Source organism: Bos javanicus, chromosome X (assembly GCF_032452875.1).
Source record: "Bos javanicus breed banteng chromosome X, ARS-OSU_banteng_1.0, whole genome shotgun sequence".
Taxonomy (NCBI): Eukaryota; Metazoa; Chordata; class Mammalia; order Artiodactyla; family Bovidae; genus Bos; species Bos javanicus.
In genome coordinates this window covers 13,646,973-13,789,565 of record NC_083897.1, presented here as the reverse complement: position 1 = coordinate 13,789,565, position 142,593 = coordinate 13,646,973, and the positions used below count along the sequence as shown (strand labels likewise).

At 45.3% G+C, this 142,593-nt stretch overlaps 5 protein-coding genes across 7 annotated transcripts; 2 read left to right on the top strand and 3 right to left on the bottom strand.

Annotated features, from left to right (window-relative positions):
* Positions 1-17,015: 17,015 nt before the first annotated feature.
* LOC133242893 (coiled-coil domain-containing protein 169-like) lies at positions 17,016-17,945 on the bottom strand. The gene has a single exon (XM_061409115.1). It carries the CDS (start codon positions 17,738-17,740, stop codon positions 17,099-17,101), a length of 642 nt encoding a protein of 213 aa, XP_061265099.1. The 5' UTR covers positions 17,741-17,945; the 3' UTR covers positions 17,016-17,098.
* Positions 17,946-44,344: 26,399 nt separating this feature from the next.
* Positions 44,345-74,228, top strand: ZDHHC9 (zinc finger DHHC-type palmitoyltransferase 9). Of its 2 annotated transcripts, XM_061407901.1 has the most exons (11): positions 44,345-44,552; positions 44,898-44,963; positions 46,142-46,442; positions 56,902-57,062; positions 60,998-61,156; positions 65,949-66,086; positions 66,989-67,027; positions 67,783-67,895; positions 69,079-69,182; positions 69,583-69,679; positions 72,663-74,228. In XM_061407901.1, the coding sequence occupies exons 3-11, from the start codon at positions 46,276-46,278 to the stop codon at positions 72,774-72,776; spliced, it is 1,092 nt and encodes a 363-aa protein (XP_061263885.1). In that variant the 5' UTR covers positions 44,345-44,552; positions 44,898-44,963; positions 46,142-46,275; the 3' UTR covers positions 72,777-74,228. The 2 variants fall into 2 exon arrangements, with proteins under 2 accessions (XP_061263885.1, XP_061263886.1); XM_061407902.1 differs by lacking the exon at positions 44,898-44,963.
* An 8,956-nt stretch (positions 74,229-83,184) lies between these two features.
* Positions 83,185-97,539, bottom strand: SASH3 (SAM and SH3 domain containing 3). Its single transcript, XM_061407900.1, has 8 exons — positions 97,297-97,539; positions 89,908-90,003; positions 89,426-89,572; positions 87,225-87,366; positions 85,905-86,053; positions 85,565-85,774; positions 85,291-85,441; positions 83,185-84,785 (listed from the first exon to the last, which is right to left on the bottom strand). The coding sequence occupies exons 1-8, from the start codon at positions 97,351-97,353 to the stop codon at positions 84,595-84,597; spliced, it is 1,143 nt and encodes a 380-aa protein (XP_061263884.1). The 5' UTR covers positions 97,354-97,539; the 3' UTR covers positions 83,185-84,594.
* A 7,336-nt stretch (positions 97,540-104,875) lies between these two features.
* Positions 104,876-105,550, top strand: LOC133242020 (uncharacterized protein C11orf98-like). Its single transcript, XM_061407899.1, is given in 1 exon segment — positions 104,876-105,550. A coding segment is annotated over 1 exon segment (369 nt). The 5' UTR covers positions 104,876-104,924; the 3' UTR covers positions 105,294-105,550.
* Positions 105,551-133,449, bottom strand: XPNPEP2 (X-prolyl aminopeptidase 2). 2 transcript variants are annotated; one of them, XM_061407897.1, is made up of 21 exons: positions 132,988-133,448; positions 129,626-129,696; positions 128,192-128,302; positions 126,703-126,766; positions 125,857-125,961; positions 125,566-125,652; positions 124,395-124,541; positions 121,641-121,742; positions 120,912-120,993; positions 120,434-120,629; positions 119,572-119,661; positions 117,552-117,661; positions 116,769-116,846; positions 115,626-115,697; positions 113,309-113,369; positions 111,978-112,047; positions 111,430-111,534; positions 110,922-110,981; positions 110,594-110,670; positions 107,944-108,033; positions 105,551-107,669 (listed from the first exon to the last, which is right to left on the bottom strand). In XM_061407897.1, the coding sequence occupies exons 1-21, from the start codon at positions 133,034-133,036 to the stop codon at positions 107,475-107,477; spliced, it is 2,022 nt and encodes a 673-aa protein (XP_061263881.1). In that variant the 5' UTR covers positions 133,037-133,448; the 3' UTR covers positions 105,551-107,474. The 2 variants fall into 2 exon arrangements, with proteins under 2 accessions (XP_061263881.1, XP_061263882.1); XM_061407898.1 differs by lacking the exon at positions 111,430-111,534 and having other exon boundaries at positions 132,988-133,449.
* Between the last annotated feature and the right edge of the window lie 9,144 nt (positions 133,450-142,593).

The window sequence follows — 142,593 nt, the reverse complement described above, 5'->3', positions numbered from 1 at the left end:
ACATATGATATTATTTATCAACTATACCTCAATAAAAAGTTTTATGACTATAGCTTTTATTTTAGCTCACCCATTTTGACTTCATTTTTTAAATGTATGGTGTAGATAAGGGCCTAAAATTATCTTCTTGCTTGTGAATCTCTAGTTGTCCTAGCTCTATTTGTTGAAAAAACTGTCATTTCCACACTGAATTGCTTTGGCACCTTGGTCAGAAATATATTGACCATTATATAAGGGTTCATTTATGGACTTCATTCTGTTCCATTGATCTATATTTCTATCTTTATGTTATTATCATACCGTCAATAGCTGTGACTTTATAGTAAGTTTTTGAAATATGGAAATGAAAATTCTCCCATTGACTCTTTTTCACCATTGTTTTGGCTATACTGGATCCTTTGCATTTTCATATACATTTCAGGGTAAGCTTATTAATTTCCAAAAAAATAAAAAAGGCTGGTGGGCTTTTTTGGGGGGTTTTGTTTTGGCCACGCCTAGTGGACACGACTGGAGTGACTTAGCAGCAGCAGCAGCAGCAGCAGTGGCATACAGGATCTTAGTTCCCCAACCAGGGATTTGAACCCACCCCCATGCCCCCTGCAGTAGAAGCATTGAGTCTTAACCACTAGACCACCAGAGAAGTCCTGGACTTTTTATAGGGATTTCATTTTATTGATTTCAATTTATAGATCAATTTGGTAAGAATTCCCATCTTTCATGACATGGAATGTCTCTTAATTTATGTAGATCTTCAACTTCTCTCAACAATATTTTTTATAGTTTTTTGTGTAAATTTATTTCTAAATATTTTATTCTTTTTGATGCTTTTGTGAATAGAATTATCTTTCTTTTTTATTTTCACATTTTCATTGCTTGTGTATAGAATTGCAATTCATTTTTTTTTTTTTTAGTTTTTATCTTACATCCTTACTGAACTCATTAGTCTCATAGGTTTTTTGTGGCTTTCATTCAACTTTTTATATTAATGATTGTTATCTGCCAAAAAAGCCACTTTTACTTCTTCCTTTCCAATCTGGATGCTTTTTATTTCTTTTTCCTTGATTGATTACCCTGGCATAGAATCTCCAGTACAGTATTTAATGTAAGTGACAGGAGTGGGCATCCTTGACTTGTTTCTAATCATAGAGAGCATTCACTCTTTCATTGTTGATGCTAAGATGATGTTATGATGTGAGCTATAGACTTTTCTCATCTCCTTTATCAGTTTGACAAATTTACTTCCTATTCTTTGTTGATAATTTAAAAGAATTGTGGTAAACTATACATAAGATAGAATTTACCATTTTTAAGTGTATGTATGGATGTGAGAGTAAAGAAAGCTGAGCACTGAAGAATTGATGCTTTTGAACTGTGGTGTTGGAGAACACTCTTGAGAGTCCCTTGGACTGCAAGGAGATCAAACCAGTCAATCCTAAAGGAAATCAGTCCTGAATATTCATTGGAAGGACTGATGCTGAAGCTGAAACTTCAATACTTTGGCCACCTGATAAGAAGAACTGACTGATTGGAAAAGACCCTGATGCTGGGAAAGATTGAAGGCAGGAGGAGAAGGGGACAACAGAGAATGAGATGGTTGGATGGCATCACTGACTCGGTGGACATGAGTTTGAGCAAACTCTGGGAGATGGTGAAGGACAGGGAAGCCTGGCATGCTGCAGTCCATGGGGTCATAAAGAGTTGGACATGACTGACTGACTGAACTGAACTGAGAGGGTGTACTTCACTGGCATTAAGTACATTCACATTGTCATGCAGTCATCATCACCATCTGGCTCCAGAACTTTTTCCTCTTCCCAAACTGAAACTCTGTAAACAGTAACTCCCCACTTCGCCTCCCCGAGCCCCTGACAACCACTATTCTATTGATAGTTTCTATCTCTGGACTTTGATTATTCTAGGTCCCTCATATAAGTGGAATCATTTATGTGTCCTTTTGTGATTGGCTATTTCACTTAGCATAGTATCTTCAAAGTTAATTCATATTGCAGCATGTGTCAGGATTTCCTTCCTTTATAAGACCGAATCATATTCCATTGTGTGTATATAGCACGTTTTATTTATCCATTCATCTGTTGATGTATACTTGGTTTGCTTGCCCCCTGTCAGTCCATTCAGGATGCTGTAACAAAATACCACAGACTAGGTAGCTTATAAACAACAGACATTTCTTTCTCACGTTTCTGGAGGCTAGAGGTCCAACATCAAGGTGCCAGTATGTCCAGGTGAAGGCCCTCTTCCTGGTGACAACTGGAACCTTTTCTCTGGGTCCTCATATGGTGGAAGGAACTAAGGATCACTGTGGGATCTCTTTTATTTTTATTTTTTTTTAGTGTTTCATTTGATATTTATTAGATAAAAAGATCTCAGGACTTGGTCTTTTGAGTGTTGAATACAGAAGTCAATTTCTCTTCTCAAACTTTAAGTCAAACAGTAGAGAGGGAGGTTCAAAATACACAGTAATATTCCGGGAAAGCAGCTCTCTGGAAGTAATCCTGCCTTTTAGCAATTGCAGATTTCTCTGGTATAAATACTCCTGCTGCTGCTGCTAAGTCGCATCAGTCGTGTCCGACTCTGTGTGACCCCATAGACAGCAGCCCACCAGGCTCCCCGTCCCTGGGATTCTCCAGGCAAGAACACTGGAGTGGGTTGCCATTTCCTTCTCCATTGCGTGAAAGTGAAAAGTGAAAGTGAAGTCGCTCAGCCGCGTCCGACTCGTAGCTACCCCATGGACTGCAGCCTACCAGGCTCCTCCATCCATGGGATTTTCCAGGCAAGAGTACTGGAGTGGGATGCCATTGCCTTCTCCATGGGATCTCTTTTATAAAAGCACTGATATCACTCATGAGGGCTCCACCTTCATGAACTAATCATCTCCCAAATACTCATCTACTAATAAATTAATATGAATGGGGGAGGCGATGGACTCAGCCATTCAGCCCACAGCACCGCCCTTAGGCTATTGTGAATAATGCTTGAATATGGGTGTACAAATATCTGTTGGAGTCCTTGCTTTCAATTTTTCTGGATATATACACAGAGGTGGAATTGCTGGATTGTATGGTAAACCTACGTTTGATTTTTTTTGAGGAACTGCCATATCATTTTTCACAGCAGCTGCACCAGTTTACATTCCCACCAACAATGACATAGTAGAAAGTTCTAATTTCTCTAAATCCTTGCCAACACTCTATTTTCTTTTCCTTCCTTCCCTCCTCTTCCTCCTTCCCTCCCTCCCTCTCTTCTTTTCTTCTTCTCCTGCTTCCCCTGACCTTCTTCTTCTCTCTCTTTCTTTCCCTTTTTCTTTTTCTCCTAAGTGCCATCCCAGTCAGTATCACACTGTTCTGTGCCTGGGTCTTCATTTATAAAGGCAACTGAATGGTGGCACAGAGAGAACAATGCCATTGAAGGAAAAGTTTAATATTACTTACAGTTCCTCTAGAAACAAGAAACAATAGTCCTCTGCCTTAATCATCCCAGGGCTGGATACTAAGCAACTAGAAATCACCACTATAGTTTAGGACCCACCAAAATTATTCAAACTAGCCAATTGGAAACTGTTTTCCCTCCCCTGTCTTGCCTTTCCCTCAGAAATCCCAATAAAGGCTGTGGCTGAAGTCTATCCCTCCCTCAACACTCAGTCACCTTTATAAATTAAGACTTTGGCAGAGAACCATTGGTGCAGTCTGCAAGGTGACTCAGCGTTCATTGGAGGGGGATTGCCTCTAGACTGCTCTTGGTTTACTAACCGGATGGGAAGCCTGGTGGGCTGCCGTCTATGGGTCGCACAGAGTCGGACACGACTGAAGCGACTTAGCAGCAGCAGCAGCAGCAGCAGCAGCAGCAGAGTACTTCCCAGGTGGCGCTAGTGGTAAAGAATCTGCCTGCAATGCAGGAGATGCAAGAGACAAGGGTTTGATCCCTGGGTCGGGAAGATCCCCTGGTGAAGGGAATGGCAACTCACTCTGGTATTCTTGACTGGAGAACCCCATGGACAGAGGAGCCTGGCAGGCTACCATCCATGGGGTCGCAAAGAGTCAGACGCGACTGAGCATACACACACTGAGTACTGCCTGGGAAGGCATGGCTGGCTGTTGGCACACTGGCACTCTGGCTGCCACTGCTTCATGCCGTATCTGCTGTATGCTGCCATGACCCACCAACTAAATCTAAGAGGATCTCAAAGGCCTCTACGGTACTCCTCACTTAGTTTCAGGTGCTGAAGTTTCCATTGGTTGTTGCCAAAATTCCATATTTGTCATCTTACCTTGGACAGCTGGGTCCACTGAGTCAAACCTGGTTTCCCTGGTTTGACATACCTAAGTCCTGGGCAGTGACATTGGGGGTGATTAGGATCACTGGCTAATTTAGAAGATCTAGCTCCCTGCCCAAGGGAGTGAAGAAAGGCTTCCTCTGATGAGACCGTGTTGGGTGTCACTCTGATCCATTGACCCAACAGGGCTGAAGTCAGCAGTGGGCTGAAGTCTTCCCTCCCAATAAGTGAGTAGACTCTAGGCGTTGGTCCTAGAGTACACTTTAAAGGTGTACTGGCAGTACAGCTCAGGGTTCCTTTTCACAGCAAACCATGGTATATGTGTATAGTTGCTTCAGTTGTGTCTGACTCTTTGCAACCCTAGGGACCCTACCCCACCAATCTCCTCTGTCCATGGTGATTCTCCAGGTAAGAATACTGCAGTTGGTTGCCATGCCCTCCTCTAGAGGATCTTCCCAACCCAGGGATTGAACCCGCGTCTCTTACACCTCCTGCATTGGCCGGGAGGTTCCTTACCACTAGCATACCTGGGAAGCCCCAAACCTTAAAGTTCATTTCAAAGGCAAATCCTTCTGTTGTTGCTTGCTTTGCTGCTGTCATATTTGTTCTTCAACTAAGTGGGATTTAAGAAATCCATCCTTGGAGACCAGTGGCTCAATGTTTGATTTAAAAAAGGGGATATGAAGGAAAAGGGGCACTTTAATCCCACTCCCTATAAAACACATGAGGAGGAGATGGTAAATGTCCAGGTCCATGTGCTTGGGCTGTTTATGGATATGCTGAATCTCCTCTTTATAACAAAACCACCACAAAACAAAACACTGAAAAGGTAAAGCTGAGGTCACCATTGCTGTCCTAGATGTCACCCCTTTGAGGTGGGGTACCCTAGGAAGAGAGGCCACTACTCACAGCAGAGGCTACTGGGGATCCCCAAAGAGCTTATCAGGTAAATGTCCAGAAGAGAAAAAAGAAGGGGAGAAGTTTAGCTGCCTATAAATTCTACAGACCATTCTAAAAAAAAAAAAAAAAGTCCAGTGGGGATACGGGTGGTCCCAGGGAGTGGTTGCTTAAATACAAGGGGTCCCCTTTTTCTCCCCTCTTTCTCTCTTCTCAGTTGGAAGCAAAAACTAGACTGTAGCTTTGGTTGTGTGGCGACAAGCCTAAAACAGAAGAGAGAAAAAAGATAAAGATAAAAGACTGCTGCTTTAGGTGGCTACAATCCCGAGGGAAAATAAAGGGGAACTTTAAACCTTATGTACTGAGCAAATGCCAGTTCTAACAAGCATAATGCTAGTCCTAGATTACTTATTGATTTTGAAACAAATCCCTAGCTAGACACAGGAGGAGAAAATAGAAGGTAATTAAATTAGGTAAACATAATATTTTAATATCAATAGATAATATATGAATTGTTTAGCTATAAAATATATATATATATATATATATATATAAAATATATAGCTAAATTAAAACCAAATCCCACAATTTGACCCAATTGGAAATTTGCAATGTATACATTAAAGAATTTATGTAGCAAAATCACAGAAACAATGCTGATTGGCTTTTGTGCCTCTATAGCCTTGGTTCTAAATTAAGTTTAACATTTGCTAAAATACATCAATTGACAAGAACTTTTATGAACTTAATCCAGATGGGGCTTAAATTACAGTTGTGCCTGGGGATCCCAGTAAATTTACACATTGTGTCCCCTAAAAATCTAAAGAAGGTAACTAAATATAAAATGAAGAAAAAATGGGTATACCTCACTCTAATCGTAGCCTTGGCTAAATTTCCAGTCACAATATCTATTGCCCTGAAATATTCTATATTGGGCATAGATGCTCGATGGAACATAATAAATTCAAACTAAAGTAAGTCTTTGAGAACTTACAATTTGGCTTAATAAAATGGGACCCATGGACCCCCAGATAAAATAACTTGGTTTCAATATAAGTTGAAACAAGGAACTCAAGGATTAAAACTTATTATTTAAACTTATTAATGAGAAAAGCTAATTAATAAAGGAGTGGTTATCCCCATTTCTTCTCCCTTTGATAGTGCAATTTTGCCCGTTCTTAAATCTTAAAAAATAAGAGGGGATGTACCTCAAGGTGGATTATCACTACCTTTATGCTGTGGGCCCCTCCACCAAGGATCCCATACAAGTTATCCAATATTATCAAAATCACTGATTGTATTCATTTGACAACTGGGAAATATTTTAAAAAAATATTTTGCTTTAGCTCTGGCTACCATTTTCTGTCCAGTGCCCATTCAACAGCCTCTGAGTGGTCATTTGCCTTTACCCTAAAGGGACATTATACATCTTCTCCAGCCTACCCATGGGGCACCTCAGAAGCTTTGCCATGACATGCAGTCCTTACAGACAAGATCTTAACTACATCCACCTTTCTCCAGGAGCACAGGTATGGCATCCCATTGATAACATGCTCCTCCAGAGTAATTCATTAGACATACTCATTAAGGACATACAAATCCAAATATAAATTTAGCCCTTCTTGGGTTCTAATGACAACATATATCTCATTTACAAATTTTACTCCCAAATGAAAATCAACAGGTACTCCTGTTAATGCCCCCCTGCAAGTGCCTTCACTAAAGGGACTTTGGCAACCTCTTCTAATACCTCCCATCAGCTATGCACAACTTGTTTTTTGAGGGGATGTGGTGTCTTAGTTCCCTTACCAGGAATGGAACCCAAGCCTCCCTGCAGTGGAAGTGCGGAGTCTTAACCACTGGACCGCCAAGGAAGTCCTGTCTGTACCATTTCTGATGGTCATAGGTGGCCCAAGGGTTTCTGGTGCAACATACGTGCGTGAAATTGTTTCAGTTGTGTCCGACTCTTTCCAACCCTATGGACGGTAGCATGCCAGGCTCTTCTGGCCATGGGATTCTCCAGGCAAGAATACTGGAGTGGGTTGCCATGCCTACCTCCAGGGGATCTTCCCAACCCAGGGACTGGACTCACATCTCATGTCTCCTACATTGGCAGGCATTACCACTAGCGCCACCTGGGAAGCCCTCTGCTGCAATATACTGCCCCTGAAAAAAAAGTGCCTGGCTACCTACCAGGATTTTCTAAAAACAGGTTCTCACAGATCTTGAGCCTGTAACCCTCCATACTCAGTAGCCCATTATGCTTTGAGTCATGGAAACAGCACCTCACCAACTCAGCACAGCTATGGGGGCCTTCTTAATCAAGACGCCACCACAGCTGGGCCCTGTGACATGTTCTACTTGCAGGAGGGGATGGGTTCCTCTGTGCTTAGTCCCTTGCCAGATTCCAGGGTGCTAGAGGAAGTCACCCCTCCCCCAGGCCCTTGGCTACCTGGGAAACCCCTTGGGATTAACTGTACAAGCAACAATAGACTATGCAAATAGCCTTGCTAACCATCCTACAAGATGGAAGCTCAATGGAATGTTGCTGTTTTCTGTCCCTTAACCAGAATGGCTCTAAAAAAGGACAGGACTCCCCAAACCACACACTTGGCCAAACTTCAGGCAGCCATTTTAGCACTGGATGCCCTGGCTAGCAAATAGTTCCATCTATAAATTTATTACAAACTGGTGGGCATTGTCTAAAAATCATATCTGTCAGGCTAAAGAACTCTGCAAAATCTTGCCTCACAGATAGCCAAAATATAAAATCGCATATTTCTCTATATATTCAGTTCAGTTCAGTTCAGTTGCTCAGTCGTGTCTGACTTTTTGTGACCCCATGGAGAAGGCAATGGCACCCCACTCCAGTACTCTTGCCTGGAAACCCCATGGATGGAGGAGCCTTGTAGGCTGCTGTCTATGGGGTCACAAAGAGTTGGACATGACTGAGCGACTTCACTTTCACTTTTCACTTTCATGCTTTGGAGAAGGAAATGGCAAACCACTCCAGTGTTCTTGCTTGGAGAATCCTAGGGATGGGGAGCCTGGTGGACTGCGGTCTATGGGGTCACACAGAGTCAGACACGACTGAAGCGACTTAGCAGCAGCAGCAGCTACAGGACTACAGCACGCCAGGCCTCCCTGTCCGTCACCAACTTCCGAAGTTTATTCAAACTCATGTCCATTGAGTCGGTGATGCCATCCAACCATCTCATCCTCAGTTGTCCCCTTCTCCTCCCGCCTTCAATCTCTCCCAGCATCAGGGTATTTTCAAATGGGTCAGCTCTTCTCATCAGGTGGCCAAAGTATTGGAGTTTCAGCTTCAACATCAGTCCTTCCAAAGAAATCTCAGGGCTGATCTCCTTCAGAATGGACTGGTTGGATCTCCCTGCAGTCCAAGGGACTCTCAAGAGTCTTCTCCAACACCACAGTTCAAAAGCATCAATTCTTCGGTGCTCAGCTTTCTTTATAGTCCAACTCTCACATCCATACATGACTACTGGAAAAACCACAGCTTTGACTAGATGGACCTTTGTTGACAAAGTAATGTTTCTGCTTTTTAATATGCTGTCTAGGTTGGTCATAACTTTCCTTCCAAGGTCACAATATAAGGCTTTGCCAAGAGCTCAGTACTCATTATCAACACTATTAATAGTAACCAAGGCACAAATTTCACTACTCAAAATGCACAGTGTTGGGCTCTTGGAAAGAACAATAGAAATTTCATGTCCCTCCTGCAGAGTCAGACATGACTGAGTGACTAAGCACACACACACACATATATATATCATGTACCCTATTTAAATTACACTGCTCACTCTTCTCTAAATATGATATGCATTTCCATTCTTCTGTGTTATTGATTGTGTCTCACAAATATGTAAAAATATCAAATATGCACAGCTTTCTTAAGTGAAAGTATCAGTCGCTCATTCATGTCCAACTATTTGTGACCCTATGGACTGCACCCTGCCAGGCTCCTCTGTCCATGGGATTCTCCAGGCAAGAATACTGGAGTGGGTTACCATGCCCTTCTCCAGGGAATCTTCCCAATCTAGGGATTGAACCCAGGTCTACTGCATCTTCCTGCATTAGCAGGAGGATTCTTTACTACTGCACCACCTGGGAAGCCCACCCCTTAAGATATTTGAATGTTAAACCAACTGGACATTCCTGGGAAAAAAATCTCATTTAGTCATGGTGTCATGATGTCATTTAGTCATGATATATCAATACTCCTGATATATTGCTGTGCTTAGTTGCTCAGTCATGTCCAACTCTTTGTGACCCCATGTACTGTAGCCTGCCAGGCTCCTCTGCCCATGGAATTCTCCAGGCAAGAAAACTGGGGTGGGTTTGGCATGCCCTCCTCCAGGGGAATCTTCCCAACCCAGGGATCGAACCCACGTCTCCCATATCGCAGGTGAATTCTTTACCCTGAGCCACCAGGGAATTTGGTTTAATTTTCAAAGGCATTTTCGTCTCTATTCATGAAGGATATTGATGTATAGTTTTCTTTTCCTTTGCTATCTTTGTCTGGCTTTAGTGTGACCTAATATTGGGCTTGTAGAGGGAGTTGGGAAGTGTTCTTTCCTTTTGTACTTTGTAAAATATGGTTATTATTTATCCTTTAAATGTTTGATAGAATTCACTAGTGGACTCATCTGGTTCTTGGGTTTTTCGTGTGGAAAGAATTTAAATTACAAATTTAATTCCTTTACCTATTACAATCTTTCAGATTTTCTATTTTTTCTTGAGTCAGTTTTGGTAAATTATGTCTTTCCAGGAATTTGTCCATTTCATCTAAGGTATGTAATTTGCCAGTATAAAGCAGTTAAATAATATTCTCTTATAAACTTTAAAAAATTTATTTACTTATTTATCTATTTTTGGTTGCACTGGGTCTTTGTTGCTGCGTGTGCGCTTTCTTTAATGGTGGTGAGTAGGAGGCTAGTCTTCATTGAGGGGCACGGGCTTCAGCACTTACAGCATGTGAACTCAATAGTTGTGGTGCAGAGGCCCAGATGCTCTGCGGCGTGTGGAACCTTCCTAGACCAGGGATTGAACCTGTGTCCCCTGCATTGGCAGGCAGACTCCTATCCACTGTACCACCAGGGATGTCTGTCCATCTTATAAACTGTTTATTGCTGTAGAGTCAGTTGTGATATCTGCTTCTTCCTTCTTGATTTTAGGAATTTAAGTCTTTTTATCTTCATTGTCTATTTAGCTAAAGGTATACCAACTTTGTTGGTCTCAAAGAACTAACTTTTGTTTTCATTAATTTCTCTCTACTGTTTTTCCATTTTCTACTTTATTGATTTTTGCTGGAATTTTATTATTCTTATCTTTTAAGAAGCATATTTATATATTCTTATTATTTTTTGGCTGTGCTGGGTCTTTGTTTGGGTGTGCGAATCCTCTCCAGTTGTAGTGCATGGGCTTCTCACTGCAGTGGTCTCTCTTGCTGTGGAGCACAGGCTCCAGGGAGCCTGACTTCAGTTCTTGCCACACATGAGCTCAGCAGTTGCAGTTTGTGGGCTCTAGAGCATGGGCTCAGCCCCATTGCCCTGTGGCATGTGGGATCTCCCCTGATCAGGGATTGAACCAGTATCCCCTGCATTACAAGGCAGACTCAACCACTTGACCACCAGGGAAGCCCCTATTATTCCTATCTATGCTGTGGATCACAACAAACTGGAAAATTCTTCAAGAGATGGGAATACCAGACCACCTGATCTGCCTCTTGAGAAACCTGTATGCAGGTCAGGAAGCAACAGTTAGAAATGGACATGGAACAACAGACTGGTTCCAAATAGGAAAAGGAGTACGTCAAGGCTGTATATTGTCACCCTGCTTATTTAACTTATATGCAGAGTACATCATGAGAAACGCTGGGCTGGAAGAAGCACAAGCTGGAATCAAGATTGCCAGGAGAAATATCAATAACCTCAGATATGCAGATGACACCACCCTTATGGCAGAAAGTGAAGAGGAACTAAAAAGCCTCTTGATGAAAGTGAAAAAGGAGAGTGAAAAAGTTGGCTTAAAGCTCAACATTCAGAAAACGAAGATCATGGCATCTGGTCCCATCACTTCATGGGAAATAGATGGGAAAACAGTGGAAACAGCGGCAGACTTTATTTTGGGGGCTCCAAAATCACTGCAGATGGTGATTGCAGCCATGAAATTAAAAGACACTTACTCCTTGGAAGGAAAGTTATGACCAACCTAGATAGCATATTCAAAAGCAGAGACATTACTTTGCCAACAAAGGTCCGTCTAGTCAAGGCTATGGTTTTTCCAGTGGTCATGTATGGATGTGAGTTGGACTATGAAGAAAGCTGAGTGCTGAAGAATTGATGCTTTTAAACTGTGGTGTTGGAGAAGATTCTTGAGAGTCCCTTGGACTGCAAGGAGATCCAACCAGTCCATCCTAAAGGAGGTCGGTCCTGGGTGTTCATTGGAAGGACTGATGCTAAACCTGAAACTCTAATACTTTGGCCACCTCATACGAAGAGTTGACTCATTGGAAAAGACCCTGATGTTGGGAAAGATTGAGGGCAGGAGGAGAAGGGGACGACAGAGGATGAGATGGCTGGGTGGCATCACCGACTCGATGGACATGAGTCTGAGTAAACTCTGGGAGTTGGTGATGGACAGGGAGGCCTGGTGTGCTGCGACTCATGGGGTCGCAAAGAGACGGACACGACTGAGCGACTGAACTGAACTCAGCTGATGCCTGCCTTATGTTTAGTTTGCTCTACATTTTTCTAGATTCTTAAGGTGAAAACTTAGCCATTTTAGTTTCCATTGTTTATTCTACTTGTTGAATTATTTTTTAGTGGTTGCTCTGGGTTTCCCTTGTGGCTCAGCTGGTAAAGAATCTGCCTGCAATGTGGGAGACCTCGGTTCAATCCCTGGGTTGAGAATATGCCCTGGAGAAGGGAAAGGCTACCCGCTCCAGTATTCTGACCTGGAGAATTCCATGGACTGTATAGTCCATGGGGTCTCAAAGAGTCGGACACGAATGAATGACTTTCACTGAGGATTGTAGTAGATATTTTAAAACAATGCCCTTCACATTGATGCTAATTTATTTCTCGTAGTGTATTGAAACTTTGCTCTAACATTGCTCCCTTTCCTCTGCCCTCCTTTGTGCTATTATTGTTATATACACTACATCTTATATATTCTCAACACTATTTTTTTAGGCCCTAACCTGGCCACCTTCACCCCCTACAGCTAAACTTGGGCCCCTGGCTCTCCCTGCCACTAATTCATGAACAATGTTTTAATAATATTGGTTCATGCAGATATCTTTTAAATCAGTTTTGAGAAGGAAATAAAAACATATTTGTATTTTGTTTTCCTATGTAATTAACATTGAAGTGAAAGTTGATCAGTTGTGTCCGACTCTTTGTGACCCCATGGACTATTCAGTCCATGGAGTTCTCCAAGCAAGAATACTGGAGTGAGTAGCCTTTCCCTTCTCCAGGGGATCTTCCTAACCCAGGGATCGAACCCAGGTCTCTCGCTTTGCAGGTGGATTCTTTACCAGCTGAGCCACAAGGGAAACCCTAATTAACATTGCTTATGCTTAGTCACTTCAGTTGTGTCTGACTCTCTGAGACCCCATGGACCATGGCCCACCAGGCTCCTCTGTCCATGGGATTCTCCAGGCAAGAATCCTAGAGTGGGTTGCCATTTGTCACTCTATTTCTTTGTGGGGACTCCAGTTATAATTCCTCTTCAGCCTGATCAAGCAAGTCTGATAGCAATTTGTTTTCTTAGGCTTTTTTTTCCCTCTGTCTTTGTTTGTGGGGCTTTTTGATTTTTAAAGGTTATTTTTCTGCATATAGAATTATTTTTTAAATAACAGAATTATTGAGACATCAATCATATTCCATATGATTAACCCATTTAAATTGTACAGTTCAATGGTTTTTAGCAGTATATTCACAGAGTTGTGCAGTCATCACCACAATCAATTTTAGAAATTTTCATCATTTGAGAGAGAAACCCTGTACCCTTTGCAGTCACTCTTCATCCTCTCAGTGATTCTACCAGCCCCAGGCAACAGCTCATCTCCTTTCTGTCTTTATGGATTTGCCTCTTCTGGACATTTTATGTAAATGGAATTATGCAATGTGTGGTATTTTTTGTGACTGGCTTCTTTCACTTAAGATATTGCTTTCAAGGTTTGTCCATGTCATAGCATATACCAGTACTTCATTTCTTTATACTGTTGAATGATATTCCATTGTTTGACTATACTACATTTTGTTTATCCAATCATTAATTAGTAGACATTTGAGATGTTTCCACTTTTTGGCTATTATAAATAATACTGCTATAAACATTTGTGGACAAGTTTTTATGTGGTCATATTTTTTTCTCTTGGCTGTATACATAGGAGTGGAATTGCCTGGTCATGTGTTAACTCTATGTTTAACCTTGTGAAGAATTGCCAGACTGTTTTCCAAAGTGGCCGTACCATTTTCCATCTCCACCAGCAATGTATAAGGGCTCCCATTTCTCCATATCCTCACCAAGACAATTATTACCTATCTTTTTTATTATAGCAATATTTGTTTTATAAATGGTATTTCTTCATATTCTGTGATACATATAGATATTTTAGATTTTGAAATATATTAAATATTGTTTTACTGATTTTTTTGCTTAATGAATTCTGAGCTTAAATACTGATATTAATACACATTTCAGTGTTAAGCCAAAAGGGACCCCAAATTTTCATTTTTTCTCTGATTATTGCTATTTTTAATTGAAATATAGTTGACTTACCACATTATATTAGTTTCAGGTGTAGAACACCATGATTCAATATTTTCATAGATTATACTCCCTTTTGTATTTATTACAAAATAATGGCTTTAATTCCCAGTACTGTACAGTATATCCTTGTTGCCTATCTATTTTATGCATAGCAGTTTGTATTTCTTAATCCCATTCCCCTATATTGGCCCCTGCTCTGATTATTGCAGTAAATAACTGCATTTTCTCATAAAACCTCACATGGAAAATTATCTTCAGAAATAGAACTAGATCAAACTTTTCATTTGCTTGTATATTCCTTCTACAGAAAAGAGAGAGAGCTGTTTAACTTGTTCCTTCTTTGTACTGGCTGCTAGAAACCTTAAAACGAGAGTTTTTCTCAATCTTGAATTCTTGCAAAACTTTTATTTTCATCTTTTGTCTTACGAGTGTTGTTTTTATACCTCTAAATTTAGTAAAAACTAACTCACTTTTTTTAAAGTGGTAAAGAAGTTACAAAGAAGTAAATAAATAATTATTTACTAAATATCCTTGACCTGCACAGCAATTACAAGGCAGTAGTTAGAATAAATATTCCCTCCCAATTCTATAAATGATGAAAGTGACTCAATGAAAAGTGATCTACTCAAAGTAAAAGCTTAGAAGTGGCAAAACTTCTAATTTCTGATACCAGAACACAGATCTGAGAGAGTCTCCCATTTCAGTTCTTTATATTATCCCACGAACATCTCATCACTCTGGTTAAGACAGAGACTTAAAAAAAAGATAATTTGTCACATATGAAAGTATTTCAACATAGCTCTTGCAGAGCTAACACTTAAATGTGATAGAGTCCCCATGATAATATGTTCAACTAATACAACCATCACAATGATTGAGATAATTTTAAATGTTCCTCAATCTAATCCCTATAATAGCCTACCTTCCTCTGCATGATATTAATAGAAACAAGCTTGTTAATTCTTCAGTGATGATCTGTAATATTCAGAGTATTAATTTGCTGCTAATGATATGAAAGATAATATAAAACATAAAAATCTAGTATTTGTTTAATAATATAGGTCATAGTGGGCTTCCCAGGTGGCTCAGATGGTAAAGAATCTGTCTGCAATGCAGGAGACCCTGGTTCAATCCCTGGGTTGGGAAGATCCCCTGGAGAAGGAAATGGCAACCCACTCCAGTATTCTTGCCTGGGAAATCCCATGGACAGAGGAGCCTGGCAGGCTATAGTCCATGGGGTCACAAAGAATTGGGCACGACTGAGTGACTAACACATCAGTTCAGTTTCAGTTCAGTTGCTCAGTCATGACCCCATGAAACGCAGCATGCCAGGCCTCTCTGTCCATCACAAACTCCCAGAGTTTACTCAAACTCATGTCCATTGAGTCGGTGATGCCATCCAACCATCTCATCCTCTGTTGTCCCCTTCTCCTCCAGCCTTTAATCTTTCCCAGAATTGGAAATGAGTCAGTTCTTGGCATCGGGTGGCCAAAGTATAGGAGTTTCAGCTTCAGCATCAGTCCTTCCAATGAATATTCAGGACTGATTTCCTCTAGGATGAACTGGTTGGATCTCCTTGCTGTCAATATATAATATTTGTAGTTAGCTTAAGAACGGGGAAATATTTCCAAAAACTCCAATGTGGAATAATTAATAGGAAGTTGCTTTATATTTCACTGCATTGCATTTTAAAGTCATATAAAAGAATTATTTGGCTGTATGAAATTTATGCATTCTTCCTTAAAAAAAAGAAAGTGAACGTCTATAGAGATCGTTATAGAAATGTATTTGGTATTCAATACTGGCAATTCTGAATAGAAAGAATTTAGGTTTTAGGATATCAGGTGAGAACAACATAAGCTAGAAACTATAATTGCCATTGGATGATTTCTGGAAATTTAAAGGCTAACAGTTTCGTTTATTATTAAGTTGGGAGAATAAATTATATTTATGTTGCAGACCTATGTGACAGTTGCAAAAATAGTCTAAACATGAATAAGAGAATTCAATATATTTTCTAAATGCCTTAAAAGAACCTTTTTTCCTATCTTTATTCAATCTCCACTTCTTGAATATTGTGGACAATTGCAAAGTTTGCTCCAAAAAACTAGGCCATCACTATGAATTAATAAACATCCCAAAATGACATATATCACCCACCATATACTAAGTGGCAAGTCCTTGCAGTAGTTGAATAAGCATTCATTTTCTAGAATGGTAAGAAGCCTTTGAAGTTGCATAGTTTGCCTCATTTAATTTACAGGTGTGGAAAATAAAGACTAGGTGAGGAGACTTTCTCAAGTTCTCATAATTTTACAGCAGAAGGGGACTGTGGCTTCCCTGGTGGCTCAGTTGGTAGAGTCTGCCTGCAGTGCAGGAGACCTGGGTTGGATCCCTGGGTCGGGAAGATCCCCTGGAGAAGGAAATGGCAACCCACTCTATTCTTGCCTGGAGAATTCCAGGGACAGAAGAGCCTGGTGGGCTACAGTCCGTAGGGTCACAAAGAAAATAAAGATGAGGTGAAGAGACTTTCCCAAGTTCTCATAAATTTACAGCAGAAGGGGACTATAGCCAAGCTGACTCCTGATTGGAGACTATTTCCACAATACCATGATGCTTCAAGTCAAAGTTGAAAATGCTTTGGGTTTGTAGCTTTACTTAAACCTTGGGTTTTAAAAAATGAGCATGATATAGCCTAAAATAGCACACAGTTTTGATGAACTCACATATTTAAGCTAACAGCCAACTATAAACCAATTATAATAACAATATTAGTATCAGAGTAGATAAAGGATATATTATTAAAATCAAGTGTAAGATAACAGCATTCAGGTTTCCTAGGATATTTTATGAATCACAAACACTGCTACTACATATTTTAGGGTCACTAAAATTACTTTCTAAAATATTTTTTGTAACTAGACTAAATTACTAAGAAAATTTCTTTTAGGCAGACAAAAGAACACACTACTGGAAGAGGAGCTTAAAGAGGTTTAATAGCTCTTTCTCATCTACCTCATTTCTTGAAAAATGTGTTGAACAGTAACTTCACAGTTTGAATATTACAAATGAAAAAAGGGAAGACATAGAGAACTCCATCCAGTTTTGGAATCATGGATTGAGTTTTGGAAGATGATTTGATCTTGTAATCTTTTTTGCTGGGCCTCTCTTGGCATTTACCATCTTCTGATTAGCAGGATTAGATCTCCCTATTTTCACTGGATCCTCTTTCATTCTATGCAGATTCACTGGTTGTCCTTTAGAAGACTGGGGTGAGTCAGAGAGCTGAGACATTTTAGCTAGGTACATACGATGTTCATCCTTCACCTTGCGGTAAGCCTTTGATTCTCGTTCCAGTCTAAGTGCACACTCTCTCACTTGACTTTCAAGCCTCCTTTTTTCTTTTTCTAGCTGTTTAAGTAATGTACTTAATGATTCTACTGACATCCGTTCATAGACACGAATAGAAGATAGTCTATCTGAAGGATTTCCACGGATTTTTTCCACTTTCTCTCTGAGACTAGCAATTTGCTTTTGTAGGTGATCATTCAGTTCAAGTTGTGCCTCATAACGGGCTTTCCATTCACTGCCTTCATAGTTAGAATTGAGTTTGTCTTCCAGTTCCACTATCTTTTGTCTTAATTCAAGTATTGAGATTTGCACTAAGTCTTTCATATGGATTTCTTCCAGTAACTCCAGTTTAAGGCAGTCAGTGCTCATACCTTCGAATCTGTCACCTCCTCTGTCCCCCATAGTGTCAGCTCAAGAGCTCTCCCACACGGTTCCCTTCAGCAGAGCTTACAGCAGAAGACTTGAAGGGACACTTGGAAGTTGGGGAGGACAAAGTGTTGTCATGAGCTGTTGCTATGGTGAAATGATTCTTAGAATCCTAGGTTGAATTTCTTTCCCTCAGCACTTTGAATATGTCATAAGATTGCCTTCTTGTCTCCACTGTTTCTGATTAGAAATCAGCTATTAATTTTATTGTGGTTTCTTTATATAAGGAATATAATTTTCTTCTCGCTGTTTTTGGGCTTCTCTCTTTGGCTTTGGCTTTCAGTAGTTTTTCTATGACCTCTCTAGCTGTAAATATCTTTGAGTTTGTGCTACTTGGAATTCATTGAGCTTCTTGAATGTGTAATCTTTGAAATCTGAGAAGTTTTCATCCAATGTTTCTTCAAATACTTTTTATGTTCCTTTTTTTCTCCACTCCTCTTCTGGAACTTCCATTATGCATGAGTGGTGTGTTCGATGGTATCTCAGTGGCCTTTGAGGTTCTTCAATTTTCTTCATTCTTTTTACTTTCTGTTCGTTAGATTGCTGTTGTTGTTTAGTTACTAAGTTGTGTCCGACTCTTTTGCAAATCTTTTGTGACCCCATGGAGACACAGGTTTGATCCCTGGGTCAGGAAGATCCCCTGGAGGAGGACATAACAACCCACTCCACTCTTCTTGCCTGGGAAATCCCATGGACAGAGGAGCATGGCAGGGTACAGTCCATGGGGTCCCAAAGAGTTGGACATGACTGAACAACTAAACAACAACAGTGACAGCAATTTGAAGTCTTTATGTACTAAATCTATCACCTAGGCCCTCTTAGAGACAATTTATATAAGCTTCCTTTTTTTTTTTTTTTCCGTGTAAGGGCTGCCCCTTGTTTAATTATTTTTTAATTTTAATTTTTTGTTTTTGTTTAGTGATGTGCTTGGACTAATTATGTAGTGTCTATTTCCCCTGTAGTGTGTGAGAACTGCCATCTGTGCTCAGTTGTTTTTTAGAAATTCTTGTTCTTATTTTTAATTTCTTCTTTCCCTTGTTCTCATTTTTAAGCCTAGATACCTAGAGTTAACCCTTAGGTTACCATAGTTTAGTGGTCAGCCAACTATTGGTCCAAGATCTTGTTTAAACACTTTGAGCCAGTAAGATTGTATATTTGTCAGGTCAAGTTGATTGAGCATGTTGTCCAATCTTCTATATGCTTAACTGTTTTTTATTTGCCTTTTATGCCAATTACTGGGGGAGATGTGTATGAATCTCCCAATCTGATTGTGAATTTTTAAAATTTCTTCTTTTAGTTCTGTTACTTTTTATATATTTTCTGACTCTGTTATTTAGGGTACATATAAATTTAAGATTGCTATCATCTCCTATTGAATCAAATCTTCTGTCATTATGGAAAGTCCCTGTTTATAATGCCAGTTCCCTTAAACTCTATTCTGTCTGATATTCACATAGTTATCCTGATTTGTTGTTTGGATGATATTGTTTTGTTATTTGTTTATTTTTGACCATTTTGAATCATGTCATTTAAAATGTGTTTCTTACAAATAAAATGAAATGTGTTTCTTGCAAGCAGCGTGTGGCTGACTCTTTCATAAATTGAACTATATTTTTAATTGGAATATTAATCCAATTACTATAATTATTGACACATTAAAGTTTATATCTGCCATCCTTCTGTTTCTTTCCTGTCTGTCATATCTATTGTTTCCTTTTTTTCCTTTTCTTATCTACTTTTGGATTTATTAAGTTTCTTTTAAATAAGCTTTTAATTTCGGAATAATTTTAGATTCACAGAAAAGTGGCAAAGTAATACAGAAAGTTTCCATACACCCTTCACTCAGTTTCAAATTCCTGTAATGCTATCATTTATTGAAATTTTTAAAATAACATTGTTAACTAAACTTCAGATGTTGTTCTTATTTCACTAGTTTTTCCATTCATGTTCTTTATCTGCTTCAGGATCCTATCATCACTACCACATTGCATTTAGTTATCCTGTCTTCTTAATCTCCTCTAATTGGTGACAGTTTCTCAGTCTTTGTTTTTCATAACCTTAACAATTTTGAGCAGAATTTGTCATATACTAAGTAAAATATCCTTCAGTTTGGGTTTCTTTAATGTTTTTCTCATGATTAGATTGGGATATTGGGCTTTGGGAAAGAATACCTCAGAGATGAAATGCCTTTCTAATCACATCATATCAAAGGGTACATGTTATCAACATGACTTATCATTGGTCACATTAACCTTGACTAAGGTGGCGCCTGTCAGGTTACTCCACAGTAAAGTTACTATTTTTTCCCCTTCCCATGCTCTATTATTTTAAAGTGAGTCACTAAGCATGATGTGTTTTTTATTATTCTAGTTTCCATCGTTTCAAAGAAGACAATGGCACCCCACTCCAGTACTCTTGCCTGGAAAATCCCATGGACGGAGGAGCCTGGTGGGCCGCAGTCCATGGGGTCGCTAGGAGTCGGACACGACTGAGCGACTTCACTTTCACTTTTCACTTTCATGCATTGGAGAAGGAAATGGCAACCCACTCCAGTGTTCTTGCCTGGAGAATCCCAGGGACGGGGGAGCCTGGTGGGCTGCCGTCTATGGGGTTGCACAGAGTCAGACACGACTGACGCGACGCAGCAGCAGCAGCAGTAATACATTCTTTTTCTTTCTTTTTTTTTTCTTTTATTTTTTTCTTTTTCTTTTTTCTTTTATTTTTTAACTTTACAATATTGTATTGGTTTTGCCATATATCAACATGAATCCGCCACAGGATGGGGAACACATGTATGCATTCTTTTTCTTAACCATTAAATATTTTTCTTCCAGTTTTATTGAGATATAATGAATACATAGCACTGTATAAGTTTAAAGTGCACAGCATAATGACTTGACATACGTACATCATGAAATGATTATCACAATAAATTTATTGAACATCAATTATCTCATATAGATACAAAATTACAGAATTAGAAAAACACTTTTTTGTGTGTATGATAAGAACTCTGAGGATTCACTGTTAACTAACTTTTGTACATACAGCAATGCTAATTATATTTACCATGTTGACATTACATCCCTAGTGCTTATTTATCTTACAGCTGACAGCTTGTACTTTTTGACTGCCTTTATCCAATTCCTTCTTTCCCCACCCCTTGCCTCTGGTAACCACAAATTTGACTTCTTTTTTCTATGAGTTTGTTTTTGAAGCATAATCGGCCTACTACACTATGTTACTGCCTGTTACACAACATAGTGATTCGCTATTTTGGTACATTTCAAAATGATCACCAAGATAAGTCTAGTTATTGATATGATATGTCACCATACAAGATATTAGTTATTGACTGTATTCCTCACACTGTACATTTCATACCATGACGTTTATTTTGCAGATGGAAGTTTGTACCTCTTAATTTCCATCACCTATTTCTTTTCTCCTCCCATCCCTCTCCCCTCTGGTAACAACTTGTTTGTTCTCTGCATCTATTACTGTTTCTGTTTTGGTATGTTTGTTTATGTATTTTGTTTTTTTAATATTTGACAGATAAGTGAAATTATACAATATTTGTCTTTGACATTTCCCTTAGCATAATACTCTCTTGTTGTTGTTTAGTTGCTACATCGTGTACAACTCTTTTGCAACCCCATGGATTGCAGCCCACCAGGATCCTCTGTCCATGGGGTTTCCCAGGCCAGAATACTGAAACGGGCTGCCATTTCCACCTCCAGGGGATCTTGCTGACACAGGGATTGAACCTGCGACTCTTGCATTGGCAGGCAGGTTCTTTACCACTGAGCCAGCAAGGAAGCCCATGATACCCTCTAGGTCCATCCATATTGTTGTATATGGCAAGGTTTAATTCTTTTCTTGGCTGAGTTACACTCCATTGTGTGTATATATACACCCCACATCTTCTGTATCCATTCATCTATCAATGCACAATTAGGCTGCTTCTGTGTCTTGGCTATTTTAAATAATGCCACAATAAACATAAGGTGCGTACATCTTTCCTAATTAATGTTTTGTCTTCATCAGATAAATACCCAGAAGTGGAATTACTGGATTGTATAATGGTTCTACTTTTAATTTTTTGAGGAATCTCCATACTATTTTCTATAATGGCTTCACCAATTTACATTTCCATCAACAGTGCAAAAGGGTTCCCTTTTCTCCATGACCTTGTCAACACTTGTTACTTGTTGTCTTTTTTGATAAAAGCCATTCTGACAGGTGTGAGGTGTAATTTCTTTGTGATTTTGATTAGCATTTCCCCAATGATTAGTGACGACTTCCCAGGTGGCTCAGTGGTAAAGACTCTGCCTGCCAATGCAGGAGACACAGGTTCGATCCCTAGGTCAGGAAACTTCCCTGGAGAAGGAAATGGCAACCCATTCCAGTATTCTTGCCTCGGAAATCCCATGGACAGAGGAGCCTGGCGGGCTATAGTCCACGGGGTCACAAAGAGTTGGACATGACTGAAGTGACTGAGTACCCATACACACATGGTGACTGGTGATATTGAGTGTCTTTTCATGTGCTTGCTGGCCATCTGTATGTCTTCTTTGGAAAAATGTTTACTCAGATCCTCTACCTATTTTTCAATCAGGTTGTTTTTTTTTTTTTTTTGATGTTGAGTTAATACATTAATTCTTTGTATGTTTTGGATATTAACCCCTTATCTGATGTATCGTTTGAAAATATCTTCTCCCATTCAGTAGGTGGCCTTTGCTGCTTGATAGTTTCCTTCACTCTGCAAAGATCTTTTAGTTTGATGTAGTCCCATTTGTTTATTTTTGCTTTTGTTTCCCTTGCCTGAGGAAATATATACACACAAAAAAATTACTAAGACTGATGTCAAAGAGCTTACTGCTTTTTTTAAAAGAAGTTTTATGGTTTCAGGTCTTACATTTAAGTCTTAAACTGTTTTGAATTTATTTTTTCATATGATGTGAGAAAGTAGTCCAGTTTGATTCCTTACCACGTAGCTGTCCAGTTTTCCCAATACCAGTTACTGAAGAGGTTGTTTTTTTCCCTATTGTATATTCTTGCCTCCAGTATTGTAGATTAATTGCCCATGTAAGTGTGGGTTCATTTCTGGGCACTGTATTCTATTCCACTGATATTCGTGTCTGATTTGTACTAGTATCATACTGCTTTGATGACTGTAACTGTTGTATAGTTTGAAATCAGGGACCGTCATACCGCCAGTTTTGTTATTCTTTCTTGAAGTTGTTTTGTCTATCCAGGGTAATTTTTGTTTCCATAAACATTTTAGAATTATTTGTTCTGCTTCTGTGAAAAATGTCATTGGTATTTGATAGGGATTACATTGAATCTGTAGGTTGCCTTGGGTAATATGATCATTTTGACAATATTAATTCTTCTAATCTATGAGCACAGTACATCTTTCCATTCATTTGAGTCCTCTTCAGTTTCTTTCATCAGTACCTTATACTTTTCCAAGTACAGTTCTTTTACCTCTTTAGGTAGGTAAAAGATATTGCAGATATCTTATTCTTTTTGATGTAACTGTAAATGGAATTGTTTTCTTAATTTCTCTCTCTGATTATTTGTTGTTAGTGTATAGAAATGTCTCAGATTTCTGTGCATTAATTTTGTATCTTGCAACTTTATTAAGTTCATCATGAATTCTAGTAGTTTATTGGTAGCATCTTTAGGATTTCTATGTATAGTATCATGTCATCTGAAGATAGTGACAGTTTTAGTTCTTCTTTCCCAATTTAGACTCCTTTTATTTCTTTTTCTTGTTTGCTATGGCTAGGCCTTCCAATATTATGTTGAATAAAAGTGATGAGAATGGACATCCTTGTCTTGTTCCTGATCTTAGAGGAAATGCTTTCAGCTTTTCACTGTTGAGTATAATGTTAGCTGTGGGTTGGTCATATATAGCCTTTATTATGCTGAGGTATGTTCTCTCTATACCTTCTTTGTTGAGAGTTTTTTTTTGTTTGTTTGTTTTTAAACTGATTATATTTTATTTTTTTCTGTGCTGGGTCTTTGTTGCTGCACACGCTTTTCTCTAATTCTGGACAGCAGGGCCTACTCTCTAGCTGAAGTGTGCAAATTTCTCAGCGCAGTAGTTTCTCTTATTGTGGAGCAGGGCCTGTAGAGCACTCAGGCTTCAGCAGTTACAGCACATGGGCTCAGTAGTTGTGGCTCCCAAGCTGTAGAGCACAGCTTCAATAGTTGTGGGACACAGCTTTAGTTGCTCACGGCACGTAGGATTGTCCCAGATCAGGGATCAAACCTGTGTCTCCTGCACTGGCAGGTGGATTCTTTACCACTGAGCCACCAGGGAGCCCAAGAGAGCTGTTTATTTTTTATTTTTATTTTTTTTAATCATAAATTGATGTTTAATTTTGTTGAAAGCTTTTTCTATATCAAGATGATCATATGATTTTTTTCTTTTAATTTGTTAATATGGTGTATCACATTAATTGATTTATGGATATTAAACCATCCTTGCAGTCCTGGAATAAATTTCAGAATATTTGCATCTATGTTCATCAGTTATATTGGCTTGCAATTTTGTTTTTGTGACACCTTTGGTTTTGGTGTCACATATATATATGAAAAATTTAAATTACTGATTTCTTAAGTTCAAATGCATTTTAACTCCTGCATTTTTACTCCCTCCTCCTGCACCATTTAACATTTTTAATGTCATATCTTACATGTTTGTTGTTTTATGTATTCCTCAATTATTTGCTGTAGATATAGATGATTTTATTACCTTTGTTTAATACCTTCCTAATACCTTTATACACGGTTGATTTTCTACCTTTAACTATATATTTGCCTTTACCAATGAAATTTTTCCATTCATAATTTTCATGTTTCTAGTGTGGTCTTTTCTTTTTCCTGTAGAAGTCCCTTTAACTTTTCTTATAAAGCTGGTTTGATGATTCTGAACTCTTACATTTGCTTCTCTGACAAATTTTTGATCTCTCCAGCAAGTCTGAATGAAAGCCTTGCCAGGTAGGGTATTCTTGGTTGTAGGCTTTTCCCCTCCATCACTTTAAATATATCATGCCACTCCCTTCTTGCCTGCAGAGTTTCTACTGAAAAGTCAGTCGATAGCCTTGTGAGAGTTCCCTTGTATACAATTTGTGCTTTTTCCTTGCTGTTTTTAATATTCCTTATCTTTAATTTTTTGCCATTTTAATTATACTCTAATTATACTATAGTCCTCTTTGGTTTGATCCTGTTTGGGACTCTCTATGCTTACTGTATTGGGATGTCTCTTTTCTTTCCCAAGTTAAGGAAATTTTTAGTTTATTATGCCTTCGAATATGTTTTCTGCCCCTTTCTTTCTCTCTTCTCTTTTTGGGACCCTTATAATGCAAATAGTAGTATGCTTGATGTTGTCCCAGAAGTCTCTTAAACTGCCCTCATTTCTTTTTATTCTTTATTCTTTTTTCTGTTCAGCATCCATGATTTCCACTACTCTGTCTTCCAGTTTAGTGATCCATACCTCTGTATCATCTAATCTACCATGGATTCCTCCTCCTAGTGTATATTTTATTTCAGTTATTGTATTCTTCATCTCTGTTTGTCTCTTCTTTATATTTTATAACACGTTGTCAAAATTTCTAACTTCTCATTCTGTTCATCCAATCTTTTCTTGAATTTTTTAACATCTTTACAATAATTGCTTGAACTCTTTATTGGGTAGATTGCTTATTCCACCACTTAGTTCTTCTGGGGTTTTATCTTGTTATTTCATTTGGAAAATATTCCCCTGTTGCCTCATTTTGCCTAAGTTGCTGTTTTTATTTCTGTGTATTTGGTAGTTTGTTTATGCTTCCAGACCTTGGATAAGTGACCTTTTGTAGAAGGCGTCCTATGTGTTCTAACAGCACAATCCTCTCTGTTCACCAGAGCTATATGCTCTAGGAATGCCTCTTATATGGGCTGCATGGGTCCTTCTGTTGGGCTGAGCTATACTATTATGCATGGTCTGGTAGATATGTCTGCCCCCACTCTGGTTAGTTACTGCTGTGCCTGGTGCAAAGGCTTGCTAGCCTTGGGTGGGTGGCATCAGGTCATGAGGTGGCTTTCTGCAGGGCCGCAAGTGTCCTGGATCTAGTGTCAGCCCACTTGTGTGTGGGACCAGATTCCAGAGCAACTGTCTGAGAGGCCCAAGTTGTCCCAGAGCTGGTGTTCAGGCCTTCTGTGGTGGGGCTAGTTCCTGACATGGCAGGCTGCATGGTTGTGGTAGTCTTGAGGCTGATGGCTGATCCTTGGTGGGTGAGACCAGGTCTTAGGTCGAGTGTTGGCCTACTGGTGGGCAAAGCTGGTCCTGGGGTCTCTGGCTGCAAGGCCCAGGTGCCCTGGAGCTGGCATCAGTACAATGGTGGGCAAGACTGAAGCCAGTGTCCTAGGACTAGTGTTAGCTCACTGGAGGGTAGAGTTGGTCCCAGGGTTTCTGGCTGCAGGGTCCTAATGGTCCCAGAGTTGTTTGACCTGCTGGTGGGTGGGGCTAGGCCCAGGAGGTCCTGGAGCTGATGCCTGCCCACTAGTGGGTGAGGCTAGTGCCAAGGCTAGTGCTGGCCCAGTGGTATCACAAGTTCTCTGGTTGCAGGGCCCTGGATGTCTCAGGGCTTAGGCTGGTGCACTGGTGTGCAGGGCTGTGTCTGGGTCCTCTGGTGGATGGGACCCTGTCCTGTGGCAGCTGTGGGTTCAGGAGGTCTTAAGCCAGCAGGCCTGCTTGTGGGTGTGGCTATGTCCCTGCCAAGCTAGTTGCTTGGCCTGAGTTGTCCTAGCACTGGGTGCTGACAGGCTGGTAACAAGCTGGAGCGAGGATCCCCAAATGGGTCTTGCCTGCACTAGAGTCCTTATGATAGAATGAGCTCCCCTAAATAGCTTCCATCAATGTCTGTGTCCCCAGGGTGAGCTGCAGCTGCCCCCTGCCTTTTCAGGAGCTGCTCCAAGATCAGCAGGTAGGTCCCACTCAGGCTTCTTTCAAATTACTTCTGCCCTGGGTCCCAGAATCGATGAAATATTGTTTGTGCCCTTTATGAATGAATAGAATCTCTACTTCCCACAGCCCTCTGGCTCTACTGAAATTAAATTCTGCTTTTCTTCAAAGCAAGATGTTCTGGGGATTGCCTTCTCAGTGCAGGACCCTTGGACCGGGGAGCCCGATGTGGGGCTCAGATCCTTCACTCCTTTAGGAGAACCTCTGCAATTCTTATTATCCTCTATGCTGCATCTCTGCCCCTCCTACCCATCTCATTGTGGTTTCTTTATAGCTTTAGTTTTAGAAGATCTTTTCTGTGAGTCTCCAGGTCTTTCTCATCAATAGTTGCTCTGTGAATAGTTGTCATTTTTGTGTGGGAGGAGGTGAACTTGGGGTTTTCCTACTCTGTCATCTTGGCCACTCTCCTAACAACACTTTCTTTTATTACTCTTTTAGTTGTTAACCTAGAAAATTACAACATGCATTCTTGACTAAAGCCTGCCTGCAATTAGTACTTTTACCACTGCTTAGTGTAAGCCCCTTTCAACATTTTAAGTCACTTCATTCCCTTTTAAGTTGAATTATTGTCATGTGCAGTTAATGTCATAAATTTTAATTCACTTAAATTCACTTTAATTTTTTTAAAACCTAGACATTTTTTAAAAAATTTGAAACAATCTCAAACCTACAGAACAGTTTCAACTACACTACAAAAACTTTTTTCCCTGAACCTTTTATGTGTAAGTCACTGATATGATTTCAAAATATTTCCATGTGTATTTCAAAGAAAGCAAAGACCATTCTCTTACAAAACTAAATATAACAATCAAATCAGAAAATTAACATTGATATATCATTAATATCCAGTATTAAAATCCCATTAAAGTTGCTGATTTTGCCAATAATATCCTTTATAGCCAAAGAATACAATTCAGAACAAAACATGGCAGTTTTTGGTCATGTCTATTTAGTGTTCGTCAACCTGAAATGGTTCCTCTCTTTCCTTGACTTTCATGACCTTGACATTTGAGGATTATTATTTTGTAAATGTCCTGGTTATTTCATAAAATGTCCCACAACCTGGGTTTATCTCATATTTCCTCATGATCATATTAATTTATAATTTTTTGGCAGGAATATCACTGAAGTGATGCTTTGATCTTTCATTACATTAAGGTGTATCTTCTGGGCTATACACATCTATTTAGCCCCAGTTCCTAATCAAACTACTTATTCATTCATTCAGATCAATATGGATTCACAATTTCTCACTTTATTCAGTGGGTTTTAATCTAATACTATCATTATTTACTGTAATTTTTAAGTTTAGCCAGTGGGAGCCCTTTTAGGGAACTTCTGTGTCCTACTGATGTTTCCCCATCTTTCTTTGAGCAATTCTTTACTTTTAGGGACAAAAACACATTTAGAGCTGCTTATTCTCAGTCCATAGTTTACACCGGGCTTCACTCTTGATGTTGTAAACAAGGGATTTATTTTTTGCTCTGGCAAGCGCTCAAGGTAGGGATGGATCATCTTAATTAGATTAGAGATTGAGACTGACCTTCAGTCTTTATTAGGGTTGATCGGTTTCCCATTCCCTTTTACCCCTGCTAACTGCTAAGTCACTTCATTCGTGTCCGACTCTGTGCGACCCCATAGACAGCAGCCCACCAGGCTCCCCCGTCCCTGGGATTCTCCAGGCAAGAACACTGGAGTGGGTTGCCATTTCCTTCTCCAATGCATGACAGTGAAAAGTGAAAGTGAAGTCACTCAGTCGTGTCTGACTCCTAGCAACCCCATGGACTGCAGCCCACCAGGCTCCTCCATCCATGGGATTTTCCAGGCAAGAGTACTGGAGTGGGTTGCCATTGCCTTCTCCGCTTTTACCCCTAGGTAATGGCTATTTGGGGGAATCAGCTGAAATTCTGTGGTGTTTATCAGGGCTCCTCCTCCTTCATGGGCACTCAACTCCGGTCTTAGCCCTCCCCTCTCCACTCCCGTCTTTTACCCCTCTCTTGTCCACGATGTCTCTGAAATCTCTGCTCGGCTTCTCAGACTCCCAACCACTATTTTCTGCACTGTTTTCTGCTTGGCTTATTAGCTTCTCAGTTAACAGCTTTCACACTGGCAAATGTCCTAAAAGCAAAAATGCAGCCAGATGTCTGGCTCATTTCTCTCTATCTAGATTCTCCAGAATCTCGCACTCTCAATTCCTTGCTGCCTTGCTGGCCCTTCGAAATGACCAAAAAATGTTTTTTCATGTGTTGATCAGCTTTTGTAGTTGTTCTCAGTTAGATGGTTAGTCTGAAGCAAGTTGTTTCACCACTGACAGAAGCAGAAATTGCATTAAACTTATAAGAGATCACTCTGGCTATTGTTAAGGGGGGCAAGAATGGAAATAAGGACACTAGTTAGGAGGCTTGATAAGATGATGGCTTGGACACGTGTGAAAATAGAGGTGTAAGAGAATGGACGTAGATTGAGAGATAAGAGTGAAAAGAAGTAGAGAGAACTATGGGAGACTAGTGTCTTTATCTTGCAAAGTGCAGGGAGGGAGGGAAATACCTCTGGTTTGGTCAAATAAGAAATACATGTTTAAACATATTATTTAAAGTAAAAAAGATAATCATTAGCAGAAATAATAATAATGTGAAAATTATATTGCAAAGATGGATGGGAAGTGGGAGTGGTGGAAGTGAACTTAATCTTCGTCTTTCATTGCGTTATGTAATAGGTAATGTCAAAAAAGAAATATAGAGAAGGGGCCAAATGTGAAGAATTTTTAGGAGATAAGATTTGCAGGGCTTGGTGCTTGATTTAATTTAGTGAATAAGGGAGGAGGGGAGGCAAAGGTGATCTGTAGATTTCTTGTCTTGAGTGATTGGATGCATGTGGCATTACAACTGAGGTAAGGAAAATGGAGGAGTATCTAGTTTCAGAGAAGATGATAAACTCAGTTTTAGTTGTATGTGGTACATTGTGGTTGAGAATGTATAGTTAGGTACACACACACACACACACACATGGTCGAAGTTCCTTACCACAGTAAAGTTAAAAAGAGAATTAACTGTAAAACTATAGCAAAAAAAAAAAAAAAAAAAATCTGACCACTTGGAAATTTAAAATGACTTGTCTAAGAACACTTGGATTAAAGTGGAAATGAAACAAATTGCAAAATGTTTATAAATACATGATATTTAAAGCAAACAAAGAAAAGAACCCATGCTACTATTAAAGATAAGCATCTTTGCTTTGTAGACTGCTTTGTATCTCTGCTATAGACTGAATGTTTGTGTCCCCCACAAATGCATATGTTGGAACCTAACCCCCAAGGTGATGGTATTAGGAGATGGGGTCTTTGGGAGGTGCTTAAGTCATTCGGTGGTGCCATCATGAATAAGATTAGTGCCCTAGAGAATTCCTTGGTGGTCCGCTGGTTAGGACTGCTTTCACTGCTGTGGCTGGGGTTCAATCCCTGTTCCATCCCTGGTTGGGGAACTAAGATTCTGAAAGCCATGTGGCACAAACAAACAAACACAAGTATTGGTACCCTTATGAAAGACACTCCAGAGAGCTCCCTTGCCCCTTCCACCATGTGAGAATGCAGTGAAAAGATGTTAACTGTCTAGGAGGCAGGTTCCCACCAGACACTGGATATACTGCCTCCCTGTCTTGGATTTCCCAACCTCCAGAACTGTCAGAAATAAGTGTTGGTTGTTTAAAAGTCCCTCAGTTTATGATATTTTGTTATAGCAACACCAATGGACCTAGACAACCTCATTGATAACTACAGCTGGATTTCTGTACACAGAATGGGCCAAGGAGATGAGCCTTACCCCTTCTGTGATGCTAAGTGAGGACCGCGTTTGTCTGATAGTGCCACACATTTCATTCTGTCTTGCATTCATTTATAACCCTCAGCAATAACTCCCTCTCCCAATAACCTTGATGTAAATTGGCTTCATACTCTAACAGAACTTGGGAATGTTGATATGCTCAACTATAGCATCCCAATGTTTCCATAGTAACTAATGCACAACCAGGGAGAAAAGATGGAAAATAAATGAGAATAGCATTTTAACAAAATAAGTGAGGGCGAAGAGCCTTTAGACATGTGATTACCTCTGATTTAGGAATATGAAGATATTCATCTCCTTAATAATGGGGTTATAAAAGTTGTTACAATGAAACATGTCAGTAGCCATTTATATTCCATTTTTCTCTATAATCATCACCGTTGAAAGCATTTAAATGCCTTTTTTCCCAATAATGCTGTAGAAAGTGAGTTAGAAGGACATAGTTGCTGTTCTTCCGTGAGCGTGCAATCAGGATGAGATAGGTTAGGCCAATGTTCATAGTCCAGCCTGCCAGACAGAGCTTTGCCCCTGTGAATATTGGGAGGAGTGTGTACTCAAAGCAGTTTATTCAAGCCTGTGGAATTTGTTTGCTTTGATGCAAGGCTTCGCTAGCAACTCAACACTCTCCTGGTTAAAGATTGCCAGTATAGTTGCTGCCCCTCTTCCTCTCTTCCTTTCTTATTCTACCAGTTGACTTTTCCCATTCTTCTCTAACATCCTTATTCTTCCCTTTCCAAATGCATTCTATGCACCATCTTGACCAATTCCAAAACAATCTGTTCACTTTGCCTCTTGCCCAGTTGTAATGTTCTCAATGTGTGTATATATGTAGGTAGATACGTTGAATATTCAACCCTGAATATTCATTGGAAGAACTGATGCTAAAGCTGAAACTCTAATACTTTGGCCACCTGATGCGAAGAGCCAACTCATTGGAAAAGACCCTGGTGCTGGGAAAGATTGAAGGCAGGAGGAGAAGGGGACTACAGAGGATGAGATGGTTGGATGGTATCACTGACTCAATGGACATGAGTTTGAGCAAGCTCCAGGAGATGGTGAAGGACAGGGAAGCCTGGTGTGCTGCAGTCCATAGGGTCACAAAGAGTCGGACACGACTGAGCGACTAAACAACAAGGTAGATACATGTTCCCTATAATATCTCCAATAAACTGATAATTTCCTAAAATATGAAGCAGTCTGTTTTAGTGTTAAACCAGTTGGTAAGATCTGAATTGTGTCCCTCCAACTCATCTGAATTGTGTCCCTCCAACTCAATTCACATATTTTTTAAATGTATTATTTATTTATTTTTGGCTGTGCTGGGTCTTCATTCCTGCACAGACTTTCTCTAGTTGTAGTGAGTGGGAGCTACTCTCTAGTTGCAGTGTTTGGGCTTCTCATTGCCGTGGCCTCTCTTTTCAGCTCCCGGGCTTTACAGCACAGGCTCAGCAGTTGTAGCATGTGGGTTTAGTAGCCCCATGTGGAATCTTACCAGACCAGGGATTGAACCCATATGCCCTGCACTGGCAGACAAATTTTTAACCACCGAACCACCAGAGAAGTCCCTCAGTTCACATATTGAAGCCCTAACCTTCACTGTGACTATATTTGGAGACACGGCCTCTAAGGAGGTAATAAAGGTTAAGTGAGGTCATAAGGGTGGGACTGTAGTCTAATAGGACTAGCATCCTTATAAAAAGATGAAGAAAGACCAGATCTCTCCCTGCCCCTGCACCCCCTTTCTTTCTCTTTCTGCATGCCAGAGAGGAAAAGACCACGTAAGCACACAGCAAGAACACAGCTGTCTGCAAGTCAGGAAGAGAGGTCTCACCAGGAACCTAATCAAGTTGGCACCTTGATCTGGGACTTCTAGCCTCTAGAATTGTAAGAAAATAAATCTCTGTGTTTAAACAACCCGTCTATATATTTTGTTACGGCAGACCAAGCAGACGAACATACCAGAATGACATATACAACCAATTAAACTGTTATCATGTAGGAACAGACTTTGTAAGATTGAAGAGATATCTTTCTAAATTTTAGAATAGCAGAGATCAAATTTCTAGAGATAAATATAGTAACTAATGGGATATTATTCAACCCAGAACAGAAACACAGAGTGTAGAAGGGCAGAAGTAGACTGAACCTGTCCAGGTCATTAGATAGCCTGGTTTAGCTGATTCAGCTTGGCCTGATTTCTTCCCCATTTAGAAGAGAAGTTAAGAAGCACACTCCAGTATTCATTTTTTTTTTAACACACTCATATCACCTTTTGAAAATTAGTCTTCAGTTTACCTTCTATGCAAAAGATTTCAAGGGTTAAAAGCAAGATGTGATAGGAGCTGCCAGTGGGGAAGAGGTTCCTCAGTGGGAATGAAAGTCAATTTCCTGGAGTTTCCAGGGGAAGATACATCAGAATAGTAAAGACTATTTATCTTGGATGGCCAGAGATCTGGTAGACATTCTTAAGTCCAGAAGAATCTTAGAAGTCAGATTAAAAAAAGGAGTATATCTTCATACTAGAGGCTCAGTTTGGACAAGGGATGTTTCTATTTTGTTTCGTTTTTGACTTGTGACATTTGGTTTTGCAGTCCCTGGATAATGTGGAAATTTTCAGGAAATGAAGTTCTCAATAAAGCATTCTCTCTTCCCAAGGGATTTGGTCTCTATCATTATTATATCCTAATTAAAACAAGGCAGAGACTATTTATTCCTGGATAGAATGGCCTTCTCTTGTCATCTATAACCAACACAGAGTGCTAAAAGCTCCTGGCCAATCAATTACATATCATTAAAATGTAATTAAAATTTTGTCACTGCGTTTTTTCAGACCTCTAAATATCCTTAAAATTAATGCTTTAGTGACGTAGATGAACATTATAGTTTACTATAGACAATTTTCTTCTGCCTATATCAGGGCAATTTAAAGAAAAATCATATCAACAGGGAACATATCTTTGCAGACATTAATTTCTTTTTAGTTTTTTTCTCAGTGTGGGATTCAGTCTAACAGGTTGTCTGAATATATACATAATACTTCAGTTCTGAATATAAGAGATGGGATAATTTTATATCCATTTGTGGCTGGGTAGAGGTTTGGCTTGAAATCCAAGTACTGTAGTTTTGTACAGTATATTGATGTAAAAATTAATTAAAATTTCTGTATAGGTAATATATGCACATGGAGCAAAATTCCAAAGCAGTAAGAGAGTGTATACTGAAAATTCTCTCCCACCTTTATACAAGTTCTCCGGTTTCTACCCCTGGAGGCAAGCACTGTTACCGGTCTCTTGTGTTTCCTGTTATAGATCTTCCACAGTGCATTGATGGTGGAACAGATCTTTCCCCTTCTCTAGCTGGCACTCAGTACCTGGCAACATGAAAATGCTGTGCTTTGAGGTGGAAAGTGATGCTCTAAGTAGTAGCATGGAACAGTGACTGCCCGTGTTCCTTCTCACATCCATCCTGGAAACCATATACCCAAAGCAGATCACATTTGTCCAAACCACTTCTAACTGGACATTAACACTAACACAGATGCACTTATCAGAAATACACAGCAACAGAAACAGCTAACAGATCCATTAAATATTTACTTATGTATGTGAACAAGTAGATGCTTTTGCTAGCTGTCAAGCGGCTTCTGTTTTTATGCAGTGTGGACTCAGTCAGAGATTGTTCACTCTTTTCCAAGGAGATGGAGAAGGTGTCATCAGAGAGGGGCTGTGTAATGACAGAGGGAGACCTTGCCTCGAAGGCGCAGGAAAGGCATTCCAGCACGAGTTGTGGTCTGCGGGAAATCTTGAGATTGGAGTTTGGGATAAAAGAAAGAAGGCAATGTTGAATGGTGATTTGTGAAGAGCTGAGAAGATGGATTGAACTGGCTGGACGAGGCAGTGTAGTGAGAGTGAGGAAATATGGGATGAACGGCCATTTGCCTTTGTTTGTAGTGAAGTTTTATATAAGGATCTATGGGCAGAGGTCAGTCAAGTCCCTCTATACTTACTATGCCCTCCATGTTCCTAGCACTGCCATCGTTCAGCCCAGAATTTTTCTCTCACAGAGGCATCAAAGAATAGATTGTAGAATAGTATGGTAGTTTCTCCCCAGTACGTTCTTGCACTGGTTATTTCTATTAACATTGTAGAGGTTAATTCTATTTCCTCAGCAGCCATAACTTCCCTTAATAATTTGTTATGGATCCATCACCCACACATCTATGTAAAACAGTTTCTCATCGTCAGCACTCTTGGCGCTCTGGGTGGAATAATCCTGCGAGGAGGCACTGTCCCTTGTGTCGTAAGATGTTTGGCAGTGTCCCAGGCCTTGGCCCACTTGATGTCAGTAGCACCCCACCCCCACTTGTGACAACCAAAAATGTCTTGACATTGACAAATGTCCCCTGGGGCAAAATCATCACCAGTGGGGACCCAATAATATAAAGCCTCATGAACTTAATATCATTTCTTGTTGTTCTGTAAAAACCCCCTTTTAAAAATGACCATTTATAAATGTTTATCAAAGTGATACATTTCATGTGGACAAAAACGAAGTAGTGCCAAAGGACTTCCTTATAAGAAAATGCAACTGTCTCCTGCCACACTCCTCCCCACCTGTGGTCCCATCCTCTGAGGGTTACCACTTTAACTGTTTCTGGTTTGAGTTTTTCTAATGCTCCTGTTGTATCCATCGACCTGTTTATTCATTCACTCAAACCACATATTTATTGAACACTGCAATAGTGCTGGTATAACAACATACCGCAGACTGGGAGGCTTAATCAGCAGAAATTTGTTCTCTCACAGTTCTGGAGCCTGGAGGTCCAAGATCAAGGTTCCGGAAAGCTTGGTTTCCTCTGAGGGCCATTTGGGAAAGATACGTTCCAGGCCTCTCTCCTGGGCTTAAAAATGGCCACCCTCTTGCTGCCTCTTCATGTGACTGTTCCTCTTCTTATAACGACACCAGTCATCTTGGATTAGGACTCTTCCAACAGCCTTGTTTTAATGTGATCACATCTTTAAAGACCTTATTTCCAAATACTGTTGTTGTTCAGTCACTAAGTCATGTCTGACTCTTTGTAAAGACTCCATGGAACTGCAGCACGCCAGGCCTCCCTGTCCATCACCAACTTCCGGAGCTTGCTCAAACTCATGTCCATCGAGTTGGTGATGTCATCCAACCATCTCATCCTCTGTCTCCCCCTCCTCCTGCCTTCAATCTTTCCCAGCACCAGGGTCTTTTCCAATGAGTCAGCTCTTCGCATCAGGTGGCCAAAGTATTGGAGCTTCAGAATTTCAGTCCTTAAATATGGTTACATTCTGAAATAGTGAAATTTGGGAGTCCAGCATGTAAATTTGGGGAGCATACAATTGAGTCCATACCAAGCACCTTCTGTGTGCCAGTCACTGTTCTCAGCACCTGGGATAGAGCAGTGAACAAAACACAAAAATCCCTGCTCTTATTGACTTTACATTTTGGTGGCAGAGAGCAACAATAAACAAGATAATTAAGATATACAGTATGTTAAACGACAGTAATTGTGGTGGAGAAAAATAAAGCAGGAAAAGGAGCTAGGTAGCTCTTAGAGGCAGAGTCTGCAATTTCAAATAGTGTAGGCAGGGAAAATCTCTCTGAGAAGGGGACATTTGAGTAAGGACCTGAAGGAAGTAATAGATTAGGCCATGCAAGTATCTGAAGAATACCCCCTCCAGTATTCTTGCCTGGGAAATCCCATGGACAAGAGGAGCCTGGCAGGCTACAGTCCATGGGGTTGCAAAGAGTCGGACACAACTGAGCGACTGAATAAACAACAAATGCAAATATCTAGGGAAAGAGCAGACAGAAGAGCTGGTACAAAAGGGTCCTGCAGGAGGACATGTCCCGTTTGCTCAAGGAATGGCAAAGAGGGCTGACACAGCACCAGCAAGGGAGTGTAGCAGGAGATGCAGGGCTTGGGGAGTGCTGAGACAGATGGCTGGGTGAGGTCTAGCATGCCTGTGTAATGACTGGCTTTTGTTCCAAGTGAGATGGTAAGTTAGAAAAACCTTTTCCCTCCCCATGTTTCTCCTTTATTTGTCACATGACTGCCACACTCACAACATTTCTGACACCAGTTGTGTGCATGTGGGTTTCACTGCAACGAGCCATTGGCTGGGAGTCCTATCCTTGAACTCAAGACCACGCTTTCTACCCGGAGAGAGCATCAGGTCCCACAGGTTAAGGGCTCAGTCCCACAAAACTGCTGCCCTCCCCCGCCAAATTCAGATGGCGAGTCCAGGTTGCCACCTCTCCTTCTGTCTGATGGGCTGTAAATCTGAGGTTTCTATGACCCTCTCCTTGGGTTCAATTAATTTGCTAGAGCGGCTCACAGAACTGTTCTAGCAGTTACAACTCATGTTCCTTATGTTTACCAGTTTATTATACAAGTATGTGATAAAGGATACAGATCACATAGGCGTGATTGATTACTAACTCCATTTTCAGCCCTTCTCCTTTCTCAAGAGAATGGGAGGTGATGCCAAAAATCCCAAGTTTCTAATCATGGTGTGGTCTTTCTGGTGACCAGTCTTCCTCCAGGAGCCCCCCAGAGTTGCCTCATTAGAGCAAAAGACATTCCTATCACCCAGGAAATGACAACGGTTTCAAGGGCTCTGTGTCAGGAACTGGGGTCAAAAGCCAAATATTGAAACAAAAATGTTCCTAGTGCTCTTACCACTCAGGAATTTACACGAGTTTTAGGAAGTCTTTGCCAGAAACTGGGAGACAGAGACCAATAAAAAATTTTCTGTTATTTCACAGATGGGAAGCCATTGGACAAGCTGAGGCTGGCAAGGTCTGAGTTAACTTTTAAAAGAACCTCTTTAGCTGCTGTGTTAATAATAGACTAAAAGGGGACAAGGGTGGAAGCAGAGAGATCAGTAAGGGGGGGGTGTAATCCATTTTCTCTAAATGATATGCCTTTCTTTGATTTACCAGCTCTAGACATCATCTATCTAGTGACTTCCTGGTCTAATAAATGGGAATTTAGCTCACTTATGGGCTTCCCTGGTGGCTCAGATGGTAAAGAATCCGCCTGCAATGCAGGAGACCTGGGTTCGATCCCTGGGTTGGGAAGATCCCCTGGAGGAGGGCATGGCAGCCCACTCCAGTATTCTTTCCTGGAGAATCCCCATGGACAGAGGAGCCTGGCAGGCTACAGTCCATGGGGTTGCAAAGAGTCTGACACAACTGAGTGACTGAGCACACACACAACTCACTTAAATAAACTGCAGCAACCACTTCTCTCTTTTCTCCTAATACATCACTCCTTTTAGTTCCTTTACTTTGTTCCCCTCTCAACTGACAACCATTTTAGTGTGTATCTTTTCTGTTCACAAATCTTTTTTGGTTATCTTTGTGCCTTTATATAAGACACATAAATATTTCTTGTTCCATCATCTATAGATAGTATCTCTTGATTCTATACTTTCTAAAATTAGAATATTAGTGCCTCTGTGCATTCTTCCACCTCCCCTAAATGTGTCTACTTTCCAGTTTCTGTATGCTATGCTTTAAAACTATTTGTTAACATTTATCTTACACTTTGTAATTATAATTGTTTCCTGTGGTTGTCTCTAGATTGGATTCCAAAGGTTGAAAAGCAATAAAGATAGTGTTTGTATTATTATGATTGTATACTTTTCAGTGTAAAGCTAAGAAATGGGCCTTGATTATATTTTCATGTTACAACTTCCATCAATTATTCTACATCACTCCATGTTCTAGTTGGTCATCATTATTGGAAAATGACATTTTTAAACAGTTTTGTATTTGAATTTTTGATTGCCCCCCGTTTTTTTTTTTTTTTTTTGCTGTGAGTTGACTAAACATGTGCTGTCTTTCAGTTCAGTTCAGTTCAGTCACTCAGTCGTGTCCGACTCTTTGCGACCCCATGAATCGCAGCACGCCAGGCCTCCCTGTCCATCACCAACTCCCGGAGTTCACTCAGACTCACATCCATTGAGCTGGTGATGCCATCCAGCCATCTCATCCTCTGTCATCCCCTTCTCCTCCTGCCCCCAATCCCTCCCAGCATCAGAGTCTTTTCCAATGAGTCAACTCTTCACATGAGGTGGCCAAAGTACTGGAGTTTCAGCTTTAGCATCATTCCTTCCAAAGAAATCCCAGGGCTGATCTCCTTTAGAATGGACTGGTTGGATCTCCTTGCAGTCCAAGGGACTCTCAAGAGTCTTCTCCAACACCACAGTTCAAAAGCATCAATTCTTCAGCGCTCAGCCTTCTTCACAGTCCAACTCTCACATCCATACATGACCACTGGAAAAACCATAGCCTTGACTAGACGGACCTTTGTCGGCAAAGTAATGTCTCTGCTTTTCAATATGTTATCTAGTTTGGTGCTGTCTTTACCATATCTCTATTCTCCAGCTTTCTCATTTTGTCTAGTACTCAGAATAAATTCTATTGATCTAGAAGCCCACTTTCTGTGTTAATTCTATCTGATTCTTCACATTTGATCCATGACTTCTTGTACAGATTTTATTTTTCTTGGATTTCTTCATTGCCTCTTTTTGGATTATTTCTTGCCTTCTATGCTTTTATTGTATCCTAAATTTCCCTAGCTCTTAACCATATTATCTCTTTTTCCAACTTCCCTTTTCCCTGGATGCCTCTTTTTCTGTTATCTATGGTGCTTTTCTGGATTCACTGGTTCCAAATCAGCGTGTGTTCAGTCAATATCCTTTCCTCCAATTTCTGTCTTCCAAACATTTGTAAAATACAGTATCATCTGAGTCCTTCTTCTCTTCTTTGTTATGAGCTTATGCCTTTTCAACCCCTTTATTATAATTCTAATAGTGTCTTAGGAGAGAGTGGATATAAATGCATGTGGCCTTTCTGCCATATTGAATGAAAGATATACAGCCTTATAATATAAATATTTCTTTTAAAGTTCTAAAATTAATAACACTTTTTGTAACTAATTCAGACATGAAAGACCTGTATAAAGTAAAACTTAAAAGTTTGTTCACCGCTCTCACTTGCCAGAGATAACTACTCTTCAGTAAATATCCTTCCAGACTTTAAAAACTATACATATGATATATAAAGTCATACACATACAAAATGAGATTTTTATTTTACAAAGTTTGTATTTTAGAAAAGTTTAGATACTTGGTTTTTAAACTTAATATATATTGAGCATACTTGCTTGTCAGCTGATGCTTACTTTTTTAATGTAAAAATCTTTATTGAAATATATACACCTACAGAAAGATGATAGTCTTCTCTTTCCTGTGTATACAGTTAATGAACTTTTGGTTGCTGCTAACTATTTCATTGACAAGCAATGTTATAGTGAATGTCTTTGTACATATATCTTTGAACACTTGTGCTAGTATTTCTTAGTAGAAGTAGGATTGTTGGGTCAATGGTTATGCAATATGAAAATATTAAGAGATACTACTGAACAGCCCTACTGAGAGATTTTTCCAATTTACTCTTCTATCAGCAGTATTTGAGAGGGAACACCCTTCTGAGGCAAGCTGTCCTTAAAAGATTGGAAACTCGGTGGTGCATGGTTGAGAATTGGACTCTGCCCTGTTTCATGTTTATCTTTAATGACTTCACATGAGCTACTCTGTTCTCCCTTAGAATACTTGAAGTTCTTTAGAGCCTGGGATCATGTTGTTTAGTTCTTGGATATTTCCCATAGTGCTTGGTATAGGCTGAGCAAACTGTGGGTGCTTGCCACAGTTTAATGATTGACCATAAACCAGTTTATAGTTTTGGGCTAACACAATCCCTTGAGGTCAGCTCGTGGAATGAGAGGGCTGGGCAGAGCGGGAGGCTAGGGCTGTGCTGGGTTTGTATCATATGCTCTCACTTAGACATCAAGTTTAGACCATAATCTAGGGACCTAAACTGTGAACACCTAGCACAATCCTTGGCTCAGAGGAGGTCCTTAATAAATGGTCTCCATTGATGTGATTATGACTCCCATTTAGTGAAAGGGGGGGTCAGCAGTAAAGAATCAGCCTGCCAATCCAGAAGACGTGGATTTGATCCCTGGGTTGGGAAGATCCCCTAGAGAAGGGAATGGCTACCCACTCCAGTATTCTTGCCTGGGAAATCCCCCAGGCAGAGGAGCCTGGTGGGCTACAGTCCACAGGGTCACAAAGAGTGGGACACGAGTGAGCAACTAAATAACAACAAGAAGTCTTAGGATTAATGTTGAGGGCTCCGGCACAGCATCTAAAATCATTCTGGGTGGAGTCAAAGCTCCACAGTCTAGAGATGAAATAAAATTCACAACTGGCAAGAGCAGACAGGCATCAGAGGCAGGAGCAGAGACTGGGTTTGAGCAGTTTAGTTGCATTATCATAGGATCTTCCTGGCACCCAGGCAGTTTTTACTGGACTTTTTGTATTGTATTTGTTATACAAATATTACCTATTTGTAAAATGTTTCATTTTCACATGGTGGCATCCTAAAGGTGCTTCTCAGTCTCTGACAGGAGCCAACAATCCCAACACAGTGATGTGAACACAGAAGGTATATAATGACAGAGATACCAGTGGTCTCTTACTTATTGAAACACATAATATTCAGGCAATATTGAGGATTCACTGGAGATGATGGTGCTACAGAACAGCCACTCTACTAGACCAAGATTATAGCCCAAGCTTTTCCCAAGCAGAAGCAAGGTTCCCTGGGGACTGGGAAGCCAAGGGGCCAGTTAGATAAGGATTAATTCCAAGTGACAGATTTAGAGGGTCTGTAAACACACAGCACATGGATGACAAGGGTTCCACAAAGTGAAGAATGGGTCTGTTTCTTCTTACAGTTCTACCCCAGTCATCAGTGCAGATAAAGGAGGGAGGTGAGAAACGGCAGTTACCTACAGATATCATTAGAACATACATCATTGATTGTGTTTCTCCTATATGCCAGACATTTAGCACACATCATCTCCCATTCCCTTTATAACTCTACGAAGTAGGCATTAGCTCTGTTTTACAGCCGAGGAAATTGACTCAGAAACGAGAAATTACTTGACATAATTTATACGAGCTCCTGAGTAGCGAAGTCAGGATTTGAACCTAAGTCGTCTGGCTATAAAAGCTTTGGCGCTTTCTACTATGCATACCATCTTGCCTCTTCTGAGTCAGGGAGAGCAGCCCAGCCCCCAGGGAATAGCTATTGCTTAAGAACACTAAGTTGGTCCCTGTGGACAGGATGCCTGTGGTTCTTTCCTTTGTTCATCAATTCATTCTACAAATATATGTTTATTTATAGCCAGAAAGTAAGGAGAAGAGAGCAGGCCAGATGGGTGAGCTGGAAAGGGATACTTGTGTGGGTCGGAGGGCAAGGTGGCCTGAAAGGGTTGAGGCTAAAGTAAACAGACAAAAAAACAAAAATGGGGCCAACAAGAGCTTAAATGCAGGATGGGGACTAAGTTTGGGGATCTGTTTTGGATACAGTACTGAAGGGGTCTCTGGGTGTTTACAGGAGCAACACTAAGAGGCAAGTTGCAACTCCATGGCAGCACTCAGGATCTGAGGCCGTTGACACCTCCACACCACGAACACACGCAGGAACTGTCAATATGGAGACAGGTATTTTTAAAAAAGCACACCAGAATGTGTGTGACCACACAATGGAGGCCTACGCCTTTATTCCATGCCGGTTTGAGTGCTCACCACGTGACTGCAACTCCCCTTCAAAGCAGCCAACACCCCTTTGGATGCATAAAGTCTAGAGGTTTGTGGAAAAGAGAAAAAGAGAAAACAATCTTCATTTATAGTCACAGTGTAGTTAAGGATGTGTATTAAGACCTTGGGGATAATATGAAATGATGTAATGACATAGAAGGAATTGGTTTGTCCATATCCATTTTCCTTATTTTTCTTTCAGAGGTGAGCACAAATGATAACAGATTGTAGTAAAGCAAGCCTGACCTACACAATCACTTAATAATCCCAGAGGGGAATGTGACCCAGAGCAGGGAGGGGCAGAGCTCAGGAATGTGTTGCTGTGACTCATTCCAGGACTCCCAGGGCTTCACCTATACCTGAGACGTTTGGGTGCTGTGGAGGTTTATTTTTGTCCACTCCCCAGTTGGGAGGATGACAGCTGGGGTGACTGTGAGACTCCTAAGGGCCTCTGGTATACACAGGCTTGGGAACCCAGGGGCCTGCTGGGCTGTTCCTCTCCTTTCCATACCAAATGAATGCAATACCAGCAGCCTCCAGGATTTAAAGGGGAGAACTGGAGGTGATGATACTGATCATACAGTTTATAAAAACTACACCGATGATTATAATCAGCATGAGTGCTGGGGAACAATAAAAGATGTATAAAGATGTACTTTCTCCTACAAATGAATTATAAGAAATCTCTCATAAGAGAATTACCTAGTAATTTTTTTATCCTTTAAAATTTTTGATTGAAGGGTACCATGAATGTGTCAAATGTAACTATCATTAGGTAGAATTTTGCTTCATATCTTGTGGGACCCAAATCCCATAGAAGGAGAAATAGTTCTTGACCAGGCACGTGGTCCTTCAACTAACACAAAAAAAACTGCCTTGGGAAGAGCTTCGGCAGTCTCTTTTGTATTCATTGCAAATACCTTCACCCCAGAGAAACTCTGTTCAAGCTTAGGAAAACAGCTGACGGTCTGGGCACTCCCCCCGATGGTGTGACAGATAAGGAAAGACCACCTTCCACCCTCTCTCATATTTCCCCTTATATTTGGAAGCCAAGTGCCACACTAGCGGAAACAGACCCAGTATCTTTTAAAGTCTGTTGTAGAATATTGATGCCGTAATTCTCAATTGTTTTCCCTGCTCCAATCTTATGCTAAAGGATGTGACTCACTCAGATCAGTAGCAGTGGCTCATTGTGGTAATAACTGCCCTGTCAGAGAGGTGGCAGAAAGATAGAATCAATGTAGTTGGTATGTAGAGTTTCTGCTGCTCCCCTCTGAGCCCCATTCAGCACCTCATTATCATAAGCTCTTCAAATCTAATAGTCATTTACAAGCTTTTGAAGCAATCTTTACTTCATCACCTACCTGAAAGAATTTATGTCCTGTCAGTAGAGTTTCAGCGTCAATTTTTTGTTTACGATACTTCAAAATGATTCTACCTTCTTGGGGACAGTTATCCCTTTCAAGTTCCTTTTTATATCTGTTTGTTTTGTTCCTAAAGCCAGAGATGCAGGCCAGGGTGACTAGTACAGAGGTGGGATCCCTACCTCGTGAATAGGACTTGGGAGGCAGAGGACTTATTTTTACGCGGGTGCAGAGTGAAATCCCAAGTCGCGATTGATTTCATGTAAGTACGGCTGGAGAGGCCCAAGGAGGATCCAGTTTGGGGTGAGCACCGGGATCTGTGAGCCAGGGTTCCTTCAGCGTCTCATGGTACGTGTGGGGCGGGGGGGGAGGCAGGTCCCCCGTTCCTCCTAGCCCCATTGACACTAAGCTTCATCCCAGTCCCTGCGGAACTATATTAATAGAAAGCGACACTTCACACATCGGTGCTCAGACCCCAAAGGGAGGCTGGCAAAGGCTTGGCAGGTGGGCACGAAGCCGGGAGATGGGTGGGGGAATGGGGCGGAGGCATCGTCGAGTGGCGTTCTGCGCAGCCAATGGTAGCTCGGGGCAGGGGTGGCAGGGGCGGAGGCGCCGAGGCGGATCAGCCAATAGAGGGCTAGCAACTACTGGAACGACCTGGTGACGTGAGGAGCGTTCCATTTGGCCAGCGGTGGGCGGTTGCCACAGCTGGTTTAGGGCCCCGACCATTGGGGCCCCTTGTCAGGAGGAGGCAGCCTCCAGGCTGGGGAGAAGCCGCTGCCACCTCTGGCAGCCGACGCGGTCCCCTGGGACATTGCACTTCCTGGCTTCGGTTCCCGGCCGAGTTCGGTCTCCGGGGTTCAGGTAACAAGGGGGTGGGTGGGGGTGGGGGTCTCCGGGGCTCTGCCGCGTGGTGGGTTGCAGCCCCCTCGGCTGCACCGGGACGCGCGGAGCCTGCTCTGCCCTTCTCGGTTCGGCGATTGCCGAGCCCCTGGCCGGGGGTGACTACACGTGGCGGGGCGTGTGTGTGTACGAGCGTGCGGAGGTGGCGCGCGTCCCATCCTGCCCGGGGCGGTGGTCGGCGGCGTGGCTGAGGCTGGGCGGGCCTCTCGAGGCCGCGCCCGCCGCCCGTCCGGGACTCGGGCCTCGGGCCCCGAGCCGCTGGGCTGGTCGCTGGTTCTCGACGGATTTTGATCTTTGTTCTCCCAGGCCCGGCTCCCCTTCCTGGTCTCTCCTCCCGCTGGGGCGGTTTATCAGGAGAAGATTGTTGTCCAGGTTAGTTTTACACAAAGGAAGTGTTCTCTGCACCTCCGATGCCCCCTCCCCTTTCCCAAGCCTTCCAGCTTCTTTCCCTGCTCAGCTCCTAGTCTCTCTTTGGACCGTTGCCCTCTCCAGCCCAGTTGGTTATTTCTCATCAGTCAGTCGAGCTGCAGGTTTCCGCCTCTTTCTTGCCAGCGTGAGGCATGCGGTATCGGTAAATAGAGGCCACAGCACCACACCTGAGAGGAGAAGGGTGACAGTGGTGAGAAAGGCTGGGCCTGGGGATTCAGGATGCTAAGTGGAGATGGTACTTCTGAAATGTCCCAGAAAGCACCTTTATGACTTTTCTTAACTGCTGCCACCCGCCCCCACTCCCCCACCCCGTTGGGCCCCTCCTCCTCCCAGCCATATCAGAATCTCTCTGGCTTAAGTCAGCCTTTCACCTACAGGTCTGTGATGTGGTTTCATTAAGATTCCCACAAATGTTAGGCTAGACCGGCAAAGTTGGTTCATTTCCCAGCCTCAGGAAGTTAGGAGGGTTTGATTAGGGGAAATCTGTTTTGAGTAAATACAACCTGGGTTTGTGTACAGTGTCCAAAACCTCCTAGCTCTCCCAAAGGATGACTTGTTCCCAGGTGTGATTCAGATTCCAGTGGCTAATTGAAGAAAGACGGTGAAGAAGTGGAGGAGGGGAGGGAATGGCCCTTAAGGATAGAAATTCCATTATTTTTAGAGTCTTCTTCATGATGATTATGCAATAGTATGGTATAGTGGAGAGCGCCCTGGACTGAAAGTCAACAGACCTGTTTTCTTGGCTTAGCTTCATGGCTTTGTGACCCAGAGAAGTGATTTCCCCACTTCAGTCTTCAGTTTACTTATTTCCAAAACAAAGTAATTGGGGCTGTCACCTATAAAACCTCTTCTAGTTCCTAGTTCTGTGATAATCAAATCATCAGTATTATACTGAAAGTAAAGGGATGTATTTAAGATATACTAGCGTCTTTCTCTTTTTGAGAACCTTTAACCTTTTCTTCTTTTAGGGGACAAAAACAGATTGGAAATAAACTCTTCCATTTCTTCACTCTCAACCCTTGAGGCAGTGCTCATCGTTCTGCCTCTGGGAAAGGAAGATTGAACTGCATTTTCTTGTTCTTGCCTCATTTTTTTTTTTTTTCTTTTTGTGTTTTTCTTAGGACTAGAAATTGGACTTCTGATGATGTTTGACCCAGTGGCAGCAATAGCATACAACGTAATTTCAAAGCTGGGCTCAGCTTCTGTTTCTTCCCTCTTATAATCACAAACCCATTTTGGACCAGGAATTCCAATCATGTCTGTGATGGTGGTGAGAAAGAAGGTGACACGGAAATGGGAGAAACTCCCAGGCAGGAACACCTTCTGCTGTGATGGCCGCGTCATGATGGCCCGGCAAAAGGGCATCTTCTATTTGACCCTCTTCCTCATCCTGGGGACATGTACACTCTTCTTCGCCTTCGAGTGAGTTTCCATTGAGTACTGTTGCCTGATTATGGTTACTTTGGACCCAGGGGAAGAACCTTCTTTCTGGGGAGTTTGTGGCTAGTCCTTGGAAGGTTGTCACTGTCCTCTTGAGCAGTGTCTGTAGATCATGTCAACTGAATTCATTGCTTTGTATGTGCCTCCTTAAAAGACCAAGACGTTTCATAACCAATTTTATGGCACTGATTTGGGGCCACCCCTGGAACACTTAGGAAATAAAAGAATTCATCTTCATTACTCACCTCCCCTTTTCAGTGGTCTCCTTAGGTGGTTAGTGACAGATTGCTTCTTCTCCACCCCTCCTGAGCCTAGGAGCACTCCCTGTGGTCGTAACTCCACCCCATGATACTTACCTATTCTGTTATTCTGGGTCCTATTTCCTTAGGGCTCAGCTCTCAGCTCGCTGTTAAATTGAAAAGCCAACTGAATTGGGAACCTGCAGATTGGTTCCATCCTCAGCTGTGCCACAGTCTAGCTGCCTGTGTGGCACGTATGTGCTTATTAAATGTGAGTTGCTCTTTCTTTCAGTCAAAATCACTCAACATAAACAACTCTCTATTCTGTGTGTGCCTGATACCAGCCTTGGAGTTATTTTTTTCTGTGATGTAACAGCCAGTACTAGAGGCAGTTTAAAATCTGTGTCGGTCACTGCTCTAGGGAGCTGACCAGTTGACTACTGTGGCATGACTCCTGGGTATGCTGAGAATGTGGTACATTCCAGGGATGAGAGCAATGCTAATTGGTTTGGGGATTATTATGAGGAAGGCCTTGAAGGAGCCAAGAGATGTGTTTGTAGACCGTGAGCCATACCTAATATGAACCTGCTACAGTTCATGCACTCCAGTGACCTGGAAATGGAACTCCCCTCAGGGGGTGTGGCCATGGGATGAAGGAGGGGGCTTCTTGGCTTGCCTTTGTGGATAATTAAAATGAACTCTGATCTTTGGGGGCTCATTTTTGTCTTTCTTCTGTAATGGCTTCAGGCTTTCCCAGTGCATCAAGAGTGATTTTTGGGGGGCTGGTTTGCCAGACTTTGGGATAAGTGCAAATGGCTTGAGTAACAGCAGGGGAAGGAGAGGGATGTAGTTTATAACAGGGCCAGGAAAGTAAGGTCAGAGGACTTTTTTGTCAAAGGCACTTTTTTTGCTGCTGCTGCTACCAAGTTGTAAAATATTTGGCAAAATTAGACAGGTTGATCATGGCTTCCTAGCTGCTTTCCAGTCAGAGTTTCATGGCTGAGTGTGTGTGTGTATACTTTGTGTGGTACAAGTGAGCGTGTGCAGGCGGGCAGGCGTAACATAACATTTAAAAAAATATTTCCCCACTTCTTACTCTTGTCTCCAAGTTAGCTTTGTTTCTTCCTTGCTTGTTTATGGAAGTGCAGAGCTGAAATCTGCTTTCTGTCATTCTCACTCCTTCCTCTGCTAAATCACTAGCTTTTTTTGCCTCTCTCCCCTCCCCAACTCAGGGTTAAATTTTTGTGGTTGAAACCATTCAAAACAGAGATGAGATTTGTTTCCAGGTCCTGAGCGGGCTGGTAATTCTGGGCCCAGGAACCCTCTGGTTTGACTGGCCAAGGGAACTTGAAATTTGGAGCTACTGGCATTTGGCCCTTTTTGTATCTGGGAGCCAGACAGAGTATGATTTGGATGTGTTCTGTTCGGCCCTGAAGGCCTCTGAAGAAAACTGCCTGTGGGATGAAGCTTATAATTAACCAAGTTACTGTTTGACAGAGGCACATTGGGTTTTCTGGTGAGACGACTTTTCTCCCTGAGTTATTTCTTGTGCCTTGCCCTCAGATATGAAGGGTGAGGTTGTTTGTAAACTGCCCTGGGTTCCAGCTGTGTGTGTGGTAGAGTAAATAGTTTTGAGGGTAGGGCTGGGTGAGGGAATAGGAAAGGGGGAAGGGAGAAGGAAGTAAAAGTGTTAGCTGAGAAGTGGAATGGGGAAGTTTCCATCTGACCAAAGGGGAGAGGGCCCCGTCAATGAATCCTTCTTACTAAGAATGGTGGAATCTGTGTTTGTGAGCATGTATGTATGTCTGCATATATGTGTGCACATGCATGCATCTGTCTGTCAAATGCAGACACGTGGGCACTCTAGGTGGCGGCCGCCTTGACCCTAGCCACTGACAGGCTGTACAGAGGATACCAGCCTGCCTCTGAGGAATGAAGTCTCTTTCTGGTGGACCTTTTTCTTTGGGGGTCTATAATTTACTGTCTACCACACGGTGGAGGATAGGGTTTGGGGGCAGAATATGGGCTCCTTTGCTAGTATGAGAACTTACAGAGACCTTAGGAAATCACCTGGTTTAGTCCCCTGCCTTCAGGCAGTTGAGGGTGTCTGAACCAGCAGTGACAAAGGACTGTCTCTTTTCATGTTTAAATTGTATAGGAGCATAGACTGTACATTCTCCGGCTGCTGCATTTTGGCCTTGAGGAAGAAAGTTCAGATCTTGAGGCACATCTGGACCTACATTTTAGTAACAGAGTCCTGCTTGCAGCAGGTGTGCAGGAATGAGTGAGAGGTGATTTATAACCCCCTGTGGCACAGCCCTGGGTTGGCCAGATGGCTTGAGAAATCTGGTCAGGCGTGTGGGCGCCCCTTGATGAAAAACATGCAGTGTTAGTGGTGTCAGTGGACATCTTTTTATTTTTGGATTTCACTTTTACATGTTTAGATTTCTCAAAGGAGGGTCCTGTGATTTTTCAGTGAACAGACAGTAGGTTAACTACATAAAATGAGAAGAAGTGGTCCATACAGGTGCTCGTTAGCTCTGTGTTGTTAGAAGCGTTTCCAAAGAAGCTGGGTAGCCATCTCTCAGAGCTGCTGTCATAAAGTGAATTCCTGCCCAGGATGGGAAATAGGGCTAGATTATCACTAAGCCTCTTGCAGCTCTGAGAGTCTGAAATTCTATATAACTCTTGTGTCTGTCTGGAAGATGCTAATACACACATAGAAAAGGAGAGGATAGAAGATTACCAGTAGATAGCTGTATTTTAAATGTAATTGTATCTATTGTATCTATAGTAAATGTATTTGAATTTAGAAGCAGAGTATACATTGTACAGTGCTTAAAAAAAGAATTTCCTTGCAAGTAGAGATTATCATACTAAGTGAAGTAAGTCAGAAAGAGAAAGACAAATACCATATGCTATCCCTTATATATGTGGACTCTAAAATGTGACACAAATGAACCTATCTACAAAACAGAAACAGACTCGGGGACATAGAGAAAAGACTTGTGGTTGCCATGGGGGGTGGGGTTAGGGAAGAAATGGAGTGGGAGGTTGGGGTTAGCAGATGTAAGCTATTATATGTAGAATGGATAAACAACAGGGTCCTACTGTATAGCCCAGGGAACTGTATTCAATACCCTGGAATTAATCATAATGGAAATGAATGTGTATGTAACTGAATCACTTTGCTGTACAGCAGAAATTAACACAACATTATAAATCAGCTATACTTTAATCAAGTGTATTCTAGTTTAAAAAAAGAGGAATTTCCTAATGTATTCTTAGGATGAGGTATTTAGGAAATGTGAGCTTTAAGCACCTGAACCATTCTCCATCCTTTCTGCCCAAACCCTGTCCAGCTTGTGTGATGAACACATAGCCAACAGCTGGGCTAGGAATGTCAGGACACTATAGCAGACTGACACTGACAACCTGTGAACTGTCCAACTACTGAAGGGCTATTGTGGTATTTAGTCAAATTCAACTTTCTGATAAAGCTTGGGGAAAAGACCAAGTGCACTGTGTTCTGAAAGTGGCTTCCTAGCTTTCTCTTTTAACTGTGTGACCAGATCACTACTGGGGTCAAGGTCTCTTGTGGCATGAATGATTGTGTGACTCTTGACCCCTGAAGTAGGAAGGCGTTTACTGCTGTGATCAGTGCTTATGCCTCACTGTGCCGTATCTAGCGGATATCGTATCAAGGCATTATCAAACCCTGTTGGACTGACCCTCCTGGGTGCTTCTGATGTACAGAGGAGTCATTGAATTGGATGAACTGAAAAAAGCTTTGTAGCACTGCTTAATAATTGTCCCACTTCTAGCCTATTCAGACTCTACCTCTTTTTCAAGTCCCTTCTTGACTCTTCCTTCGTGAAATTTTTCTAGTAATTTCTGCATTCCTAGGACTAATTGTACATACCAGTCATTTAACACATAATTACATGACATTTTTAATATTCTTTAATTCTGTGGATATTACAGTTTGAGTTCTTTCAGGGTCAGGGACTATCCTCTGCATGTGTGTGGCCCCCACAGTGCCTTCTACTTGGCCTTAAGCAGAGTATGTAATCAATAAATGTAGCTGAATTGATACATTCTGGATGCACTTAAGATGTAGCAGTCTTGACTCACAGAATCATAGACTGATAGATCTGAAAGGGGCCTTGGAGACCATGCCCATCCTTTTGCGGGTGACAAAACCAGGTCTACAGAAATGGATTTCAGCAAGGTCAGTCAGCCAGCCAGTGCCTTTATACGACACTGCCTTTCATCTCATTGTTACCTTTTGAATACGGAATCCTGAAGACACGCAGATTACTCAAGCTATGCATAGTGCCAAATGCTGGACTGGCATATTCTGGAGTCTTGCTAGCTAGTGTTTGTGTTGCCTTAGTGGATTCTGGGTTACCTTGGCCTCCTTAACTCATGCTCCTAGTGGCTCAGATGGGAAAGCATCTGCCCGCAATGCTGGAGACCCAGGTTTGATCCCTGAGTTGGGAAGATCCCCTGGAGAAGGAAATGGCAACCCACTCCAGTATTCTTGCCTGGGGGATCCCATGGGCAGAGGACCCTGGTAGCCTACAGTCCATGGGGTCGCAAAGAGTCGGACATGACTGAGCGATTTCACTCACTAGAAAACGAAGACATGTTTGTGCAAAACTGACTGTATTCTAGCATGGCATTCTGGTAGCCTTATAGGAACAAGGAACCTCTTCCTTTAAATGTGAACTTAGAGAGTAAGCTTTTGAGTTACAAGGGATCATCACCCCTGTTGCTGCTCCTAGTCCCTGCTTCCAAGATGAGGACAGCTCTGACAAAAATTAGGTAATGTGTGCTCCTTACCATGTTAGTGGGTGATGGTGATGAAAGGGGCACCGTGTCCCCATGTCAGACAGAAGGGAAAAGGCAGTCTGATAACAAAGTTACCGGGTTTGAGGAGACACAGGGCTAGGTAGACCAAGGCCAAACTCTGACATGGAGGGGTATCCCTGTCTATAGGACAAAGTCCAGGTCCCTGAATTCCTTAGGTGAGATTAGGAAGAAGAAAAAATGACTTTATCATGATCTCTAATCAAGAGAGTATTCTCTGAAGAATTGCCCTGTGGAGGTTCAGTCTTGTGCAGATAAGCACAAGCCCTATTCTGTGACTCTGCCAACCAAAGACAGTTTTAGAAAGGCATAGTTGCCTCTTTGATATCAATCTCTTACAGTACTTAGCTAAACTCAACTTCCTGATAAAGCACGTCCCCTGGAGAAGGATTGGGCTATGTCTCCTGAACAATGTGTTTCCCTTTACCAATTATTTATGCTTCTGTCATTCAGAATTCATCTGTGTATTTTCAGCCTTTACTACCTTTTGTGATGGTGAGGTAGGTTCACACCGTCAGTCTCCACTGAACGTATTTCCCATCTTTTGAGAATGTCTTAGTTGAGTATAATGATCGTCTGCTTTGGGAAAAGTGAACACAAAGGACAGGGGTGTCCCAAGCATGCTGACAATAGTTGAGATGCTTATTGAGGGAAAGGAGTCTTAAATCTTCCTCCTCAGAGATGCCAGAGCTGGTATTGTGTTTAACAACAAAAAAGACACTTTATGCCTCCTCTTGCAGTAGCAAGAGGCTAATGAATTCAGGGTAATGAGGAAGATGTGTCTGGAATGGAAAGGAAAAGGCAAGAAAGAACTCATGATGATGATTAGATAAGGCCAGTTAAAGGAGGGCCTCAGAATACTGGCCTGAGGAGGTAGAGTCTTAATATAATAGATAGCAGGGAACTGTTCTAAGTTCTTGATCAGGAACATATTATAGTTGAAATTTGTTACTTGTTATTTTTGAAATTGGTTATATTTGTAACAATTGAAATGTGAAATGTATTGTTACAACTGAAATTTGGGAACTACTTAACAGGTTTGCTTCTATAGAGATTTTGGCCTTCCTCAGTGAGAGGATGGCTCATTGCCTCAGAATTGAAAATGTCCTTGTTTGTTTAATTTTCCTATTGCTGCTGGAGCAAAACAGGGTTATACATTTTCAAAACTCTGACCTTCACATAGCAGTAAATCTTGAAGCTGATATTAAATTATGTTTTTAGTGTCCATGGAAACTTTGTCCCTCACGCAAACTCTGAATGTCATCAGCAAGAATGTTGAACTGGTCCTATGGGTGGTTCTACATGTTTACTATGCTCTAGAGATAGGATCAGAGAAGACAATGGCACCCCACTCCAGCACTCTTGCCTGGAAAATCCCATGGACAGAGGAGCCTGGTGGGCTGCAGTTCATGAGGTCGCTAAGAGTCGGACACGACTGAGCGACTTCACTTTCACTTTTCACTTTCATGCATTGGAGAAGGAAATGGCAACCCACTCCATTGTTCTTGCCTGGAGAATCCCAGGGACGGGGGAGCCTCGTGGGCTGCCGTCTATGGGGTGGCACAGAGTCGGACACGACTGAAGTGACTTAGCAGCAGCAGCAGCAGCAGCAGCAGAGATAGGACGTATGTATAAGGACAGATGGTGGTCCCTGTCAGGGAGGACTTACAGCAAAGGCTTATTTCTGTTATGTGGGCTCAAGGACCATTGTGGAGCTCTAATCCTTGGCCCTTCCTGCTGTGCCAAGCTTCCTTAAAGCCACCCTTAATGACTGCTATGGGAGCAGTTTCAAACAGCCCCCAGATTCCCAAGAGAGCTCTTCTCTGACCACTTACAGTCCTTAGAGTCTGACTCACCATCCGTACACTTGATTATTGGTCTTATCTTATTTAGCTGTTTCATATGTTAGTTATGTTTCTCCAACAAAATTAAGTTCCATTTCTCTTGTTCTTCATTTGTGAGACCCATAAATACTTGTTGGCTGATTGTGCTGATAAAAGAACAACAGCAGAAAACATAGCAAGAAAGCTAGTAGGGAGACAGAATCAGAGCACAGAACACTAGTGCACACTGATGGTCTGAGGCAGCCCTGTCGTGGGAACTGTCTGGTTTCTTACCACTTCCACTCATGAATCTCTTTTGAAGTTTTTTGTGTGAATTGAAGTCTATGTCATTATGATTGTCCTTCCAATGAACTCTGGTGTGCTAGAGATGGGGGATGGGATATGGCACACCAGCCCAGCCTGGCACTGCTGGTTACTGCTGGTCAGTACCATCATGTGGCCCATGAGACATGTGGGAGTCCTGTCATGTAGTCCAGCTGTGGAAGCCTGAAGCTGATCAAGAGGTTGAAAGAAGATGGCTTAAAGTGATGATGTCTCTGCAGGTGGCAGAAATGGAGATTTGGTGGGGACGTAGTTGCATTTATAAAATTCACAAGGGAGAAAAGTCACTTCTAACTGCCTGGTATTCTGAAGACAAAGGAGAGTTCTGTTTCAAGAAGTGTATGGATATCATTATTCATATCAATATAGATAGAAATTACCACAGGGTTTCAAAGATAGTTTATATTTGTGGATGATAGATCCAGTCTTTCTCTAGGACAAATTAGTGATGTTTGAGGATACTCCTGACTTTTGAGGTTGATACTGGGAATTACCACCAAATCTTTGCATAGCTTCTTCTTATTTAAGAGAAATCGCTAGCTTACTGCAATTATGAGGCTAACCCAGGTGGATATTAAAGGCAGACAGATGGGTTGTAGTTTGCAGTGGTCTTAGCCTCTGGCTTTCTTATTTCCTCTTATTCTGGGTAGAAAGGCCTCCTGGTCCCACATCTGCCTTCCCAGCCACACCCACTCACTAGTGACAACTGGCTGCCAGTAGCCTTGTCTCCGAAGAACAATACAATGGGCCTGTTGTGTACTTGTTGACACACAGAGTGGATTGTTTTAGCAGGTGCAGAAGATATTCTGTGTGGAGATTACAGAGACCTTTATCCTTGATGGTGAAGCGTAATTCAAATCTAAGTTCTCCTTTGTCCGGTCAACAAGCAGGTGTTGAAATGAGACTTTAGTTAAGCTCAGTCCTTCAGGGCGTGGGGGCATCATTAATGTGTATGTTTGTGTTCTACTCTCTCTGTATCTTTTCCCTCGAATAAAACAGTTTTAAACTCCCTTTGGTGGCCAATCAGATGGCTCTGATTTTTCTAAGGCTTTTCATTGGCAATGATACACCCAGGGCAGTCTGAATTCTGGAGATGTCACTTCTTTGTTTTCAAGAGTGATTTTAGGGATGGGCAGTGATGAGGAAGATGGCTATTTTCTGCCAGTGTGGTAATTTCATTTGGCTTGTCTCAGAGATGGAGCCTTGTGTTTCTCCTATGTCCTTTTGGGTCCCTGATGAGTGCAGGTGACTTTTCTGAATTCATTTCTTGATTATCTGTACCAGTGAAGGGGAGCAGTGGAAAAGAGGGTAATCCGCAAGCTCGTGCTATGCAAGGACCTTCATTACCCTGAACTCAGTTAGCCAGACCCTACCCTTGGATTTTAGGAGAAGGAAGAAAATCATACAAAAGCAAGCTGAGAGCAAGGATTTTGTTAAAAAACAAACAAGCAGGCAAGCAAACAAAAAGCCGCAGAAATCATTTGCAAATTCACTCCGTATGTTCACCTTCATGGCAAATTGCTCAGCCAAGCAGTACGGTTGGTTCCCACGCGCCATGCAGTTGAGTGTGTGGCAGGGAGGCAGGAGAAGGATCTCATGGGGATTGTTCCAAACATGCAGCGAAGGTACAGCCTGGGGTTAAAGGTCTGCTCCGAGTGGACAGCGGCATGCTTAATCCCCATGCTGATGAGGTAAGCCTTTTTCCTAGCTTATTCTCTTCACTCTCCCTCTGGTCCTTGTTCATCTACTTATAGTCAGCTTCCAAGACAAGATTTCTGTGTTGAAGGAGGAAATATGCATCAGGAGAAGGAGAATAAAAAATAGGTCAGTGATAACTCTCATCACATATTCCCATTTATTTGGTTTGATATTCAGTTCAACTGGACAAGTATTTGTTGATAGCTTCTTTGTTCCCATACTTGTATTAGGCTCAGGGAGATAGAGATCCATGATGATAATGCTAATAGCTGACATTTACTTAGCATTTACTATGTGTCAAGGGCAGTTCTAAGCATTTTATTTATATTCATGCATTTGAGCCACACAACCACCCTATGAAATACTACTATTATCATCTTCATTTCATAGATAAGGAGACAGAAGTTAACTCAGTTACCGCAACTATGAGCTGGTAGAGCTCAAACCCAGGCGTTCCCACTCCTAAAAGGCAAAGTTCTTGCTCTTCGGAAGTTTAACTGGGGGAGATGAAGTCAACGTAGCGAAAAACAGTGCAGTTTAGGATAGGCCTTTGGAAGAGGCAAGACCTCACTAAATCCCAGATTCTTTAGCTATCACAGATGTAGTGTGAGAAGTAGATGCTACAGTGCGTCTGAAGAGCCAAGTGCATATGGTGTGTCCTCAATAAATTGTGGTTGTAATGGTGACAGTGATGGCATTGATGCATTGATGGCTTTGGATCTGAAAGGCCAGTAGAGCTGGGATATCCAGAGAGGGAGAGGAATGGCCTTCCAGGTGAGTTAAGGGAACAGAGGGAAGAAATATGATATTGAGAAGGGGTGCTAAAGAGATACAGTTTTCTTATTTACTTGCTTATGGTCACTGGTCACCTACTGGCTGAGCTAATTGAGGAAGGTAGAGGAGTAAGTGGATGTTGCAGAGTCAGGCAGCATCTCTGAAGCTTTTCAGTGGCCTTTGAACACACTGGACACACCACCTGTTTGACACTGGGACTCTGCTTCATAGCTGGTCCTCATCTTTTCTTCCCTCTCCTTGGGCTCAGGCCCAATGTCAGATGAGTGAGTACGAAAAACTCTAGACATTCCCAGAGTGAAAGCAACCTGTGGTGCTTACAATCCAGGCTCAGTTACGTCCCAGACCTTAACAGGTATGAGCCTTTGCTGAAGTGCATAGGAAATGTGGCTCCCAGCAGGCTGATGGAAGGGACTGGGCTTGGGGGTATTGGAGGTCCCTTAGACTGTCTCCTGTATATTATAGGTAGCATCAATCAGTGATGTATTTGTTGAGCTCCTAGTATGTGCAGAACCATGTGTTAGGAGGTTTTGGTAATTTGAGAAAAGCAAAAAATATGTCCCTGCCCTTGAAGTACTGTGATTTTGTTGTGGAGACCAGAGTGACACACTGGTAGTAATTCGAGGTCAGTACTGTGTAGGAGTAACCAAGTGTTCAATTGTTTGCTTTCTGCAGATGCCGCTACCTGGCTGTTCAGCTGTCTCCTGCCATCCCTGTGTTCGCTGCCATGCTGTTCCTTTTCTCCATGGCTACCCTGCTGAGGACCAGCTTCAGTGATCCTGGAGTGATCCCTCGGGCCCTACCAGATGAAGCAGCTTTCATAGAAATGGAGATAGGTGGGTTTTCTGACCAGCTGGCAAGATGCTGTACAATGAGTGGCTTTGATTGGTAAGGGAGTGGAATCATAATTATAGTTGCAGATTAATACTCACTTCCAGCCTTTTCCCCCAGGGATCCTGAATCTGAGATTGTTACCACTCAGTAAAGAATGTGAACTTCATTCTTCCCTCTTTTGGGTTGCATTTCAGAAAAGATTTCTTACCAAGGTCCTGCTACACTGTTTCCAAGAGGATTTTTTTTAAATTAAGAAAATAAAAACTTTTGGAGGGTCATCAATTCATTTGATATTTTTAAATGAAAACTATAAACCTCTTCATAAAAATATTTTTATATGCATCACACATATACAATTTTTTAATATTTATTTTTATTTATTTTATTTGGCTGCACTGGGTCTTAGTTGTGGCACATGGGATTTTTGTTGGGGCGTGCAAGATCTTTTTAGTTTTCAGCATGTAGGATCTAGTTCCCTGACCAGGAATTGAACCTGGGCCCCCTGCATTGGGAGCTCAGAGTCTTAACTGCTGGACCACCAGGGAAGTCCCTGGATATAATTTCAGGACTTCATAGGTCTTCTGAAGCACTTGCATGGGTTTCTAACTAAGAATTCCTGCTTTAGGGAAACACAGGATGAAAGGGGACACTTATGGTACCAGGAACCATTGAGAATTCTAGGAATGGTAAAGGAAGTAGTTACAAGCTCATCACAGTGCAGTCTGCAGCTCAGGGTGGGGCTCTTTGGGACAGAGATGAAGTGCTGTACTAACCAGGAGCCAGCCAGGGTGCCTTCATGAATTGAAGCAGAACATTCCAGAACTCGAGGAGGGGATATCCTAGGAGCTCACACTGCAAAAGAAGGCTCTGATGCCAGTACTCCGAGAGACTGGGAGCCCACCGGATCCAATAGCAGTCGGTGCCTGCCTAAGTTATTCTCAAGTCTGATACTCAAGCAGCTAGAGTCAACATCCAAGTCATGTAGAGTAGAAGAAAGGGACCCAGGACTTCTAAGACTAAAGCTGTGCCAGTGGAGCACCGACCCGTGGTTAGCCTTTAGTTTCTTCAGGTGCTTTGTTATTGTTGCTTGTTTGTTGGGATTTTATTAATAATAATATTATTTTATTTAATTAGAAAGATACAAACATGTTAGAGTTCTAATAGGTATTATATTGCATTTATATCTTATTTTTGAGAGAATCTATATTTGTATAAATATTATATGCCTCTCCAAGAGGATAGTATATTTTTCTGTATTTTCAGACTGAATTTTGTACCCTTTGATACAATTTTTATCATTTTTAATATAATTTCTGTACTTCTCATCCTGAGTTTATTCCTAATGTTTATATGCGTGCTGCTGTCAAGGAAATGTTTTCTCCCAGTTCTAGTTGGTTTCTTTTTCCCCCCAGTTTTATTGAGATATAATTGACATGTGACATTGTGTAAGTTTAAGATGTACAGTGTTTTGATTTGATATTCTTGCTTTGAAAGCTTCCAGCTTTTGTATTTCTTTTGTTTATTTAACTGTGGTTATCTTGCTTCCTAGTGGATTTCTTTTCAAAAAATTTCAGCCTGTTTAGTTGTGCTAAGGGGACACATGTTTGTGCACATCTGAGCTCAGACTACTTAGGGACGCAGTGAGGGTGGGAGTTGTGGGAAGGAAGCAGAGGTGGGGCTTGTTGCCACAGCTGGAGTTGGGGAAGACCTGGGCTAGTTAGCAGCAAGATAGGAAGGGACAGCTGTGAGTGTAGTCTTTGCTCTCTCTGGGTTATTCTTTCATCATCCTCTTTCCATTCACATATGGAGAAACTGAAGGTCAAGGCAGTGCTTTGACGTGATCTTTCCTCTCACAGCAGACGGTTAGCAAGGTTAGCTCTGTTTTGCCAGATTGCTGGGCCCAGGGCCCAGTCTTGAGCTGTCAGGTTGTTACCTCTGCATTTAGCACGTTTCTCTCAATAGTAGAGTGTATTCTTGAGTTCATACATATGTTTATGTTAACAAGTTTTTGTCAACTTGCATTTGGCCCTGTACTAGGCATGCTGTGGGTGGGGGCTGGGTAGGGGAGAGAAGACGACATGTGGCTCCCTTGCATAGTAGCCCGCCTCATGGGGAGGGTGAGCCATGCACTGTCTCCCAGGTGCCTTCATGCAAAGCACATGCAGAAGAAGGTTAAGGTGACGTGCTGGTACTTATTATCATCCTCTAATGAATAGCTCTCCCCATTCTTTTAAGACTTATGTCACACTGTTATTGTTTGATTTCACAGCATCCACCCCACTCTGCAAAAAAAGGAAAAAAGTTCCATATGGCAGATATTTTTAAAATCAAAGTGAATTGAAAAAAATCTGTTTTTAGAATTATCCTGCACAGCAAGGGTGCAATGAGGCAAGCACTCTCACATGCTACAGATGGGCGGGCATTTAATTGATACAATCTGTCTGGGAGGCAGTTTGGCAATAAGTGACATGGGCTTTAAGGGTTCTTACACTTTGACTCAGTCATTTCACTTCTCTCAGGATTAGCTAAAGGAAATAAATCTGGGATGTACTCAAATAATCGTAGAAGGATTTTTAATGCATCATTTTTTTCTTTTTCCTAGCTATTTTAATGACAGCAACTTAATATATTACTGCCCAGACTTCAACATGTTTTCCTTTTTTTCTTTATGATTTAGCAATAAATTTTAACACATAAACATATTCTTGAGGAAAAGGAGGAGATTGTGATTAGGGTGGAGATCAAAGGGAACAAGCTTTATCTTTAATGTTTTAAGTTTTTGCATACAACATCATTTAAATAGCAAAATTCCAGAGACAGCTTAAATGCCCGATAACATGGATTGGTTAAAATAATTGCAGTACATGCATATGATACAATATAGATAATGATGTTTTCAGAAAAAAACAATTAACAACTGTGGAAAAAAAATGCCTGTTGTATAATGTTAAGTGAAAAATACAAAGTATAAAATTGTATCTATAATATAATCTCAAATTTAAAAAATTATGAATGTTTGTTTATCTGTTGAATAGAGGGAAATACACCAAAATGCATAAATATCCCTGAGTTGAGAGATTGTCAGTGGTTTTTCTTATCTCCTATTCGTATTTTCTGTTTTTTCAAATTTTTTTGCAATAAGCATGTATCACTTATTTTTAAATGATTGTTTTTCTGATTCTAAATATTGCCATTTTTTTCATGCATATATTTACTTTTGCAAGATAAAATCCTTTATACCTGTTTCTTTTTAGCATACATTTTCATTTTTCAGTATGTTGTGAACATTTTCCTGTATCATTTAAAATGCACGCATCATTTAAAATGGCTACATAATATTTCACCCCATGTGTGTATCATAATTTACTTAACCGATCTCCTACTATGATATTGAGGTTATTTTCAGTCTTTCACTATTAAAAGGGACTTCTGTGACAAATATCCTGCTTTAACATCTTTTGTACATCTCTTTGTAATTTGGTAAGTTCCTAGAAGTTGAATTGCTGGGTCAAAAGTATACACATTTAAAATTTTGGTAGTCACTGCCATATTGCTTACTGGTACCTCCTCCCCATCCTTGCCAACACTGGGTATTTTTCTTTCTAATATTTGTTAATATAGAAAGTGGAAATGGTAACTTTGTGTTGATTTTTTATTTCTTTGGTTATAGGTAAAGTTGGATGTTTTCATTTCATATATTTTTTAGCCATTTTTATTTCTTCTTATATGAATGTTTTTCTTTGTTATCAGCCAAAAAGCTTGAAGAAACACTTTTTTACGTGTAAACAAAATAATTGAATGGCGCTCAGTGGAGTTTTGGAAAGATACCCTTGTGAAGTTGAGAGTCTAGTCTGGAGATGATAGTGGGCCTAGGGAACCTTTGATTATTCTCATTGCTCTTGGAGAGGTGGTATTAACTGTCTTTACTGATCTACAGAAGCTACCAATGGTGCGGTGCCCCAAGGCCAGCGACCACCCCCTCGTATCAAGAATTTCCAGATAAACAACCAGATTGTGAAACTGAAATACTGTTATACATGCAAGATCTTCCGGCCTCCCCGGGCCTCTCATTGCAGCATCTGTGACAACTGTGTGGGTGAGTGAAACTAAAGGGGCTTTGCCTGGGGGAAAGGCTGACTTGAAGAGGATCAGAGTGATTTTTCTCAGGAAAAATCAGTGGGGATGGGAAAATAGATTTAGATAGAAAATGAGCTAGATTTAGTTAAGAAACTTTAGATAGGAAACAAGCTTCTGAACAGTTGTAAATCAACTGTACTTCTGTAGATCAGATCATAATTTAAATATCCTCTAGTCTAAAAATTAAAAAAATAAAAACCTCTTGTAAATGAAGAGATGAACTTTACCTGTTTTTCAAATCTGAATTTTCCTCTGCTGAATCTGTTTCAAGTGGAAGCCACCTTGCAAAGGGGGAGGAGAATCCTAGTCCACTGGAGGGCAGCATCGAGGAAGGAAGGGCTAAATAAGAAGTGGTGTTCCCAAGAAGAAAAAAGTTGCTAGCACTTATTGAATTTCTCATATATATTAGGCACTGTGCTAAGTGCTTTCTCTTTCTCTCATTTAAGACTTATAAAAACACCATAAGATATATATTATTCCCATTGTACAGATGAGGAAATAGGTGAAGCACCTTTGTGTAGGTTCGTATGAAGCTGGAAAGGGTCTAATTCCAAAATCCTCATTTGTTCTTTCTCTGCTTCTGCTTCAAGTGTGGCAGGTGTATGTGTACATAATACAGGGGTCCGTGCTTCTATTTGCATATATATGTGACTTAGTTGTAATCACTGCCTAGTGTATGCTGAGCCCTGGAAAAGATCAAAAACAGACAGTAAATACGTCTGTTGAAAGGCAGATGTATGCTGTTCCTTATATTATCAATAGGCATTCTTCCAGCATTCTTTGTATATGCCATGGAGTATGCCTGAGTACATTGCTTTCTTCTTATTAGCCAATTCTTTTTAGTTTAAGGGTGGGAAGATGTATCTTACTTTAAATGGTAAAAGCTATATGTAGATAGGATTTTTATAAATTGAAACATTTTAAGTGAACCAGGAAACGTGATATTTCAAGAAAGTCTGATGTGACGGTTTTCAGAAAGAATTTCCTCTCCTTATTAATATTCTTAAACATAAAGAACTCATGCAAGTTGATTTTTTAAAGAAGAAGCCCTAATATTTCAGTAGAAATATGGACAGCAGATAAAACAGGAAATGCATTTACTTAGTTAACATGAAAAAAATGTTCATCTCTACTCAACATCAAAGAAAAAAATTAAACCAAGATCTTTTTAAATCTAGAAATTCAGCAAGGAAAACTTGATAATGCTTCATCCTATACTAGTGAGAGTATACATTGGAATGAACTTTTTGGAAGGCAACCTAGTAAGATTCATGCCTTGGAACATGTATACTCTATGATGCCACTAACTTGCTTTCTAGGGATCTATCCCAAGAAAGTAATTAGGGATATGGTAAAAGATTTAGGTATGCACATATTTACCTCCAGATTATTATAATAATGAAAAATTGGAAAGAACCTTATTGTTCACCAGTAGATAGATGGTCAAATAAATTGTGGGACATTCATGCAGTAGACTTCTGTCTATGGGAAAAGCTCATCCTAGAGAGTGGAATGAAATAAAATAGAAGATAGGCTACATTTATAGTGCAATCTCAGTTACCCATTGAAAAAAATAAAAGTATGTATAAAGAATTATGCATGGAAGTACTCCAGAATGCTTATTGTCTATTATCTATAGGTTGTGGGGTTATAAGGGATTTTGTTTCCCTCATTAGAAAAAAAATTTCAAGTTTTCTACAATGAGCATGTACTAGTTGTATTATTAGAAAAAAGTGTGATTTTAATATAATAAAAATATATCTGTATAAATATATATTTTCCAATGTTTTTTATATGGTGGGTTTGTTTAAGGCTATCTTCATTCCTTTTTCTGAAAAGATATTGCAGCCCTTTAACTAGGAGATGCACCATTCTTAACACTTATTTTTTTGACTGGTACACAGCTCATTGTGCTTTAAAAATGATGTATTTTATTCTTTGTGGGTTTTTTTGATTCATTAAAATAATACACATTCATTATAGAAAAGATGGAAAGTACAGGTATAAATAAAACTTAATACCAAGCTCATTCTCCATTTTGTTGTATTTCCTTCTAGTCTTTCTCTTGTTTGTAAAATTGGATCATACATGATAGAGTTTTTAGTCCTGCCTTTGTATATGTACTTAATGTGTATATAACTTAATGTTATATCCTGAGCATTTTTCTACATCTTTAATAAATGTTTTTTTAATATATTATTGTTATTATTTTGACCTCACTGCATGGCCTGTGGGATCTTAGTTCCCCGACTAGGGACCGAACCCACATCCCTGCATTGGAAGGCAGTGTCTTTACCACTGGACTGCCAGGGAAGTCCCAGAATATGTTATTTTAATGACTGCATAATCTATCATATGACTATATTCTAGTTTATTTAGGCAATCTGCTATCAGTATATATTATTCACAATCCTATTTCATTCATTATTATAACACATTAATCAAAATTATTAAGTTTAGGGATGTGGTGAAATTGGAACCTTCATACTTTTCTGGTGGGAATTGTAAAATGGTGCTGCCACTGTGAATACTACTTTGGCAGTTCTTCAAAAAGTTAAAATTATATGGCTCAGCAATTCCACTCCTGGATATATACCTGTATTAGTGTGCTTGGGCTGCCATAACAGAATACCACAGACTGAGTAACTTAAATAACAGAAAATAATTCCGTCATAGTGCTGGGTGTTAGTGGTCCAAAATCACAGAGCCAACTGGGTGGATTTCTGGTGAGGATTGCAGGTGGCCACCTTCTGGCTGTGTCCTCATCTGGCCTTTTCTCTGTGCTCGCATACTTCTGGTGTCACTTCCTTTTCTTATAAGGCTACCAGTCGTATTGGATTAGGGCCCCACCCTTATGATCTCATTTAACTTTAGTTATCTCCTTAGAGGACATATCTCCAAATATAGTCATACTGGGGCTTAGGGCTTCAACATATAAATTTTAGGGAGGAGGGAGATGACACAATTCTGTCCATAGCAATACCAAAAAGAACTGAAAAACAGAAACTCAAACATATTTGTACATCAGTGTTCACAATAACCAAAAGATGGAGGCAATCCAAGTGTCCCTCAACAAATGAACAGATAAGCAAAAATGTGGTATAGCTATACAATGGAATATTTTTCAGTCATAAGGAGGAATGAAGTGCTGATACATGCTACAACATGGATGAGTCTTGAAAACATGCTGGGTGAGAGAAGTCAGATGCAAAAGGCCATATATTGTATGATTCCACTTACGTGAGATATCTAGAATAAGCAAATTCATAGAGATAGAAAGAAGATTAGAGGTTACCAGGGGCTGGGAGAAGGGGAAAATGGAAAGTTACTACTTAATGAGTACAGAGTTTCTGTTTAGGAGTGATGAAAATTTTTGGAAATAAGTATTTGTGATGGTTGCACAACACTGTAAATGTAATTAATGCCAGTGAATTTTACACTTAAAATTGGTTAAAATGGAAAATTGTATGTTTTATATATTTTACCACAATAAAAAATTTAATGAAAAAGTATTGACCCTAAATTTCTGTGCCCTTCTCTATTTCCTTGTAAAAAATTACTGAAAATGGATTTATTCTGCCAAAGGGATGTGAACATTATTAAGGCTCTTGATACATGTGCCCAAATTGCTTTCCAGAAAGGTTCTCTCAATTTGTAGTTCCACAAACAGTATATTATACATTTTACCCTGTTCTCACTAGCATTGAATATTATTTTATATAACCTTATTTTGATAGGCAAAAACTTTCTTATTGTTGTATTAGTATTGCACTGGCTTATTAATGAATCAGAAGACTAAATATATGTTTATGTGGTATTATTAACTGTTTTGCTTTTTGACTATTTTCTTGAAGGAGTATTTGTATTTAATAATTGATTTATAAGGACTTTTAATACACTAAGTTTCAAAATTCAAATATATTCCTGTTGGGTTTTATTCCTCTTTAATTTTCCTGATAGTATTTTTAACATATAGGAAATATTTTTTAAAGTGTATGAAGTCAAATAATTTCTTTGTCATCTGTGTTTTTTTCCATTACTTTTATGCTTAGAAAACCCTTCTCCATTCAGGAGACAAATGTTCACCTAGTATTTTTGGTTATTTTAAGGTTTCACTTTGTTTTTACATTTAACTCTTTAATTCATCTGGAATTACTTTTGATAAATAGTGTGAGGAAAAAAGATTGAACCTTATTTTCAGTCAAGTAACCAATTGTTTATGGAATGATACTGCCTTTCACCACTGGTTTTGTAGCACTGCTTTTCCCAGACATCTATTCTATTTCTGGGCTATTTCCATTCCATTAAGCTATGCCACACTGTTGAAGGTGTATAATTTTTTACTAACTGGAGTTTAAGAAAAACCACACTACTCATTTTTCAAAATTTCCTTGGCTATTTATACCGATTTATTCTTCCTGCACTTAGTAGACTCACGTACCAAGACTTTTCTTTGGAAAAACAAGCTCTGTGCTGTTAACTGACGGTGAGACAGATCACTTAACCCCTCAGTATCCCAGTTTCCTTATCTGTAAAATGGAGAAAAGAACATCTTCTTTTGCCTAATTTCCAGGGTGATTGTGGGGATCGAAGGAGATGGCTGTGAAAACATTGCAAAAAGTAAAAACCAGTATTTTTTACAGTTGCAGTACACAAGGATCCTAGGGGTCTGGGAATTAGGTATGAAGTGGATGGTAGGGTTGTGCTTCATCTTGGAGGCTTTGGTGCTGGACTCTCTCTTTCTCCCACAGAACGCTTCGACCATCACTGCCCCTGGGTGGGGAATTGTGTTGGAAAGAGGAACTACCGCTACTTCTACCTCTTCATCCTGTCTCTCTCCCTCCTCACGATCTATGTCTTCGCCTTCAACATCGTCTATGTGGCCCTCAGTGAGTATACAGGGCAGTGTCTGTTGGTGGAAGGGTGGGTGGGGGGAGAAGACTTGAAGACAGCTTAGGGGAGTGGTTCCATATCCTGGGGGGACTTTCCCATTGCAAAGGCACCTTAGGACCAGTTAGAAGTGAGCACCACTGTCTGCTCCTGAGCAGAGCTCCAAACCTCAGGATTTACTGAGCATGTCGGCCTTCTCAGTGGCCCTCTGCTGGGGATCAGGACCATAATTACTGGTTTGTCCCTAGAGCACCTGGCATGTCCCAGGTGATCTCAAAGGTTGGGGATGTACTTTTGGTGTATGTGTCCTCTCTTCTGCCTCATAAGACCTGCTTGGTGCGAGGTGGTAGAAGGGGTTATACCAGAGAAATGTTTTTAGTGGCTCATGGTCTGCTTCAGAAGATAGAAAACACACACTTGTGCACGTGCACACACCCCCACACATCCAGCAACCCAAGAACAGACAGGATGTGGAGTTACAGGAGTGGTCTTCCTCAGGGTAGCTCCCTGGGAAGAGATGAGTTCTGAGCTGGGTTTTGAACAGTGGAGAGATATAGATTGGTGAAAACAGAGGATTTTTCTGGGATATCTGGTTTCTTTCACCTATGAATGCATTTTCCCCCTCCATGCCCATAGCTGGAGGTTAGGGAGAAGGGAGGGGAGCCAGATGCTGGGCTTGTGGCTGACTCTCTAGTCGTGTTGGGTCCTGCATTGGAAAGGTGAACCCTTTAGTCAAGAAAGCACCAGCTTGCAGGTGAGTCCCTTACCTGAATGAGGGCTTATATCTTGCCAGCTTGTAACAAGGATAGGGAGGGAAGAAGGTGAGTAGGCACTAGAGTATGTGGGTATTTTTTACTGAAGTTACTAATCTTTCTTTCTACTCCTCCTCCCAATTTCACAGAATCCTTGAAAATTGGCTTCCTGGAGACATTGAAAGAAACTCCTGGAACATATCCTCCCCTGGCAGTAGGTCCCTGTGCAGCCCTCTTAAACTACTTTTCAGCGTGCTTTCTGTCTGCAGTTCTCCACCATCTCATTTTTCAGACGTCAGAGAGTGCCAATGTCTAAAATTGAAAAATGTAGTCTTAGTGGTGGCAACCAGAATGGAAAATGGCTGGGGCTTAAAGGGAGGTCTTTTTTCACCCTTGTCTCCACTGCTTCCCTCCCAAGTCCTTCTGATCCCAGGCTCAGCTGTGCCTTCTCTAGTGGGCTGTACTTTGCTCTCAATAGACCTCTTGTGTCACTAGAAGTCCCACCTTCCTGTTACAGCTAAGGCTTATTTTGTACAGCAGTTACATTTCTGAGAAGGAGATTCAATTGGGATTTCTAGAAATCACATTCTGGTTTTTTTCCCATCAATTTTTTTGTTTATAGAGTTTGTTTTCCAGTGGCAGAGATGACCATCATTGTTTTGCTTTGGACCCCTCCTAAATGTCCCTTTCAAAGAGCCAATGATGAATAAACAGACAAACGTCTAAATACACTAAATCTGTTAGAGAGCTCCTTGTAGTGTATAAACAGGAGTCTGTTACTTTTCGTGAGGGATAGAGCCAGTGAGTTTAGAATTCATCCATTGTTATAAATGGATATATATTTGTGATGTATGTTCCAAGGGCTAAAGATGGTGTTATTGGTGCCATGAGCATGGGCCAAGGCATTAAGTCCCCTGGTGTGGCTTCTTCAACATTCCTTAACAGCACCTCACTGTTCTAGAAGTACTCATTTGCTTCTTCACGCTCTGGTCCGTCGTGGGACTGACTGGATTCCACACTTTCCTTGTGGCTCTCAACCAGACAACCAATGAAGACGTGAGTCAGCTTTTCCTCTCCTCATCACATATGCTTGTACCAAAAGCCTATTCTCTAATTACCTGCTAGAGAACTGTCTCCAGGGCCTGGGAGGTTGAGGCAGGCAGAAGCCAGGTGTGGGAGATGGTTAAACCAGGTGTGTAGAAGAACAAGCAGACTGCTTTGTTTGGAGCTGAATGCCTATAGGGAATGAGGAAGAAGAGGTTGAATGGTTGGGTGGGCACAAGGTCTTCAAACGTTCATACGTCCTTAAAAGTTAACTAACTGGGTTTGGAATGGAGAGGGATAGTTGCATTGAATTACATCCTTGCTTTTAAAAAGTTACTGATTAATCCATATTTACTGTAGAAAATCAGAAACTACAGATAAACAAAAAATAGCTAATAAGTCCCTGTAATTTTACCTCCTGCTGCTGCTAAGTTGCTTCAGTCGTGTCTGACTCTGTGCGACCCCATAGACGGCAGCCCACCAGGCTCCTCTGTCCCTGGGATTCTCCAGGCAAGAAAACTGGAGTGGGTTGCCATTTCCTTCTCCAATGCATGAAAGTGAAAAGTGAAAGTGAAGTTGCTCAGTCGTGTCCGACTCTTAGCGGCCCCATGGACTGCAGCCTACCAGGCTCTTCTGTCCATGGGATTTTCCAGGCAAGAGTACTAGAGTGGGGTGCCATTGCCTTCTCCTAATTTTACCTCCTAGGCCTCACCATTGTTATGGTATGGTCTATAGTCTTCTAGACTTGTCTAGACTTGTTCCCATGTTTGTTTATGTGAGTATATTATGTTTTTTTCCAGTCTGGATTTTTTTTTCTTTTTTTAAATAAATTTATTTATTTTAATTGGAGGCTAATTACTTTACAATATTGTAGTGGTTTTGCCATACATTGACATGAATATTATGTATTTTTAAATGGAAATAATATATAACACCCAGGTATCTACATTTTCAACTCTATTGTGAATATTTTTCCATGGCTATGCATATATTTTTTTTCTATTGTGGTAAAAGACATATAGCATAAAATGCACCATCTTAAACCATTTTTAAGTGTACAATTAATTGGCATTAGTATATTGACATTGTTGTGCAACCATTGCCACCATCCATCTCTAGAACTTTTCCATCTTCCCATTCTCTATGTAGTTCTTCAACATAATGTTTAATGTAAGCCTTGGCTTTTGTCTTGCAGATCAAAGGCTCATGGACAGGGAAGAATCGTGTCCAGAATCCCTATAGCCATGGCAACATTGTGAAGAACTGCTGTGAAGTGCTGTGTGGCCCCTTGCCCCCCAGGTACTCAAAGGACTGGAAGGTTCTGGAACTCTTGGGACAAGCAGTTAGACCCAATCCTGTCACCTGGTCTGATGCGTTCTTCTGAACATGGCCTCTTGGTGTCAAAAGAAGGCTTCCCAGGGATTGTCCCTGGGTGCCATATTTACATGAACTGTAGACCACAGGCTGGTTGTTTTGAAGGGATGACCTTTCATTCTTATTTCATCTGTTTATTCCTTTGTTAATGTGGTATTCCATGATTTGTGGAAGAAAAAAGTGAATGGAAGGCAGGAGGTGCGTGCTTGGATCAGGCTAGACTGCCAAAGGGCAGATTTGTGTTTTCCAGCACACACAGCAAGCAGATGTGGGTGGATGTACAGGTGGATGTGAAGTGTTTTGTTAACTCTGCTATCTCCTTCAGTGTGCTGGATCGAAGGGGTATTTTGCCACTGGAGGAAAGTGGAAGTCGACCCCCCAGTACTCAAGAGGCGAGTACCAGCCTTTTGCCTCAGGGCCCAGTAAGTGTTCCTGACTTTTTTTTAAAGCTTTTAGACTTTAAGACTGATTCAGTGATAGAGGGTATAGGCTAAATTTATACCTTAGCGATATAATTAGGCAATTTTGTGTCCAATCACTCCAGCTTCCCTGTGTCTGCTTCTGTGCTGACATTTTCTTAAGATCTTTGTGCCCTTGACATAGATTAAGATCTAGTCATTTCTCCAACATTTTGTGCCAGCCAATGTGCTAAGGATACACCAATGAACAAGGCATGCAATGTCCCTGCTCTTATGGACCTCATTGTGTAGTGGGGATGAGAGACAATAAAACAGGCTGTTAGTTGGTACAGTGACAAGTGTCTTGATGAGGGAAGAATAAAATGCTATAGGAGCAATGGTAGTGGTCAGGAGAGTGGGTTGGAGTTAGTGGTGTGGTTACCTTAATAGAAGGGGGCTTAAGTATGTTCCTAAGAAGTTATTAGTTGAACTTTCTTCTTAAATAATAGCTCTATTGAGATATGATTCAGATACCATAAAATCTCAGTTAAAAATGTAGGATTCACTGGTTTGTAATATATTCACAGAATTGTGCTATCATCACAACAATCAAATTTAAAACATTTTCATTGCCCTTCCCCCCCCCCAAAAAAAACCCTGTACCCATTAGCAGTCACTGTCCCTTTCCCCCCAGTTCCCTCAGCCCCATCCCTAGGCAACTGTTAATCTGTTTTCTTTTACTGTAGACTTCTTTCTTCAGTACATTTCATGTGAATGCAGTCGTATTATATGTGGTCTTTTGAGACTGGCTTCTTTCATTTAGGATTGTATTTTCAAGGTTCATCCATGTTGTAGCTTGTGGCGGTACTTTTTTCCCTTATATGGTTGGATAATATTCCATTATATGGATAGACCACATTTTATTTATACGTTCATCAATTGATAGACATTTAGATTGTTTCCACCTTTTGGTTATTATGAATAATGCGGAAATGAACATGTGTATGCAAGTTTTTACATGGACTTATGTTTTCATTTCTCTTGGCTATATACATGAAATTACTGGGTCATATAATAATTTTATGTTTAACCTTTTGAGGAATGGCTGTACTGTTTTCCAAAGTGGCTGTACCATTTTTTCACCCCCACCAGTTGCATATGAGGGTTCCCGTTTCTCCATATCTTGGGCAACACTTGTTATTATCATCCACCATTTTGATTCTAGCCATCCTTGTGTATGTACAGCCATATATCGTGGTAGTTTTGATTTGCATTTCCCTGATGCATTGATATTGAACATCTTTTCATTAGTTTATTGGCCAGTTGTGTATCTTCTTCTTTGGAGAAGTGTCTATTCAGATCCTTTGTCCATTTTTAAATTGGATTGTTTGGGATTTTTTTTTTAATTTTTGAGTTGTAAGAGTTTTTTATTCTGTATGTAAGTCCCTTATCAGAGATTTGATTTGCAAAGATTCCCCAATTTTGTATATTGTCTTTTCACGTTCTTGTTGGTGTCCTTTCAAGCACAAAAGATTTCAGTTTTGTGTGGTCTAGTTTATCTATTTTGGTTGTTTTTGCTTGTGCTTTCACTGTCAGATCTAAGAAACCATTGCCTAATCCAAGGTCGTGAAGATTTATACTCTGTTTTCTTCTAAGAGTTTTATAGTTTTAGCTCTTATATTTAGGTCTCTGATCCATTTTGAGTTAAATTTTGTATATTGTATGAGGTAGAGGGTTCAAATTCTTTATTTTGCATGTGGATATCCAGTTGTCTTGGCACAGTTTATTGAAAATTATCCTTACTCTGTTGAATTGTTGTGGTACCCTTGTCAAAAATCAGTTGATCATAAATGTGAGAATCTGTTTCTGGACTTTCAGTCCTATTCCACTGATCAATAAGTTTATTCCTATGCCAGTATCACACTATCTGGGTTACTGTAGCATTGTAGTAAGTTTTGAGATTGTGAAGTGTGAGTCCTCCAAATTTATTCTTTATTTAATTGTTTTAGTTGTGGTCCTTCTAATTTCCATATGACTCCTAGAATCAACTTAATCAATTTCTGCAGATGTACCAGCTGAAATTTTGATGGGGATTGTATTGAATCTGTAGATTAATTTGGAGAATATTATCATCCTAACATGATTAAGTCTTCTGAGCCAATAATATGGTCTGTAATCTCATTTATGTAGGTCTTTTAAAATTTCTTTCAACAATGTTTTGTAGTTTTCAGAGTATAAGTTTTATATTTCTTTTGTTACCCTTATTCATAAGTATTTTATTCTTTTTGATGTTATTATAATATAAATGGGCTTCCCTGGTGGCTCAGGTCATAAAGAATCCACGTGCTGTGCGGGAGACCTGGGTTTGATCCCTGGGTTTGGAAGATCCCCTGGAGAAGGGAATGGCTACCCACTCCAGTATTCTTTCCTGGAGAATTCCATGGACAGAGGAGCCTGGCGGGCTACAGTCCATGGAGTCCCAAAGAGTTGGACACGACTGAGAGACTTTCACTTTCACATAATATAAATGAAATTATTTTGGAGACTTCCCTGACTGTATCATTCAGGAGATATTTTCAAAGCAGATATACCATCTGAAAATTTAGCCACCCTACCCTCTTTGGTTTAGAATCACTGTTCTAGTGAGCCACGTATTAGGGCCCAAAGAAGATTGAGAGCCACTGTGCCAGACCTTGTGAGACATGTATGTTATAATATTCTGTTGTAAAAGAGGGAAGGTGATCTGTGTAATTATTTGTGGTCCCATTTATTAGTATCATGAATAATAATGGAAACATCTGTCCACAACAGACAGTTAAGAGTAGAACTCAAACTTCAATTGCCTTCTGTTGAGAAGACAATAGTCTAGTTTTGGTTCTGAGTTTCAGGCTGGTGGGAGCATATCTCTAGCCATGAGTGTGGTTAATGGGTTCAGAGGATGAGTTCAGTGTCTATGGATTATCTCCATTTGGATTCTGTATTGACTTTGATATCTTTTCCTTCTCAGGCTCCAATAGACCATCTAAGCAATGAGATGCCAGAGGACACCAGCACTCCTGAAGAGATGCCACCCCCAGAGCCCCCAGAGCCCCCACAGGAGGTGACGGAAGCTGAGAAGTAGCCTATGTATGGAAGAGACTTTCGTTGTGTTTGATTAGGGCTGTGAGAGATTTAAGGGGAGAAGGTAAACCTGAGACAGAGAGAGAGTAAGCTGTTCCTCTCACTGTTTTTCTTTGGTCTTTATTCACCCTGTTGTAAACTGACATTTTCTTGCTGCAAGCTTTTTTAATTTCTGGACTCTAAGCAGTCACAGAAGATGTCAGTCACCTCTGGTAACTGGACAAATGGGTCTCTTGGGCCCTGGCGCTGGTTTTCCATGGCCTCAGCCAAGGAGTCTCTTTGGACTCCCCTCTCTTCCCTCCAGATCCCAGCTCTCTTGCTTGGGGTCACTGGCCCAATCCTGGGGTAAAGGTCCTTGAGACTGGCTCAAATCCCCTCAAGTTGCTGCATGTCACGAGTCCAGAGGCAGTCACAGAGACTGCTGGCCAGGGCATTCTACCTGGATTCTTGAGGCCTTCAGAATGGAGGATGATGGAGAGTAGGGTTGGAGGATTCTCACGGCTCCAAAGTGCCAACATTGCCAGCAAATCCTTTCAGGAACGGGGCAGGTAGCTTCCAGTTGTTGTATTTATTCGTGTAGCTTCTCCTTTGTCCCCTGTCCACTCTCTTAACACCTAAGCCCCACTCTTTTCCCGTGAGATATATGTAAGTAGTTGCAGTATAGATAACAATTTACATTTCTTGTAGACTACCCAGAAACTTTTTACTACCTGTGCCATTCTCAATAAGAACTTACGAGATGCCAATGGCATGGCCCCTCACACTCTCTGTCTCATCTCTCCTCCTCTCTCACTAGCCCCTTTTAATTTGTTTTCCTTTTGACTCTTGTTCCCGTTGGGAGCAGGAACGGCAGTAATAAAAGTGTGCACTTTGGTGGTTCCTTTTCCTCAGAGGAAGCCCGAGTGCTCACTTAAACACTACCCCCTCAGACTCCCTGTGTGAGGCCTGTAGAGGCCCTGTATGCACAAATGGGGAAACCAAGGCACAGAGAGGCTCTCCTCTCCTCTCCTCTCCCCCTGTATCCCCTCAAAACAGAAAAAGAATAATAGAAAAAGAGGATAACAAGTACTTCCATTAGGCCTCGGCTGAGTGAGGAGGGAAAGCCCCGCACTGCTGCCCTCCTGGGTAACCCACTCCAAGGCCTTGGCCCATCTCGGGCTTGGTAACCACACCAGGGGCTTCCTCCAGGCCCCACTCTTCCAGCACTTCCACCGGCAGAGTCCCAGAGTCGCTTCACCCTGGGGGTGGGTTGTGGCCCCCAGTCAGCTCTGCTCAGGACCTGCTCTATTTCAGGGAAGAAAATTTATGTATTATATGTGGCTATATTTCCTAGAGCACCTGTGTTTTTCTCTTTCTAAGCCAGGGTCCTGTCTGGATGACTTCTGGGGAGGGGGGGAGTGTAAACCAGAACTTTTAATCTATTTGAAGGTGATTAAACTGTGTCTAATGCAAACTGCCTGCCTCCTCCTTCCCCTTCCACTTCAGGAACCACTGTGGGGTGTTTCTTTGTGTGGCGGTGGGGGGGGTGGGGGTGGGGGTTGAAGGGGTTGCTTGTCACTACTGCCCATACTCCCCTTTTCCAGGGGACCTTGGGTTGGAGAGATTGCTCCCAAATTATCCACTGATCTATATTACACTCTGGGTTGAAGTTTACCTTATTCTGAACTATGAAAAAAAAAGCCTTTCAAGGCCATGGACAGTGTTGGAAAGCTTGGGAGGGTCAAGGGTTATATTAAAGTAAGAGAAAAAGTTCTTTATTAGGATATTGTTTTTATGCAGATGGATGGTTTTAATTGCAGATGAGTCTTGGTTATTAAAGCAGGCTCATCAGCCTCCTGCCCCCGGAAATATTTTGTTAGTGGTCTTTTACGAGTGATGGTATATATTTCTTTTTAAATGGTCTCTAATCAAAATTCCTTACCAATTCCTGTTTCGCTCTCCCCAATTAATCAAAAGTAATGAAACTTGGCTGCTCACAGATTTTTCTCTGTCTTCCTATTTTCCTTGTAGTAGGGTTTGACGTTAGCAGTCCTTGGAGAGACAGAGAGACTGGGGACTGTGACCGACTCTGATTCCTGTCCTATCTGCCTCTGCTTTCCCATTCTTTTTCTGGCTCTCTCGGTTTTGTCCTTGTAGTTAGATTTTAGTCAGTTCAAAATAAAGCCAAGCCTGGAAAGTTGGGAAGATAACTAGATTTTTTTCAGTTAACTTGCCACTCAGATGAAACAGTTTTTAGTCAGTTCTCAGCCCGTCTTGTCTCAGCCCATGTCCTCTCTCCTCCTTCAATTTACCTCAGCAATCTTCTGTTGACCCTTGGGTGCATTAGATAAGCTGTCTTTTCCTGAGGTGAAGGGTCAAAATGGAAACCCCTTATCACTAGTGTGAAATGATTTTTTTAAAGCTTCTGGTTTTCCCTACTCCCTGCCCTTGTTCTTTTCCTTTATAAATCTTCTATTTTTAAGACCTTGGCCTGAAGATCTGTCCATTCATACCATGCACCAGCTGGGACTGTTCCTAGTCTGAGTTCTGATCAGAGTGGAGATTGATGAATTGGTCCTTCCCAGGGGAATAGGCTTTAAATTGTTTACTCTTTTCAATGGCTGACATTCTTTCCACCTCTCCCCTTCCTCCCCATTCCTTAAGTTTCCTATGTTCCCCACTTCCCCAGGCCAGGATGGTTGGCATGAATCCCAAACCTCTGGGGGCTGGTGGAATTTGACTTTTTGGGGCCTTTTTATTTTTCATGTCCCTTTGGCCCTGGGGTCCCCTTTGCCCTAGATGAGAACACCATCTCCCCCTTTGCTTTTTTCACCAGTGGCAGCAGTGGGTTCTAAATCTATAGCAGCTAAACTCCATTCTTCCTGTCCTAACCTTCCTGCCTTTACCCATAAGTCCCTTTTTCCTGCTGAATGAATCTCGTTACCTTGTTGAGGGAAAAATAATTATTTTGTTTTTAAATCTGTTTTCTAACTTAAATGCAATTTAATATGTAAATCTCAGCACTTTTGTGTGAGCCTACAAATGTGTGTGTGTGTGTTGTGTGTGTATGGTGGGATTTTCACTCTCTGGTGTTGTTGTTTTTTTTTTCCCCCCTCTGGTGTTTCTTAATAAAGAAATCCTTCTTTCCGGGGGGAAGCCAATTAATGAAGGAGACTTGAATAGTTGTAGAAATAGAAGGATGTCTGTTTCTTTGTGCTTCTGCCTCATTTCTTTACTTGTGCCTAGTGTGAATGACCAGACCCCTCCACCACCTTTTGACCCCCTCCCTTTTAGAGAGCCCTCAGCCTAGTGGGGCAGAGAGAGGGACCTGTACTGTGTCTGGTGCCCCTCTGGGACCACTTGGATTGGCTCAAGCGGTAACCTAGCAACCTAGCTCCCCTCCCTCTCCCCAAGGCCTGGCCCTGTTAGTCCTTTTCTTCCAGCTCAATTCACTTTATACCTCTGAAGCTTGGGGCTGGGCTAGGGAAAATCACCAAGGGATCACAGTAAATGTTTTTTTTTTTTTTTTAATAATTTTCTCTCGTGCCTTGGTGCTACTATAGAAGACCAGTGCTTCCAATGATTCAAAAAGCATTTGTGTCACTTTTGAGAACACATTCTAGGAATTGCTTGCTGTTCTTTGGCAATATGCTTTAGAAATAGTTTCAAAGGCTACAACTGCAAATATCATTAGTTTTAAAGGATGCAAGGCCTACTCCCTAAAAAGGGAGTCATTGTGGATTTCATGTTTTGGATAAATATGAAAGGGAAATGGGAACTAGAAATCTTCTGTAAACCATCAGATGCCCTATAGAACATCAGTATAGGTAGAAAAACCTAGTACAACTATCTGGGCCTAATCGTTATACAAATAAACACAAAACATATTTTTATAGTTTTAATATTATACACTGAGTTTCCAGTAATGCAGCAGTTGTGTAAATTGAGTAAAGATGGTCCTTTATTTTATTCAGAAATTTACCAAGAGTTGTGACTTTTGAAAATCAGATCACCAACAGGAGTGCCGTTCATGGTTTTTAAGTCTCCAATGTTTAGTCTTCCTTTGTAGCATTTGCATTTGCAGTGAATCTGCATGTATAGTGGAAGCATTGGACTCTTAGATCTTTTAGTATAGTCTTATAAAGGCATTCGCATCTGAAGTATAGTTCTCTGATTCTAAATGACTTTTCTTTTGTTTCTTCTTTGTACTATAGTTAGTGTATAATATTGCTATTCTGGAAATTATGTGTATAAGCAGTTTATATTAACTATGAAATGCATTTCAGGCCAAGGGTATATTATAAAATATTATATATACCAAGGGAGGGTTGAGAACCCCTGGACTAGATTATCTCAAAGGTCCCTTTCTACCTCTAAATAGTTGGAAGACTTAGAAAATCAACAATGCCCCTCATCTCCTTATACCTTTAGTGTGCTTTTTAAATTTTAAAAGTAACACATGTTGAAATTTTGAAAATACAGGAATGTAAGAGGATTGAAAAAAATCACTCATAAAATTATCACCAAATATATTAATCACTGTTAATGTTTTTTATTTCTTTCTGGTCTTTCTTCTTGTGCATATATATATATATATACATATTTTTGAACATGACTGGAATTCAACTATCAATATAGTTTTGTAATCCAGCTTTTTTTACTTAGTATTTTTCATACCATTATAAATTATTTGAAAATGTTTTTTAATGACTCCATGATATATATATAATCTTTCCCCTATTGTCAGACATTTTTTAGGCATCTCCAGTTTTTCCTTATTATAAATATTGCTATGATGAACTTCCTTATATATGGGCATATCTGTGATTATTTTTTTAGGATAAATTCCTAAAGGTGGAATTACTGAGTTTAATGGCTCTTGATGTGTGCTATGCTAAGTCACTTTAGTCGTGTGACCCCATGGACTGTAGCCCGCCAGGCTTCTCTGTCCATGGGATTTTCCAGGCAAGAATACTGGAGTGAGTTGCCACTTCCTCCTCCAATGGCTTTTGATAAATATGGCCAAATTACTTTACAGAAAGGCTGACCCAGTTTGTCCTACCACCTCTGTATCAGAGAGCCTCCTTCAACACACCTTATTTAAACACTCGATCATCTGATAGCTAGTTATTAACTGGTATCTCCATGCCTTCATTTCCTAATTCCGTTAATTATGAGGTAAAACATTTTCTGCACCTCCCATCTGCCTTATGTTTCTTGCCATTTTTATTCTGTGAATTGGCTAAGTCCTTTGTTTATCTTTCTTCTGGCATTAGGGGTTTTTCTTGTTGTTTAGTCACTAAGTTGTGTCCGACTTTTTGTGACTCTTTGAATTGTAGCCCACCAGGTTCCTCTGCCCATGGGATTCTCCAGGCAAGAGTACTGGACTGGGTTGTCATTAATAAATGGAAGCTTGGAGCTCATCCTCCACCATAGGCCAGGAAGTAAGGGAGCCTTGAGTTAGAAGTGTCTTTACAACTCTGGAGCACAGCATAGATTTACCACCCTAACATTCCATGTCTCTTCACTTTCTTCAAGCCCCCCTCCCACTACCTTTTCTGCCAGCCACTGCTGGTCGTCAGCTATCACCATTCCAACTTGCCTGCATGGGTGGTAGTTTTGTGCCCCAACTAGAGACATGGTTGTCATAAAACCTGGCCTCTGTCCATGACATTCCTAAAAGGAAAACACCAATCATGTAGTTCATATTGCTTGTGCTCACTTTTGTGAGCCCTCTCTGTCTCTTATCAGAAAGTACCACGACTTATCTAAGGTCACATGGACAGTTACTGGTAAAGCCAAGACCAGAACCCAGGTGTCCTCAGTCCCAGTCCAGAGAGTTTTCCAGCATAACCCCCTACCCCTCAGTCGAGCAGGTATAGACAGAGAAAGCGGTTTGAATAATTCCAAGTGCCACTGAAATGAAATGAGCCTTTCCTTTATTTAACATTCAATAAATACTTGTTGAAAACTGACCACTGCTGCTGCTAAGTCGCTTCAGTCATGTCTGAATCTGTGCGACCCCAGAGACGGCAGCCCACCAGGCTCCCCTGTCCCTGGGATTCTCCAGGCAAGAACACTGGAGTGGGTTGCCATTTCCTTCTCCAATGCATGAAAGTGAAAGTGAAGTTGCTCTGTCGTGTCCGACTCTTGGTGACCCCATGGACTGCAGCCCACCAGGCTCCTCTGTCCATGGGATTTTCCAGGCAAGAGTACTGGAGTGGGTTGCTATTGCCTTCTCCGGAAAACTGACCACATTCTAGGGCTAACTTTAGGCGAAATTGCATTGTTGACCCCGTTCTCTTGAGAGTTGAGAAGCAGCGATGATTTTAGGATTTTATTTTATTTTATTTTATTTTGCCATTTTGGATGAATTTTACCAATGATGTCTCCATTTTAGGCAGGCAGAGGGCTGACTATATATAGTCGAGCTGGTCTGGGGGTAGTTGTTGGGTTTTTGTTTTAAACTTAAATCTCTTAAATCTCTCTTCAGACACCTGCGCTTAGGTTGAACTGATGGTGGGGTTTCTTTAGCACAGAAAGTCAGGAAGTTGCCTAGCCGGGTTCCCACAGTCAAATTGTCTGTCCCTTTGTGAGGGCCATTGCCCTGGGCCCTTTCTGACGCTATCCCTGGCAGCTCCCGGAGGCAGTGGTATACAAATGCTATATTGGTAACTGTGAAGTTATAGGAAAAGGTGAAGTCTACATATCAAGTGCTATAGAATTGCGTTTATTTAGGGCTTTCCTGGAGGAGGAGTGTCGGCTGGGTCTACAGGGGAGGCAGTTCCTTCCCACTTGATTGTGTTGTTTGTTGGCCAAGCAACATAGAATGTGGCTGACGTTGTGTGAGAAGTGAAGGTAGCCTTTATTGTGAAGGAGGGGTGGGAGAGCCACTTCTTTTCCCCAGCTGGGAAACCTCATACCTCATCCTGAATTTCCTGCCTGGGAGGCTGCGGGAGAAGGCGGTGAACCTCACGGAGACTACCGTGATCAGGGCCCATTTTTCCCTTTACAGACCTCTGTTAGCTTGGTTTTAATGCCCGTTGTCTCCCATGGCTCCACTGAGGCCTCCACTTCTGTGAAAAAACCCTTCTGGGCAGGGTTTCTATGAGTCAGAAACAGCAGCTGGGGCCAGTGTCAGACCACCTTGCTCTAGGGTCTGGGCAGGGACAAAAGAGGGAATTTGTGGAGGCAAGAGCTGTTGTGGGGGTGGGGGGTAGCTGATCAGGACCTACCTTGGGAAAGAGAGGTGGCGAATGACAGGGGAGATGCTTTAGGAGGAAGGTGCTGATACCACCGACTGCTTGCCCTAACTGCTTCAGCCTCTAATCCTGACTTGATGCTCTTTCTTTTTGAATCTGGCTTTTATCCACTTCTTTCTGGCAGCACATGGACGTCCAAGGGAGTTGCCTAAAATAAGGCTGGTACCCAGGGCTGATCATCTTCCTATGGGCTGGGCACAGCAAGGGCTGTCCTGGGCTTCCCAGGTGGACTTTCTCCCATCACCAGCCTCTCCACACACCAGAGCTGGAACCCCCTACCCTGAATGCTAGCACCCTCTGGAAGCTTCGAGATAGCTTGTCTCTGAGCTACAGCAGTTAGCCTGCAGACAAGCACATGTCAGCATGGCCTTTGTGCCCATTCTTGAGCTCAGTACCTTTAAGGTTACAAAAAATGTAAAACTCCACGATTTATTGTCACTATGTGCCAGGAACTTTATACACTATCTCATTTCTTTCTCTGCCAACCCCAAGAGGTAGGTATTATTAGCTGATTATCCTTTTTTGTTAAATTTAATTTTTATTTATTTTAAATTATTTTAAAATTGAGATTTAATTAACATAGCGTTGTGTGAGTTTAAGGTGTATAAAGTGTTCACTGGATATATTTATCACAATATAGATCATTATTTTATAGACAAGAAATGTATGTGTATGTAATTACCTCAAATTGTATAACTAGCTAGTAAGTGGTGGAGCCAGGATTTGAAGACACTTTAGTAACTCCAAAGCCTTTGCTCTGGGTCACTGCACTAACTAGGGGGTCCAAGGAGAGATGGGCCTTAAAGGGAGTGAAAAGGAGGTCACAGGATGGTGACATGATATCATTCATTGTGCATGAATTTTGTGCTCAACGCTATGCCAAGTATTTTGCATACACTACTTCAGTCAATCTACCTAACAGCCCCATCACGGGGGCTAGTACTATTATCCCCACTGTACTGATGTGGAAAGTAAGGTTCAAGGAGGTTTAACGATTTGTCCGGGATGATCCAGCTAATGAGTAAGAGACCCAATACTTGAAGTCAGGTTGGCCAGAGCTGCTAACTGCTAGTACTCTCCTTTCTGCCCTAGAGGAGCTTCCACTGGCTGGAAGAACCCCATTGCCCTCTTGGCCTAGGCCTCCCCCACCTTCCAAGGGGGGCTAGAGGCTTGGCCTTTGACATCCTGGGCTGGGGGTATCTGCTCTCCAGCTGTGAAGATTCTGCCTCCCAGACACCAGCCCTTGGTTTGCTGGGCCCGGGGCTCCACTTGACATCTTCTAGATGTCCCTGGGGCTGGACAGGAGCTTCCAGCAGCCCTTCCTGGACAAGGGGCTGCAGGCTGTGGGCTGCAGACCTACAGAAGCGCACTGCCTTTCTCCCCCTGGCCTGTAGTCTACATTTCCTCATTGCCCTTCTTCACAGCCCACTCCCTAAATCTGATGATCATTGGAGCCCTTGCACAACTACTTACTTTCAGCCTATATTCGGCTTACAGACCAAACTGAAGCCCAGTAGCTGTGAGACACGTTCCCATCCCCCGCTCCAGGGCGGGGCAAGATTTCAAAACATCGTGTTCTGAGTCATTCCTCTTTTTCTGAAGTTTTCCTTTCCCCAGCTGGGAGTTAATAGGGGGTTTGAAAATTGTAGGACTCTCCTCTGATAGGCTCCCCTTGGTATATGTGGATTTTAAGTACTTTGGGTCTTATTCACCCCCACTCCCCATCTTTCCAAAAGCCTGCATAGAAAAGCAGCAGGAGAACGACTTTGCTGCCACCCTAAACTGGAGGCTTAGGCCTGTTAGTTCCATTGTTTTCAAACATTAAAACTTTGGTCCTTTTTTATAGATACAAAAATCATTGTTTTGAAATTCAAATAAGACAAGAATGTATTAGGTGAATACTCCTCTTGCTCACTCCCCTAATCCCACCCACCCTCCTCACAAGATCACCACTGGTTAACCATTTGGTGCAGATTTGTCTGGTCTTTATTCTTGTGTATATTTCCTTTTCATAAATAAAAATGGAATCACTCTATAAATAAGGTTTATTACTCACTTTCCCCCCATGATATTGCTCAGACTTCTTTTACAAGAACGTTTGTACGTTATTTGTATAATTTTAACATTTCAAGTGAAACAATAAAAAATCACAAAGATTTTTCCTGTGTCATTAAATATTTTTCTACAACACTGTGTTTAATGACATTGTATGAATGAACCATAATGTATCTAACTAATTCCCCATTTGCATTGTTTCCCATTTTTTACACACAGCTGGCCTGAATATCTTTGTCCATATATCTGTGCGCACTCATGTGGCTCTTTGTACAGATGGAATCCTAGGAAGGGAATGGCTGGGTCAAAGGACGTCAGAGGCACATCACAGAGGGATAGACTGCCCTCTGGAGGGCTGGCCAGGCTTTGAAAGCTTATTGGGTTTCCCACTCAACCTGTTTCCTCTGTAAATTGGGAAGATGACGGAAGATATCCCCTCAGAGGGAGGGGATAGCATGAGGATGCATGCAAAGCCCGTGTTGGTGCTTTTGAAATGACAGCAACTATTCAGTACCCCTCGGGCGGTGAGGCCATTTGGGCTGCCCAGACACTCACGGTAGTTGGATGACTGTGGCTGGGAACAAAGCATGGAAGCGGAGTGGCCTCATCCTCACGCTGGTGGGAGCTCACATTCCAGTTTGCTGTCCCTAAAGCAGTTCATGTTGGAGAAACAAAGCCAAGGGTCCTAGTCTCCAGTCCACCTCCCAGGAGACAGTGGAGCTTCACTGGGTACATGGTGGGACCCGAGAAGAGGTGACCTTGGAGAAAAGGCCATGATGACTGCAAGTCTCCCCCTCTTGGACCTGGACAGCCCCCAGGACAGGCTCCTCAGTCACTGGGGGTGGGGAATGAGTAGTTCTAAGGAGACAGCTATTGCCCCCCACCCTCAGACCTGAGCACGGCTGGTGGCCACAGGAGCCTGGGCTCTGAGAAGGGTTGGTTAGCCATCAGCAGGATCACGGGCACAAGCATCTTTTGGGTAAGGGACAGATGGCCCTGACAGTGAAGGAAATTCTGCTGAGTCTAGTTTTGAAGGAGACTGATCTGTTCCATCCCCCCACACCCTGCCCCTTACCTCCCTGCCTCCTCCATAGCAAAGACAGGAGACAGTAATTTAGTTCTACCAGTTTATTGCTACCAACCCATGACCCTCCACCCTCATGCACACATGCTCAGTCATGTAACCCCATGGACTGCAGCCTGCCAGGCTCCTCTGTCCATGGACTTTTCCAGGCAAGAATACTGGAGTGGGTTGCCATTTCCTTCTCCAGGGGATCTTCCCAACCCAGGGACCAAACCCGTGTCTCCTGCATTGGTAGGCAGATTCTTTACCACTGAGCCACCTTGGAAGCACCCCCCCTCATATTTACACTGAAACCGTCCCCCCAAGATGGCTTCTACCAGAGTTTCTGGTTCTGGGTCCAAGTGTGTCTGCGAAGCAGGCAGTCCAAGACATGGTGGGCAGTGTTTGCCCTCAGGCCAGTTGGGCCCTGGGAAAGAGTTACTCTGGGAATTCTGGGCACAAACTTGGTACTGGGGTCAAGGGAGGCCCCCTACCAACACTCTGTCCCTACTGGAGCTCAAGGTCTATCAAAACCTTTAGCAGAGTAAAGGTGGAGTAGCAGACTCCACAATGTTAAGCTTTGCGCTTTCTTTGCTTTTAAGGACCCACGTGAGAGGCCAGGTCTGGGCCTGGACCTCTGAGGGGCCAGTCTGTCCTTGGAAGCCAGGTCTGGCTCAGCCTTGGGAAAGTGTCATTTGAGGGGCTCGGAGGGTGCTTATTGAGGTGTGGGCATTGACTTAAGCTGGGGCGGTTACAGCTTGGCTTGAGTTATATGGGAAGGTATGGAACGGATGAGCAGGGGCCATTTCATTTGGGAGCCCAAAGCCCCTCCAGCCCCCTCAGTAAACCCCACTGGTGTCCTGGGCCATAGTAACAGGACAGCAGATATTTAACCATCACAGAATGTCAGAGTTAGCAAGGCCCTCAGAAACTATACATTCTTATCCTGACCCCATCCTAGACCGAGACTGAAGAAAGCACTCGGTTGAAGTGGCACAATGATTTAGTGGCTAAACCTGTAAGAAAATTAAGGTGAAGGAAAGTAGGAAAGACACACGTGGCTTTCTTCAAACCTTTGAGAATCTGGATTCATCTGTGATCAGTTAGAGTCCTTTGCAATGGTCACCTTTCCCAGGGTGTTGAGAGATTGGATCTGAACCACTGACTTGGCCCCCTTTTCAGGATCATCACGACAAAGGAAGATGGTGTGGAGGCAAGGAGGGTTTGGAGGCCTTGGTGGCCTCTTGGTACCCCCCTTGCCTTGGCCGCAGCTGGAATAGCTGTGCTGTCAGTAGCTGGTGGAGGGAGGCGGCCAGGCTTGTGTGGCCTGTCATGCACTCCAGTTGCATCTGTAAGGCCTGGCCGGCCTCTGCTGCCCTAGGGGCCCCTGGGGGAGCAGGGCCGGGATCAGTGCCAGTCCTCCGGCACCACAGGAGGCCAGGTCCATCCCCGCTCTGGCCTCAAGGGGCCCCAGACAGGGAGAGGCCATGCAGTTGCTCCTCAGTGCCCGCGAGCTCTGCCTCATCACGCCCGCTCTCAGAGCCCTCGAAGCAGCCAGAGTCACGTGGGATGTCCACCTTGGGGTCTGCCACTGTGCTCACCGCTGGCTCCTGGCCACTCTCCGTGCCCTCTTCCGCCTCCTCGCTGCCAGCTGCCAGAGGCCAGGGAGGAAGAGGAATTTGGGGGGGCTCAGGCTTTAGCGGTGAGGGGGCTTCAGAAATCCCAGGGGCTCCTTGTGGGTGGAGGGACCCTGGGAAGCCCACTGGAGGCTGTCTCTCCCTCTGGGGGCCCACCACTACCCTCCCCCTGCCCCGAGTACTGTCCAGGCCAGCTCTCCTGTCCAGGAGTGCAAACACCTTCAGCACTGAGCTAGTAGCCAGGAAGCCTGCTCTTGCATCCTGGCACCATCATTACCCAACACTGAGGCCTAAAGTCTGTGCCTCACCTCCTCTGGCCCCAAGTCTCTCCCTTTGATCTCACAGGATGTTGTAGAGGTTGAGAAAACTCTCCTAAAACCCCTTCTCCTCACAAGCTCTGCCCAGAGATGGGAATTCAAGTGTAGAAAGCGCCTGCCCACTGCAGAGGGGCGCCAGGGCAGGACTGGGGCAGGCCTCCCTGCCCCACCCCCCCACCCCCCCACTCCTAAGCCCACTCACTGTCGTAGTCCAGCAGCAGCTCGGCGGCCGTGAGCAGCTTGGCCCGATGCTGCGGGTCCATGATGTTCAGCTCATTGAGGTGTGTTTCCCGTAGCTCTTTGAAGTCCTCCAGTGTCTGGTAGCCGTTGAGCAGCAGAGTGGACGTGTGCTCCTGTGGGCAGAAGCAGGCTACTTGCCAGCCACCCCCACGAAGACCCAGCTCTCCACCCAGAACTGACTTGCCCTGGCCCCCATCCCTTGCTCCTAGACATGCGCGCAGGCCCCCAACTCAAACCTCAAGGCCGATGCGCTCCAGCAGCTCATGCAGAGTCTTGGGCTTGGGCCTCTTGCCCTTGCTCTGTCGGCGGCTGGGGCGAGCAGGCCCCACAGCCTCCTCGGGCAGCACATCCACGTAGATGAACTTGAAAGAGCCCATCCTGCCATTGAGCAGGCCCAGCCATGTGCCCACGGGCGGCTTTTCAACGATCTGGATCACGTCTCCTTTCTGTGGGAGGAGAGGAGAGTAGAACGGATGGAGGATGAGGGGGCCCCTTGGCCTCTTGCGGACACCACCTTACCCTGGCTCAGTGCAGCCTCCTGTATGGGTACAGCCTGCCAGGCTCAGCAGACCTTACCTGCAGTTTCAGTGAGTCACGGTCATAGGGGCTGGGAGTGAAGTCAGTGTGGACTCGTGCCCGGCCACAGAAGGGGCCCGTGTATTGCGGTGCAGTCGATTCCTCCCCAAGGTTTCCAGAACCTGGGCTGGGGCTGCAGAGTTCACTGCCTGCAGGAAATGGGGCGGGGAGGAAGGTCATCTTTGTCCCCAGGACAGCTGGGGCAGTGCCCAGCTGGTACCTTTCAGGGGGTCTGGCTAGAAATCCCAAGGGAAGAAAACTGAGCTCCTAGAAGTCTCACACTGCAGAAGTGATTCTGAACCAACCTCTCCGCCACCCTGACGAGCATAGCTTCAGGGGCCCCAGGCATGAAAATAGTTGATCATAAGAGGATCAAAGACTGGGCAAATTGGGAGGGTCTCTAGAAACCAACTGGGCCAACACCCAATGAGCAGATGAGGAAAACTGAGACCAGACAGGCTAAGTGAACTGCCCAAGGCATCTCACCTTATAATTGGCAGCCCTGGGTCTGTTAGACTCCAGGATTCCTGACTCCCACTCCAGGGCTCCTGGAAGTCACCTTCCAACAAGAAGCCATACCGTGCATCAGTATTTTTCTTTGTCTACTTAATAAGACTCAGTGTCTAGCTACATCACATGGAAACTCAGATTCTGAGAAGGGCAGAAGTGACTTTTAGTTGGGGTAAGGAGGTGTCTTTGGAGCAAGAGAAACATCAGAGAATTTGGAACTAATCATAAGGGTGAGAAAGGCAGTGCCTCTGTAGGTCTGCAGCCCACAGCTTGCAGAACCTCATTCAGGCAGGGCTGCTGAAAGCTCCTGTCCAGCCCCAGGGACATCTAGACGATGCCAAGTGGAGCCCCGGGCCCAGCAAACCAAGGGCTTGTGTCCAGGAGGTGGAGTCTTCACAGCAGGAGAGCCAATACCCTGACCCCCAGCCTGGGATGTCAGAGGCCCAGGGAGCCCATAGCCTCTAGCTTCCCTTGGAAGGTGGAGGAGGCCTAGACCAAGAGGGCAATGAGGTTCTTCCAGTCAGCGGAGGCTCCTGGAGGGCAGAACTAAATTCAAGACTGGGTCACTTTGCGCAAGTCACTCAATTTGCCTGAGCCTCAGTTTTCACATCAACGAAGTGGGGATAATAATATTACCGCCCCATGAGATTGTTAGGAAGATTTCATTTCAAGAGACTGGGAAAGGTCCCAGCAGATTAACAGGAAAGATTCATTTCTTTTACCACCCCTTCCCAGACAGTCACCCTGTATGGTGTTCACCCTGTCCTTTCCTCCAGGGTCAGCACGTGTGCCCCCACCTCCCACACTCACCTGTGGAGGCCTGGCGGCTGAGAGCTGGGAGCTCCCGCTCCTCCTGCTCAGAAAAAGCCAGCGCCATCTTCTCAGGGCCGGGGCTGTCCAGGCTGCAGTCTGGAGACGTCGGGGACACTGAGCCCTCCTCCAGAGTATCTCCCTGGAGGGGAGGAGAGGCAGGAAGCCCTGAGTAGCATCAGTTGAGGTGCCCATGGGGCCGGCCCGGGTGCAGAGGAAGTGAGCCGGGCCTCCCGGGAGAGCTGGGGCCTGGCTGCCACCCCAGCCATGCCTCTTGCAAGGCTGCAGGGCACCCTCTGGGCCCTAGTTTCCTCTTCTGTGAAGTGGGACTAAGAGTGCTTGCCCTGCCCGTGGAATGAGGCTCCCTTGGTACCATGTGAATGTGCTGTGTCAGCCTGAAGTGCCCATGTACACACGCAAAGTCTCGGTGCTGGAGTCTGAACTCAGACGTGTTAGCGCATAGCCAGGCAGGTCACAGTGCTGAAGAGACTCACTACTTTTAACTATGTTCCTATGTGCCACACAGAGGATTTCCGTTCATCCTCACTTGAGGACAGGTGCTTGATCCTCCCAAGCTCACAGGTGAGAAGTCATGGAGGAACGTTCTCAAGGCCACGCAGGAACTCACAGCCCTGTCAGCCTGACTCCACAGCTGCCGGGCCTCCCCAGTTGTAGTCCCCACTCCCACTGGGCCTCCTCCTCAGTGCAGTTGTAACTCTTTCACTAGTTGACTGCTGCTACTGCTAAGTCACTCAGTCATGTCTGACTCTGTGCGACCCCATAGACCGCAGCCCACCAGGCTCCCCCGTCCCTGGGATTCTCCAGGCAAGAACACTGGAGTGGGTTGCCATTTCCTTCTCCAGTGCACAAAAGTGAAAAGTGAAAGTGAAGTCACTCAGTCATGTCCGACCCTCAGAGATTCCATGGACTGCAGCCTACCAGGCTCCTCCGTCCATGGGATTTTCCAGGCAAGAGTATTGGAGTGGGGTGCCATTGCCTTCTCCACTAGTTGACTGAGTGGGAATAAAAACCCTGAGTTGTAGGGGTTGCCAGCTTCTGTGTTGTAGATACTTCCCACAATGGCCAACCGATCTACTGCCTAAATGAGCAGCGTGCATGCATTCACAGTTGTGTTAAACTCTTTGTGACCCCATGGACTAGCCCACCAGGCTCCTCTGTCAATGGGATAGCCCAGGCAGGAATACTGGAGTGGGTTGCCATGCCCTTCTCCAGGGGTTCTTCCTGACCCAGGGATCAAACCCGCATCTCCTATGGCTCCTGCATTGGCAGGCACCACCACGGAAGCCAGCATGAGCGGCAGCATTGGCTATTTGCACCCCCCAGCCACTGCGACAAGGGCACAGAGCACAGTGAAAGGCAGGACAAGAGTTAGGAAATGAATTTTGAAGACTGACTTTACTCTTTTTCTTCTTAAAATAATTGATTTAATTCTAAGTTGGTATAAATTAATTTTCAATAATGCTTGTATCTCACACCTGGCTCATGAAATTACTGAAGATTTGAGCAACTGCTGTCTTGAGCTGGCGGAGTCTGCTAGCGGGAGCTAACTCCAGCACACTGCTGCCAGGGCACCTCCTCCGAGAGCCAGGAGCAAACCAGACGCCTGGTGTGACTTTAGCTACTTGGATGTGCCTGCCCCACAGCTGTCTGTCTTGCCCTCCCTCCCTGGGCCAAGGCCAGCCTTTTTTTTTTTTTTAACTTTTTATTTTTTATTGGAATATAGCCAATGAACAATGCTGTGATCATTTCAGGTGGACAGCGAAGGGACTCAGCTATACGTGTACGCACTCTTCCCCAAACCCCGTCCCCACGGCCAGCCTTCTGGATTTTCTTTCTTCAGGCTTCTTTGAATCAAGCCTTCCCAATCCCAGGGGCTCTTTTCAAGTAAAACTTCGTGATGGATGAATATGCCCCAGGCTATCTCATCTCCTCAGGCCTGTGTCCCGAGGAAGCTTGTTTCCCAGACCTTCATCCCTCCTCAGACCCCACTCCTGCTCCCTTCCTGCCACATGCTTGACTGGGGGAGCTCCCTTCCCACGGTGACCTTCCTGCTTGTATGGGGCCAGGCAGTGTGCCCGGGCAGTGGCTCTCCTGAAGGCCATGCTCACCCACTACTAGACCGCTGCTTTTCCTTGTGGCACCCTCCCCAACCCGCGGTGAACCTGAGTCCCAGGCCTCACCATCTCCTCCGACAGGGCCTTCACCATCTTCTTGCCCGTCTTCCTGTTCATGGTTCGGGAAATCACTGCCCTCCACTTCTTCCCCAGCTTCTTGCCGCTCTTCTCGGCATCCTCTGGGGTCGGCACACTTGACTCATCTTCTGGAATCTGTGACAAGAAATGTGGAGATTCGGGAACCCAGGTCTGGGTTCAGGACTTGGGAGCAGAAGGAGGCCTTGGGGTCCAGGTAGACCCTGGAGGGGTGGGAAGGAGAGGTTCTTGGCCCTATTCATTCATACTTACACTAGCAATTTGCAAACGAAAAGAATGCAGGTGAAGCTTTAGGGCCCAGAATTTTGGTAGGTGCAGAGGTAGGCCCGTCGTGTTTAAAAAGGCTTTGCTTCCACAATCCTAAAATCCTCTTTCCCCTACTTCCCTCCCTCCCCTCCACTCCCCAATCCAGGGCCCGCAGCCAGATCCCCCAAGGAGGCTCTGGAACTCACATTATCATCCAGATTAAATTCCTTCTCGCTCACCACAGGGGAGCTGGGTTTGGATTTGGCAAAATCTTTGAAGCTGCTGGAGCGCTGAAGGGAGAGCTGGGAGAAGCAGAGGTGTTACCAGGAGTTAAATTGTGTTGCATTACAATTGTGGTCAGTAAGGAGCACAGAGCTGTTCTTGCTCCCTTCACAGCGCGTTTAACCCAGGGCTGGGCCCAGAGCTGAGAGGTGACGCTGCAAGTCCTCATCCTGTCTTCAGCAGCGAGCGGTCCCCTGAAGCAGGCTCCTCACCTCAAGAGCCTCAACCCGGTCAGGCCACAGGCTGAGCCCACTGTTCCACCAGAACCTTGGTTCTGGTCCCCAGAACCCTGTAGTAAAAGACTAAATGTGTCTGAGGAAACGCGTGTCTACTACTGGAGACCTACCTCATGTACAACAGCATCAGCTCTTCATATAGTAGAGCAAACCCTCCAAAACCCTGCAGCCCGGCCTCCAGGCTCTCTCTTCCCCAGGCGTGGTTTCCTGTGACTGATCGTGGGAAACACACTGGGGCTTTCAGCCTGACACATCGATATCCCAAGAAGAGAGAGGGCCGTGACACATGGGTGTCCCATGCAAGGGCCAGTAAGACTGGCATTATGCGTTCAGGAAAGCCATGGTACAGACTGAATGAGTAAAGGTTTAGGACACCAATGATTGGTTCTAACATAATAAAAGAACACTGCCATTTTCTGTCTTCATCTCTGCTTTTAATCTCAGCTGCTAATGAGCTGGCTACTCTACCCACTTGCCAGTGTTCAGATTTGTTGTTGTTTAGTCACTAAGTCCTGTCCAATTCATTGTGACCCCCATGGGACCCCTATGGACTGTAGCCCACCAGGCTCCTCTGTCCTTGGCTCAACCTATTGTTTGTGCTGTGAATGAAAACTGTTGCCCATCTCCGCTGTATCAGCAAGCAAAGCATGCCATGGCCATCCAACCATCAGTCACCCCATGGTGAGCCTGAAGGCACCAGGATGGAGACTGGCGGCCGGCTGCCAGGCCCTTAGCCACTTCAGCCACCCCTGATGATGCTCCCTGAAGGGACGCAGGATGGGAAAGAACACAATACTGGCCCTTATCTTTGCATAGCAAAGGAATGACTTCGATAAGCGCAGACTCTTGCCATCTTCCCATAACACAGAGAAGTGCTACATTTATTTACTTGGGTTGTCTAGTTTCCTTTAACTAACGGTAACCTTTTGATATTCTGACTACCTGGTCTTTGTTACAAAACTCCTTTGTATTCTGGCTCCTCCCTTACCTCTTGGGAGCTGTCCCTCGGAGCTATCTGAGAGGCTTCCCCCATCCCCCACCCCCCAAGTCCTCAGCAAGTCCACTCAATAAACCATAATTCTCAACTTTTAGGTTATGCATTTATTTTCAGTCGACAGCACTGATAAGCCTGTTTTCAGGAAATGAGCTTTCTTAACTGCACACGCATGCACATGGCAAGATAGCAGGAGAAAGTGGGGCCAGGTAAGGAGAGCTGACTTGAGACACAAGAAGGGGAGGCTGAACCCGAATCAAGTCAAGACCAGAGGTGCACACAGGAACCAGGGTTCACAGATGGCCAGACAGATAGAGTGGGGTCGGCTGCAGACACCAGAGATAAGGGCTTGAGGAACCGAAGCCCCAAACCTGCACAAAGTTGAAAGTTTCACATCCTCTTTCCTACAAAAGGGGGGTCCAGTGACAATCCCCCAGGGCAGGGGCAGCATCACACTCCCCCCCATACACACAATTGGTCCCCCGCTCCCAGGGACTACAGTGGAGCACTTCAGTTCCCTTGGTCTTGACCAAGAGCAAGTCAGTGATCAGGGGCAGTGGCCACACCTTCTGAGAGGTCACAGCAAGCTAGCGGACCAGAAACCAGGTCAGCGGCCAGGTCAAGCAGATACCACCACCGTTAAGGCCTCCTGGGTGAGGTGCCTGCATCCTTAGGGAGAAAGCCCCTTGCATGTGATGCTGGGGAGCTGGGAAAGGGACCTGAGTGGTACAGGGCGGTGGTGGGGTGACTGCTCCTATTCCCATGCATCTCCTCCATCCTCCTTCCCTGGTTTTCCCTACCCACTATTTTTTCCTCTTTTTCTCCTTCGTTCTCCCCTTCTCTTCTCCACCTTCCATTCATTTCCCCCCTCTTGTATAGCTAGTATGCAGCTGCCTGGATAACTTCTTCCTCTTATTGCCTGGAAAAGAGGGAACAGAGAGAGGGTGGGCACCAGGCTGGTCCGGGCCCAAGGAGGGTAGGCTGGGCGCCTATATTTAGGCTGATCAGGCCTATTGTGGCTTTCCCTTCACCAAGCCCGAGTCTGGTCTGCAGACCAGGAGGCTGAGAGTCGCCCCTGAAGCCCCAGGGACCAGTGAGCCTGGAAAGCCCGCAGCAGGGAAGGCGTGGGGCCGGAAGTGGGCTTTGTTGAGGAAGAGTAAACTGACCACTAGGCTGCCCTCTAATTGCAGTTCTTTCCTTTTCCTGTCATTAATCTGCCGTCGTCAGGGTTTGGGGGTGGCTGGGAGGGCGGCTTTTTGGCTCCTGGGACCTCTGTCCCAGCTTTAGCTCGAAATGGGAGAAAACAATCTAAAAGGCCCATGAGGACTGTGCTGGAACGTGGGCCTGGCCAGGTGCTCCTCAACCCTGGCCTGCGTACACAGAAAGGACTAGAAAATTTCTTTGGGGGACTAAGGATAAGGGTCTTTTGCCCCACTCCTAAACTCAGGAGCACCCCAAATATCCTGAATGCCTTTCAGTAAGTCTGAAGTGATCCCCTACCCAGGTATGAGTGGAAATCCTTGAGTCCTTTTGGATTTTCTGCCTGGCCTCCCTTTAGGGTGAGGCCTTCCTGGGGGCCCTGGGAGGGAGGTGGTACCGTACACTGTAAGCCCCATTTTCACGTCTAAGGGGAGTATGCGGGCCTCTCGGAAAGAACTACTGTTTGGGCGTCACACGTTGCTGAGTGTGACCTTCGGTAAGTTTCTTTATCTTCCCCAAACCTCAGTCTCTTTATTTGGCGTCAGCTGGCAAGAGTTCACATCTTGCTTCTGCCATGGAGCAGCTGTGTAAAGCTGGGTGAATTTCTCAACTTCTCTGGGCTCCTGTTTCCTCATGGGTGAAATGAAGAGCACAGCACCCATCTCACTGGGTTGTTGTGAGGCGGAGAGGGGTGAGCACGGGACACGGCAGCCCCTCGCAGCTCCTACCCCTCGCCTTCCCTACAATCAACCGTAGCTTTTCCCATCATTCAGAACCCAGTTTAACTGGAAACAACTCAAACACTCATCAGCTGTAGAGAGGACCTGTGAACTGTGGCAGAGTCACATGAGGGGATAGCACACGGCAGTGAACTTTGTGCAACTCTCCCCAGCAATATGGTGATGCTCACAGCTACACTGTTGGGCAGAAGGGATCTGCCACCAGGGTATACTGTATGGTTCCCTGTACAGAAAGTTCAAAACTAATCCATGCAGTTGGAAGTCAGGAGAATGGCTGGTTACCTTTGGGGGAGAAGGGGCATGCAGTGACTGGCAGGGGCATGAGGGAAACTTCTGGAGTGTTGGAAGTGTTCTGTGTGATTCAGGGGCTGCCTACATGGGGATGCTCACTTTACAGATATCCACTGAGTGTTACATTTGTGATGTACACGCTTCTTTGTATGGATATTATACTTCAATAAAAAGGATTTTCAAATCTAGTTTTAAAGGCGCCACCCCCCTGCAGGAAGCTTCCCCCATCGCCCCCTCAGAGGCTCACCCTGCTGGGCCTGGCATCTTCTTCCCTGCTTTCTAAGTAAGCACGGCTTTCCAGCGTCCCCCCTAACCCCATCCCAGGTGTCTCTGCTGCTATGCTGTCTGCTCCTTCAGCATACCGGTTGCATACTGAGCACCCTCTGGGCTCTGGACGCTGGCCTGTGCATGTGTGGGAATCCAGTAACGAGAGGTCGAGTACCTTCCCTGTGCCCTGTGCCTTGCCAAGCACTGTGTATGTGTTCACTCACTTCAGCCTCCCTGCAGCCCCGTCTTACACCCACTCTTTCCAGCTGGGGACACTGAAACTGGGAGAAATGAAGCATCCTAGATGGAGTGACGCAGTAGGTGGAGGCCAGCATCAAGCCCATGTCCACGATTCTGGAAGCTTGTTACTGTGCTCAGAGCTCACGAAGTTGCCCCTTTTTCAGAAGTAGATGAAGGGTAATGGCGACTGCAGGTGGGATTTGGAAGAAGCTACCAGGAGAGCAGGTGGGAATATGGAGGGAGAAGGGCTCTGGAGGGCTTCGTGGAGGAAGAGGCACGTTTGAGCTGGGCTGTCCTGGGGATCCAGGATTGCTCCAGGTGAAGCTGGGAAGGGTTTGATCAAAAGTGATGATGGAATGGTGGGTATACCAGTGTTTGGGGTGAATGGTGGAGCAGAAAAGGCCATGGAAGGCCCTTGCCAGCCACGGTGTTCACCTGTGGGCAATGAGGAGCCATGGAAAATATGAAGTGCATGCTAGTGGTGGGGGTGGGGGGTGGCACACCAAAGTGTGCTGTAGGAAGGGAGCCAGCAAAAGTAATGTGCCAAGATTGGAGAAGAGAGGGGCAGGGAGAGACTGGAAGGAGTGGACAAGTGACCCCTCAGATGGGAGCCTTGAGTTCTCTCCATTTTCCCTGGTGGCAGGTCTGGGATGTAGTGAAGAGTAGGTGTGTGATGGGGTAGGACTATCCTTAGGGGAGGCAGGTCCGAGGACAAACTCCTGCCCACTGCCTATACTCCAACAGATCAGAGAGAGTGCAAAGAGATGCTTTGATGGAGGCAAGAGCCTCCAAAAGGCAGCCAAGGGGTATTGCCTCCCCCAACCTCCCTCCCCCCTCAACCTGGGCATCTCCTCAATCCTTCATAACACACACATCCTGACCCCACCACCCTGGAAGGCTTGTTCCTGACTCTGCTTGGGGCTCCTTGGAAGGTCACTCAGTCCATAGCCATCTGGGCCTGCCCTGCAGAGCCCTTCTGCTGATAGGTTGAGTCTTTTATGTGCATCAGACTTCTCCAGTGGTTTTGAGGTCAGTAGGGAGATGAGAGTAGAGGGGGAAAGGGTTAAGACTCTGGACACTGACAGATCTTGGCTTCACTCCCTGCTTGGCAGCTTCCTAGCTGTGTGTCCTTGAGTAAATCACTTCACCTCTCTGCGCCTTGGCCATAAAGTAAAAACAACACTGGCCCCCACCTCACAAGGCTGTTGTGAAGCACCAACGAGCTAAGAGATGAGTGCATAGCATAGCACCCAGCATCTGGTGAGCTACGAGGTCTTGTTTTCTCCACTTTAAGGCTTGTTTTTGGCAGTGGGCTCTCTGCCCCCACCCACGGCTTCAGCGTGCACCCCTTCATGTGCACAGGCACACATGTGATAGCACACTCGCATGAACTGTTGCAGGTGATCCATACAACCTGCTGAGGTGGGGAGGTCAGGACCTATCCCTCTTTGTCAAGGTTCCCAGCACATCCTCCACTTACTTCACACTAGCCTTTGTACTATTCCCTCCACCACGTTGCCTTGGCCTCTGAGGGGTAGGGATGTGCCCAAGTCACAGAGCTGGAGCTGTGCTGCTGTCTCTCAGCCTGGGGAAGCTGCTGTGTCTGCCTTCTGGAAAGCTGGCTTGTCTAAGAGTGTTTCCAGGGGATGCGGCTGGGAGGGTGGCTCTGGGGGCTGGCCCAGGCTCTGATGGGCTGAAGCAGGGTTTGCCAGGCCGATGTTGCCCTAGAGGACATGGCCCTCAGAGGGCTGCAACAGCCTGGACTCTCATGGGAGAGGCCTGTGGGGAATCCCGGAAATCCACCAAACCCAGAATCTGGATGATGGAAGTGGGGAGAGAAAACGGGATTTCTGGCTCCTGTGAGCCTCCAGGCCCCTCCACCTGAGACGGCACAGGCTGCTGGTGTGGAAGTGTCAGCTCTTTTTCAGACTCTTTTCTCCGCTCAGCTCCCCTGTAGTTTGAGGCCCAGCAGTGTCTTGGGCGGTCTCTGTTTCCCACCCCCGTCAGCCGAAGAGCAAGGGGAAGTGGACCCACTCGCTGAGGAGGGCCAGCCAATGGCAAGTCTGCCAGGTTAGTCTGCCGGGGCTGGCGCTGTGTGGGGCTTGGACAGGGGTGACAGAGCCTGTGTGAAGAGTGGTGAATCTCTTTCCCACCCGCCCACCTCCACTGCAACCTCAGCGAAGCGGCTGGGGTGGGGGAGAATACAGCCGGAAGTGGCAGCCACCCCAGGACTTGAGGGGGAGCAGGATATACACCCCAGTGCCCTGAGGCTCGGCTTCTCAGCTGGTTCGGTCTGTGCCTGGGAGCCGCTCCTCTGACAAAGGGGCTCCCCCACGGAGCACCTGGGCTAGGCTCCAGGGGAAAGCAGCAGGGCACCATGGGGGCCTGGAGGCCCCTGACCTTGGCCTGTGGCTATGCCTGGCCTCTCCGACCTGCTCAGGCCTAGTTGGGATGGTCCTAGGATCCTGCTGGGTGTGTGGGATGTACCTGCTGATGGATGGGGAGAATCTGACAATTGAGTCCAAGATTGAAGTCTAGAAATCCTCAAATTCAACTAGAGAAACCTAAATGTGGCAGAGCCTTCAAGGAATCTTCTAGGCTGGTCTCAAAACTCCAGGAAGATGAGCAGCTGCTTTTCTTCCTGGCCTTTAAAATATGCCTGCTCCCCACCCACGGAATTTTTCCCCCTCAGCCCTCACTCCCATGCCTCATCTCAGCAGCTTCATTTCTTATTCTTCACAAATAATTTCTCCCCAGCTGGGAAGAACCTGCACGCCCCCTTTGGAGGCCCTTTCCCTGAATCTGGAAATCTGGGCTGCGTCTTCAGGTGGCCCCCTCTTCTGTGGGCCCCCGGGAGCTACAACAAAGCTGAATGAAGATGGCCAAGCTCAGGCTAGGGCCAAAGGGCGGGGGCTCTGGGAGCATCATGGCTCCTGGCTGGGCAGCCCAGTGGAGCCCTGTGAGTGAGATGGCTCCTGAGAGGCAGGCTCGCGAGGGACCGCTGTAGGGGAGAGACTAAATAGTCTTAGGTTCAACTTGAGAATTGTATTCTATAATTCTTAAATTCTAGTCTAGGATTCTAGTCCCAATTTTAAGTCTCTTACCCTGGTAGTGTTGAATCCTGCAACTCAAGGCTTCCGAGAGTGTATTCTATAACTCTGTTTCTCTACAATTTGGGAAGTCTCTCCTGGACTTCTGTTACTAGTCCCATGCCCTTGGGAGAATGGCCCTCACCTACAGACCCAACAGAAGGTCTTTGGCTCTTCCCACTTCTGTGAGTTCTGGAGAGGATGGGCTGAGAGAGCAGAGGGAAGGAAGCAACAAGTTCCCAAAGATGCTCCTCACCTTTTTCTTCTGAGTAGGCTCCTTCTCGCTGGCGTTGGAGGGCTTACGGCGCAACATGGTCCTCTATCCTGATGATACTCTGTGCTTGCTCTCCTAGGTGTCGAGATGTGGAGGCCTCTTGCTCAGCCTCGCCAGGGGGCACGGCATGGACTGAGCCTGTGGCTGCCACTCTGACTGCTGCACTGGCAGCTTGGGGGTGCGGGCCATGGACACCCGGCGGCAGAGGCATACAGGAAGCCCCGTCACGTGACCTACTCTTACAGCAATCGCAGCCCCTGCCGGCCCCTGGGGAGGAAGGAAGTCCCAGCTTCAGTCTCCAGAGATTCTGATGCAGACAGCTTTTGGGTTGAACAAGCAGAGAAAAGTCCCTACCCTGCCATCTCATGGCAATCCTTGCCAATCCTTCAGCCAATCGACCTAATGTTATATAGCCTACTCAAGCCTTTAATCTCACTGACCAGAATCCAGATACTGGAAGTGGGACCATCTCTCTGCTGGTGTTGGGCCAATGTTCCCAGTCACCTTGTATCACCAAGATCATCACTGCTATCACTACCTCTACCATCACCCTAGAGTCATCATTCCTATCTACAGCCATCACCTTACAGATCAACCCTGAAGTCATCCCCACTGCCGTCAGCACATCTACAGCCATTATTGCTAGAACAACCACAGCCATCACCCCTACAGTCGTCATCACTGCCTCTGTGACTGTCACAACTGTTATCCTTTCAGCTGTTACCCTTACATTACAACCAGTCATCCCCATGACACTCTTCCCCATACGACCATCAGCTCTACCACCATGAGCACCTTCCTGCAGCCAACACCTTCGGGTTCTCATCCCTGCTGTCAACACACCTGGGTCATCTGTCTGTATCTGCCTCCCAACTGCCACTGTCATCCATGCTACCACCCTTCCAGACACCATCACTAGAGCCAGTCATGCCCAGTGATGCCCTCACCCCTACAACCATAACTCCTAGAGCCATATACCCTCCGTCATCATTACCCTGCAGCTGTCATCCCCACCACCACCTGCATACCTCCAGCCATCCTCACAGAGCAGTCACACCCAGAGTCAACATCCCTTGGCCATCACACTTATATTTATCACCACCACAGTCATCATCACACACAAAAAAATGCAATTGCAAGTCAGTCCACACCACCAGCAAACATCCCTTTCGGCAGGCATTTCTCGAACATCTGTATGCTAAGTTTAGAATGTTCACTTTCTGGGTCTTTGGTGGCAGACATTTCAATAACATTAAAAACAATCTTATCACAAAAGTGATTCATTTGTATCATATACAATTTAGAAAAGAAGGATAAACAAAGAGAAGAAAGTTCAAATATCCCTTTCTGTTCTCTCTCTCTCTCTCTCTCTCTCTGCAGTACAATTTGCACAGAAAGCAGATTAGTGGTTTGGGGTGTTGGGGAAGGAAGGGAGCGATCAGGAGGGACCCAAGGATGCTTTGGGGGGTGATGGATAGTTTACACTCTCGGTCGTGGAGATGGTTCATCATTATATACAAATGTAAAAACTCAACAAACCGTATACTTTTCAAAAGTGCAAATTATTGTACTTCAATTGTATCTAAATAAAGTTGTTTTTAAATTTTCAAAAGTTCAAGTCCCACTTCACACAGTGCATTGGTATCTGCTTGTCAAGCTGACCACAGTATCAAGATTTTCTGGCGCTATGCACGCTCTGCTAGAGGTGATTTGTAATGGCCGCCGAGAAGCCCAGGCATAATGCACCACGATTATTTCACCAGGCCTCTACAGATGCATTTACGTTGGCTTGATATTTTGACTCTTCATCGTACATCCTTAAAGGAAATATTCATAGCTACATTTTATTTATTTATTTATTTATTTCCCCTTAGGATACATTTCCAGAAGGGGAATCCTTGGGGGAAAAGATGTGCACCTTTCAAGGCTTTCCATTACGCGGCACTTGTGAAATTCGAGGTTGTTCCCAAGATGTTCTGTTGACTTCCTCCCCCTACTCTCCAGCCTGCCCTATGCCCTCCCACCATCCATCGGTGGGGGTGAGCTCAGGAAAGCCTAGATCCTTTCCCCTCAAGCTGAAAGCATACTTTTTTGGCTCCGTCCTACTTAGCCTGCCCGGTAGACTCGCAAAAAGACCAGCGCTGCCAGCTCGCACCCCTTCCTCTATCCTCCACGGGGCCTGCGCTTTCCAGCCCCAAAGTCCTTTCCAGACCGACCCCGGGCCGCGGGAACTGCCGAGCCACGGTGCGCGGTGTGGGGGACCTGGCGGGCCTTGGGGGACAGGGTACGGCGATCAGGGGCGCCAGGCGCGGGACACGCGGCTGCGGGGCTTGGGGCACATGGGTCTCGGGCGGCCGGAGCGGAGCAGCCGGGGAGGAGCCGCTGGCCCAAGCTTCCCGGCCCTCGCCGCGAGCGCGCGTCCCGGGCCCGCGCAGGATGTGCCGGCTTCCTGTTTGCTCAGCCCCGGCCGCGAGCCGAGCTCACACACTAACCGCAGTCTTCAAAGGCAGCCACCTCAGCCCGGCGCTAGGCGCCGCGACCGCCTCGTCCAGGCCGGGAGAAGGCAGAGGAGTGGGGGAGGGGGTGAAGGGACCTCGAGAGAAGTACAGCGGGGCGACTCGCCCGCGGGACAGAAGGGAGCGGGCGTTTTCGGCCCTTCCCCTCTGGCTTCTTTTCAGATCTCTCTCTCCTGGTCCGCTGTGTCCACTCAGGGGGTCCTGGGCTCCCTTCTCCGCAGTTGCCTTCTCGGAACGTTAGTCCCAGCAGACTGCCCTGGCCCCGGTCCCATTAGGTCAGGCCCCAGCTGGCTAATGGGCCCTAAACACGTTTTTAATAGGTGTTGCCTTCCGGGCAACACATTTGTATTTTATAGTTTCTGTTCCAGGTACACAAAGCCCTCAGTTGAAAAAGCGATCCAGGTCAGTAGTTCAGGGAACAAGGCCACCTCCAACTTGATAATGGGCTGGCAAACAGGACCCAGGATAGAGCTCTCTGCCCAGAGCCTTGTGCCAGGTATTCTGAGGAGATGTGAGATAATAGCTGTCAGGGTCCCTTGCACCTGGGAGCTTCCATCTTAGGTAGGAGTGGCAAGCTTACATCTGCCCAGCACTGTTCTTTGCCAAGCACGACAGGAGGCACTTCAGAAACGTTTAATGCCACCACAGGCCCTGCCATCCCCAACCAGGGGAAGCAGTTTAAATTGGGGTCATTATGGCAAAGATATGTAGAGTATAATAGGTGGGGCAGGAGTATTGTGGTGTGTGTGTATGTGGTGTGTGTGTATGTGTTGTGGGGTAGGGGGAGTATTCCACAAGTAGTGAGATCTTCAGAGAACCTTCAGAGGGCAGATCCTGGGCTTCCATAGACACAAAGGTCACTGTAGACTGCATTCACATAGAGCAGCCCCTGACTTGCACCTCATCCCCAGAGATTCTAATTAGCTAGATGATCACGGGTGGAATATCTGTGGCTGATGCGACCCAGACTTGTATGAACGCATCCGTCACTCTGCAAATGGGTACAAGCCTGCTGTGAGAGAGTAAGAGTTTAGATAAGCGCTATCTAAATTTGGAAAACTTCCCAAATGATTCTGATTCTCACCTCTCCCTGACACCCACACACATCCAGTTGAAAATAAGAACACTATGTGGCAGGCAGTGGGCTCTACAACAACCCTATAAAGCAGGCACTGCTGTTATCCTCATTTCCAGGGAGGAAGCCAAGACTCAGAGGGGTTCAGCAGACTGTGTAGGCCAACACAGCTAAGAAGTAACAGAGCTAACTTAAACACAGGCTTGGTCTGGGTTCAAGGCCCGTGCTATTAGCCCCTAGGTTCAAGTGCCTCTGATATAGAGTTTCTGAACAAGAAGGTGAGAGAACTGCCACCCTATCCTGGTTGGGGTACCACAGGGCTACCTTGAAACAAAGCAGGGGTGAAGAGGATGCGGAGGGCATCTGGGAGGGGCATCACATACACAATAGCTGGAGAGTTAGGGTTGATTAAATGCAGGCGATCTACAGGGGCATCCTTGTCAACCTAAGGAGTATTCACATCTGTAATACCTGGCTTAGAGGGTTGGGATGGGGAAGCAAACCAACTTCAAACAGTTGTTGTATAGACGAAAGGGCAGTATTCTAGGTGGCCAGGAATGATGGGGAAGAGATAAATGGAAGATTTGGGTTCATTTCATGGAAGACATTTTTTGATATTCAGTTGGTACTAGCTCAGCCCTGGTAAATAGTGATCTTCCTGTCTCTAGAAACATTCAAGTGGAGACCACACAGTCCCTTGGAAATACCTGGGCATTTCCAACGTAAAGTCCATCTTGGTAGCCAGAGCCGTTGTCACACTTCATGATGGTCATTTTAGGCGGGGTCAAGGGCAAGGACAGCAGAAGTGCAAGTGAGAGGAGGGCAGAAGAGAGCCAAGAGCCTGGGCAGGAAGCCACCATCCCCGCACATATAGACAGCACATGGGGAGCTCGCAGCTCTGGGAAGGCCGGGGAGCCCCTGGCAGCAGGGGCTGATGGGAGGGAAAGACAGTCATCTCTGAATCTCTGAACTCATGATAAGGTCTGGGTTTAAAAACAAAAAAACACCTGCAGGCAGCTGTGGCAATTACCATCAGAGGAAGAGGCTGGGCTCTATGACCTTGGGCAAGTGACTCTGGGCCATGAGCTCTAATGAAGAGAATGACAATGATAATGTGGGCCTTGCGCGGGGGTTGGAGGGGAGGAGTGTGTGTGTGTGTGTGTGTGTGTGTGTGTATGCCTCTGTGTGTGTGTGTGTGTGTAAGTATAACCAGCGTTACTCAGATGACACGTATAGAGAAAGCGCTCTTGGCTCAGTGTCCAGTGCTTGGAAAGCTTGGTCCCTGCTGGGTGACTCCATCTCAGTTCCCTCCAGGCTCCACCCAGAGTTTCTCTTCCAGCCTTGGCACTTGCTCCTACATCTTATCTGGACCCCAGCTAAAATCTCCACTTCGTGACCTAGTGGCCCATATCCTGCGTGTCTCCACCTTGTCAAGGGCAGGGTCTTTCAGCCCAAGCAATTCTAAAACACAGGAGGTATGACAAGCAAGAAGTCCTAGGACTACTCAGGACCAATGGGAGGGAAATCAGCTTTTCAGCTTCAGGGTCTTGCCATGGACCACTGGGACTTTCTCAACCACCAGCCTACCTCACTTGAACTGCTTGCTCAGTTCCTGTTTCACAAAGAAACTAGGAAGTGAAGAGATGGGCCGGCGACGGGGCAAGGGTTGGCTGGGCGGAGCAGGGCTGGGGAGTGCCTCCCACTAACTGCTGAGAGAACCTTGAGGGACAAGATGGACTGAGAGGAAACGGTTGTTATTGAATCTTTCATATTTCTATTTTTTGGCACCAAGAGGGTCCAATCACTGATTGAGGAAGTACCCAGTGAGTTGGTAACGTTCACTGCTGACGTGGTTTAGCTGGGTGAAGGGTGGCTAGCCCCGCCCCTTCTGTGGTTCTAGCCCATGAACAGCTGGAGCAGCTGGTGGGCAAGTGAGAGAGGACTAAGTCATAATTTTGAAAATGAACCGTTTAGTCTCTGTTTACATATAGAGGTATGTCATCTTATCCACGTTCTTTTGTATTCCAGAAAGGATATAAAGGGTCAAAAATGGAGGTCAATCCCATCATCACTACAGCCGTCACAGCTCTGTGACCTCAAAGAGGTCTCCGTGCGCCTCAGTTTGCTCATTAGCACCAGAAGGGGAGTAACTGAGGCCCACCCTGGGAGTCAGAGGGGAGCTAGCTCAGAGCTGAGTCAGGAGTACTGGGGGCTTCATCTGAGCTCCTACCCCAAAGAACAGTGTCACCTTGGGTAAGTCCCTTCTTTTTTTCTGGACTGCTGTTGCAGTTTCCCCATCTGGATACTGAAAAGGTCAAACCTGCTTTTTATTTGGTCCTGGAGCTATTAGTCAGGACTGGCTATGGCATTTGTGGGGCCTTGTGCAAAGTGAAAGGCTGGGTTGTTCAGTTGCTAAGTTGAGTCTGACTCTCTGCGACCTCATGGACTGCAGCATGCCAGGCTTCCCTGTCCTTCATTCTCTTCCCAGAGTTTGCTCGAAGTCATGTCCACTGAGTCGGTGATGCCATCCAACCATCCCCTTGTTAAAAAAAAAAAAAAATCTTAAAGATTTCAAGATGATGACATCAGAATATCACATCAACTTTGGGGCCTTTCTAAGCACAAGGCCTCAGGCAACTGCACAGGTCAATCAGTCAGAATGTGGCCCTGCAATTGCTTCCAATACAACTGTATGGGAAACCCCTTCGGCTGCTTTTCTCTTAATTGAAGTATAGTTGATTGACAACATAGCATCAATTTCTGGTGAATTGGCACTCTGCTTTGCCCTGTGGCATTTCTGAGGAGCCCTGGGCTCCAGGGAGCATAGCTGGGAAAACACAGAGACTTGTTCAAAAGCCTGTCTGGTTTTGACAATTTATATGTAAAAGTTGAGCCCAAACCTTTTCCTTACCTCCCTCCAAAGGTGGGCAGATGATGGCGTTTTCATCTGTGAGGCTTCCTGGCTTACAGGGCGCTGTCACATCCGGATCTCATGGGCCTCTCATCATAACCTCATGAGTAAGGTGGGCCAGGGAGTTAACAGCAGGGATAACTGAAGACCAGAGAGGTGTGGTGACTTGAGCAAGGCCACACAGCTGGTACAAGAACTCTAGAATCCTAACTCCTAGGAAAAGGGAGTTTTCCACATGGCCCGCTCCACAGTGGCGATTGGCAGGTGAGGAGGGGTTTGGCAAGCTCTATTCTCCAAGGACCAGAGCCCAAGGGGACATTTATTTATCTTTGGTTCCTAATGATATCTCAAGCGCCCTGGGTTAGCCCTGCTGTGTGCCCTGAACGTCTCCCTGCCTGATCCAGAGGGAAGCCCTTGAAGCAAGATGCTCTGCAGGCCGGGCATCTGAGGCCCAGGAAGGGAGGTGGTGAGGGGCTGTGGCCCCCTCTGCAGCTAGGATTCTGGGGCCAGGGTTCTGAACCCCAAAATGGTGGGCTGGAATAGGCAGTTAAGTTGTGGGGAGATGAGGCAAAACCCTGGATCTTGCGTGAAAGGGAGGAAAGGGGTGTGAGCTGCCCTAGGTAGGGTGAAAGCCTTGTGAGGGGGTCTTGGCCAGGAACTAGGGCCCCCCTGCTGCCCAGGAGCCCCAGGAGCAAGTGTCAGGGGTCAAAGGTAAAGGCCAGGGCGGGCAGGCCCTGGGGAAGCAGGATGGTGTGAAGAACGTGAGCTAAGTCCCAACTCACCAGCCGTGTGATCCTGGTTGAACCTGTTTTCTCATCTGTCAAACAGTGAGAACCAGAACTTTTTTCCCTTTTTAAGGGAATGGGTTCTGGAGTCCTTTGCTTGGTTTAAATCCTGCTTTTTTCATTTCCTTGACAAGTGACCTTGACAACTTGGTTAATCTCTATGAACCTAGCTTCCGTTCTCTCATTTTAAAATGGAAACAATATAAGTACCTTCTCAGAGACTGTGGGGATGAAATGGGAAAATGTGATAATGTATGGTACACTTAAAAACTTAAGAGAGTAGAACGGAAACGTGGACCCGGAGCCAGCCTAGCGGCGCAGCTATGGGTGCTCCAAGTGGAAAGATCAACGGGCCGCGAACGGAGCTGAAGAAGCTGTTCAAGCGATGACAAGTGTTGAACCGGGAGTGGTGACTGAAGCATCGGGTGGTCGGAGCTGTGATAGACGAAGGACTGATTACGCGGCACCACCTCAAGAAGCGGGCGTCCAGTGCACGTGCCAACATTACTCTGTCTGGGAAGATGTGCAGGAAACTCCTCCAGCAGATCCGACTTGCCCAGAAAGAGAAAGCAGCCATGGAAGTGGAAGCCCCTCCCAAGCCAACCAGGACTAGTGACCCACAGCCCAGATCAAAAAAGAAGACAAAAGCCCCCCAGGATGTAGATATGGAGGACCTTGAAGATAAGAGCTAAATTTGAATCTCACACCCTTTCCACCAGAAGATTCTCAAGCTGGAGCCAAGAGGACTCGATGGTTATTTCAGATGATTTTGGAGAAAGCATTGCTCCTTTTAATTTTCCCCGTATACCTCTTCCCTAATGGCCTACTGACCTGCCCTGGAGGGATGTATTGAGAAAAAGAGAGTAGAAAAGAAAAATTGGAGAGGGAGTCCTAAGCAGTCAACTGCATTTGTAATAAAGCCCCCTCGTTCTCAAAAAAAAAAAAAAAATTTAAGAGAGTAGATCTCACGTTTAATGTTCTTAGCACAATAAAATTAAAAAAATGTAAAACACAGTGCCTGGTACATGGTTAACACTCAGTGGATGATAGGTTTGATGACCATGATGGTGGTGGCGGCGACTCATTATGACTACCTGTCTTTGTGGGGTGAGCTTGTGAGGGATCAAATGACTCAGCAAACAGGGGCCCACCATGGGGTGCTACAGGCTCTCAGTGAGGATGGCTCAGAGCTGGGGACTTTGGGTGCAAGCATTGGTGGTGATAACTGTCACAGGTCACTCTCACACTTGGTGGTGCTGCCCGGGGGACTCCTCAGCCGGGTGCCCTTGCTCAGCACTCTGCCCCAGAGTTCTCCTTTTCTCCTCCCCTGACTGTGCTCCCTTGGTGCTGGCCCCAACTTTCCGGGAGCACCTTTGACAAGTCCCCCAGCATGGGCTCCCCTGGTCCTGTCCACAAAGCTACAACCTTTACCACAGGAGGTGGTTGGCTGGGCGTGGCATGCATGAGAATCCACGTACGCGCACGCATGCTCACTTGCACCTTCTCAAGCACATGTGCTCCCCAACTGAGCTTCTGGGAGCCTCACATCCCCGCCCCCACCTCACCTCCTCCCCTTCCTCCCCCACCACAAAAGCCACAGGTAACAGCAGTCCCCGGCTGCACAGCAGACAATGCAAAACCCAGAGGCAGGCTTCATTGCCAGGCTGTTTCAAGCTTTTAGCAGGATGTGAGCCCAGGTGGCTGACGGTTCGGCTGGCCAGGGACAGCCCTTCCCTATCCTCCCCACTGCCCCAGCCGCTGGTTCGGCGAACCTGGAAAGGGCTGGCAGGTAGGCTATGGCATTCTGCACGATACCAAGGGGCAAAAGATCTGGACTGCTGATCCATTTTGGCCCCACCATGTTCCCACCAAGCACAGTGTGTCCTTGGGCAGGTCTTACCCCATTGGGAACTCAGTTCTCCTATCTGTAGAATGGGGAGACCAGATTTCACCCACACAGGTTAATGATCACCCAAGGATGCTGGAGGATTTTTCAGCATGGTCCCAGTGGCTGTTCTTTGGAAAGCTCACTGGGTGACCCACGTGCTGGGAAGTCTGGGGTAGTGATTGGGTAGAGTTGCTCAGGTTGTTCCCAACTTCGAGTAGGGCCATATTCCAGAGTCCCCTCCTACCCCTGGCCAGATTCCTATGGCTTAACTCCCTATGCTGTCAGTAGTAGGCATGGAGCCCATCCAGGGTTTAGGAGTGATGGGCTTACACATGGGTGGGTAGGGGGGCTGGTCTGTCTGACCCTGGAGTGGCAGTAACACAGCCAAAGGCCTCATCTGCCATCCCTTCCTCTCCCTCCAGGGGTGCAGCAGCCTGGAGGCAGCAACTGTTCCTTCAGCCTGTGGACTGCACCCAGGAGGCCACTGTAGGGTCAGGGCCAGGGCAGGAGGCCAGTGGCAGCCTCAAGGGTGTGGGAATACCCACAAGTCAGGAACCAGTGTAGGTCAGGCTGTATCCAGCAGGTGTGACAGAGTGGGGCTCTCACAGGGCCTTGGAGCTCCTGGGAGGTAGGGTGCTGTCTTGTATTGATCTTTTGAAGCGGGGGAGGAGGTGGGTCTGCCAAGTCAGTGGCTGGTCTGCCGGACTCATAGGAGGAAAGGGGACCACCTGGCTCTTGTATCCAGGGGCTAGGGGTTGGGAGCTGAGGGTGACATGCCCCAGCCTGAGGGTGGGAGTGTAGGGTGGAGAGGGGGTCGGGGGAGGTGCTGACAGTGACCAAGAAGCCGCACACCCCTAGGGCTTGGTTCCGGAGGAGGAGGGTGAGGGTGGTGGTTTCCAGGCAATGGGTGGGCGGGGGCTCTTGGGCATGGGTGTTGTGGGGTGAGGGGAGTTGAGTGAGAGGGTCAGAAGGGGAGTCTCAGACACTAGACACTCCAGCCTAGGATAGCGAGAGCAGAGACTGTCACCAGAGGGGCCAAGGAGGCGGTGGGCGCTGCCCTGGCGGTCAGGGGCTCTGTGTGCCACTGTAGCCAGGAGAACTCCTCCTGAAGCTGGCGTCGCTGCAGCTCCGGGCCCACCTTCTCACGGATGATTTGGTAGTAGCGGTTCAGGTACTGGAGCTGCAAGACATAGGAGGAGTGAGGGCCTCGCAGGCCAAGGTGTGGGAGCTTGGTGCCAGCTCGGCCCAGGTCCCCAGCCATCCTCAGGTGAGCAGGGGAGGGATGCCCCAGTGTGAGCCTATAGGTGCCACTCGTGTGGACCCTCCCAAAGTGAGGGAAGAGGCAGAGGGTCTTAGGGTAGGGGGAGCAGAGGCGAGAGAGGGCCAGGGCCAGGGAGAAGGCAGTCAGTGGCTCGAGGGCTGGAGCTAGACAGCGCCAAGGGGTGCCCGCTCACCTGCTCAGGGGACAGCAGGCTGACATCAATGAGGTTGCGATCGTAGGGCACCAAGGACACCACTTCAAAGGTCAGGTAGGTCCCTGGGTACTGGGGGACCCACAGGTAAAGGAGGAAAGCAGGAAGTGAGCGAGGCTAGATGGAGAGAGAGAACACTCCGCCCAGAAGCCCGGGGCACAGGGAACTGGCCTTGTCAAGCCTGAGCCCCCACAGTGCCCTTAGCCACCCCTGTGTCCACCACTTAGCCACCTGCCTTTGGTGCTTCCCTCATGATTCCTGAAGTTTACTTAGGCCTATGTTTCTCAGATGTAGAGATCTAATTTCCATCTCTACATCTCTCTGTCTATCCATATCTCTGTTTCTATCAATTGATGTATCTATGGAGACAAGCATAAAGAAGAAATAGCCCATAATTCCCATCTCCCAGAGAGCTCTTGCATGTATGTACTTAGAAAATTCAAACTACAAAAAGAGACTCAATAAAAATGGAAAGATTCCTCCTTGCCTGGTTTCTTTCCTGAAAACATTTTTGGCATATATAATATACATACACATATATTCTAAAAAAAATTCAAGCATAATGGATCCTAGTATACACTTTCCTGCACCTTCCCCCACTCTGTCCCCCCCATAGTAAACTTAGGAGAGTGCTCCATATTAGCACAGGAACGTCTACCTCCTTCTTTTTTTTTTTTTTTCTTGTGGAGTTTTAAGTTAAATGTCTTTATTTATTTATTTATTTTCTGGTTCTGTTGTTGTTGTTGTTGTTGTTTTTTCTTTTAAATTTTATTTTATTTTTAAACTTTACATAATTGTATTAGTTTACCTCCTTCTTTTTAAGGGCCCATAGTATGTGGATGATAATTTATTTAACCAATGATGGATATTTCGGCTGTTTCCATTTTTTAAACTATTACTGTGAATGCAACAATCAACATCATCATATAAACATCTTTATACAGAAGTGACATTTTGGGACTATAGCCAGAAGGTACACATCTGGCAGTGGGATGGCTGAGACAAAAAGTACAGGTATTTTTAGTATAAATTTTGATATATATTATCAAGCTGCCTTCCTGAAAGGTTGTAGGTATTTGTACCCACCCAAGCAACGCATGAGAGTGTCTTTTTCCCCACAAACTCACAAGCACTGGGTACCATCAAAGTCTTTTGCTTTTGTCAATCAGGTGGTACTCCATTGTTACTTTGATTTGTATCTTTTTAACAATAAAGTTGAGCATCTTTTCGAATTTATGGAACATCTGTGTGGATTTTAGTTAATTGCCTCTTTATGTCCTTTATCCATTTTCTTCTGTCTTCCCTATTTTGGTCTTACTAATTTTTTTTTAAGTCGCGGTTGTGTCCGACTCTTAGTCCATGGAATTCTCCAGGACAGAATACTGGAGTGGGTAGCCTTTCCCTTTTCCAGGGGATTTTCCCAACCCAGGGATCTAACCCAGGTCTCCCGCATTGCAGGTGGATTTTTTACCAGCTGAGCCACAAGGGAAGCCTGGTCTTACTGATTTTTAAAAGCTTGTGGTAAATGAAGGGCATACCCCCTTTTTCAGATATATGGGCTATACCTGTCATACATCTTTTGACTTCATTTTGGCATTGTTCCCATATAGATGTTCTTTGTTGAACTGAGTCAGAGTTATAAAGGCCCCTTTCTGCCCTGGGATTATAAATGAATTCATATAGGTTTTCTTCTAGATCTTTTATGGTTTCACCTTTAAACCTTGATCCATTTGCAATTTTTTTTAGAGTTAACAAGGAGGTTCTTCAGTTTAATTCCCCCAACCAAATGATTAGCCATTTGTCTCCCCTGCCCAGTGATCAAACAATCTCTCTTCCTGACTGTTTTGAGGCAACAGCTTTATAGTAAACTAAATTCCCATCTTGTTTATGGAAATTAGAGGGTCAGTTTCTGGACTAACTCTTCTGTCCCACTGTTCCATCTGTCTTTCCCATCTCTATTGTCTTACTGTTTTAGTGATGGCAGCTTTGTAGTGTGGGCTAGTATCTGCAAGAGCTAGTTTCCCTTATTGTTCTTTTCCAGAATTATCCTAGCTACTGAGCTATCTTTGTATGTTTATCTTTACAAATAAACTTTACCATCATTTTGTGAAGTTACAAAAGCATCCAGTTAACGTTGAAATTGCAGTTGTCTTGAATTTGTAGATTAATTTAGGGAGAAATGACATCTTCATAATATTGAGGCTTATTTCCAGAGAGCACTGTTTACTTAAATCTTTTTTTATGTCCCTCAGTAGAGATTTTCTGCACGTAAGTCTTTTAAAGTTTATATCTAGGCATTTTATCTTCTTGGTTGTTGTTATACAGAATCTTTATACCTAACAAGCTCCCCTGGTGCTTATTATGGGCATGGAGAACCAATGATTTAGGGCAGGGCTAGTGATTCATTTGGCTCAGAGTGAGACCTGGGCATTGGCTTGAAAAAAAACTCCAGATGATTCAAATATTCTAATGTGCAAACAGGTTTGAGAAACTGATTAATGGAATTATTCTGGTGCTAAGGAAGACTCTAAAGAAATTCATGCCCATACATTGAGTTCTCCTTTGACCTTCCTCACCCCCGATGCAGCCTAAAGTCCCTGCCACACTGTCTACCCCTCCAGCCTGTCTTTACCTTGGTCTTTGCTTCTACCACAAGGGCCACATCTTCCAGACGGATCCCAAATTCTCCATCCAGATAGTAGCCAGGTTCTGGGAGACAGAAGAGCCATTAAGTAGGGGGAAGACCCAAGCCCAGGTTTACTGTACTGAATGAGGAGTGGCAGTCCTACTCTTGTTAGATGTTAGAAGGGGCTTGGTGTTATGGTGGGACAGACTATTTGGGACTGGGGAGGTGGGTGAGGGAGTACAGCAGTGGGGTCTGGGCAGGCCTGTGTGGGGTTGTGCTCCCTGAAGGCTGGCATTTGCTAGAATGAAGTCGTGGAGGAGCCCGAGAACCGTACCAATGGAAGTGAACATGCCCTTGGCCATGGCAATATTGCTGGACTGGAATCCCACTGGCCCTGGAAAGGGAGAGAGGGAGAGGCAAGGCCAGTGTCAGCTCTCCTGCACTCACCAGCATGGCATCCAGCAGGTTCCATGGCATCTAGCAGGTTCTGGGGAAGAGCAGGTAACTGGGTACCCCCAGCAGCGTGCATCCACCACATCCTCGTCTACCAGTGACTGGTATGGACCGGGTTGGCTCTGGCTTTTATTTCTCTGGGGTCTAGGCCAGTCAGCCACTGTGTCTTGACCTGCCTCTCTTCTTTCTGGAACTGTCCTGGATGCCAGTTGGAGTGGCCGACTGCCAGCATTTCTCACTTACCCTGTGGAGTCCCAACTTCCCACCAGCTGGGTCCCCTGGCCTGGGTCACTGCCCCTCCATGGGTCCCAGTCCTTTTCATACCTGTGAAATACTCCACCTCTCTCATAAGAGGGGGGACTGCAGGGGAGTGCCAAAGAGATACCTACACTCGTGCACACATAGGAAGTTGCCAATGCCATGGCCTGTCCCGTGACCATAATTGAGCCCAACATCCCACAAGGCTTTGCGGGCAAAGGCCTCCACCATTCGCCCTGGAAGAGAGACGACCTCCAGTCAATTGGCTGGATGCCATAGTATTGGCTTTGCCCCTTCTGTCTAACTTTTCCCAGACTAACCACCAGGATGGTGCATGAGGAGAGGGGCCCGAGAGGCAGGTAGGCATCCCCTGTCTCCAGTCTATTCTATGTTGTACCCATTACCCAGACCTCCCCATGTCTCAAGACAACTGCTTCCTCCCAGAATCCTCCCATGACTGCTGCAGCACACTGGCCGCCCCCGCCTCTGAGCTCAAGGCCTGGCTCTCCACTAACCCTCTGTGTGATCTTGCGCAAGTGGCTTTCTCTCTCTGGGCTGGACTGGATCTATACAGTGGAGGGGATGATGATGTAAACCCTGCCCCACTGGCCTCCCATGGTCTGGCTGCAGTGGAATCAGGGCCTGAGGCTCTGGGTCCAGCCTGGTTTCCAAAACCCACCTGAGGTAGCAGCTGGGAAGACGAGTCTGGACAGGTCGATATTTCCTATCAACACGCGGGTATACGCCTCCTGATGGAGAGAAGGCGACAAAATATGCACAAAGCCCAAGTAGCTAGAAACTCATATGTGGGCCCAGGCCAGGGTAGGGGGATACGGGCGGACCCATGCATGCTTGTGTGTGGGCACACGGGTTCCGGAAGACGGCCAGAGGAAGCTGAGGGGCACCTGCCCAAAGCTGGGGCTTGGTCCACGTGGTTCCCTTTGGCTGGTCTAGGTCGGGGGAGAGCTGAGGCTGCGACAGTAAGGGTTTAGAAGGCAAACTCCCTGGGCTAGAATCCTAACATGGCCACTCACAAACTTGACCTTGATCAAGTGTTTTGAGCTTCTTCGTGCCTCAGTTTCGTGGTCTGTAATGGGATGATCATAGCACCAGCTCAGAAGGTCGTTGGGAGGAGCGGGTAGACTTGTGCATGTAGGGTGCTCTCGACAAAGTAAATGGGTCAAATAGAGGCCAGTGCCCCTCATTGCCCTTATTATGATCACCCTTGAGTCTTCTTACAGCCTTATGATTAAATTGAGGCCTGACAATGGGCAGGTCAGTCTTGCTCTGTTTGGGCTGTTACCTTGTGGAAAGAGGGAGGGAGGCATCTTCTCCCAGTCACTCCCTGTGGTGATGTGGTGAGGCCCCTTCACCACACACATACACACACATACCCCCCACACACAGGGCTTGTCATCTTGAGCATGACAGCCTGGGGCACTGGATCTACCCGCTAAACTGAGCTCCTGGAGGTCTGACCAGTGTTTGTTTTCTCTGTCTCTGTTTCAGGTGCAGTGTCTGAGCCACAGTCCACATGCTGAATGCACAAATGTGGTCCCAGAGGTGCACAGACCGTGTCCCCACACCTACCCCCAGCGGACCAGCCCTCATCGCTTCCTGAACAGTGAAGTCCCTTTCGCCAGTCCCTTTCCACCTCTGAGACTGTGCTGGTGCCGGTTTTTACCCCTGGAATGGAATGCCGGTCTTCTTCCTTTCTGCTCAGCACAGGGCTAGGCTCACAGACTGCACTAAATAAATATTTGTTGAGTTTCTGAAATGGGATGATGACAAGCTTGGGCTGAGGCCCTGCCGGGGGCCTGAAGTATCTCTGGGGAAGTAGTCTGGGGCACTGGATTTCCTGGTACTAATCCGCTGTGTGACCTATGGTGAACTACTTAACCTCCCTGGGCTTCAGTTTCAGACTCTATATAATCAAACGGCTCTTGCAGGAGTGGTTGCTTGGGTGTCCCTTGGGTGAGCGTGGGCAGGGAAATATGGTCTGATGCCTACCTTTTGGAAAGCTGAGGGGGTGCCCCAGTGGACTGTCCTGGTGACGTCTGTTGTCCCATCCCTGTGGAGAAGGACAATCATCAGGTCCAGCTCAGGTGAACACTTTGGGGTAAGGATCGTGGCCATGTTCTTCTGGAGTGTTCACCACTGGGGTTTGAGTGGCAGGACTGGGATGGGGGTGGGGAAGGAGGCCAAGGGAAGAAGATGGCAGCCATGATGCAGTTCCCATCCTCAGCATGTGCGTCTGAAGGAGCTCTGCAAAGTTCTCAGGAATCCTGAGTCCCTACATACATCCTCCACCCCAATCCCACCCATTTTGACCAAAAGTTTCCTTGGGCCAGTCTGGCTCTAAAAGAAAGGCTCCCTCCAGGCTTCCTGTGAGGCAGGAAGGGATTGTTGCACTCTTACAGATGGGGAAACTGAGAGATCATAACACTCTCACACATTCATACACTTATTTACTATTAACAGAATAAGGGATGCAGAACAAACCTCATTATCCCCGTTTCATAGGCGAGGCAACTAAGGCCACGAGGCCCTCTCCCTCACTGGCCTCACGGAGGCCGGGCCTGGCTCAAGCAGTGGCTTTATACAGTTCTCTCCATTGTAAACATGAATCTGCCCCAGGGATTTGCTCAGTGAACTGAAGCTGCCAGAAGGCAAACAATCTGACTGCCAACCACCACCTGCAGTCGTTACCCCAGAATGGCCCCTGTGGCTACCCCCTGCCCCCAGGGAAGTGGGGAATGGTCCCAGGGCCTTCGGGACTCCAGCTTGGGAGCAGGTCACAGGATGTGGCTGACTTCTTCAGAAGGAGAGAAGAGGAAGTGAGGTGACTGTTTCCCTGGCCTCACCCTGCTTGAGCACGCCCCGATCCAGCAACACACCGAAAATTCACTTCCCCTTTGCACATCAGCCATCTCAAGTCTGCACTGTACCATACTGGTGACTGCAAAGGCTGCTAGGCTGAACACCTGCCAGGCTGGCTCCCAGTGAAGGGCCTTTGTCATTAGCACATTCACCACAGGATAGATGACGGGAAATGATTCCTGGCTCCTGCATCAGTTCAGCACATCCCTTCCTTTCCCCCAAGTTTCCCAGAGTCCGACTGCTTCCTAGATGAGAAGGGAAAATCTTCCAGCCCATTTCAACTCAGCTCCTGTGTGAATGACTGGTCATACATTTGAAAGGAATGGGCTTAGCTTATTCTTATAGTTATCATGGGCTTCCCTGGTAGCTCAGCTGAAAAAGAATCTGCCTGCCATGCAGGAGACCTGGGTTCGATTCCTGAGTTGGGAAGATCCCCTGGAGGAGGGCATGGCAGCCCACTCCAGTAGTCCATAATGGGGCTTCCCAGGTGGTGCTAGTGTTAAAGAACCCATCTGTCAATGCAGGAGACATAAGAGATGTGAGTTCGATCCCTGGGTCAGGAAGATCCTCTGGAGGAGGATAGGCAGCCCACGCCAGTATTCTTGCCTGCAGAATCCCACAGACAGGGGAGACTGGTGGGTTACAGTCCATGTGGTCGCAAAGAGTCAGACATGACTGAATCGACTTAGCACGCATGGCTATCATGTCTAGGTGTTCAGCTTGTGCACTGTACAAAAGTAACACATCTTAAAAAATGCCATTCGCCGAATGGGTATATACTAATTTCAGTGAGAGCACACAAGTAGACATGCAGATTGTGGAGTCGTGGAGCAGGGGACAGTGCCCTCCCACATAACCCTATCTGTGGTCATGCACATACTCAGAACACACACACGTCTACTCACAAACATCCCATGCTGATGGGAGTGCCTTGTCCCCGCTGTGCTGCTGGTTGTCCTCTGATGCTGCATCACTCACCTGCCTACTTCTCCTGAAGGTCTGATCCTGCCCCCACTCCACATGATGCGGTCACCTCACCAAGCACGCAGTGAGGGGCGGGGTGGGGGTATGCACTGTGCTGTCACGGCACGCAGGTTGTGTCCAGGGTATTTGGGTGAGAATACGGGCATACTGTTTGCACAGTCAAGCAGGGCAGTTCGGACTGTGTAATAATGTTTGGGCTTAAAAAAACCTTTTACTTTCACAAGGGGAGTCTTTTCCTGATTCTTACGGGGTGGCATCTGTGGGCAGCCCCATTTTTGGCCTCTGTCGGTTGCCCACCGGGCAGGGATTCCCACGTGTGAAAATGGACAGGCTACTTAAGCAATTCAATCCAGGCCTCTCCTTTCTCAGATGCAGGATCCACGCCCAGGAAGGGAAACCTTTGGCCAGCTCTTGTCTGAGCTGACACAGCCGGGCCAGGGTGGGGGCGGGGTGGAGTACATACCAGTATTGTCCTCCAGAATCCACCAGGTATATCTCGTCTGAGGACAGCTTGCGGTGCAGCTCTTTGGTGGGGCTGGGAAGGGCAGAGATGCTGAGAAAGGAGCAGCCTAACACTGAGCCAGGTAGGGAGGGGTCCTGAGTGAAAGCAGAGGAACCCCTTCCTCCCTGTGGGTTGGCTTTTCAGCTAACTCCTTTGGGGACGTCATCGTCTCTCAAAGGGCCCTGGAAGACTAATGAGCTTCTGCTGCTAATGTCCTCAGCGCACATCTGTGTATCCTACATCTCCCCAGGCCAGGCCCTGGTCCCCAAGGAGGGACAAAGGAAAGAACCCTGAATGTGGGAGATGAGAAGGCCTTAGCGAGCACCCGGTCCAGCCATCTTTTAGATCAGGAGGCCCCTCAGGAGAGCCATGAGGGAACTGGGCCTGGACCCAGATGCTCAGTCTAGGGCTTTCTCTAACTTCCTGCTGCCTCTGGGAGCAGAGGGCCCCAAGAAGCCAGGGCACAGGAAGGGAGGGAACTCAAGGGTGCGGCTGGAGAGCAGCAGTTGGTAGAGCTGAGGAGTTCCTACCCTGCTCCTCTCTAGTAGGGAGAGGGGGCTGGGCCAAGGCAGCCAAAGGCTTGGGGCCACCAGGAGAAGGAAGTCTGGGATAGGCTAGGCCAACCACTGGAGGGTCTCTGCCCTCTTCCAGTTTTGCCCTTGCCAGCCGGAGGCATCTGGTGAGCATGACCACTCCCCTTCCCCAATTTCACCAGGCTGGCTGCAGGTGTTTGTTTTCTATGGAGCCAAACATCTGCCCAGCCTATATACGGGGCCCACCTTAGTTGGTTCAGGGAGAGTGAATGGGTCCTTCTTCTCCACATGCTTGTGAGCTTTAAGAATTAAGTAACTCACAGGAAGCAAAGGAAAAACATCCAGCAGCAGTCCCACCATCTGCCTTCCAGATCCTTCTGCCCTAAGTGCTCATAAAGTCCCAGCCTCCTGGGCAGTGAAATTACTCAAGTCTTTTAATTCAAAGGAGACTCCCAACACCTGACTGGGCTCTATTCCCCACCCCCAGCTCCCACAGTGCTAAACACCTTAAAGCTTACATGTGGACTCAAGTCCTCCACAGGGCCCCAGAAAATTCTTCCTCCTGACGTACCTGTAGTGGGCCAGGGCGGCATTCAGGCCACTTGCAGAGATGGTTTCAAAACTGGATCCAGAGAAGAACTCTTCCTCTCTGGAAAGGACAAGGCAGGAATGGTCAATGAATGGGCTCAGGGACTAGGCTGGGCCCAGGAGAGCCAGCAAAGGCAAGTGAAAAGTCATGTTCTCCTCTACCTCGGCCAGGCTCCATTTGGCTTTCCCAGTCCCACCTCCTGTCCTTTCCCGAGCCCTGACCTGTCACTTATAGACCACTCAGTGTCAGAGAAGGAGAGACTGCAGACACCAATTATTCCTCCTCCACCTCCATTTTACAGATGGGGAAACCAAGGCTTTGTGTCCCAAACTGAGTTCCTAGTAAAGCAAGTGTGAAGAAATCTAGCTCCCAGTATCTGAAAACTCCCCCAGCTCAGGAGCAGCATTTTGGGCTAAGTATGCCCTCAGGGAATCTCCCTCCTCAGCCTGACATTCTCAAGTGGTCCAAGGTCCTACCGGCCTGAGCTGGCCTCCCCTCAGAGGCCTGTGCCTGAAGCAGACAGTAGGGGGTGCTGTTGGGTTGTGGCCCTTCTAGGTGTCCAGCTCTCAGCAGAGTTGGGGAATGTCATCCAATACCCCTGCCCAGCTTCCTGACCACTCAAGAACCTGTCACTCCTTATTCCAGAGAGCCCTCAAATACAAGGAGGGTCTTCCTGCCCCAGTAAGTAAGGAGACCAGACTCCCCTCCCTGTCCCCACTCCCACACTTAGACAGTCAGCCGAAAAGGATGGCTGTGGTCATTCACCCTCGGAACTTCTCCAGTTGTTTTGCCCCCGAGAACTCATCCACGGTGCCTTGGGGCACATTCTTCTCCAGCCAGACCAAGTAGCGGATCACAGCCACAGCATCCCGCACCTGGAGCAGGGCAAGCAGAAAGGCAGACGGAGGAATGGTCTCAGCTGGGGCTCCAGAATGCAGGAGGTGGGGTGACTGCTCTGGGAGCTGAGCTTTAAAAACGTGAGGGTTTAACTGCTTTGTGATACTATTAAGGGGTTCTTATTCACGTCTATATACATGATCAGAGTATGGTCATGTTTTGAAAAGAGTTCTTGTCAGAAATACTGAAATGTTGCTAGAAGAAACAATGTGATAGATGGCATTTGCTTTAAAATCATCCAGCAGCAGAGGATGGGGACTGGAGGTAATGACTGTGGGGTTGTAGAGGAAATGAGAGTGGCCTTGAGTTGATGATTATCAAAGCTGGATGATAGTGACGGGGATCACTAAGCTATTTCCTCTACTTTTGTACATGCTTAACATTTTCCACAAGAAAAGTTTTAAAAAATGAAGCAGCATATCCCAGTTTTAACAGGAATATCCAAAGGGGCAAGCCATCCTCTCCCCAGGGTGAAGAAATTATAATAGCTGACACATTTAAGACTTGGAATGTGCCAGGTGGCGGTATTAAAAGCTATATATATATTTAATATATATATAAGTACATAACTGTATTTATCCGAGAAGGCAATGGCACCCCACTCCAGTACTCTTGCCTGGAAAATCCCATGGACGGAGGAGCCTGGTGGGCTGCAATCCATGGGGTCACTAAGAGTCAGACACGGCTTCACTTTCACTTTTCACTTTCATGCATTGGAGAAGGCACTTGCCTGGAGAATCCCAGGGACGGGGGAGCCTGGCAGGTTGCCGTCTATGGGGTCGCACAGAGTCGGACACGACTGAAGAGACTTAGCAGCAGCAGCAGCAACTGTATTTAGACAAATGCTATGCTAAGTCTCTTCAGTCGTGTCCGACTCTGTGCGACCCCGTAGACGGCAACCCGCCAGGCTCCCCCGTCCCTGGGATTCTCCAGGCAAGAACACTGGAGTGGGTTGCCGTTTCCTTCTCCAATGCATGAAAGTGAAAAGAGAAAGTGAAGTCGCTCAGTCGTGTCCGACTCATAGCGACCCCATGGACTGCAGCCTACCAGGCTCCTCCATCCATGGGATTTTCCAGGCAAGAGTACTGGAGTGCGGTGCCATTGCCTTCTCCAATTTATACACATAGAACTCTATAATTATTATATAAGTATCATATATTTACATAATTATTATATATTTATAGGTATATTTTGCACATATACATAGATGTATATAAATGCATGTATGTATACTGTATATATTTAGGGCTTCTGAGGTGGTGCAGTGGTAAAGAACCTGCCTGCCAATGTAGGAGACGCAAGAGATGCAGGTTCAATCCTTGGGTTGGGAAGATACCCTGGAGGAGGAAATGATAACCTACTCCAGTGCTCTTGCCTGGTGGGCTACAGTTTAAGGGGTCACAAAGAGTCAGACACAACTGAGTGATTAAGCACGCACATGTTGTATATATTTATATTATGTATTACAATTAATATATTTAAACATATTATTATTTATACTATATAATGTAGATATATATGTCTTTAATTATCATAACAATCCTTTGCTGCTATGATAGTTACATAGTTACAGCTATGATCCTCATTTCATAGAGGAGGTAACTAGGCCCAGAGAGGTGAAGTGACTTACCTAAGGTCACACAGCTAGGAGGTAGCTAGAGGAACTAGGATTTGAACTCAGACACTATAGCTCTGGGGCTCAGGTTCTAAACCACTGAACCAAGCTGTGAGTGAGGGGGTGGAGCATAAGTGGGTGTCCAGGAGTTTGGTGTCCACTTCTGTGTTTCACTAAGGACCTTCTTGAGGCTCCTTGCACATGGTCTCCTTTCTAACCCATCAGACTGGGAGCTCCCCAGAGGCCTGTGTGTCTGCCTGCCCATGGACTTACGTGACTGGCCCTGAGGAGGGTTTGCTCCTTGCTGTTTTTCACCGCCTTGGTTACCATCACTGGGGAGTAGGTGTCTTCTAGGAGCTTCTCCTGTGAGGAGCAGAGAGGAGATGGTCTGGGAGGCCTGTCTAGGGCATGGTGGGGTTTGAAAAGGATTGGCAGGAAATCCTGGCTTAGATGAGAGTTGCCATTTCCTGGAGTGGCAGTGCCCTTCCTGTGTGTGCTTTCTGACTATGCAGGGCTTTCCTAGTCTTCTCTGTCCAGCCTAACCTTCCCTCTCTCCCTCCCTCCCTTGCTTCCTCCTCCCTCCCTGGTCCTGGATCCCCACAGTGCTCTGGGATGGATGCGAGCCTGGCCCTTGCCAGTTGTGGGCTGTTCGGACAGTCTACTTCCTGCACATCTCGTATCATAACAGCTGCCACTTACTGAGAGCCTGCCCTGCTGCAGGCACTGGGCTTTATATGCACTGTCTCCTTTTAAGCTCCTCAGAGCAATTCTTTTGAGGTTGTGACTCTTAGTGCCACTTTACAGGTGAGGAAGCAGAGGCCTGGACTGACAAAGTCACTCATCCAAGGTCCTGGCACAGCCAGTTCTCCGTTTCTCATTTGGTGACCTCAGAGCCTCTGCTTCCCCAGCCTTTGTGACAATGTCTAGGCTCTCTGTGGACAATGTCCTGCTGCTGTTTCTCCTGTCTCTTTCCAGGGAGGCCTAGAAGGGGACTCACTGCACCACTGCTGACTGACCAACTGCCAGAATGGCCAAGGGGCTGTCCCCCCTTCCCTGTTAGATTGAGACTTATCGGGGCTCTTGGTGGGGGTAAGGGGGATGGTGCCTGGCATGAGCCGGGGCCTGGCAAACCCACCTTGGGTATCACTTCATAGAGCCCATATGAGGTATAGCTGGTCCCGATCCAGACCTTCACGTCTCCTGAGGTGTAAGCCTGGACACTGTCACGGACTTGGCCATAGTCTTCGACTTGTACACACAGGGGACCCGTGCAGCTAGAGTTCAGGTACTGCAAGGTCTCAGAGCTGAAGCGACTCTTGTTTGCAAATAACCTGGGTGGATAGGGAAGACTAGGAGGGTCCAGAAGTCTCTAAGGGCAATTCAAAAGACCAGAGGCCCTGTATTCCTGGAGGTCAGAGGTGGCCCGTATCAGGCAACTGTGCAGACCAGATTTGGAGTATGTGGGAACAGAAGTCAAGGGGGTCAGGAAAAGGTGATCAGAGGCTTCATAGAGGGTCCTGCAGGGGCAGGCACCCCACTTCTGGGAAGGCTGCAGGTTGGGGCTGTGAGGGGTTGGAGGAAGTCACTAACCGCAAGTGAAGGACAAGTCCTACCTGATGGAGGAGTCAGTGAGCAGCGTGTAGGAATAGAAGAAGGGATTATAAGGGATGTCACTGCCACGCAGGTTGAAGAGCCCTGGGGAAGAGAATGGATGGGGCCTACCTGAAGCTGACCCGCCTGAGGCAATTGCAAATGGCGCCTTTTGCCCTCTAGCTTGCTTTGGCGCCCAAAGATCCCCAGCAACATGCCTACTCGCATCTTCTACCCCTGAATGTTTCTAAGTCTTTCTGGAGAGGGGCAGGTCTTTGAAGCACTAATGAGCTCTAGGGACTCTTTCTCCCAGGAAAAGCAGATACCCAGCCAGTAGTCTGTGCAGGGTGTCAGTGGGCTTCCAGCCCAGAGCTGGGGTCGAGTGAGAAGCGCTGAGCCATGCTGGGACAGTTGGGCTGCATGGGGTGCTAAAGCTGGGTGTGTGAGCACCCTGGACTCATGGCCAGGCGGTAAGAGATGTTTGCTGGGCCTCCTCCCCTTCATGAGACAGAAATCTCTACTGCTTTGGTCACCTGGTCCTCCAGTGGCCGGTGGGCTGGCCCCAGATCACATGGGGCTTCCTGGTTTCCTTACTGGGTAGGCATAAGCTACTGCCCTCACCTCAGTTCCTACAGGTCAAGGCCAAGGAGCTCTCAGAACCCACAGGTACATGGTCATTGCTGCAGGGCCCAGGAAGCTTAGGGGTTCCAGGGCAAGCCAGGCCCTCCCTGTACCCACAGATCTATACTCACAGGCTGTCTCATCCAGTGCGGACAGAAGGACAGCAGTTGGGGCCTTATGATGCTTCTGCATCTGGCTGCGGATGCCAGCTACTTTCTCCTGCCAGGTGCTCCCTGGAAATGAAAGAGCCCAAAGAAAGCATGAGTGACCTACCTTCTCTTTGCCACTCTTCCTGAGAGGGCTCCCTTAGGGCAATCGTTTCCCATTCCTTTAAAAAGCAATAGAACCCTTTCTTTAACCAGACTCTTACTTGTGTAGTCAGTAAGGATATGGGGCTCTTGATCCAGACTGTTTGGGTTCAAATTCCAGCTCTGTGATTACTTGCTGGGTGACCTTGGGAAAACTACTGAACTGCTCTGTGCCCTATTTTGCAGATCTGTAAAATGGAGATGGATTATAATAATAGTGTCTACCTCAATAGAGTTGTTGTGAGGGTCAAATTAACTAAGATTTGTAATATATGTAGAATGGTGTCTTGCTGTGTAGAAAGCCTAGTATAACTTTCTGAATAATAAATAGGCATGCAGAAGAGAGATCAGCAGAGCAGCCTGAGGTGAAGGGCAAACGGATAAGGCTTGGCCATGTTTAATCCTCTTCTCCGTGGTAACCCCAGCACTTACTAAAGCCACTTGGGTCTGAGCTAAACACTCTGTGTACATTGTTTTAATCCTTACTTGGCCCATTTTACAGATAAGGAAGTTGAGGCTTTAGAGAGGTAAAGTGATTTATCTATGGTTTTTCAAAACTGGCAAGGGGTGGAACTTAGACTTGACCCCAGATCTGTTTGACTACATGGCTTGCACTCTTACTGATACAGACATTGGATGACCTTGCTAACTGCATTAGTCTCCACCTTGTCCTTAAACTCTATGTCACAGAGCTGTCCTTTTGGAGACGCTTGTATACTGGTTCTAAGACTTTGATTTTCATCTTTTTTTCTTGCTCCCTGCAATCCCTCTAAAGAGTCTGCCCCTCTGCAGGGCCAGGAATTTGCTGGCGGAAGATCATAAGCATGAAGGGTTCTAGCTGGGCTTGGAGATTAGCATAAATAACACAATTCAATTTAAAAAATCTTTATGCAAACAGGTAAAACTATTCAACAAGAACCAAAGCTTTGGGTGTAATACTGTTTTTTTAAGGTTGATTCTATTTTACTGTGGTAAAATACACATACCATGAAATGTATCATTTTAACCATTTTAAAGTGCACAACTCAGTGCCTTTAAGAACATTCACGAGATTGTGCAACCACCAGCACTAATTCCAGAACATTCTCATCATCCCAAAAGGAAACTCTGCCCTCCAGCTGTCCCTCTCATTCGTTTCTCCCCCCAGCTCCAGCAACCACTGATCTGCTTTCTGTCTCCACGGACTTGCCTATGCTGGATACTCTACACAGATGGAATCATACAACATGGGGCTTTCGCTGGCTTCTTTCACTTAGAATGATGTTTTCAAGGTTCATGGATGTGATACATTTTTGAGACGACAAATGAAAGCCAATTTCAATGGCTCGATACACAGAGGTATCTTTGAGTAACTACTTTTCGTGTTCTTTACTTCATCCCCTTTAAAACCTGTGAGTGACTGGAGAGAAAGTCTCTCTTATAAGCTTAGAAAGACTCTGTTCTTGGGCTTCCAGGCCCAATTCTGGCTCCGCGTGGCCTTTCCTTAAAGGCTAGCAGCCTGCAATGGCTCAGTTTCCTTTCACTTGTGGGAAGTGATAAAACGCCTGTGAATTCTTTCCCAGCCCCTGGAAGGTTTTCCCTCTTTATCCCCTCCTCGTCCTGATGGAACTGCAGCCTTCCTTATCTGAATGGGATGAGTTTTATTTATGATGGAACTGTCTTGGATAGCAAGCTTCTTTAAAAACTGTGTCAAGCAGCAGAAATATTCTGCAAGTTACATCAGAATGGATAAAGAAAATTGGACCCAACTGTGACTTGTTTCATCAGACCCAATATTTTGAAATTTCTCTCCTGTTTTCCAGATTCCTTTCCAAACAAGAAGTATGCATAGACCTGTGTATGGAAATGGGCCTCTCAGATTGCCCAATGTTCCCAGGAATCCAAGTCAAGGGCTTGTATCAGTATTCCTAGGAAGGTAGGGAGTGGTGGTGGTCAAGACACTGATTCATAATCAGCAGCCTGGGTCCGGTCAGGAGCTTAGTTACTACTTACAAGAATCATAGAGCATACTGTTCTCTTATGACATATTTAGATGGTGTCAAGATTTTTGATGTTAAAACTTTAGGGGGTCAGTTAACTTTCTTTTGTGGTTTGGCCAAAACTTGAATCTTAATCTGTGCCACAGATTGATCTTGAGTTTAGTTTATGCTTCCTTTGTCCACACCAGCCCATCTGACCCCAGCCATCTTACATCTGAATTCCTCATCACAGGAGGGCCAGAAGTCAACGTCAAATGATTCAATACAAAGCAGTCTTCAGCACCAGAGAAGAAACTCATGTTTTTTCTCTCTACAAAGGGGTAGGGATTTTTTCATCATTCTCTGACTCCCTTGTTTCCTCCCTTCCTGTTCCCTCCTGCTTTAAATTGTAACACTCCTTATTCCAGCATTTTCTAAGTATGGTCTGAGGGCCCTCTGATTCAGATTCTCTGAGGAGAGGGGGCGTAGAAACCTGCATTAAACGTGCACATGATACCATTGCTTTGGAACCTTTTAGGATGAATTTTCCAGCCAAAGGAGCAGCACTGCGGGTCGGTGCTGCTTCAAGCTGGGAAAGAGGACCAGCGTAGGAAATTACCTGTGAATGCCTCCTGCAGGGCATAAATGGGCTCGCTTGGCACTGGAGGCCTCTCTGACCCCCACACCAGGTCCACAAGGTTGACGGTGATGGACACCAGCTCTCTGTCAGAGTCTTGTAGGGCCTTGTCATAACTCTCCCAGGAGTCTACAGAGACAGGAAGGAGTTTAGACTTCAGGAAAAATTGTGACTAGGGCAAAGTTAGCTCTTGTCCCCTCTGTCTCTCATTCCACTCCTGCAGCCTGGCTGCCAGAGCCTGTCCAAGCAGTCTGAACCTTCTGAGCTCTGCCCTTTCACCTTCTTCCTTCACTTTTCAAAGCTCAGTTGCCCTAAGCCCACCCCAATGCTGTCCACAGTCAGCTGGCTAAGCTTATCTTTTTAAGTGTCAATGGCTGTGGGGCCCTCTTTTCAGTCCTGTCTGCATGCCACAGCCCAAAGGAATGGCAAGGTTCAGGCCACTGGAAAGGCTGGCAGAGAAACCAGGTCTCAAGTGGGAGCCTTCCAGTACATATTCATGAGGATGCCACCTTTGGGGGCAGGCTGGCCAGTGGTGGGGGCACCAGGGCTCAAGGAGCCATGTTCCTAGAGGGGAGAAGACGGGACTGTGCTGCTGCTTCTTTTTATTTATTTTTTGGCCATGCCACACAGCACACAGGATCTTAGTTCCCAGACCAGGGATTGAACCCATGCCCCTTGCAGTGGAAGTGCAGAGTCTTAACCACTGAATTACCAGAGAAGTCCCAGGGACTGTGCTTCTTTACTCAGAAACCCTTCCAACTCCTCCAACCCTTCCAAGCTGCCTTCCAGAAGAGGGCTCTCAAGTGATTCTAGTGCCCCAATCAGTAGAGTTCCAGGGTACAGAGGATGGTTCTAGGTTGAAGACCATCTTAGCCTACTCATTGATTAGGTCTTAACAACTCCCTGAATCTTCTAGTTTGGGTCTCTGCACTCCTGACTTTTAAAAAACTCTATTTATTCTTTTAAATGTATTTTCATTACACAATCCCGGAATACAGCCTTGTTGCAAAATACTCTGCAACCACAAATTCAAACACTCTATTTTTAGAGTCCCCCTGCACCTCCTTCTGCCAGGATGGGTTTCTTTACATCCCGAGGGCCTGAGTCTCCCTCGATGGTGTGGACACACACGGGAACTGAGGGAAGAACGTACTGATGGAGAAGAGGAAGGGGTCGACGCCCACACGTGCTCCAACAGGAATCTCGGTGAGGAGCCAGGTGACGATGGGAGTGGTGCCAACTGAGAGAAAGACAAGGAGGGACACTGAGGTTACCACAGCCCTCCAGCCAGGCTTCTGTCTGTGACACTCCTGTCAGGTCTGTCCTCCATGATATCCGTCTCAAAGGTCAGGGATGGCTCCAAATTTCCCGAGCTCTTCACAGCAGCCCAGAATGGCCTTGCAGGCACGCCCTCACCTGTAGCTTCCCCAGCGGAGTCTCTCACCTTCCTTATGAAGCTCCCAGTTGCAGTCCATCTGCCGCTCAGCCTGGGTCCAGTAGCGGCTGTCGGTCCAGAGAGAGGCTTTCTCCATGGTCACCACCGCTACTCCTGGGGCAGAACAGAGACTCTTGGATGGGAGGCGGACAGCGCAGAGCATGGCTTTAGTTAGCACATGCGCGATGTGGTGCAGTCTCTGACAGTGTCACAAGGGGCCTCTGGAAAGAGTTTCTCTCTTCCCTTGGAAGGAAGTGAGCCAGGAGATGTTAAAGAGAGTGTTGGGGGGAAGACTGATGTGGACACTAACCCAGGAGCTTTGCTGAGGACAGGCAGAGAAGCCAAACCTGCTGACTTTAGCAAAGAGAAGAAGGGCCAGTGATAGGCAAGCCAGGCAGCTAGAAGCCCAGGGGAGGGATGTTTAAGCATCAGCAAGGGAAGCTTAGGTTTCACTCAAAGAGCCAGGATCAGGGTGAGAGGCCCATTCCGAAACCGGTACCCCAGAAAGGGTCTCTACGTTTGTGTCTCATTGGACCACGTGAGGCGATGCGTCCGTAAAGGGACCAGCAAATGGAGCCCAGGGAGCGTGTGAGGCTGGGCCTGGCTATGGCCGAGGCTGTGAGCACAGGAAAGAAGTCAGGAGGGCCATTTGCCTCATGCAGAAGTGTGGCTGGTGGGCTTTAAGATGTGCCCTGGTGACCCCTTTAGGAGTGAGGGAGGGGAGACAGAGAGTAGCAGGGGCCTCTGGACACTAAGTCCTGGGGTCCTGGCTGCTAAGAATTAGTCACACTAGGGCCTCTCTGGCCACTCTTGGTCTCCCAACAGAAGCAATGAGGGGCAGGTAATAGCTGTTACCTGCAGATCCTGTAAAGCCTGTAATCCATGCACGCCTCTGGTCATATTCACCAATGTACTCGCTCTAGGAAATCAACAACACTGTCATTAGTCTCCTTCATGGAGTCACACCCGACCTGGAAGGACCCCAACCACATCAGTTGTTTCTGTCTGCTGCTGCTGCTAAGTCGCTTCAGTTGTGTCCGACTCTGTGCCACCCCATAGACGGCAGCCCACCAGGCTCCCCCGTCCTTGGGATTCTCCAGACAAGAACACTGGAGTGGGTTGCCATTTCCTTCTCCAATGCATGAAAGTGAAAAGTGAAAATGAAGTTGCTCAGTGTACATCTGCTGGCGGAGGGCTGTGAAGTTGCTCAGTCGTGATCCCATGGACTGCAGCCTACCAGGCTTCTCTGTCCATGGGATTTTCCAGGTAAGAGTACTGGAGTGGGGTGCCATTGCCTTCTCTGTGTTTCTGTCTAGTCAGAATCAATCAGTCCTACAAGCCTGAGCACAATGGATACCTCTTTCAGGAAGCCCTCTGGAACTCCCCCAGCTCTCAGGATCTTCCCTTCCTTTGAACAACTGTATTTCTTGGCATCGAAACCCCACAATCCTGCACTGGATTGTTTCGCCAATAAGTTTTGTCTCCCCAGCCAGGATGCAAATTCTCTACAGTTGGGATCATGCCTTTTTGTTCTACTGGGTTCTCCCCTGCAGTTGTCCCCATCCCCAGTCTAGCACAGTATAATGGGTATATCATAAATAACTTCTGCCAAGAGCTTTATACATTATTGTATTTTGGTCCCCATAATTCTTGAAGACAGATCTCATTATTCCCATTTTGCAGTAGAGAAAACTGAGGCTCTGAGAAGTTCAGATCCTTACCCAAGCTTCTTAGCCCTTTTCAGCAGGTGGGGAAACTAATTCAAGGAGTGGTATTGACACTAAAAATGCCTTCTCTTCCAACTGGGTTGGTGCTGGCAGGGTGAATGGGGTGGAGGCTGAGCCAGGGTGGGCAAGAGTGGGATGGGTGGGCAGCTCTGGTTCAGACCAGCATCTTCCCTGACTACTCCCCCTCTTTCAGCCTGTACCTCATACTCTTAGACTTGTGATCATTTCAGCACTCCATCCATCAGCTCATGGGAACGGCTGAGCCAGAAGGCAGCTCAGGGTTCCTCTAATTCAATTTCCAGCCTATATGCTAACCTCCTAGGGCAGGGGTATCCTAAACATTCATTCTGGATCCACCATCTAGGAACTGATCAAAATTGTTCTGAAGTTGTTTATAGTTTGTTGGCCTGAGGTCAAGGAAATTGGGCAATGTCTTCTGTCCTATGTAAAGGAATACATTCTTTCAGTTGCCCTAAAACACCCGTGTCCAGCTTCCCCACTTCCTTTCCTTTGCCTGTCAAACCCTTTCTCTGTCTTCCGTCTTCTGAGTCTCAACAGTCCTGTTTGTGGCCTGGGTAGCAGAGAGGGTGGGGGTGGGGGGAGGAGTCATCCCTCACCATGTGGGCATCCGTGTCGGGGACGATGTAGGCAGACAGATTCTGGGTGTACATCTGCTGGCGGAGGGCTGTGAGCTGCGCTGTGGTATTGACCGCAGTAACTGGAAGGTACTGACAGGTGACAGGAAGACACCAAGACACACACACACACACACACACACACACACACACACACACACACACACACACACACACACACATTGCTTTGAGAAAATGATGGATGCAGGGGCCTCCAGCCTCCCTTTAGGTAGGGGTTGGGGGTGCATAGGCTGGGGCAGCCTGGACAGAGATGGGGCAGCAGCGGATGTTATGGATTATTCTAGATTAAGGTGCCTGGATGGAGATGTTTATGAGTTTGGAGAGGGACTTTCTGTGACAGTGATGAGACTTGAGGTGGGGAGGGGCGGGTAAGAACTGTAGGGGTCTGAGCCCTGGCACTGGGCCAGGCCAGGGGATGGTCCCTCTTTGGATACCAGTTGAGCAAATAAACATACAGGACATTCACCCAGTCACATCTGAATTTCAGGTCAACAGTGAATCATGTTTTAGTATAAGGAAGTCCCATGTACTATTTGGGCATATTTACATTAAAAACACGATTCACTATCTGCAAATCAGATGTAATTGGGCTGTCCTGTATTTCACCTGGCAGCCCTACCTTGTTAAAGGTTATACTATTTTAAAAATAAAAAGTGTGGGTTTTTGTTTGGCTTTGCCTTCCACTCAAGGACACACCCGTGTTGGCTGTAATGTAAAAGCGCCCACCGACCTGCCCGTCCCAGGGGTCACATACGGTGGGCACAGCACGCACACGTGTCCCATGTGTCTTGAGACTGTAGTGACCTGCTGGCAGGCCCGAGAGCCCTCACGTCTGGGCTGCTCCTGCCCGGGCAGCTCTTTCTCACTCTCATCTAGCTGTGGAAGAATTGCTCTGGTCTCCAAGTAGGAGCTGACGACCGTTCAGCTCCAATGTGCTGGGCCTTCACCAGTCTTCACACCCGAGGCCTCCCTTTCTTGACCTTCCGGGGGCTCTTCTAGCCCTCGGTCTTCCACCCTCCTCCCAGTTCCTCCAGAACTGTTGTTTTCTTTCCTCCCCTCCTCCTCCTGGCCTCTGCCTAGCCTTTAGGCTAGCTAGGGGCCTCCCGCCTCCTTACCGCCCCTCCTCCCACCCCCTCCCTCTCCCAGGGGCTGCCCAGGCCCAAGCCAGGAGGGAAGGCGATAACCTGCCGTGGGAATGGCTGAGAGGGCGGGATGGAGGCGGATGTCAGACACCTGAGAATGTGCCGCCGGCCCCGGGGGAGGTTAATCAGAAACTGTGGCCCCGGAGTCCGGAAATCGGGAGGAAGGCTGGCAGAGGGCGAGGCTAGCAGCTGGGCCCGTGGGGGATGGGCAGGAAGGTGGGAGCGGTGGGGCGGGGCGAAGGGAGGGCCTCACCGGAGGGCTGCTGGAACAGTTTCTCACATCTTCTCTCTGGTCCAGTGACTTTGGGTGGCCCCAGGCATAAGCTAGAAACCGGAGAAAAATCCAGGGTCACTCAGAGACCAGATAGGTCCTAGACAGCACGGGGACATGTTCCCCCAGCCCCCCTCTGAACCCCGGCAGAGCCGCCATCCTTTGTAGCACTGAGATGCTGTCCAACTCTACTTGAGGATAAAAATAATCACATTTCATAGGAAATCAGGCTGAATTGCATGGCACCCTGGGTCACAATCAAAGAAACCTGTTTCATCGACAAATGATTACTTTTGGATGGGTTTTAGTGCTCATTAAATCAATTTTTGCCTTCTAATCTAATTGGGTCTTTTCAGGGTCTACCGAACTGGAAAAGTTGTGTGTAAATTAAATTTTTGTAATCAGATTTTCCCTTAAATGCTCTAGAGGATCTCGCTAAATAATCACCCCACCTTCGTTTTACCCTTCTATAAATCTAATTATATATATATTGGGTTTACTTAAATTCAAGGCCCACTTATACCATTTCTTACACTCCAAATCACTGCGGCTCATTCCAGGCCACAGAAGACAAGCAATCCCAGGCTGACATCGTCCCCTGGTGGGGTAAGGTGGGTTAGCATTTAAAGAGCTCCTACTATGTGCTAGACACTGAACTCTGCTACCTATCTATATAGTATTAGATTACAGCCCCATCTGCCGTAACAGAGAAACCTAAACGAACTTTTTGGCCAACTCTATATATCATCTGATACTTGCAACAACCCTGTGAGTTGGGTATTATTGTCTGCTTTCTACAGAGGAGAAAGTCGAAGCCCAGATATGTTTAGTTACTCACCCAAGTTTTGCCACAGTGAGTCTGTGGCAGAGCAGGAATTTGAACCTGGGCCATCTGAGTACAAAAGAGCCAACCATGGAAGGCTGGTGTCCCAGAAGGGACAGAATGTATGGAGACCTAGTTTCCATTTGAGGCTCTGCCATGGGCTTCCCTTGTAGCTTAGTCGGTAAAGAATCTGCCTGCAGTTCAGGAAACCCAGGTTCAATCCCTGGGTTGGGAAGATCCCCTGGAGAAGGAAATAGCAACCCACTCCAGTATCCTTTCCTGGAAAATTTCATGGACAGAGGAGCCTGGTGGGCTGTAGTCTGCGGGGTTGCAAAGAATCGGGCACAACTGAGTGACTAACACTTCCTTATTTACTTACTTGAGGCTCTGCCACAAATTTGATGTGTCCCAAGAAGAGTCGCCCAGTATTCATGGAGCAAACATTTCCTAAGTGCCTGCTGTGTGCCAGGTCCTGGGCTAGCTCCTGCAGGCTCTGGGCCTTCACGTTCTGAAAGTCCAGTAGTCTCTGATAGGCCTTCCTTCCAGCCCCCCATGTTTTGGGGGAATCCTTTCTGAGTACAGAAGTACAGCTGGGTTCTAACACTGTGAATGCCACGCCTGGCTGTCTCTCTCAGTCACATAAACTCAAGGAGGAGATGAGACCCACCCTGTTGATTTCAGAAAGTGAATACTTGTTTCCATAGGAACTGCTGCTGCTGCTGCTAAGTCACGTTAGTTGTGTCCAACTCTGTGCGACCCCATAGAAGGCAGCCCAACAGGCTCCTCTGTCCCTGGGATTCTCCAGGCAAGAACACTGGAGTGGGTTGCCATTTCCTTCTCCAATGCAGGAAAGTGAAAAGTGAAAGTGAAGTCGCTCAGATGTGCCCAACTCTTAGCGACACCATGGACTGTGGCCTACCAGGCTCCTCCGTCCATGGGATTCTCCAGGCAAGAGTACTGGAGTGGGGAACAGATCCATAGGAACAGATCTGGCAAAATGGTGGGGCTAAAACACCTACATAAGAAAGACACAGCCAACCTGTGTCCCTCCAGACACCCCAATTACTGTTCTCTGAGGCCTGGGCTGTGGCTCACAAGGGCCAGCTCTGCAGCCTGTGGTCCCTGGCACAGGGCCTGGCACTGGGGAGGTGTCAGGAGCTGGGTACTGAATGAATGAACAGGGACCTGCTGCCACAGAGCAAAGGGAAGGAGGCCTCCCTAAGGTCAGCATGGAGTGGATGTGGAGGATGTTGAGCTGGGCACTTGACTGTGAACAAAGAGAACAAACAGGACACCATAATGGTGACAAAGACCAAACTGTAGTTAAGCTCCTCCAAGCCCTCTTCTCCATTAGGCCTGGAGTTCCACCTCTGTCCTGTCCTTACTGAGCCTGCATGCCCAGCCTTAGCAAGAATCCTGGTAAGTCACTTTAGAGAGAATCACTCACCTTTTGTATCTTATCAGCCTTGAAATCTGATCAAATTCCTCATCTCCCACCCTTGATATCTCATCACCCCGCCTTCAGCAAGAATCCTATGAAGTCAATTTAGTAAAAATCGCTTCACCCTTGGTAGTTTTACATCCACTGACTCTCTCACTCTGCTCAAGAAGTTCTCATCCATCTTTACTGTTTTCAGAGTTGAGCCCTTTGTCCCCTATTGCAGTAGAGGGTTTCTTTGCTAGCTCAGTGGGTAAAGAATCTGCCTGCAATTCAGGAGACCTGGGTTTGATCCCTGGGTCAGGGAGATCCCTTGGAGAAGAAAATGACAACCCACTGCAGTATTCCTGCTGGGAGAATTCCACGGACAGAGGAGCCTGGTGGGCTACAATCCATGGGGTCATAGAGAGTCAGACAGGACTAAGCGATTAACAATTTAGGGCATCCCTGGTGACTCAGACAGTAAAGAATCCACCTGCAATCCGCCTGGGTTGGGAAGACCCCTGGAGAAAGAAACGGCTACCCACTCCAGTATTCTTGCTAGGGTCGCAAAGAGCTGGACACGACTGAGTGACTAACTTAGCTTACTGCGATAAAGTAAAAGTGAAGTTGCTCAGTCGTGTCCTACTCTTTGCGACCCCATGGACTGTAGCCTACCAGGCTCCTCTGTCCATGGGATTTTCTAGGCAAGAATACTAGAGTGGGTTGCCATTTCTTTCTCCAGGAGATCTTCCCGACCCAGGGATTGAACCCAGGTCTCCCACATTGTAGGCAGACGCTTTACTGTCTGAGCCACCAGGAAAGTCTGGTAGTTGGACTATAAGTCCAATAGTCTTATTGCAATAGTTTTGAATAAAATCTTCCTTACTCTTTTAACAAGTGCCAGAATCATTTTTTCTTTAACAGGTGGGAATGGAAAGGGGCCAAACCAGACTTGAGATGGGTCTTGAGGGTCGCCAGGACTGTCCTGGGGTTCCTCTTGCTAAAGACAGAGAGAGGAATCAAGAAAAGAGAGACAACCTGGGCCCAGCCTTCATGCCAACCCTTTCTGAGCCCAGTGCGGGGAGGCCAGGGTGCACATACCACAGAGGAGGACAAGCCAGGGGTGGCCACCCCAGCGAGCCCAGGCCATGGGGTCTTCAGATGCCGGTGCTGGGTGGATGTAGGGTTAAGGGAGAGTGGACAAGGCTGTTTCCTTGGCCTCTTCCTCCAGGTCTTTCCGGGGCAGCAGCAGCCAGAGGGTGGGGGCTGGCAATGGGGAGGAGGCGTCCAGCTGGTGGATGGAGAGTCTTCTTCTGGTCTTTCGTTTATGAGGATTCCAGGAGTTGGGCTGGGTGGAGAAGACTCAACTGCCCCAGGCAGCCTCTGCTGGCTCCCAGTCATCCAGAATAGGGTATGAGCCCGCCCCGGGCAGAGTCCAAAGATCTGAGACAGAGGAGCGGCAGCTGGTCTCAATCAGTTTGCTTCTCCCAGCCCCCTCTTCAGCAGCCAGCCTCGGCCATTCCCGAATTCTGTCCCCCTCCCTCCTGCAAGCTGTTTCCCATTAGCTCCCCCACCCAGGCTCTGGCTACGGCCCCACTTTTGCTTCGAGATGGAGATGGATGTTTATCCTTCCGCCTCTTCTGAGTTGGCCTGACTTAGAAAAAGCCAGTGTCCTCTCTCCCCAGTGCTTGTGAAGCACCACAGCACCCTCAGGGAAGTTAGTTACGGCCGGAGACTGACTTTCCTGAACTGAGGGCTGAATCACCTCAGGAAAGCCCCTTCTGCAAAAGTGGCAGTAGCCGCTGGCTGAGGGGAAGATTCCCTTCTCTTGGGATGACCGGGATGGTGGAGTCCATTCAGCTGCTAGTCTGCTAGTCCCATTTGCCCCCGAGGGAACGGAGTCCTGTTGGGGGGGATCAGGGGATGACATTGAAGAGGGAACACCCAGAAAGAGGAGTTTGGGACCTGTCGAAGGAAGGGAGTCTAAATGAGTGAGGGGGTTCAGGAAACTCCACCTCCAGGAATAAAAGTAGAGGCAGAGCCCAGGGCCTCAGAGGACAGACCAGGACTGGAGCTGAGGTTATGCCCAAGACCAGAGGACTGGGGAAATGCCCCCTCAAAGGCCTTTCCCTCTCCTGTGCACTGTATTTGCCATCCTCAACTGCAAGCAGGTAGACTTCATGGGTCACCCAGGGGAGGGGCCCTGAAGACAGTCTTCTAGGACAAGCAGCCCTGCCTGGACCAATGGCCTAGGAGCCAGACTGCCAGGGCTACCATCCCAGCTCTGTCACCCACTAGCCTCGTAGTGCTTTAGTCACTAAGTCATGTCTGACTCTTGTGACCCCGAGGACTATAGCCCACCAGGCTCCTCTGTCCTTGGGATTTCCCAGGCAAGAATACTGGAGTGGGTTGCCATTTCCTTCTCTAGGTGATCTTCTCAACCCAGGGATCAAACCCCTGTCTCTTGCATCACAAGTGGATTCTTTACCGCTGAGCCACCAGGGAAGGCTTTACCACTAACCTCATGGTCTTGGGCAAATGATGCCACTTCTCTGAGCCCACAGTTTCATCACCTGTGAAATGGGTAATAGTTGTAGTATCTTCCTAGGGATATGATGAGGACAAAATGCATTCATGATTGTGAAGCTCTCAGAATGTGCATTGCCACAAGGAGTAAATGCTGTCTAAGTGTTTGTTAAATCAAACGTATAACTAGAACTCAAACCATTCTCATCTGTACCTGGTGCTTTCTGCCCTTGGCATCTAGTACTGCTGAAATGGCAGTTAATGTTTTAGCCAAGATCAGCTGGAAAAAATAACCTGAGCAGACATCCCTCCCCCATCTTCTGGACTCTGCCCTGGGATGGTCCCAAGGCTGCACACAGGACTCAGCCCTCTGATTTTGTCCCCACTGTCCCTGTCTTGGCCCTGGTGGTAAAGATGACCTCATCTCCCTTCACCCTCAGCTCCTCCCTTATCTCAAAAGCAATGGGGATGTGAACCCACATTGGCAATAGGCCTGATGTGGAAAAGAGTAACTCAGGGTGGAGAGGGTGAATGGCCAAGAGTCTTTGTATCAGTGTTGTTCGGATGATCCATTGCTCACTGGAGTCTGGCCGTGACAGTGCAGGCAGCCAAGTCCTCAGAGTCCAGCTGAAAGGCCAAATTCTGAAATGGGAGAAGGTGTTCTTCAGGGTCCTTCCTGTCCGTATCTCTTTTTTGGCACCCTGATCCCCAAAAAGGGTTGGGATTGCCACTCTGCCTTTTGACCTGGATCTGCCTGATCTGGGCACCCAGGATGGCCTGACTTCATCAGAACGTACCTTCATAAATTGCATCTTCTCCCACTGGGTGAAAATAGATGTCCTGAGTCACTGTCTCGATCACTACCACAGCCCATCTCATGTGTGTGACTGAGAAAAATGCATGTAAAGTGACTAGCATGCCAGGAGGTCTAGCACCAGGGTGACAAGCAGTCCTGCTGTGGGACTGTCTGGAAGAGTGGAATCCAAGGATGGCCCAAGAGCAAAGGGAGAGCCAGCAGGATGGAGCTGCAGAGAGCATCCTGGCCGCCTCGCGCAGTACCAGTGAGGTGAGCGTTGGCAGGAGAGGCGTGGAAACAGCACCGCAGGCAGTGGTCATGGGGGTCAGGGCCAGATTGGTGGTGCTGACATAAACAACAGCCCGAGAGAGCACAGGCAGGTGGCACCATGGCCTGGAGCAGCCTGTGGCAGCTGGAAAGTCAGAGACCCAAAGGGTGCGCACTTGGAGCATTGTGAAACAGCATGCTGGGGATGTCCCAAGATACTGAGGATGAAGCCTGAAAGGGGACCTGTGGTCCTGCGGTTCTGCAGGTGGGAGGGGACTTTGGATCTAACTTCTGATGTGACCTCTGAGGCGAGAGACCAGCCCCCCTTGCCATGTGGGTGGAGCCCATGTCTGCTGCTTCCCAAGCCCCTTTCCACTCTTCCATCATGGTAGTCCACCATCTTGCGAAACAGGGTGGTCCTCACCTGCAGAAAAGGAGGCAGGCTGGAGAAAAGAAGTGGTGTGGCCCAGGTCCAAGCTGATCAGTGGCAGAACTGGGACTCAAATCTGGATTTGGGGGCTTCAAAGCCCCTGCTCCCTCCATTAGACCTTACTGTCACCCCCATCTGAAATTCCTCTATGGCTCCCACTGTCCTCAGGATAGAAGTCAATCTCTCCAGCTGAGCAGTCAAGGCCTTCCTCCCTGATATGTCCCATCATCCATCTCTTTTTTCCCACATTCTCTCCAACCATCAGAGTCTAGTTCAAAGGTCACCTTGTCCAGCAGTCCTGACCCCTATCTCAAATTCATCCCTCCACTGTGGAGGCTCCCAAAGCATTTCATTTGAGCTTCTATATTAAAAGCTTTCATTGACCCTTTGCTTTCTTGACTCTCTCTTACTAGGTCACCATCCCTGAGGGCAAGAACCTGCTTTTATAAACCACTGTATGCACCAAGTCATCCAAGACACAGCCCAGCAAAGAGTGGGCTCAAAACGAGCCTGGTGAATTGAACTCACCCCGGCTCACCAAGGTTCTTGTCAATTCCACTTTAGGATCCTTTTCGTGGTCCTTGGGCACTCTCCCAACCAGCCCGAGCCCTTTACTTGTCTGTCCTCTGCCTCTGTCCTCTCCAGTCACACTGCCCTTCCAGTAGTGCCTCTTACTCACAGTGCTCTCTCTGCCACAGGACCTTTGCTCTGCCTTCAGTGCTCTTCCTGCCTCTCTTGCCCTGTGAATTTCTTCTCCTTCAGGTCTCGTCTCATGTCCCTTCATCTGGGAAGCTTTCCTTAACCCCCTGGCTAGGTCGAATCTCCCACTGGTCTTCTTGCTGCCATTGTCATGGTTCCTGCCGCCTGCTTCCTAGCACCTCCCCAGCCGTGGAGATGACCATGGCAACCAGCTCCTGGCTGCCTTTCCCCCACATGTCTGCCTTTACTATGGGTGACATCAAGGTTCCGGTCCATGATCCACTTCATGTCCTAGTTTTTCAAGTTCAGAGCCCTTTCTCCTCCACTCCTCTTCAACACCCCGCCCCGCCCCCCCAAGGCAGCATTCTCTGGCCTCATCATTTCTTGGGATCACCATCCTCTGATATGAACTCTGGCCTCCCATTTTCTGACCACATCCTCTTACCCTTCTGGCAAGAGTCCTCCTTCCCTCACTTCTATTACACCTGCTTTTCAATGTCACCAAAACTTCCTGTCACCAAACTTCCTTATGCTCTTCCTCTCCATTTATCAGCATCCCCTGGTCTCTCTTCCCTCCTTAGGTTCAAATGATGGAACCCATCACTGCAGCCTTTTTCCTGGCACATTTAACCCTCCTGTCCCTTCCTCCTTCCACCACATCCATCCTGCCAGTCTCCACGCTCAAGCAAAGTGTGCTTCTATTGCAGGGCCTTTGCATACACTGTTCCACTAATAGGCATGCTCTTTTTTCAAATATCAACATGGCTCACTCTACTTCATTCAGACTTCCATTCACATGTCACCTCTGCAAAGAGGCTTTCCTTAATCTCATTATCTAAACAGTACCTCTGTCATTCTGTATCCCCTTATTCTGCTTTATCTTCAGAGGGTTTCCCTGACATTATATTTTGTATCTGTTTATTGTTGTCCATCTCTCTTACTAGTATGCAAGCTCCACGAGAGCAGGGACCCTGCTTATTTTGTTCACTGCTGTATCCCAGAGCCCAGAACACTGCCTAGCACTTAGTAAGCACTCAGATATTTGTTTAATGACTGAGTGAACCCCAGGGCTTTTGAACCATGTGTCTTCTCCACAGGAGAAAATATCACAACTCTATTGGTTGGAGCCACTCCAAATGCATGGTGTCCAACCTCAGCAGGTCTCAATGCTTCCTGGCAATCCTTTTACTTGTCCTGCCTTAGCTCCCTTTCTTGTTCCCATATCTAGAAGTAGAAAAGTGTACATTTTTCACTTTAATAGATTCTGCCAAATTGCCTTCCAAGAACAGCTGTACCAGTTCACACTCCTACCAACAGGGTATGAAAATAACTGTTTCTACAATCTCATCAACACTGGATCTCACCAATGTTTTATTTTTTATTTTGATGTGAGCCATTTTTAAAGACTTTTTTGAATTTGTTACAATATTGCTTCTGTTTTATATTTTGTTTATATTTTATATTTTGTTTTATATTTTGGCACCAAGTAATGCAGGATCTTAGCTTCCCAACCAGGGATCAAACCCACACCCCCTGCATTGGAAAGTGAAGTCTTAACCACTGGGCTGCTGTTACCAGAGTCCAAGCTCTCTGCTCACTGCAGGATAAGCCAATAAATCTGAGAGACCAGGGGTTGAGGCAAGGAATACAACTTTATTTGGAAAGCCAGCGTCTCAAAAGAACCATCTTGTTGGGGCCTGGATGCCAAGTTCTTTTATGAATCAGAGGTGGAGGGAGGTGAGGAAACAAAGTAAAAAGACCATTCAATCCTCTAGGAGATATCCTTCAAATAAAATCTCCTAGAATGGCAAGCCTCAGGCAGGAGGATGTGTTACTTTCACTTCCTTACAGCCACTTCATGGGTAGTGTGAAACGGAGTATCTCCTATCATATCAACAAAGATGCCACATCTATCTGCGATTCAGGCCTCCCCAAATGTGAATTTCTGAGCCATGCCAGTAAACAGCAGATGAGGGGCGCAGTGCCATTTGCCACACAAAGAATGAAAGAATGTCACAGCCCTTCACAGGTGGGTGGGTTTAGGTTATCTCCCTGAGGCAGGTCATTATGTATGCCTATAATAACAAAAGCGGCAAAATAAGGGTTACTTACAGTCACAGAAGCAGATCCAGTGTGAATTCAAAGTTAACCTTTGCAGTTACACTGCCAGGGAAGTCCCTCATCAATGTTTTAGAATTTTGTCAGTTTGATGGGTGAAAATTAGCCTCACATTCTTTTATTTACGCTTACCTGATTGCTAGTAAAGGTTAATTATATTTTTATATGTTTTATATGCTTTTATTTGCCCTTTACTTTTTTCATTCTGAGTACCAAGGAAAGCCTTGGCTCATTTTCCTATTGGGTGGTTTGTCTTTTTCTTATTGATTAGAAACATAAATCTTTGGGACTTACCTGGTGGTTCAGTGGTTAAGACTCCAAGCTTCCACTGCAGGGGGCATGGATTCAGTGTCTGGTGAGGGAACTAATATCTCACATGCTGCATGGCATGGCTAAAAAAGAGATCTTTATATACTTTGAATATTTTTCCATTATCTGTTTGACATATGACAAATATTTATAAACCACAAATATTTTCTTCCTTTTAGCTTTGTCTGTTTTTGATTTAAAAGACTTAAATTTTTTATGTAGTCAGATAATCTATCAAGAGATTATTTTATAATTTCTAGAATTTGTGACTTACTTGAAAATGAAATGTTATCTCATATTTTCTTCAGAGTTTTAGATTATTTTTTATGAGTGCATGTGTGCTTATAGCTCATTATTTCATCTGGAATTTATGTTTGGTGGAGGGATTGGGGGCAGGAGGAAAAGGGGATGACAGAGGATGAGATGGCTGGATGGCATCACTGACTCGATGGACGTGAGTCTGAGTGAACTCCAGGAGTTGGTGATGGACAGGGAGGCCTGGCGTGCTGCGATTCATGGGATCGCAAAGAGTCGGACACGACTGAGCGACTGAACTGAACTGACCTGATGGTAAGAGGTACAAATCCAATAGTACTGTGGCTTTCCCCTCCCCCCAGTTTGAGAACCAATTGTCGCAACACCATTTATTGACTATACGTGTGTGCGTGCTCAGTCACTTCAGTCATGTCTGACTCTTTGTGACCCCACGGACTGTAGCCTGACATGTTCCTCTGTCCATGGGATTCTCCAGGCAAGAATACTGGAGTGGGTTGCCATGCCTTCCTCCAGGGGATCTTCCTGACCCAGGGATCGAACCTGGGTCTCCTGAATGGCAGGCAGATTCTTTGTCGTCTGAGCCACCAGGGAAGCCCATTGACTAGTTTACCTTTCCTCACTGATGTGCAATGCCTTTTTAGTGTGTATTGTATTCTCATACATACCTGAGACTGAACTAGACTGTTTTCTTCCATTGATCTGTTTGTTACTGTGCCATTACACTCTTTAAAAAAAATTTTTTTTAATTTATTTTTGGCTGCCTTGGGTCTTTGTTGCTGCATGTGAGATTTCCCTAGTTGAGCCTAGCAGGGGCTACTCATCACTGTGGTGCATGAGCTTCCCATTGGGGTGACTTCTCTTGTGGCGGAGCACAGGCTCGAGTTCAAGGACTCAGTAGTTGTGGCACATGGGCTTAGTTGCCCATTGACACGTGGCATTTTCCCAGACCAGAGATGGAACCCATGTCTCCTGCCTTGGCAGGTGGATTCTTAACCACTGGACCACCAGGGAAGTCGCACACTCTTTTAATTAGTAGAATCTGTGTTGCGTTTTGAGAGCCGGTAGTGCAAGCCTTCCCCCTCCCAGCCCTTTTCAAATACTTTTGTCATAATGACATATTTTCTGCTCTACATGATCTCAAGATCAGCTCCTCAAGTCCCTTAAAAATCTATGTCATGATTCAAGTTGAGATTGCCTTAAATGTACGGGTTAATCTGGGGGAAGTATCTGTCTTTCTAAGATGACTTCTTTTTATTCTGGAACATTTCATGTCTTTTTATTGATTCAGGTATTTTATGCCCTTTGGTTATGTTTTCAATCCTGATCCTCCTCCACTGTGGCCCGATTTTAGCCCCTACCACTCCACTCCAGCTGCTCTTGTTAGAGTCAGCCCTGAGCTTTGGAGATTTGGGTGTTCCCCCACGGAGACTGGGGGACTGTGTCTACTCCCTTTGAAGCTGAACAGGTTTTTGTGACAATTTTGGCCAATAGCATGTGATGAAAGTGACACCATGTGGCTTCTGAGGAGAGGTCAGAAAAGGCTATATGGCTCATGCCCTGTTTGCTGGAACATTTTTTTAATGGAGGTGAAATTCACATAATATATAATTAATCATTTTAAAGTGAGCAATTCAGTGACATTTAGTACATTTACAGGGTTGTGCAACCACCACCTTTATCTAGTTCAAAACATTTCCACCACTCCAAGATGAAACCCCACACCCTTTAAACAGTTACACCCATTCTTCCCTCTCATCTTCCCATGCTTGACAACCGCTAATCTACTTTCTCTCTCTGTAGATTTACCTATTCTGGAAATTTCAAATAAATGGAATCATACATTATGTGATCTTTTGTGTCTGGCTTCGTTCACTTAGCATAATGTCTTCCAGGTTCATGCAAGTTGGATCAATAGCTTGTATCAGTACTTCATTCTTTTTATGGTTGAGTAATATTTCATTGTATAGATATATCACACTTTGCTAATCCATTCATCCATAGATCCAATCCAAATTTGGGTTATTTCCACCTTTTGGCCATTGTGAAGAGTTCTGCCAGGAAAACTCATGTACAAGTTTTTGTTTAACACCTGTTTTTAATTCTTCTGCGCCTATGCCTAGGAGTGATTTGAATTGCTGTGTCATATGGTAATTATGTTTAACTTTTCAAGGAATCACCAAAGTATTTTTCACACCTTTTTACCTTCCTACTAGCAATGCATGAGAGTTTCAGTTTCTCCACAGCCTTGTCAGCACTTGTTATTTTCCATTTTTAAAATTAGAGACATGCTGATGGGAGTGTGAAGTGGTAGCTCATGGTTCTGATTCACATTTTCCTAATGACTGATAATGCTGAGCATGTCTTCAAGTGTCTTTTGGCTATTTGTATATCTTCTTGTAGAAATGCCTATTCAAGTATCTTATTCATTTCAAAATTGGTTTGTTGACTTGTAAGAGTTTTTATATATTCTGGACACTAAACCCTTATCAGATTCGTGGTTTGCAAATATCTTCTCCCATTCTGTAGGTTACCGTTTCACTTTCTTGATATGCCCTTTGATAAACAAAAGTTTTACATTGTGATGAAATTCAGTTAATCTATTTTTTCTTCTGTTGCTTGTGCTTTTGGTGTCACAGCTAAAAATCCATTGTCAAATCTGGGAGGTCATGAAGATTTACCTCTATGTTTTGTTCTAAGGGTTTTATAATTATTTCTTTTATATTTATGTCATTGATTCATTTTGAGTTAATTTTTATGTAATAGCCTTGGTATCCTTATTGAAAATGTATTGGTCATAGATATGTGTTTATTTCTGGACTCTCAATTTACTTTATTGGCTTGTATGTGTGTATTTATGCCAGTATCACACTGCTTAGTTCCTCTAGCTTTCTAGTAAGTTTAGAAAATGGGAAATGTGAGTATTTCAACTTTATTCTTTCTCAAGTTTGTTTTAGCTCTCAAGGCCCCTTATGATTCTACAGGAATTCGAGGCTCAGCTTTCCCAGTTCTGCAAAATAGGCCATTAGAACTTTTTAAAATTCATTTTTATTAGAATATAGTTGCTTTACAATGTTGTGTTGGTTTCTTCTGTACAGCAAAGTGAATCAGCTATACATATACATATATCCCCTTTTTTTGTGATTTCCTTCCTGTTTCGGTCTCCACAGAGCTTTGAGTAGAGTTCCTGTGCTGTACAGTAGGTTTTATATGTAGTAGGTCACGAAGAGTCAGACACAACTTGGCGACTGAGCAACAACAAGAAGTGTGTATATGTCAATCCCAACCT

Coding starts and splice junctions, on each gene's coding strand:
- LOC133242893 (XM_061409115.1), bottom strand. CDS start 17,740: ATGGGGGACAGAGGAGGTGACAGATTCGAAGGTATGAGCACTGACTGC.
- XPNPEP2 (XM_061407897.1), bottom strand. CDS start 133,036: ATGGCCTGGGCTCGCTGGGGTGGCCACCCCTGGCTTGTCCTCCTCTGT. Junction 120,994..121,640: donor CGCACTGGATGAGACAGCCT/GTGAGTATAGAT, acceptor TCTCTTCCCCAG/GGCTCTTCAACCTGCGTGGC. Junction 120,630..120,911: donor CTCACTGACTCCTCCATCAG/GTAGGACTTGTC, acceptor CTATCCACCCAG/GTTATTTGCAAACAAGAGTC.
- ZDHHC9 (XM_061407902.1), top strand. CDS start 46,276: ATGTCTGTGATGGTGGTGAGAAAGAAGGTGACACGGAAATGGGAGAAA. Junction 46,443..56,901: donor ACACTCTTCTTCGCCTTCGA/GTGAGTTTCCAT, acceptor TGCTTTCTGCAG/ATGCCGCTACCTGGCTGTTC. Junction 69,680..72,662: donor GCCTTTTGCCTCAGGGCCCA/GTAAGTGTTCCT, acceptor TTTCCTTCTCAG/GCTCCAATAGACCATCTAAG.
- SASH3 (XM_061407900.1), bottom strand. CDS start 97,353: ATGTTGCGCCGTAAGCCCTCCAACGCCAGCGAGAAGGAGCCTACTCAG. Junction 90,004..97,296: donor AGCCTACTCAGAAGAAAAAG/GTGAGGAGCATC, acceptor TGCTTCTCCCAG/CTCTCCCTTCAGCGCTCCAG. Junction 87,367..89,425: donor AGGCCCTGTCGGAGGAGATG/GTGAGGCCTGGG, acceptor CCTCCCCTCCAG/GGAGATACTCTGGAGGAGGG.